The 144,179-nt window shown below is 28.5% G+C and overlaps 7 protein-coding genes and 1 pseudogene across 14 annotated transcripts; 3 read left to right on the forward strand and 5 right to left on the reverse strand.

Moving 5' to 3' along the window:
• Positions 1-1,372: 1,372 nt before the first annotated feature.
• On the reverse strand, positions 1,373-2,665 carry LOC113557792 (zinc finger MYM-type protein 6-like). Its single transcript, XM_026963343.1, has 3 exons — positions 2,623-2,665; positions 1,755-2,165; positions 1,373-1,446 (listed from the first exon to the last, which is right to left on the reverse strand). Exons 1-3 carry the CDS (start codon positions 2,663-2,665, stop codon positions 1,373-1,375), a joined length of 528 nt encoding a protein of 175 aa, XP_026819144.1.
• Positions 2,666-36,766: 34,101 nt separating this feature from the next.
• On the forward strand, positions 36,767-37,244 carry LOC113557793 (annotated as a pseudogene).
• Positions 37,245-53,061: 15,817 nt separating this feature from the next.
• On the reverse strand, positions 53,062-57,332 carry LOC113557794 (erythroid differentiation-related factor 1-like). The gene is given in 13 exon segments (XM_026963344.1): positions 53,062-53,339; positions 53,399-53,556; positions 53,721-53,863; positions 53,941-54,084; positions 54,148-54,380; positions 54,446-54,622; positions 54,691-54,929; positions 55,003-55,164; positions 56,039-56,267; positions 56,323-56,536; positions 56,599-56,834; positions 56,895-57,154; positions 57,223-57,332. Coding segments are annotated over 13 exon segments (2,583 nt in total).
• Positions 57,333-73,787: 16,455 nt separating this feature from the next.
• Positions 73,788-87,978, reverse strand: LOC113556226 (ribonuclease P protein subunit p30-like). The gene is made up of 8 exons (XM_026961047.1): positions 87,817-87,978; positions 85,784-85,932; positions 84,381-84,455; positions 79,572-79,640; positions 78,051-78,245; positions 77,925-77,992; positions 76,655-76,734; positions 73,788-76,583 (listed from the first exon to the last, which is right to left on the reverse strand). The coding sequence occupies exons 1-8, from the start codon at positions 87,899-87,901 to the stop codon at positions 76,525-76,527; spliced, it is 780 nt and encodes a 259-aa protein (XP_026816848.1). The 5' UTR covers positions 87,902-87,978; the 3' UTR covers positions 73,788-76,524.
• Positions 87,979-90,647: 2,669 nt separating this feature from the next.
• Positions 90,648-101,184, reverse strand: LOC113556724. Of its 8 annotated transcripts, XR_003405550.1 has the most exons (14): positions 100,916-101,184; positions 99,927-100,111; positions 99,543-99,783; positions 97,896-97,975; positions 95,399-95,537; positions 95,267-95,335; positions 95,132-95,200; positions 94,989-95,069; positions 94,637-94,757; positions 94,326-94,556; positions 94,044-94,207; positions 93,116-93,334; positions 92,839-92,931; positions 90,648-91,416 (listed from the first exon to the last, which is right to left on the reverse strand). XR_003405550.1 is itself a non-coding variant. In XM_026961845.1 (10 exons), exons 2-10 carry the CDS (start codon positions 99,574-99,576, stop codon positions 94,108-94,110), a joined length of 924 nt encoding a protein of 307 aa, XP_026817646.1. In that variant the 5' UTR covers positions 99,577-99,783; positions 100,916-101,184; the 3' UTR covers positions 93,341-94,107. The 8 variants fall into 8 exon arrangements, 1 of the variants encoding a protein (XP_026817646.1); XR_003405551.1 differs by lacking the exon at positions 99,927-100,111 and having other exon boundaries at positions 95,267-95,329; XR_003405549.1 differs by lacking the exon at positions 99,927-100,111 and having other exon boundaries at positions 93,116-93,239.
• A 194-nt stretch (positions 101,185-101,378) lies between these two features.
• Positions 101,379-110,242, forward strand: LOC113558813 (protein lines). The gene is made up of 6 exons (XM_026964366.1): positions 101,379-101,518; positions 101,932-102,013; positions 102,231-102,303; positions 103,861-103,954; positions 104,028-104,177; positions 108,454-110,242. Exons 2-6 carry the CDS (start codon positions 101,972-101,974, stop codon positions 110,057-110,059), a joined length of 1,965 nt encoding a protein of 654 aa, XP_026820167.1. The 5' UTR covers positions 101,379-101,518; positions 101,932-101,971; the 3' UTR covers positions 110,060-110,242.
• Positions 110,243-110,755: 513 nt separating this feature from the next.
• Positions 110,756-114,318, forward strand: LOC113557795. Its single transcript, XM_026963345.1, has 5 exons — positions 110,756-110,786; positions 111,444-111,581; positions 111,669-111,734; positions 112,268-112,468; positions 112,556-114,318. The coding sequence occupies exons 1-5, from the start codon at positions 110,756-110,758 to the stop codon at positions 112,570-112,572; spliced, it is 453 nt and encodes a 150-aa protein (XP_026819146.1). The 3' UTR covers positions 112,573-114,318.
• An 11,798-nt stretch (positions 114,319-126,116) lies between these two features.
• On the reverse strand, positions 126,117-127,172 carry LOC113557796 (zinc finger BED domain-containing protein 5-like). The gene has a single exon (XM_026963346.1). The coding sequence runs from the start codon at positions 127,170-127,172 to the stop codon at positions 126,117-126,119; it is 1,056 nt and encodes a 351-aa protein (XP_026819147.1).
• Positions 127,173-144,179: the final 17,007 nt, after the last annotated feature.

A 144,179-nucleotide genomic window follows, 5' to 3' on the forward strand; every position in this document is an offset into this window, starting at 1 on the left:
ATAACAAATTAGATTGGTTTTCAATTACCTTCAAGCGTTGAGAAATAACTTCTTTCCTTTCAGTAATATTTAACTCTGAAATTCCTTTGTGGTTTGTTTCAAAATGTCGTTTGATAGAAGATGTCCGAGATACAATAACTTCAGAGCACAGACCGCATCGACTTTTATCTCCATATTTAATAAAGCCATTCAATTGTCCATGATGGTAAAAAATTTCGAACATCCTGTAATTTTTGTTTTTTTGCATGTGACATTTTAAATAAAATTAATATAATAACGTAAAATTTGCACACGGTGTATTCTCTCGATACACGAACGAGAACTGATTACCTATATACGAGTAATATTAACTTGTCCACACACTTCTAGTAATCTAGTGTCCCACTATATTACAACATATAAATTATATTTTATAATAATAAAGATAAGATATCTGAGCCGTCATAGTTCTGTACTAAATACTATTAAATAAAAAAAAAGATAAGATAACAATACGTCGTTGTGAAATATATATTATTAATATAAATATATATGGACAAATGAAAGTTTTTCGAGTGCCATTGAAAATCTCACGCGTGCCACCTATTTGCCATCCTTGTGCTAATCGAAGACACTGCTCCAAATGGTCATCAGAGAGCGTAGATCGAAATTCTGTTTTTATCATTTTCATGTGAAAAAATGCTGTTTCGCACAAATATGTAGATCCAAAATAACTATACAACTGCAAAGCTACATTCCTGAAACCCGGATATTTTTCTTCACTCAGTAAATTCCAAAAATTTGTTTCAGAACCTCGAGCTTTGAGGAATATATCTGATTTAATTTTTATAATTTCAGATTCAAATTTTATAGAATCCATATCAAACAAATTGCTTATTTGTGTAGAAATATTTTCAATACTGTTTGTTTCGGAGAAAGGAAAAGATATAAATGTAATAATCGGCTCTAATTTTTGAATATCTTTAAATCGTCTTTCAAATTCATTGTACACTTTTTCAACCTCAGAGCAATATATTTCCACTGCCACTGTACATTTTTGCTTTTCAAAAAAATCTTTTAAGTTTGGAAAATTATTCAAATTAGATTCATTTAATTGTGATTTGAGTAATATCAATTTTGATTTAAACCCATTTATAGAACTCAATAACTCAATTATTGTCCCATATTTTCCTTGAAGTTCAACATTTAAAGTGTTTAAATGAGCCGTTAATCTGTTAAAAAAGCTAAGTTCTGAAGCCATGTATTGTTTGTTAAACAATCATAATTATCGCCTCTGGATTTTAAAAACTCTATTATTTCAGGAAGTAAACATTGAAACCTTTCTAGAAATTTACCACGGCTCAACCATCTAACATCCGTATGCAGTAATAAATCACAATGCTGAGAATCGTTTTCTTCTAATTGTAAAAAGTCGCCTTTGCAAGCTTCGTGAACGTATAGAATTGGCTATTTTAAAAGCAATGTCCATTATATTACTTGTATTCAATATTTTTCCACACAATGGAACGTTATAAAATTTGGAAAATTATTATCATTCTTATACAAAGCAATAAAACCATTATTTTTACCTATCATAGCTGGAGCCCCATCAGTCGTAGTTCAAACTAATTTATACAAAGGTAAATTTGATTTATTGACAAAATTAATAAAAGCTTGATAAATATCCACACCTCGTGTCGTACTTTTCATAGGGATTATAGTTAATAATTCTTCTTTTGAATTAAAATTTGAAAAAACTAGTCGTATAAATATACATAGTTGAGCGGTATCTGTTATCTCTGTTGATTCATCGAATTGAAGTGAAAAATAAACACATTCTTTGATGTCTTGTTTTAATAATTCAACTAAATTTTGTCCTATAGATTCTACTCTTCTTGTCACAGTTTTATGAGATAACTGTAAATCGTTTATAGCTAAAAAAATTTCTGATTTATTTTTAAAGTTTTCAAATAAAGCATCTGTGCCTTCTAAAAAAGCTTGTTTTACTATTTCACCGGTTTGAAATGATTTTTTATTCTTAGCTAAAACATGACTAATTCGAAATGAAGCAATTGTTGCTGCTTTGGATTTTAAAACTGGTTTAGTAAAAATCAATTGTTGTTTATCAATTTCAAGTTTTAATTTTTCTAATTGCTTTTTACGTACTTCAGTTTTAGGAGGAAAATCTATATCAAATTTTGAATGCGTAGTTCTAAAATGTGTTTCTAGATTACCTTTTTTTGCTGTGGATATTGTTACATACACACTACGTCACGAATGTCCTCAACTGTGACGTAAGTATATTGTATATTAGATATTTATCAGCTCAGGTTTATGTTTTAAATAAAATGTATGTAAAAATTAATATTAATACTTAAACATTATATTTTACAGACACCAGTTGTTTAGTAAATGCGCTGTGAAATGCACTCATACCACTTTCAAAGCTATAACTCCAAAGCCTTAAGCCTCAACGTGGCAAAAAAAAAAAAATTCAGAAACAGTTAAAAAATATACAAAATTATGGAATGGCAAAGCAGTTAAATCTTCGTTTTCTCCACAATAAAAAAATATATGCAACAGACAAAGGAATACTTGGTGATACACAATATTTACAAGAAAATTTTCATGATTTCTTTGCACCCCAACCACCACCAATCCATATATGCCCACAAAATTTCACCATTTCATATATTGAAGGATTGGATTATGTTATATTACAAATTATTAATTTTAACTTGAAATATTCAAATGAAAAGTGAGTAAAAAGATTCATAGATTATTTACAAATTGTAATTTATAATTATTTTTTTATTTTCCAGTATAATATTCAGTGAGATGTTTAAGAACAAAGTTTGGCTGTTAAAATCTTCATTGGTCTTAGAGTGTATTAAAAGATTTAACATTCAAACAGAAGGCATTGTACAAGACCACAAACAGATTTTAAATGCCGCTCAATTTATGTCTAAGAATGTTTTGAAGTTAGTTATATAAGATAAAATAAAAATTAATAACGTTATATAGATGCCCAGTTAAAATCGTCTGTACCATAATGTTGTAATGGATGAAGAAAGGGTTGTTGTATTCCAATCGCCAACAACTTAATATTTCAACGAGAATTGTTTGTTGGCATGCATTCACTTGTATGTCATGCACACTACAATGTCACAGAAACACCACACTGTAATTAAAATACATACAATTTATTTAATACATATTTAAAATTTTTTTTTATTTTTTCAGCTTAACAACATATACAAACATATTAAAATAGTACAGATAATTATCAATAATACATTTATTAACGAAAAATACACAAAGGGTACAACTACAAAAACTGTGAATAGACAATTGCTTAAAGCAAATAATAATTAATAACATAACAACGTATACAGTAGCCAATAAACATAAAATTATGGAAAAATAGAGAAAATTAAAAATGATCACACAACGCTTAACATAATAAACATAACCAAAGAAATGTACATAACTACAATACGGCATTGTATTAAATTATGGAGTACGTGACAATTATAGTTCATAAATTCAAATAATTTATTTAATTGCGTTTTGTGTTATGTTTCAGTTATCAATAACAGTGTTGGCAAAGATAGATTTTTTTTCATAGGCAATTAACCTGCATAGGCGTGCGCAGACCTTGATAACGGGGGTACCTACATTTTTTCGGGCTTTTCCTGAATTTGGGCCCTTTCTTATCAAGACATGTACATATTTCAATAAATTATAATGCCTGAATAAACACTAGTTAAAATACGGACCCATATATATGCTATAGGATTTAAATTTAAAGGCCTCAATTACATGTCGGGGGGTGCCCAGGCACATCCGGAACCCCCCGTGCGCACGCCTATGCAATTAACATATTTTGTGATTAAGATCACTTGCACGTCGAATCCAATTAAAATTAAATTAAAACTTTAATAAATAAGTTTAAATTATTAAACAATATTTATATGAATTTTATTTATTCTCATTCTTTGGTTTCTATAATCATTGAATGCATTAGTAATTAATTAATTAATTTTATTTAATTATTTACGGGAATTTCGCCCAATTACAGCATGTATATTGTATTTGTAAGGTTAAACATTCAGAAAAGTAAAAAAATATCTATGGTAATATAAAAGAAGTAAAATAGAAATATATGTTGTATTCTGTGTACATATGCTTAGTAATTATATAAGTTTTAAATTCTAATTTATCATGAAAAATTGAGAATTGTTCATTCGTACCGATGCAATATAAATTAATATCATAAAACAGAGCCTTAAAGTTTAAACCGTTAGGTGAAAATTTAGCTACTTTTTGTCTCATCAGCCATCAGTCATCGCTCTTTGAAGTACCTATAATGGCTACATTAACAGAATCTAATTAAAATATAAATTAGGTATAATTATATTCCGTACCATGTATTAGCGAAATTTTAAATTTACCTATAGGTGCGAATTCCCTGGTTTTTTGCGGTCGATTGTGAATTATCATAAATCATAATAATATAATGTACGATATTATATTATTATGCACGCTACACAGACTCGTCGAATAATAAACACACGCGTGCAAGGTTAATCATTATTTTTGTCCTCACGTTTACAACCCGTTGAGAACTTCGGAACACCCGTATACAGTTCTTAAACACTCCCCTGTACCTATACGGTTGCCGCCGTTTCGGCTAATCGTTTAAGTGACGACCTTTATTAATGATCGGCACTTAATCGTATCAAGAAAACGATAATGTGTTACTTGGGTTACTTCGCATACAGGCGCACACGAGGTTTATATAATATAATGCCTACTACACCTTGTCAAGAAAATGTTGATTTACCACTCTGTCTGCAGTATATAGTGTGCTGCGATTACGCGTACATTATGGATTACATCGTATACCTATTACGACAATAATCATTTGCCATCGACGATAATAATGTGATGTTATTGATACAGTAACACATAAATCAACACTCTCCTGCTCGGCCCACCACCGAATCCCTTTCGGTCACTAATGAAAATCCTATCGGTTGTACAATATAATTGTGGCGCTCCGTGGGTGGGATCCCTTTTAATGTGATGTGTATACGCTTTTGACGTTCTTCGTGTGCGCATATACGGTATACGATATCATCACCTGCATGTTTTATATAGGCAGGTAAATGCAGCGCGTACAGCACTATTACGTTTAGGCACCGAATAATTTACAGCAACATTATAATATAATTTATTATTATATAGGTACATTACAAACGCCATTTAATATAATTTCGTTGTGATCGTTGAAAGCGGGAACGGGATATTACTTAGTAATATATAGGTATATAGTAAATACTATATGTTTATAATAATAACATAATATATACGTTTATAGGAGCTAATTCTTAGAAAACGAGTAACAACTCATACTTAAACAAATACACACAGACGTACACTTATTATGCACACATACGTCAGAGGTCATCCTATCAGCAAAGAGTTTATTCAGTTTATTGTCCCGTACAACCCATTCTTGCTGATCAAGTATGATGCTTACATAAATGTTGAAGTATGTTCTACTGTAATGTATTTGTATAAATAGGTACGTTTACAAGAACCATGACGTGGCTACCTTAAAAAAGTTTGGAACGGAAATGAAATAGAAAAGTAAGTACATCAAAAACGTATTATGCTGATTGCTGTTTGCTTATTTTTACACATACCTTCTATGCAATGATATCTTTATTACCTAAAACTTTAAAGTAAAAAGTAAGTAAGAAGTATTGCTTTAAAATCAAATCATTACATTATAGGTGTATTTTATACATTTTTAAACATCAAAAAATCAATTAAAAAGTAAGTTGTGTATAAGGTTATATGGACTATATGGTATACCAATATCACGGTAAACTGCAGTCTATGGAATGACTTAAGCTAATATTATTAAGACGTTAACTTCAAGAATTTGGGTACAATAACTGATCACTATTAGGAATACACGTTTCAGAAAGATATTTTTAAAGTTAATGATAAAATATGTTCATTAAATAGTTCAATAGAGGGTTATTACTGAACATTTTTTGATAGAATAGGTAATCTATTCCGTGTGTGTTGCGAGAACTTTTAAATTTATTGTCTACGATTGTGGATTTGTGGCGATAAATAGCAGATTGATGATATAATGAAGGTATATAAAAAAAATATACAATCTGGTTCAATTCTATAAAAAAAATAATTATAATATTTGCGCCTTTTGTTCGTTTGAGCATTTTGCGAGGAGGGGGTGGGAAATAGCGCGAGTTCTCGTTAACGCATCGCATCATGATAATATATGGCAATTTTTTATTTTATAATTTTTAAATGGCACGCACCGAGAAAATCTCCGATTTAAATTCGTGTGAGAAAATGAGACAGTAATCATATTATGATACAATATATCATGAATTATCATAATATCGTATGGTCGTCACAATTGTGTGTTTGACTTTTTTTTATTTTATAATATTTTTTCATCGAAATAGATAAGCCCGTCCAGTATACGATCTGTGCAACCCTTCGACTAAGACCGTGTCCAATGTATTAAAAACGAAAAACGGCGCGTGGGGGCCGGCCGAATGCATTATCCATTATAACGGACGCACGCGCGCTCGAGTTATCCTTTTTCGTGTCACACACGGTGTGTGTCCAGACTCGTCGACCACAATAAAACACCACCTCCCTACGACCATATATTATTATTATTACAATAATATTTCGACGGTATTAAAATAATATTATTATCGTCTTCGTGTTATTATTATAATAATATTATCATCCACCGTGAAATATGCATCCGTCGTCCGCTCGATGTCACACCACACGCACACAAAGCAGAATACTTTTATTATATTATTATATAATATTACATAATAACAATAACAATAATAATAATAATGTGTGCTCGTTCGAATAAAAATCGTCGCGGGGCGCAAACGGCGTGTGTGTTGTTTTTTCAAAAAAAAATTCGTCCCGCTCGTGAGGTACAAAAAATACGTGTAGGAAAACGACGGGTGGATCGGAGTTTTGGCCGCGACGAGACCGCCTATTATAACACATACCTGTCCGTACGCGTATGTGTAAAAATATGACGTAGTATAAGATATGAAAATGAAACGATCGTCGTATCTCTTCTAACCCCCTACGGTGTCGCCGTGGACCTACGTACTATACGTGTAATGTAAAGGCACTCGGTACGCGTTAAAACGTGTGTTTGGTCTCCGTACACTATTATTACACGAACCGCAGAGAGGAGTAGCGACAAACAGCCGTCGTCCTCCCTCTCGGATAGGTATAGTAATAATAATAATAACAACAACCACTATAATATTATTTGCGACTCGTGTTTGTATTTCCGAGACCGTGTACCCCCTCCCCTCACCATAATAGTTGAATACAACAAAAGTGATTTGATCACACGATATGACGTGTATATTGCACAGAATAAATTTCTATATTAATGTATTCTGTGTATATTGTGTTATACGAGCGGAGGTGACGTAAACCGCGGGTGTCGTGTAATATGCGGACGGCGATCGATCGATACGTCAGAGGAAAACTCGCCAAATTTACATTATACGCCGATATCGCATTTTGTGTTTTGTACTTCGAGTGTCTGGTTTCGTCTCGTAGTGTTATCATACCGACGGGGGTATAGGTCACGTCCGTTCGTTCAATTCCTGATATGCCGTGATGTGTTATACGTGTACGTTTTTTTTTATTTTTTTTTTTTTTTGTACAGCGCGTTGACTGACATATTATATGACCGCCGCAGCGGTTATTCGATAATAGGAAACCAGTAGGTTCACGAGACAACATTTTTAGCTGATAGTCGCCAGCGGTTACATTATTAAAATAAATGCTGTTTTTCGCTAGTGCAACTATCGACTACCATTACCATAGCCCGTTGAACGGGTTGATAAATAATAATAAATAATGATGTTATTATTTTGGCACGATTGAGGGAGAAACCATTTTTTTTTTTTATTGGCTACAAGAAACAGCTTAATTATTTCAATCAAGGAAATGTTTTACAATATTATAACTTATAGTTACAAAGTAAAATAAAGGATAATAAGCATAATATATATATAATTCTAGATTTTTGCAGTGTGTAGTTCAGTATCATTTAGTAATTTGAGTACGTCGGGGTACTTGAATTTAAATTTTAGGTTATCTAATTGTCTATTACATGATATATTATTAAATTTAAAAATTCGTAAAAAAAAACTATCAATCTTACAGCTTCGCAATCGGTATCCCTAAAAAAAATATTAGATTGCTGAATTATGACATTGTGTATTCTATATGTATTATTAATTTGCTTTATTAGTTTTTTTTTATTTACAAATAATTGTAATATTTTAATATTATTTGAATTTACTTATTATTTACGCACTGCGTTCTACTACCACTGTGTATTATAGGTAGATATGTGTACTTTACTAGAGGGTCTACATAATATGTAGACGTAGACCGCATATCCATGCAACTTTAGGGATGTTTGTAATAATAATTATTATTATATTGTTTCTTCCTTACAATGTGATGTGTAGAAATAATAACAGTTGTTAAATCAAAAATAATTTTGTTAATTTTATATATTTGTTTGTAAGATGCTCCTTATTTTCTATTGTAAAAATAATACAAGTTTGTTGAATTAAATAAATCAATGTTTTGATTTGTGATAACTATAGTTGGTAATATTAACAAATACTTGACAATTTCACCTACATTAAAATCAACACGGAGGTTTGTTAATATGCCCTAAATTTCCTTGTACTATTAATAAATAGTTTATCGGCCGTATTTCAAAAAGCAGTTTGTAGTCAACCTCTGTGGTATAAGTTGAACCCCGATGACATACTAGATATTTTGGAGAAAAACACAAAAAGGAAAATTGACTTGATATAATAATATAATAGAACTACTAGAACGACAGCATAAACTTACATCTCAATCCCATCCCAGAACCAATTCGAAATTACGTCACTGCAAATTTTCAAAAATTATTTAATAAGGGTTGTAAACTTATCGAATCAATTTTAAATTGTTTCTCGAAAAAAGAGATCTAAAGGTAAAAAATTTTAATAATCTTCATGGAATTATTTATTTCGGCTAAAATACAAATTTTTTGGACTGTTTACATTTTCAATTAGTAAAGTAAATTATTACCTTTAAAAATATGTATGTATTGAACCTTTAATATATTATATTATTAGCAGGGCTCGGAAGTTATAACACTAAAAAAATTAATTTTTAGCGCTTAAATATGCACATAAAAATATTAATATTAGCGCTATAAATAGCACTAAAAATTGGAAATTATGTAAAATAAAATTTTCAACAAATTTTTTTAAGTATGACATTTATTACTTATATTTCAATAATAATATATCGTTATTTTACACGATTTCGTACATAAATAAATTTCATACGCTCATAAATTTTTTTCCATATTGATGCTGGAGGTTTTATTTACAATTAATTGAAGGGAAAGTTATGGAGAACCTTGTATTGTGTTTTTTAACCGAAGGTATAAATCACAAAAATGTCATAAATTTTCAACTTCAAAATTCCTTGCAAATTTTTGCGATTTTGACATAGTTTGTAAACATTTGAATTTTAAATGTAAATTTTTAAATAAAAATTGTGACTAACGATTTTTGACTTTTTTTTTTACTACGATAAATACAACTTAAAATATTCATTACAAATGTAATGCAACTAATAAAATCTAAAAAAGTTAAAATAATAATTAAAATAATTTTATTGTGTGAGCAATAGCTGTCAAATATTCATCTAGTGTCCTTTGTGTTAAGCCACCACTATATATTTTATATAGTTTGTCTTGCATGTTTCCGTAGGTTTTTATTTATGTATAAGATTAGTCCAATTATTAGTGAAAAATTAGTTTATTTAGTATAATAATACATAGTTGTTAGAACAAAGAAATTTATTTTTCTAGATAATGGGAAATTTGCTACAGGGGATGAAAATTTTTTTTCTTAATGTACTCAAAATCATACAAAAAGAAGACAATGATGAAGAAACTAATATTTTACAAAAACAGAATTATAAAAATAGTATGCATAAAATTTTTTTCTTCCTATTATTATTTTAATGACTTTTTAATGAACAAAATATTCTATTTTGTCACATTTTCCAACAGATTACACATATGATATTTGCAATAAAACCCTAAACTGCTTGGTAATATTTAATTTTAATTTTTTTTCAATAATGAGTTAAAAATCTACCTCTAACACTATAATTATTTTACTATTTAATGAAATATGAATTATATTTCATATTTCCAATACAAATACCTCCAAATGGCTCCAATACAGTGTTTAAAATATTTTATTTATTTTATTAATTATAAGCTATTTTGTGAACCAATGTATAACCAAATATATTTCATAAAAAGTCGTTTACTTTTTTAATAGTATATTACGTCATTACAGTAAGTTATTATATTTTTTTCCGGAAATATTAGTATTTTATTATAATATTTATAATGTTTTATTTCTAAGCAACTATGACGTTGATGTATAAATAACGTATTTGTTCGCGCCAAAAGCTAATCGCTTATCGTCACGCCGATATGCTCGACGACACCGTCTTAATTACTTCTCTCCCGTTTCCACCCCACTCTATTTCGTCCTTTATGTTTTAATTGTTTAATTATTATAATAATATTATACTATCTAAATATTTATTCTCTTTGTTTCCTATTATATTATTTAATTATTGGTCGGCTTTGCCGTTGTATATTATCATATGTTATGTTATTATTATATTTATTGTTGTTATATTCTGCGGCCAACGCCCTTACTACTATTATTTTTTATTGTTGTTATTCTTTTTTTTCGTTATTTCGTACTTTTTGCGAATTTTGTTATTCTGCTATTGCAGCAAATATAAATCATTTATTTTTTAAATCTTATGATCATTGTGGTCCAAACAATTATATCGTGTTGACATTGCGAAAAACCCGCACGCCGCCCATGTAACAACATCAACAATTTTGCTTACCAAATAAACTTTCTCATAACCAACAATACACAGTGAGTTTTTATATTATATTCGTCGGTGTGTCTTGTTCCTGTTTTGTCTGTGTGTACTGTGCACACTGTCGTCGTCAGTTACGATATAGAACCTTGCGTAAGACCGCCAGCACCCGCCGTGGTGTGTGAGAGGCCTCCCAGGTCTTCCGAAAATTCCAGTTACCTGGTCATCGTCATCTTTAGTCATCGGTAGTTTTTAAGTTAGTTTTAAGGTCCCTATTTGTGTGAGCTTTGTGGTCATTGCACCAGACCGATTCGACCACAGAGACATTTCCCCAATTAACTAAACTGCATTTCCTGTATCCCATGTATTCCACCTCTCGTCCTCAATCGTTGTCATCGTCGTAGCAGAAAATCGCCTACTCGCAACTTATAAGGCATATAATACATTTGGTTGCCTACCTGCCACTTAGTCGGCGTTTTTTAACAATCGAATTGGCCTTTTGGCATTTATCATTGTTCTCAGGCATTACCAAGTGGTCTTTCGGGAGCCCATAGTGTTGGGCGCGTACAGTATTAATTAATAAATTGTTTGTAGGATTCTGGTTTATATTCTATTTAGAATAAGAATGCATTTGTGCTGTAACCAGTTTAATGAGCATTACTCGTCTGTCATCTCGCCTGAATAAAATATCTATATATATTTGTAGTGTAGTAAAGCCACATCCCTCAGCACAATTTAGAATTATTTCATTTAATTAGTAATACCATATCTTGTTTGATTTACACCTTTATAGACTAAATAGAGTTAATAATACTAAGAAGATCTAATAAATTGAGGACAATTTGAATTATTAGATAAAAATCTTTTAATGTTTTATTGAAATAAAATACACTCAGCAAAACATTCTGCATTAGTCAATTTCTTGGCATTCCAACGTTCGGGTTCCTTAGCATCCTTCTTCGGTTCCCTATTACGTATCTTAAGGTTAAATTTAAAATGGGATATTCTAAACCATAATATTATGAGAGATTTAGTAGTATATCAAAAGAACCAATTATTAATGTTTCAACAAGTTGCATATTCATGACTTCAGTATTCCAGTGATATCTCAAGCTTGTTAAAAATAAACATAACTTAACACAGGTTTAACTTATAAAAATAGTCATTTTAAATTTTAATAATTATATTCAATAAAAAAAACAAAATTAATCCAGCAGTCCAAGGATTCAAATTATTATAGGTAAGTGTACAAAGTATTTATATTAAAGTCTGCATGTTTATGTGAATACATTATTGTATTAATGTCATCACCTAAATTTGAATATAATAATTACAATACTTAATAGCTAACCAGAAGTCGCAATATTTCTAAAACACCATTACTGAAGTGTGAACTTAGCAAAATAGCAAATGTAGGTAGTTAGGACTCAAAGTTTTAAGAATTTAAAGGTTGATATAAAAGTAAATGTTAGATAATACTATCATTTGTAATATGATAGAAACCTGGTATTTAGTTTTAAATATAAATTCAAGACCATACCACAAACTCTGTGTCATGAAAATAATCTTCTGATTCTATAACCACCAATACAACAATATATTGTTTATTTTTATGTACATGTCTTATTTTATTTTTGATGAATTTGAATTAATATTAAAAAATAAAATAACTTACATCATCGGCGACAATCCCTAATTTAATGTACTGTGCAGTTGGCATCTTCATCCTCTTCTTTAATTTTTTCATATTATCAGCGACATACTCATAACACTTTGATTTAATCGTAAATGGATAACGCTAATAAGTATATTATACGTTGGATATTTTGTTATGTTGCATGGGAACATGGCCATATAGTAGGTCTATAATACCCGGCAAAACTGTTTTGTGCGAAAAACACTTTTTGTCAACAGACATTATACGACAAAAAGAAATTAAAGACTCTAATACAAATCATATTATTTGTACAGTGAGTACTGAGTATATTTTTAATGGAATAATAGTAAAGTATGTTATATGCAATTATATAGGAAATAAACACCAAAAGCAGCGGAGATAACAAAAATTATTTTACTTATTTCCACTATGCTTTAAAATTGTAGTTTCAAGTTTAATGTGGGAGTCATTCCCCGTAAATAAATAACATATTTCAATGTATCAAGTTGTGGTATTTTAATAATAGCATAACACAATATACTTTATTTTAAGATAAATACATAATTATTGTTATTATTACAATTTATTATTAGTATTATGGATAGTTAATTTAAATGTATGTAACTATATTATTTAATTTTTTCTTAACTTTTAATTACCGATATAAATTTTGAAATGGACAACTCTAAGTAAGACCACACTGAATCCTAACACTGTTCCTATTCTTGGAGTTAACAATTATAGTGGAACACATGAAACTGATGGTAAAAATTTCAATTAAAACTTAATCTAGAATACCCAAACTAAATACAGTTAAGGTAAACCGATTTTTTTTTTATAAAACCCTGTAAATAAGATTAACTAAATTATATCATATTTTTATTATAGCTTCTGGATAAATATATTATTTTTTAACTATAAACTAACCATCCTTATTATTTAGCATTTGATGAATCATCGATTACAATGATTACATATGTTTATTATTGTGATTAGTGACAACAAATTTGAAGGATTTTGTAGAAATTTAATATTTAAATAGATCATGAACTCTAATAAAAACTAACATTAAATTAACAAAATCTCATATCAATATTTTCATCAGAGCATATTAAAGACATCTTCAAATTATACATTTTTTTTTAATTTTTTTTATTAGTCTTTAAATTTAAAAAAATAAATATCTATTATTTATAATAACAAAATTTAAATATTAATAATTTAGGAATCTAGTAATGTTGTAATACCAATTAAAATTGGCCCTAGAACTGATGATCTCAATAGCCAAGAATTATGTGAAGAGTTTAATGACGTAAAGGTATAATAATTTAAATAAAATAGAACATAACCAATTATTACTTGTAGAAGAAATATTGTCAGCATCCAAGAGGAAAAGCGATAAAGGAAGAAGATACAATGAAGAATGGGTTATGTTGTGTATGCTGTTTCATATTCGTTCACCATCAGGATATGCATATCTTAGAAATAATAACATTTTGCCATTACCATGTACAAGAACTATAAGAAAGTACTTGTCAATAATAAATACTTTTTGACTTTAAAGATTATGTTACTTTTGCATAGGAACTACGAATAAATAGGAAACATTATGCACGCCTAAAATGAGCCTCTTATCAATTTAACGTATTTAACGTTATATCAAGGATGCTAAGTAAAGGTACGGTTTCCCTGCAGCGTCAAAGAATGTAACAGCACGGCGTCATGACGCCGCGTCTGGACGTAGCAAGGAAACCGTACCTTATCACAAAACTCATCCAAAGTTCATAATACCATAACATTAGATAATGAAAAATTATACAATGTCTGTGGCAGATTTCATCGTAATAAATGTTATTTACCTTTGAATCTTTTTACTCTTTGCATATATACTTCCTTGTCTCATCTTTATCTTTACGACGGTTGATAACTATTGATTTAATGTATAAAAAATCTAATCTCGATTTTCACCTGAGGTTACTTTTGCCCGGCCAATGCCGGGTGGAACAGCTAGTGCTGTTATATAACTCTTTTTGTTTGTTAAGGCAGCAGGCATTATGAGGAGTATGAGTTTATATATACCACATATAAGCTTATGCTATTCTAACCTTGCTTCTCCACTTAATTTGTATTTAAAATTTTGTTTATTTTCAACAAGTCTTAACTTTTAGCGGTTTGCAACCATGATGTCAGTAAAATATTCTCAAGAGAATACGATGACAAAATTATCGCAGTCACACATCGGTATCACGTTTATCTAAATGCAACCAAAAAATAGCACTGTAAAAGGACAGCTGATGAAGACGTGAGTTATTCTATATTAACTGAAATATTGGTATTTTACGTTAAATTCGAAATTCGAATACGTTTATTAGTAAAATAAAAAAATCAAGAAATTGATTGACCATCACTGGGTGAGTCATATCGCGAAAATTATTTTATATTGAACAAGATAGATATCAAAAATACCCTCAAGAATCTTATATAATATTCAACTGGGTAATTTACTTATTGAAGGAAATTACACAAAAACCTGTCAACAAGCGCAGAGTCAAGAGGGGCCAGGGGGCGATAGCCAATACAATACGCCCATGGTATTCTCCCTCCCTCCGTAAATATATTCTGAATCCGCATTTGCCTGCCAATGGTATTAGGCAGTCACAATCTATAAAGCACTCAAAATTATGCGAGGGTGAGATAAAAAGTTGTGCCCTAATAAACAGTTATTCTTAATAGTATCGTTGGGCACCACATGAAAATCTATATTAATAGGAATGTCGAGATCAGTGTGAAAAATGTCAGCGGAGAATTGGTCAACTATACCGAGACACCGAGTCTAGATTGAATAATACCAACTAAATCAGATATAAGAGATACAACTCCAGATATATCGACGAGTGTAGTTACGTTGGACGAAACACCATTTGGGTACTTAATAGTAATACTTATCATATCTAAAAGTGATACATTCTCACCAATTCTGTCGTTCTGCTGGCTATTCCGTTCCGAGTGACCCAAGCTGTGACAATTTTGACAGATACCTACGGGTTGGGCACTCATTCGCGAAGTGTCCAATTGTTTTACAACTAAAACATGTGACTTGAGACAGGTCTCTCTGCTTACGGGTATTCAATGATTTTTACCGGTTTTTAAACTTCGGTCGTTTCTCTTGCTGCCGGCTGATGATTCGTTGTCAGATGCTGAGCTGCTTTGTTGTTACTTTGGTTGCCATCGTAGTTCGAAGTCTTAGGATACTCTCCCGCTCGAAAATTAATATTTTGAGCAACATTCACGGAATCAAATACACATAAATCAGATAAAAGTTCGTTTTCGCTCAAGTGGTCTCGTGTTAATAAATAATTACAGAGATCATAGAAGTATAGACCCTCGACGATCAACATTTTTACAGTGCTTGGGACTTAATCCCAACAGGAAGTAAAACGGTAAATAATTTAACTAGTCGTTTGTTGATTGAACAATCAAGGTTACAGCAGATTCAAGGTGAAGTGGTCGATAAAGAAAAATCGAGTGCATTTTCAGCCAAATTTTAACAGATTATGGCCCCATATATGGTATTATTAATACTAATAATAAATTATGTTGTTTTTATTACGGTAAGAAGCGACATTTCAAAAGAGATTGTAAGAGTTACCTTCGGAGCATAGAGTTAAAAAAGACAAGAGGTGGAGGAGTGGTTGTGCGACAGAAACTCCCTAGGAGGTCCTCTTGGTGAAGACGACTACATGGACGAACTCTACTTAGCTACCCAAGAATTCATGAAGGAGCAATGTACCCGCCCGGATAGAGTAATCCCAGTCAAGGAATGGGTTAGGAACGGGAAGTTTGATGGTAAGCCAGTCAAGAGTAGGAGAATAAAAACGGTCGAGGGTATCACTACATCGGACGAGCAGGTGGCAATAGAACTGGTCACGCCGTACAGAGAGTTAATGCAGGTTATGCAGAAAGCGGAAAGATTAGACCAGTAGTAAAAACGGGCAACAAAGTCAACAGGAAGATGAACTACTTATCACATGTATTGGAGTCCGGATTCAAAGGTAGCCTCGCATCCACACTATTTGCAGGATCAAAAGGTAATGAACAGATTGACAATAACATTATCACTGCGTTAAGGGATGAAAGTACTTGGTAGGTACCGCTGGACCAAGGGAACTTCGACAAACGACAAACCAGTTGCTGTGGTCATGAAGGCAGTCTGGTACTATATACCACCCCACGTCACAGAGGTAGAGGACGTAGAAAGTGTGGGGTGCACTGTGGGATTTTTTATTTGTCAAAGGAACGGATGTCGTTACCGGAAAGTTAAGAGGTGAGTGGGGACAATGGACTTCTTTCTGGATGGAGATGGACTGCAGTACTAGACACGATCATAAATATAGCAAGTTTCAAGGTTATACGGAACATATCGGAGGCAAGACTTGGTAGAAGATTATTGGTGAGCGATTTGTACGGTCAGGGAGATGATGTGATATTGGCCACGAAAACAATAGATCGTGCTGCCTACATAATGGATACGTATGGAAAACTAGGCTACGAGGTCCACCCACTAAAAACATTTATATCAAGGAACAGGGCGGAATTTCTTCGGCGTAGTTACGGGGGTCAAGGGGTATATAGTAAGATCCACCGTTGGGATACGATTTCGGAACCCAGCACAGGAGGAGCCTATAGCGAGAGCGGAACGAACATATGTGGAAATGTGCCAATGGAATTTAATATCACTGAGAGTTGCAACACCAGCACAGGCGGCGAAGTGTTTTCTCGAGAGTATGGGCAACCAAGGCATAAACAGCGATGACGTTATCAATTATATACTAACACCCCGTGCAGTAGGAGGCAGTGACCTAGACACCGGTAGTACATTCAGGGCGGCTCTGGCATCAAGGAGAAAGGGCGCTGAAAGATGGATGTCAATAGAGGTAGAGAAGAAATACAGGATACTAGTCGTAAAAAGAGGATGCTGGAACAAACGTAATAGAGACGCAGAATGGTAGCCGGATATTATATCCCAGTTAAAAATGGACGCAACACTCACGCAATTTCACAATAAAGTCTAGACTTGTGGTGAAAATATTCAAATACGCATTCATTTTTCACTTAAACATAATACGAACTTGATCAACGGTGTCAAGTGTATGTCCGATAAACGTGTTTTTAAACTGGTCGACAAAGTAACTCCAGGACGTGAACGTACAGCCAATATACCGATTGCGTGAGGGGCCAACTAATTTAGTCCGAACAATTTCCATTTTAAAACTTTCTGGCCATCCATGTAGCCTGGCAACACTTTTGATCGAATCAATCCACAGCCGAGCTTCTTGGCTTGCTTCACGTCCCGAAAACTCGGTCAGCGAGTTGTTAAAATCTGGCATAACGAAATATCCATTACGATTTTCCGAGTTAACAGACATAGCTGAGTTGATACAATTATTTGTTGATAATTTTGAATTCTTGTTTTGTTCCTGTAATAAGCGTTCTACCAGCATTTTATTTTGCAACATTAGTTATGATAACACACAGTACGTAATTAGATATATTAATTTCCATTAGTAAAATATAAATTTTACTGGGTGAAATTATTTTTAATATATTAATTTTTACTTATCTAGTCTCAACACTGAGTGTAGCGTAGGTACTATTAATGATATTTCAAATATTTTAATCATAACGTCTCATATTTAGTGTCCAGTCATAGATTGATCTAGATTTTTGAAATTAACATTGTAATAACTTATGTTATCAATGCATTTAAGTGACAAATAAAAGGATTCATAACTACATACAACAAAAAAATATTAAATTCAATGTAATATATTAACAGCAACATCATGAATGCTGTAAGCTAACTATTTCACATGTTCATAAATGATTTAAATGAATAATGGAATTAACCATATTTTATAGATTTAGATTTTGAAAATACAGCGTAAATATTAAAAACCGTATTCCACTAAAGGTATGTATTACCTGGGCTCCTCAAGTAGGTACTATACTCTTCACATTGCCATTTACAACAAATATTATTAGTTATTACAAAAGAAATAAATATTAATGAACTAATAATATTAGCCTGTCTATAAACATATTTTGTAATTAATACAATTACATCATTTACACTATGTAATTAATGTTCTGGAATACACTCCAATAATAATTTAAATTTATTAATGATAATGATATAAAAACATTTTTTTTTTTATTCTAGTTAAAAGATTTTTGTCTGTTAAATAGTGTGGTTTCACAGATCTGAATCAAATTAGATTTGTTATGTTCGTCATATTCATAAATCAAATTGTCATACGTACACTGTACGATGGAACAATAATTTTATGTGCATGTTTGATAGTAATTAATTTATAAGCCTCGCTTAAATTTCGTAGATATTGAACATCGTTATTTAGTGTTTACATTAGTACATTTTACAACATGTTTATCGACATAATATAATAATTATTACGATTTTACATTATAAGTATAACGTTATGCGTAGATATAGAAATAGTTCGCTGCGAGAGTGAACAAACACACAAATGAAAGAAATACTCATAAAAAAATATTCTTATTGAAAATAAACATTTTTCACATTCGACACTATTAACTAAATACTGAAGATATTAAATTTAATATTTTTATGACTATTAATCACCTTAGTATGTCGTTGCACAGAGTAATTACAAACTGAATATGTTTTCATTAAGAAAACATAAATTAAATGATTAGTATCCAAATTTCAGCATTTTCTTAGTTCATTTTCAATTAGTCTTGACAGCAAAACTGGCATGACGGACTTAAGCTTGACAATATTATATACCCGGTTTCCTAAAGCTCATTTTGTCTAGACTCGAGCACCTATTTATCATTGACGGTTGCGTGGAACATTGCGGCAAGCAGATGTGGACGAGTATATTATATAATATATGAACTTATGACCTACTAATAAAATATCATAGTGACCGAAAGTGGAAACAGAGTAAAATGATTATGTTGAAATTATGTTCAACTATTAGCATTGATACTGATGGACGACCAGTACACAGGTACACGTTGAATGCGAGTCGTAATTTGTCAAACTTGTTAAATCACGACTAGCTATTATATTAAAGTACATTATTTTTATAGTACAAGCACTCGTATGTGAACGCAATATTTGGAGCGTGCAAAATGGTCACCGTAGATAATTCTACATGAAACATTCCTTCCCAAATACTCCATTCATAGATTTTTACATATTAATTACACATTTTACAACCAGCAGCGCTTATTTTTTATTAATGTAATACGATAAAAGTATACGTTATATTTTTAACACGCATTCATAGATATGATAACTAAAACATTCCAATCAGAATTGTATAGCACAACCACACACTCGCTCACACCAACTGTGCTGTGGGACTTGAGTCTGCTGAAAGCGAAATGCGTATTATATTATTGTAATCTGTATAGTCGGCGACTGTACCCTGACCGCCACGAACCTAGTGGCCGTTTCGCCGCAGCGATCCGCAATGTAATTAAATTAATTGCCGCGTTTTTTTTAATTACAACTTTATCTACTGAAAATATTTTACAAGTAAATTATAATCTATAAGTAAATTTGTTTATTCAAACTAAATATAAAACATTCAAAACTTATACAAAACACATATTTGGTACTTGTACAACCACGTAGTGTGCGATAAACGATACTTATATCAGGGGCGTATTCAGCTCTTTTTCCAGGGGGGGGGGCGAAATTTGAACTCAAATCATAGGTTCTTGTAAAAAAATTTGTCTATAAACGACAGTGTACAGATTATGAATAAATTGGTGGTTCAAAATTTTTCGATCGTTTCGCTTGCTCAAACTTTAATAATTGATTTCTACCCACTTTCATAACCCATAACATTAATTATTGTAAACATCAACAATATACCTACCAAATAAAATAACTTGACATAAGACATAGGTACATATAAGTATAAAAGCATATAATAATCACATAATATAATAATAGTTTTATTAAATATATAATAATAAAATAATATTTATATAACAAAATCCAATTTTCTTTTGGTCTTCGAAAATCTTTCTATAACTTATACAGTGTCAATAGTTATGTTTCTATGTATATTCAGCAAAGACAAACCTGACAGTCTTTTTTGAGACATTTGACTTATCAGCCATGTTTTTAACCTGATGTAACATTAAGCATATTTCAGAAAGCAATAAGCTAACAGCCAAGAGCCAAAAGAGTTAAGATTAGTGCAAAGTAAAAAAAGGTGGACAAATTTATAAAAATAATCAAATAATTAAATAAATTGATCAATTAAATATCTAAATCAGACTATCTGAGTAAAGAAATACTGAATAGCGGAAATTAAATTAATATGATAGTATTTTTAACTAGTTAAGTTATGTCATAAATAATAACTAGTTATAAAAAAAATCTAAACTAATTTTGCTCAACAAGGGTAAGTAAAGACTAAAGAGTACATTAATGCAAATTACTGCATAAGACAGTTTTTTTTAGTTAATTAGATTTATTGCCTAGTAAGCTAAAAATTAATTTTATAAAAAAGCATGTAGACTTAAGTTTAACTTTTTTTCTTTCTTAGTTTGTGTCTTAATCACAAAATAGTATGTGATAATTAAATTATAATATGACAATAGTGAGAGATAATGCAGAAAGCGGAAAGATTAGACCAGTAGTAAAAACGGGCAACAAAGTCAACAGGAAGATGAACTACTTATCACATGTATTGGAGTCCGGATTCAAAGGTAGCCTCGCATCCACACTATTTGCAGGATCAAAAGGTAATGAACAGATTGACAATAACATTATCACTGCGGTAAGGGATGAAAGTACTTGGTAGGTACCGCTGGACCAAGGGAACTTCGACAAACGACAAACCAGTTACTGTGGTCATGAAGGCAGTCTGGGACTATATACCACCCCACGTCACAGAGGTGGAGGACGTAGAAAAAGTGTGGGGTGCACTGTGGGAATCTTGACCTCAAGTCTTCTAAAATATTGTTAATTAGGGGAATGTACAAACCTCTCCGGTAATATTCCTCTGGTGTATTTGCAGGAGTATTGGCCTTTATATTTTGAATTTTTGTTAATATTAGAAACTAGACTTCAATGTCTAAGTCAATCATTTTAGTTTTAGCTTCAAGAAATGTTTCACTAAAATATTCTTCAGCATTTAATTTTTTGTCTTCTAAATTTTGTACTATACTGGTAATACAACTGGAAGTAGTACTTGCATCTAAATAAACTCCTTGTAACATTTTACTGGCTGGTAGTGTAATACTGAGAATATTTGATAATATATACAAAGTTATAATAAATTCACAATTGCATAAGCTCAGGAGTAATGAGTTAGCTTTAGACGATGAGACTTGATCTGTCCATTGAGATATAGATGTTAGACTTTCTATAGTTTGTGACATATTAGTTTGAAAGACTATTATACTAGTGTGACATTCTACCCAACGTGTAATACACAAACTGGTTAATGATGTTTTAGAACTTTTGGAACTTTTAAGGTTATTTTTTAAAATTAAATTCCTTTTTGGAAAATAAATTAAAAATGAAATGGTTTCTTGGAGAATTCCCATACTATTTCTAATGATTTGGACTTTCGAAGATTTAAAAATTGATAAGTTTAGAGCATGATTAGTGCGAGGGCTGTAAATAGTATTTGGACAGCTTTTCTGAACTTCTTGTACAGCTCCTCTTAACACTGACGTCATTACAGAACAACCATCCGTGGCAATTCCTAAACAGTTTTTAAGGTTAAGTGACATTTCTTTTAACTCTGATACTACTATACTTCCAAGTACATTTCCTGAAAAATTAAGGTAAATTAGATTTTAATTAAAATAATACAATTAAATAAATAATTTATTCACCTGTTAGCTTCGGTTCTTTAGATAAATGGTCATTAGTCAATGTATCTGACAGATCATTATTTGAAATGGCAATCTGGCTTTTATTTAGTGTGTCATGACAATTGATAAAATCAACAAAACGTTCATAAATGTTATTATTTTTATTAATATACCTTAAAGTTACTCATTTGTGATATAAGATTTATATATTTACTTCATCTAATATGAACGACAGTATTACGTCCTTATAACATTTAATCAGATATTCTTGGATCATTGGAGATATATAACTAGTTTTTGAATTAAATTTAAGCAAGTCATTTTTCAATTTTGTATCACCAGACATAACACGGTATTTAAAAAATTTATGAAAATTATCTTCATTCTTCACAATAGAATAAGTTGGATCAGATAAATTTTTAGAGTCTTCAGTATCTTGAAATATTTTTTGTCCTGAGTCTCAATGACCACTGAAAGCTATATTTTGGCGTCCCAAAAAAATTATAGTTTCTATTATAGGTTTTAACCGATTTCTGTTTTCTTGAACTTGTCTTAAAGATCAATGTTTAGAATATTATTAACCTGATTATTAGGTGCATTGTAAATTTTTAAAAAGTCACTTGATTTTATAATTGCATCTTGGTAGTAATGATTTTGATTGTGTTTTTCTAAATATCCATCTTTACCAAGTAATTTTGAATATAGACTAAGTGGTAATGTTACAAGTTTTTTCAACTCTTCAGTATTTTGTTTTCCACCTTGATTGTGAGTTAAAAAAAGAGTACAATATTTGCAGAAACAGCCAGATTTTGATATAGAATATATTAGCCACGGATATTGTCAAAAATGACTATATTTTAAAAAACGTTTTTCCTTTTCCTTTTTTTTTGTGAATGGAGAATGGATACTCGAAGTTTTTTTGTGGTTTTCAAGGGTTTTTTAACAGTCTAAATTTTGTATAATCATCAAGTTTCTTACAATAACGGAAAAAGAACAATTGAAAAAGGCTATTATTTCATTTAATACACGATTTAGCCTCGACTAACTTTATTAACTTTATTATATGTATAGGTACTTAAATAATAATTAAATTTTGAATTACCATTTTAATTATTTTATGAACTTCAGAATAACCGAACCTTATCCTTTGCTATTAACTATCAAAAATTAACCAATGCGTAACAAATTATGTATCATGATTATTATCTATCATTTATATTATTAATCATTACATATAAATTATTATTATTATATTACAGCATCTATAATTAACAAGATATTAAATAAAGAAAAAATATGACACTCGCATAGATTTTTATTTTCGTGGGTTTTTTCCGTTTGTTTTCTTATCAGGGTTATTTTCCGTGATCACTTTTTCCGCTTACTATATAATTCATAATAATATATTATATTAATACAGTATATAAAATAGTTTATTTCGTTTAAATTTGAATCTCTTCAAATGTCTTTCATAATTAACTGTATTTGTAGGTATATTTTTTATACATCTCAATTTTACTATAAAATACTCATAAGAAATATTATAACTTAATATCATACTTGAAATTCAAGTGGCGTGGCGAACTACTTTTTGACCAAAGCCCAAATACAGAATACCAACTCATCTACCCACATAAATTAATATTAACACTTAAATTTAAATGCCAAGGGTAGTATTTAATTTATTTTATGCTTATACTTTACCTAGGTACCTATAACTATGGGCTATATACCTATTCAACCACCCACCCACACACAATACCCATTAGGGGCCGAGGCCCTTGGAAAACCCTGTCACCACGCCACTGACTTGAATACAGTAAGATTATTATCGATGTTCGCTGATCGGGATTTTACGATACCTACTTTAATTTTGAACATTTTTGATTATTAATATTTTTTAAACATAGTACATTAAAAACATAGTTTTTAACATAAAAAATGTTACGCAACCGCGTAATACCGTATGATATGAAACAACACGAAATAGCTGCAGCAGACTAAAGTTTACATTATATTACATTATTATTATAAAGTCCACAGTGTAAGCATAGTAAAAAGCGACTAACTAATAACAGTTGCGGTTAGGCTATGAACGGGATGGAACAATTTAAAAAAAAATCGTTGTTATCGTATCGTTAAGACAACGCCTGCGATTTTCATTTTTGTACGCGTGTCATTGTACCACCCCACGTCAGGGCGCATATACGACCAATCAGGAACGCAGTGCCTGTGGTCAGCAGTTCGGCGACCGCCCGGATGACCGGGTCGCCGTGCCGTAGGAAACGGTGCGCGACGTGCGCCAGAGTCACGAGGCTGTCGAGCAGGTTCCGTTGCAACCGCCGGACGCGGTCCACAGAGCCGGCCGCTATGCCCGCGATCTTGGCCAGGGATTCCAGCTCGTTCACCCACTCGGCGTGCTCATACATCTGATTGACGGTGAACGTCATCATCTCTAGTGGGCTGCCGCCACCACCCAACGCCGGTACATCATTTTCGACTGTTAGGGTTGGGTTGTAGTCGCATTGTTTCGGACTCATAATATTACCGATGTCGTTGTCGTGTACCGGTTAATGTGATGCGATCCGTCCAGCCTGCACAGACGCTATTATTATGATAATATGATTATTTGTTGTATTATTATTATCATAATACACAAATTGGTTTCCAACACCGTTGCCGAAAATGGCGATTGTACGTGTTTGTTGTCGGACTGTGTATACAGCTACAAGAGGATGATTCAAGCGTAACTAGTCTAAAAATCGAGACAAAGTGATTGTGCCTTTACCATTAACAAAAAAGTACAGTACTTAAATCACTATCTACTTACACTACCGGCCATAAGTTTGAATACACACATAGCAAATAATATAAATTGTCCGCATTTTAAGAATTTTGCCCAGTTGTAATCTAGGTATAATAATACAACAATTTTATTATAATTAATAGTCGTTAACGACAGTAGTCTTAGAAATAACATAATGATATGGGTAAAATAATTCGTAGCTGTGTACTTAATAATTGTATGATTTTTTTAGTAATAAGATATTTAAATATTATAAATCTTATATTGATTAAAGACCTACATATTTTAGTTTTGATTATTTTTCACATTTTATGTGAATGATATACCTACTTTAAATTTGTTTCATCAGTGATGTAAGTTATTCCTATAGTGTAATATCTCAGTAAGTTAAATATTTTTTATATAATACTCTCTTGCTAACACAAATTCATTTAACCCGAATTATAACATAACGTTAAACCGGTTTTCCGGTCTCGAGAAAGTCCCTATATTTTAAGGTAGGTTTTTTTATTTCCTACGTTTACACGAATTTTTCGGATAACTCGGAACTAGGAGCCTCATCGTTTATTTGGTTAACATAAACAGAAAAATATAATTTTTTCATTTTCATTTTTTTACTTGTATGTACAATATCAGTGTTGTAACTAGTAAAAATAAAGTTTTGAGGATGATATATCACTCACACCATAACCAAAACTTTTTTTAGATTAAATATTTTTATAACAATACTTATATATTATGCCGTATGACGTATAATATTATTTATTTTTTCAACAATTATTCAAATTGCTCCGTTTATTAAAAAAATTATATTTTTAGCAACAAGAATATTGGCTTCAAAAAAAAAAAAATACGAACAACTGTAATTGAGTGAGTGTCTAGCTATCAGTCATCAGCTAGTGCAAATCGATATCTGGCTGGGCAATCCGTCTACCCTGGGTCCATATGAGATTGTAAATTTGGAGGAGGGTTCTCATTCTTATTGGTGAAAGATTTCTTAAAAACATGTATCGAATATTATCTGGTCCGGACTTTTACAAACTGTTACAACTCTGTAGTGCTATGGTAGTTATGAGATATCAAAGTATTTATTAAAATCTTCATTATTTTGGTTGAAAGATGATGTAGGGATATCAGGGGTAGAGTTTCTAAGCAAAAAGTGTGTGAATGATTCAGTAGCACTTTGTGTTGCACACGTGTTTCCGTGAGTTGGACAAATCCAGTAACTTCGGTAACCGCAGAAGTGGACTTAACAATCGCAGGTTTACCGGAAGGCGAGTACGGTATGCGTGTTAAAGAGGTCCTATGCCGATATCCGAAGATTTTCTTTGGAGAGGTAGGTAAGACTCGGATGATAGAACACTAAATCGGACTGAAGAATCCAAATCCGGTGGCTCTAAATGCTTACGGGTACTCCCGAGAGAAAAATGAGGTGATTACTGAGATGGTGCGAGACATGGAAGAACAAGATTTTGTAGAACCTAGTATATCCCCATGGGTTGCACCGGTTTTACTCGTGAAGAAAAAGGATGGCTCACGCAGATTCTGCGTAGACAATCGCCGTCTAAATTTGTAGACTGAATCGGATGCTTACCCTATTTCGGACCTACATGACATGGTTTGAGGAATGGGTGGAGCAAAGATTTACAGCACCATGAATTTGAAATCAGGATATGGCAGGTGGGTCTCTTCCCAGAGATACGTACATTTACGGCGTTTAGGATCCAAAGAGAATTATTTCAGTTTAGAGCAATACCTTTTGAACTTAAGAACGCCCCAGCTACGTTCTGTGGTTTCGTAAGTGATGTAATCCGTGAGTTAGTAGGTAAATTAGTTTTGGTTTATTTGGATGATATTGTGGTATACTCGGAGAGCCACAATCAACATCAGAATCTTGGAGCAACTCCAATCTTATGGTCTGACATGTCAACCAAAACAATGTATATTTGGTGTGGCACAGATTAAATTCCTAGGACACTTCGTGGATGGTGAGGGAATAGACCGGGAACCGAAAAAACTGACGGCGATTCAGGCACTATCGGTTCTGAAGAAGACTAAGGACGTGTTGCGGATGCTAGGTGTTTGTGGTTGATACAGTCAGTTCATGCCACACTACACCGAGATCACAGCACCGCTCATGAGTCTGTTGGCCAAAAGAACCAAGTGGTGTTGGTCAGAGATTGAACAAGAAACATTCCGGAGGTTGAAGGAGTCATTGGTTTCCGCACCACGACTCTGTCCTCCTCTTCCAGGTAAGCTATTCAATCTGTAGACCGACGTCAGTGAACTCGGTGTCGGTGCCGTGCTCTTCCAGCGTGGGGAAAGTGGCGAAAGAAGAGTCATCTCCTACGCCAGCCGTAAATTTAACCCAGCACAGGTCTTCTCTTCGACAGTTGAACGTGAGTGTCTAGCCATAGCATGGGCGGTTAACTGGTTCAGGCCGTATCTCGAGTCTGGTAAGTTTATGCTATTTACAGATAACATGGCACTCTGATGGTTACAGCAAGCTCGCTGTATGTATTGTATTGTATGTATTGTATGTATAGGGCTGGTTCGGAATAAATAGCAACACACGATGTTAAGTAAGAAAAGCACTTTATTATATTTAATATAACTATGTATATATACTTTATCACAGTTAATATAATTCCGCGCGTCTCACGACCGTGGATCTTTTACGACTGAATGTGTGACACGGTCGCGCTCTCGCGAACTTAGATAAACAGTTGCGGTCGTTGCAATAACGACCGCGACACGATGAGTCTGATATGTTTGAATGATTTACATTATGAGAGGATTGGTTGTTATTTTTATTGAATGACTTTAATATTAGAGGTTATCGCTGAGGTTTGAAGTGTTGTGATATTTATGGTTGAATTTTAATTTGAGGTGTCCATGTTTTCCGGAAAAATTAGTTAGTGTATGTGTTTTTGCTTAGGTAAGTTGTTTCGATGACATTAGGGGCTTTCCCTGCGGTTTGATGTGATGAAGTAGAATAAAATAAAATATGTATGTCGTCTTACAAGAGGATGATATGTGACCAGTTTTTTTGAATAGGAAGCAAATAACGGTGTCATCAGCAATTGTTTAATCATGAGACTCCTGCAATTGTGGTGGTCGATCTCATTGACTACACCACCGTAGACAATATTATAATAAAGAACCAATATATATAATACCTATAGTATGGGAGTAGTACTCAGTTTGTCAGCTATTGACCACATCAACTACATTTTTATTTATTGTTTGCCGATTAAACTGTATAAAATAATAAATAATGACTGTCAAAGACGTCTCTTTGAACAGTTCACGAGATACGTACAAAATATAATATTACAAATAATAAATAATAATATCAACACGAGTAATAAATAATTATAGTGATAAGAAAATGATAATATACAATATTTACGCGCCTCCGACGACCGTGCTGGATGATGACGACTTGACGTTTGGACGCTTATGTAACGGGAGACAAGTGACGGCGGCAGTATGACCCTTTCGTAAGTGTTATCACGGCGATCAAGTACCGTGCAGCTTATCTAACACCACGCCAACAACCGTTATTCAATGACTTGAATGATTGAATACTAAAAGGAGCACGGCCCGCGGCGACTTAGCACAGAATATACGGCACAACGGTGGACACGGCGACAAGTGGTAACATCGTGACGGCGATCCGTAAATCGGTCAGACACATGAGCAACGACAGGCCGTAAAGGTGGCAAAGGTCGCTGGACAACTGAAATGGTCAAGTGTCTTATCTGCCTTGGACGTACGTTATCGTTGACAATACACTAGCAGGCGGAGCGGACGACACGGCCAGTTCGCAAACATATCGGCTGGACTTTGGTCTAGGTGTGCGAACAGTAATAAATATACTGTATGTAGTATTTTCTGAAACAATTTTGATCGATCTAGGTAGTTTTGTGAAGTTGTCCGGGTTAGGTTAGGTTAAGTTGCTTTCGCAAGCTTGTGATGTGTGCGAATTTATCTAGTTGGAAGCTGGTCTTAGGTGCAGTGATTGGAGATGTAATTTTTACGCTGGGGTTAGAAAGTGCTTCGAAAATGATGTTATTCGAGATAGCGGGGTAGACATTCGAAAGTATAATACGTTTGGATAGATTGATTAATTTGCATATCGGTATTTCAGTATTGTCAAAAATAATGTATATGGCTGAATGGTTATTAATTATGTCGTTAGTTTTTTGATGGCTTTTCAGGAATATACAAAACATGTTGTCAGATATGCGTGATGCGGAGTTTATATTGTTAGCGTTGGCAATTTTTTTGATTGCAATGATATATTGGATTTGCTTAATTCTGTCTATTGAATTCATTACTATGGATTGATTCATTTTTGGCTTGATGAAATTTGCTGTTGTTTCTGCGAAGCTTTTAATTTAGAGGTTATTTGTAGGAGGAGAAGACATGTTTTGAACATTGTTATAGGTAACGGGGGTATCCTGAGATGCGAAGGTTTTTAGATTATTGGTTTGTGTTGGTAGTTTGTTGGAAGTTAATAATTTTTCATTGAGTGAGAGTTTGATGGAGTTTTGCGAATTTAATCGCGAAGTATTATGTGAGGTGTTATTCCTTACGAATATGTGCCGTTATTTATAGTGTTTTATTTTAATTAGACCGCCAAATAATCGTTCGTATTATTAAATGAAAACATATTATCTATAGCGCGTTAAGCTGGATCACTTTTATCGGAAGATACAAAATACAGTTGTGATAAGGCAACTACTTATTTTTATGAATAAATGTTTTCCAGAAATTTAAACAGAATCATTGGTGGAATCGTTACGTTGATTACTCATGGGAGAAATGGTAGGTTGTCTTTGACTTGATGAAAAATCTGATATTAATTGATCAGTTAGTTTTTATTTAAATTCTAAATGATTCATGTACTTACTTTATTTCAGAGCAAAAAAGAATTGACTATTTATCCAACATATAATAGAATAGTTTTACCCACCAACGCCTTGGTTTTTGGCTAACATTATAAGCAGATATATACTGATCAAAACGATCAAATACCCCCATAAAACGATTGTCATAAACTATACTTGATAGACATAGAATAGGTGTCATTTAGGTTAGGTATTTCTTCTCTAGCATTGGTTCTTGGAACAATTTCTGTTGTAAATGCATTATGCATATTGCTAACAATGGTAACTGGTTTTTTACCTCGATCTTTCTATCTTGCAATACTCTTATCACCACTTTGAGCAAAATCTGTATCCATTTTAAAGTCTTTATCCTTCTTCATAATATCTTTTGGATACATTTAATTATTTACCCGAAAGGTACCACATTCGAATAAATAATTTACAAGGAGTTTAATTATAAAAGGAATACTATTAAAAAAATTGTCAAAATAGTAACAATATGTTACTGTTTTAGATTTTTGGTTAGATCTAAATAATCTAAAACTATATTTTCTTCAAGTCCAAATTCTATTTGATTTAAAATTTTTTTCCCAGTATGAACATCAAAGTTAATTAAGTACCCATTAGAAGAATCTGCTATTGTCCAAACTTTAAATCCTCTTTTTATAGGTTTCAATGACACAAATTTGCTTTATGGATGATATTTCTGTAAAGGCCACTATGTTTTCATTTATAGCTAGTTGTAATTTTTCATTTGAAATTATACATATTCTTAATCTGTAGATAATAACGTATTATTTTTTTCGTACTTTAAACTTTTTAAGTCAATGTATAATTTGCTTATTGCGACTTTAAAACTGTGCTTAATTAATCACGACAAAATGTATTATCTTTTAATCTTCCGTAACAAAATAAATTATAATAAAAAAATATAGATGATTACATAATAAAAACCAGAGTAATCTAAATTTGATTTGTCAAAAAATATTCAAGTCACTACAACATTATTAATTAACTAGTAGTATTATTTAAAACTATACTAATACATTTGTACATTTTGTTTTCATAGTGAAACCTCATTGAATTATGATATACCTTGCACTTTTGCTTCTATCGTTTCTGTTACTCCAAATAATGATATATCAAAGTTTCTTGGTTTATCAACAATTATTAAAGTCACTCCAACATTTGTAAACTGGTTGTATAATTTAATATATCTTCTTTCAAATTTTATATTTTAAATTAACATATATTATTATTGTTCATGTTCATAGTAATGCCATGATGGATACTGATTCAAATAAAATCAACATTTTAAGACATGGAAGGTATATATAAGAAAAATTCTCCGATGTCTTTCCAAGAACACTTAAGCGATGGTATATGGTCGTAGATGAATTCCAGGTTGGTCAAAGGAAACATTTAATGCATAAAAGAAAAACACCGACAAGATTTAGTTTATGTAAATTTAGTTCTGAATGAAATGTACATCAAAAGACATGTTGAAATGGATAATAAAATACAAAATTTTTTGATTTTATGACATGGAATAGATGGTGTATATGGTGGCCCCACAGAAGCTAAAAATGCACTTGTGTCATAATAGTAGCATTTAATGGGCATTGGAAATTACCCATAAGATATTTTTTAATTGAATCACTCAATGGAAAAGAAAGAGCGAATTTATTAGAAACAGAAATGTCATTATTAACTGAAATTATTATCAGATATATTAAGAGCAGATTCCACTGAAATGAAAAGAGTGCTTATTGAATAATTTTTATACTTATAAAAATGTTCTTGTTTTTTTGACAATGTCAATACAAGTTGCCAGACGAAAAAGCATAGAAAGACCATTTCTACACACAGAAGTTCTTTGAAGAAGTTTAAAAAAATAGTATAATTATAATTCTTATATCTATTTCATAATGTAGTTTTTTATACTTATATAATATTATGTATACTGTATGTCATTTAAATATCGCCTAGTGATAATTCCTTAAAATATCTACTGAAAATTTTCAATTATTATAGATTTAAAAAAACAATAATATTCTCTCCTCTAAAAACAGAATACGATAACGGATTTCAATAAACCAGTTTATAGGCTTATTCATTAGACTGGCACTAGGGCCTCCACAAAGGGGAGGTGTTGAGGTCGGAAAGTACCATTGTCTGAGGGCCCCTGAGAAAAAACATAATATATTCATATTATTAATTTAAATTAGGAAAAAAATGAGTCATACCACTCCAGTCATCATATTATCTTTATACAATATTATATATAAATAATTTGATTTCTTACTACATAATTTTGTAGACTATTAAATATTATATAAAGTTTTCCCGTAAAAAACTTGCAGTTAACTTTAAAAAAATTGATTGAAAAATTATACTCCAACGATTTATTGCCTACCACGTTGGATGGATTATTATATTTTAGAAAAAATTCTTAGGTCATTCCAAATTGAAATAACTCATTTATAACTATAAAATGAAATTTATGCAAAGATATTAAAAGCTATTTTTATAAACACTTCTGTTGATTTAAAAATATTTTGTACACTACCAATGATCATCTCTGAAGCGGAAAATACTTTAAGATAATTAGAATATCAGTTTAAGACTTGGTTTCAACCGGCCAAGAACGGCTTAATTCCTTTGCGCTATTATCAATTTAAAACAAACTTGCTTAAACAATTAACTTCAACGATATTATACATGATTTTGCCCCCAAAAAACAACAAAAAAAATGTAACTAACGTGAAATTAAGCGATGATATAATTAATATATATATTAAACAAAAAGCATATACTCGTACTATTTGTATCTAGTTATTTACAATGAAAAAAGACATTTTTAAGTTTGAATAATTTACATTGTATTTCATTATTCATAAATGCTTTTTGATGAAATGTTGATTTTTATATTGAACAGCAGTAAAACGTATATAGGTCTTAAACCTTTTTTAAAGTAAATAAGTAACTAAAATAACAGAGTAACAGACATTTAACAGAGGTGTATAATAGAAAAATATCGTGAAACTAATATTTTAGATATCCTTTGTAAAAATTAAAAATTGAATGTTAAAATTTATATTAAAATTATTATAAACACCTACTAATATATTGTGTACAATGAGGGCTTAAATGAAAAATTCATTAAGGGGGACTGCTACGCGTCTACGCAATATTTTAATATGATTGCTTGTATTATGATGAAGGTTTTAAAGACCCTACACGGCGAAAAACCAAATTCTACGCGCTAGGTCTGAAAACCTTACATGGCCCTCACGTGTTATAAGTTATATACTTGACATTGGTACTTAAAAACCACGAACGTTATTTAAAGTATTTCAATACTCGTCTTGAAACAGTAACGGTTTGCAATTGTGAATTACCTATCACAAGCGATAAAGCAGTAGTTATCATAATCATCACTTATCACACCTATAACATCATAGTGACGCATTAGAAAAACCATGCATTACTGCACAAGAGGACACAAAACTCACATTGCGTTGTTCGTGGTGCAAATAATTTTTCATTGGATTTTATAAATGAATTAATTTAATCTTATGGATAAGCTAATATTTCACTTAACAGTTTTACTAGATATTTTCTTTGTAGATTATTTATAATTTTAGATACTATATGGCTATTTTAATTATTTTTTTATATTTTGAAATGTATTTATTTTCATATACATAGAATCTTAGCTAATTCAGATAGTGAACTGGGTACAAACGCTTTATGCATTTAAATTTAAGCTCAACATATTTAAACTTTAGTATACTTATTTTTTTCTAAATTATGTATAGATTATAATTTTTAAAAGAAAAAATGTTTTTTTTTTATAGATTTAAATACGATTTATGTTAGGTACCTCATCACTACCAAAATCGCTGACTACAAGGTTATAATATAAGCATCATGAAATTATAAGTACAGATTAAAATAAATCTTATATTTATACAAAATCATTGAGTTTTCTTTAAAAAAGTAAAGTAACATGTGTGCATATTTATATTATAATATATCTTTGAATTCCATTGAATTTTACTACTATATTTAAAATATAACTATATTTTTCACAATATTTAAAGCATCTTCTTTTAATAATTACTCTACAACATTCTTCTCATAATATGTAAATATGTATTCATTAATTTTCCATTAACATACCTTCCAGCGGGCGCGTTGTAAATAATTTTATATTTATTTACAACACGCCCGCTGGAGGGTATGTTAATGGTAAACTAATAATTTATATTCATAGGGGAAGCACAGTTATTGTGTTACGGGTTTAGCGAATCCGGGGCCCCGAGCTCCTCCTCTTCAAGGTATGGAGAGTTTATCGTAGGGTTAACAACCCTACTTCATAAAAAGTCTCTGTTAAGAAACCACCAACAAAGCCTCGGACCAGAGATACGGATAACCTAAATGGAGAACGGAAACGGAAGAACAAGGAGATTAAGATTGCGACTTAGAACACCTTAAGCTTATATCGTGCGAGAGCATGTCAGACTCTTACAGATATGTTGTGTTAGTATGCAGTGTCAATTTCGGCACTGCAAGAAATTAGATGGACGGACGAGGGACAGATAAAAATTAACGACTACATTATTTACTATAATGGAACGGAGAATAGACATAATTTTGGAACGGGTTTTGTGGTCCATAAGAACTATGAATCTTGTGTACGTGAGTTTAACCCAATATCTAAACGAATTTGTACGATACGATTGAGAACTAAGCCTAAAGAGATATGCCTAATTAATAAACACGCACCAACGAAAAAAAGTGATGAAGTAGATAAAGATGAATTCTACGAAGAAGTAATTAGGATTTACGACAGATTACCTGGAAGCGTAATAAAAATTGTTCTAGGTGACACAAACGCGAAAATAGGAGAAGAACCAATATTTGTGCCCACTATTGGACTTGAAAGTGCCCATGAAGAGACCAATAACAACGGTCAGAGAGTAATTTATAGCATCTAGAAGTTTGATAGTCAGTAGCACTACTTTTCCTCACAAGAACATACACAAATATACCTGTAAATCTCCAGACGGACCCGAAAATGTACCCGAATTTTGTGAGTTATTGACGGACGAAAAATAGTTGGAAAAATTATCATAGTTATCAGACATATTTTCACACTTAAATCAAATTAATTCAAGTATGCAAGGACTAAATGAAAATATATTAACATCATGCAGTAAGTTATATACTCTTAAAGATAAATTAAAAATCTGGAAAAAACATATACAAAAAAATCAATTTCAGATGTTTCCTTCCTTATCTATTTCTATGACACAAGAAAGTTCCGAAGTTATGACATTTGTGATGGAGCATTTAACTGCCTTAGAAGAAAGTATAGAGAAGTATTTTCCTGATTTAGATATTTACTAGTTTGATTGGATAAATGACCAATTTGATAAAGATATAAATTTAATTGAATTTAGCCTTGAAGAAGAAGAGGAGATCGCTAAAATACGAAACAATCGAACTCTTTTATAAAAGTACAAAAATGTTCCATTAAATAAATTTTGGGTTTACGTTGAAAAAATTCATGATAAAATTGGCAAAAAAGTTCTAAAAATATTACTGCTGTTTTCGACTCAAAAACGAAACATTATAAATACTTGAAATTTTTATCAAATGTTTATATGATGGTTATCTATTTACGATTAAAATATTGAAAACGTTATTCAATATACAAAAATAAATCCATGTCTTTTTACAATTTTTGTTTAAAGTTTTTAATTATTACGCTTTTGATCAAGGTTTTCAAAAACGTTTTAAGCTACTTATAGACAATTGAAATTTTCGACTTTTCTAAGTTTATTTTCTTAAAATGCCAATAAAAAAAAAATTGACAATCCAAAAAATCTTTAAAATTTAATATAAGGTTTATTATAAGTTGTACCTATTGTAGTAAAAAAAAAAAAATCAAAAATCGTTAGTCACAATTTTTGTTTATAAGTATTTAAAGTTCAAATGTTTACGAAATGTATTAAAATCGCGAAAATTTGCAAAGAATTTTGAAGTTGAAAATTCATAAAACTTTTGTTATTTATACTTAAGGTCAAAAAATCCAATACAAGATTATCCATAAGTTTTCCTTCAAGTAACTGTAAAAAAATTCCAGCGTCAACATAGAAAACATTTTATGAGCGTATGAAATTTAATTTTTTACGAAATCGCGTAAAATAACGATATATTATAATTTAAATATAGGTAATAATAATATATCTAACTAATTATGATTGACTGACAAATCATCTCCGTTCAGAATCGTTTTTCGTATACAATGATACCCGTCATTGCTTCAATTGTAACACATCCATTATAGTGACCAGTGACCTGCTCACCATCTCCACTGTACAGCAGAGCGATACCCACTTTTCTTTTATTTTTATTTATAACTGATTGTTTTTTTATTATTTTTATACGTTTTTGGTATATACTTACAATCGACAATGGTATAGATCGAATCACATGACAGTCGATCAAATTCAAAGTTTATTGCAAGATACTGAAATCGACTATGTGGATGACCAAGAGAGTGATGTCATCTAAGCATCGAAGAAGTGGAGGTAAGTGTCTACGAAAGCCATTCTGAACAGGATTTTTCAGAGCATGAACTAGATGTAAAAACTAGAAAATGAAACAGTATCTATATCCTACATAGGAAAATATAAACTAACTAAATGGCAACAAAAAGAGTTAACAACTACAAAAATTAAGTTACATAACATAATAAACGTGGTTCCCATTCTAAAAGAGTATGCGACAAATATCATTAGTGAAATGAACGCATTTCTAAAAATAATCGATATTGATATAATTGACGAAATCATAAAGTGAATCGATATGTATATTATTACTGTAAAACTGTGAGATAAAGAGTTCAATACTCTTAGACTGCTTAGATACTTCAAGGTGTGAAATATTGGCTTATTTTGGACTTGGCTGATATAAAAGAATTATGGACGGTAGATGGTTCTTTTTCTTGAAAAATATCAATTATAATTATAATTTGAGTAAATATAATACTATTAGGTCGGTGTCAACGGATACAGTGGATCTCAAGTAAAGCAGCCAAGTATGGCATCAAGTACTGTTTTCATACTCTAAACATAACGATGCCTCAACAGGCCCAGCGGCCAACATTGAGAAGATTAAAAATATTGTCATTTGATTGGTTTTGTGAAGGAGTATCATCTTGCTTCTCGTGCACAAATCTCAACTTTACCATCGAAAATATCATCTTTTTTGAAAATGAAATATGGTATTCCAAGTACATCAATGTATTTATAACTCCTCCTAACCAATGAGGAACTTGCTTCGATTGTGGGAGAAAAAAATTCGGCTACAACTATGAAATGCACCAAGTGTATGAGATTTGTATGTAAGAATGTAAGATACATTCAAAAAAATTATTATTTATGAAAAGTGTTCTATAGTAACAATGACAATGACGATTCAAATACAAAATTATAATAATTTAAATGAAAACAACTTTTGAACGTTTTGTTTATTTTATTATTAGATATATTTATGATTAGGTATCACAACATATTAGGACTGTTGGAAAATTTACAACGCGCGACTACTCTTGTTCCAAATAACAGCGCGCCCGCTCGAATAACAAAACTAATGGGAAAGTGTTTTTGTAATTTAATTTATTTTTATAATTCATCTTCAGTTTTATACTGATAATTACTAATTCTTCTATCGTTTTGTTTAAAAGGATGCGACATCCGCGTGTGTTGTCTCCATCTTACACACGTACAATATAATAAATTGTTGTTAACTAATTTCAATAGTGTGCTGTCGTGTGTTTTTTACGATTTTTTATTTTTAAGTGAGTTATATCGTTATATGTATAAAAAATATAAATATTACAAAATACTCATAATTCGTTTAAAAATTAAAATATCATAAAAACCCAACGAGATAACACAGATAATGTTCTTACCTAAAAGTTTAAAATTGACTATGCCGTACGTATGTAAGATGGAGAAACACATGCGGGTTCAACAAACAAGCTTCTCTATAAGATATTAAGAATCATGTATGTAACCGATGTATATAATTTTTTTTTTATTCTTAATTTAATCTTTTTTGAGATTACAGGGCCTTACATAAACAAACTCACGCAGAGGACAGAAATGCATTTAATAACATGTTATTGTCACTTATTGAATGGCTGTAGATTTTAAAATAAACAACATTATAGTTCTTTTTTTAAAAATTATTTAACCATTTTACTACTAGAATTTATCCTCAAACTTGGAAATGGGAAAATTTTTCCAAAATATGAAAAATAAAACGTAAAACTAATAAAAAAGATATCATTAAAATCATAAGTTCACTTAAGTATTTCCATACTATCACTACATTATGAAGTGATTTTATATAAATATTAAACTTCAATGGTTATTGATAATTGAATTTTATTATCCAAAAATTTATCATTTATAATAGGTAATAGTACTATCTAATAAAACGTTCTAAAACTATACTTAATTTATTGAATTCAATTATGTTAATATAAACTTTGTGTAACAATTAAAAGAAAAACAAATTCCTTTTATTAATTTATTAAAAACGCATAATTCAAATTATTCAAGCAACAGCTGTTAAATATATTACTTAATTTTTAAAAGTCTATAATCCAAAGTCTACTAATTTTAATACCTACTTAATTATTTGTTACAGACAATATACAATAGTAAATGTAATATAATTGAACATATTACTAGGTACAAAGTATTAAGTAGTACAATAAACACAAATATTTTAATGGTATTTAACATAAACAAAATTTTTTTTTTATCTTGATTCAATAATTCCAGACTTGAAACTTAACCTAATTTCACATTCAATTTAAACAAATGTATGAAACTATTGTAGTCTAGATTTTAGCTTTTTTTATAGGTAAATTTTTATGGTATATTTGCTGGTTTTCAGTTGTTGAAAACTGAAATATATTACTTTAAAAGGTATTTTTAAGTTTTTAAATTTCAAAATACTTTACATAAACCTCTTTTAAGATTAGGTTGTCATCATTTTTATTATTTATTTCAAATAAACTTATTCAGGTCAATAATTCTGTCAATGATTGGTATAACTTTAATTTTAATAGTTTGAGATCAATTATTTTGTACTAGATTTTGAAATTTAATTTAAAAATTACAAAAAACAAATTGATTATAATTAAAGTTAAAAAAGTATTTTTATGTTTATCTTAAATAATAATTATATTAAGTAAAGTAATAAGTAAATTAGGTAATTTAAAAAAAAAAAACAATTATAATTAAAAACATTTTTTTTTATATATAAATATGATACTTATTTAATTTATAAAATGATTGAATTATAAAAGAAAAGTGTAAATTGACTAACTTTGTAATTGTATGTAGGTACATAAAAAAACATTCATATTAATTATGAAGTTATAATTTTATATTTATATTTAAAAATGAATTAATTTTAATCGATATAAAAGTTCTTTACTTATGTCTGAAATTCATATTCCCTCTAATAGCAGATAATAAATTTTATGATATTTTTCTAAAATTTAAATATATTACTGAGCAAGTTGAAAAATTATATCTTCATAATATGAACTGTACTTATGTTGCACTAAATATTTACACAGAGATAAACTCGTTTAATTGAAGTTAAAATAAAACCTGTTGTGTAAACCGTGTGTTAAATTTTATCTGTTAAAAATTTACTTCATGACCAGTTAAATTAGAGGGTAATTTATTGCCGAGTAAAATGTTATGTACTTATGGTTAAATTTTGTTATCAATGTTTTGTGATTATTACCTAATATTGATAAATATATTATTCTATATTTTTATTTCATTATAATATTATATTGTGTTGTGTGTTATAATAGATTTTTAATTAATTTTTTGTGTTTCTAACTTAAATATTTTATAAATTGATTTTTGTTTTTTTTTACGAGTACTTCATTAGAATGATTGGACAACACTATGAAATTGAACACATATTAATTTAACAAATATAAATTTATCATTAGATTAAAATTGAACACAGAGAAAAATAATTTACTGATAAATAACGACTAATTTGATGCAACCAGGCATAAGCTTAAATCTTTTAATTGTATTAGAACTTTAAGTAAATGTGAACAGTTGTCATTAATTCCACTTGTCTTCAGCAATTCTTCATAAATATTTTTCAGTAGTTCAGTTTTGTCCTCCAATCTATAAAAATTGTAAATATTATTATTATAGATTTTTAATTAATTTTTTGTGTGTTTCTAACTTAAATATTTTATAAATTGATTTTTGTTTTTTTTTTTTATGAGTACTTCATTAGAATGATTGAGCAACACTATGAAATTGAACACATATTAATTTAACAAATATTAATTTATTATTAGATTAAAATTGAACACAGGGAGAAATAATTTACCGATAAATAACGACTAATTCGATGTAACTGGGCATAAGTTTAAATCTTTTATTTGTATTAGAACTTTAAGCAAATGTGAATAGTTGTCATTAGTTCCACTTGCCCTCAGCAATGTTCCATAAATATTTTTCAGTTGATCAGTTTTGTCCTCCAATCTATAAAAATTGTAAATATAATTATTTATATTTAGAATATGAATTTGTATACACTAAAAAGTATCAAAATATGCCATACAATACACAGACACAGTACGTGTTTGATAACCGACGGATCAACACGTGTGTAAACCGTCCGCGAGTGCGCTTTTATAGCTTACGATAGCAAACATATTACGACGCTTACTTCGATAACAGGTAATAATATGATTATTTAATAATTATAATACGCCTAAACGTCTTCCTAATGAGCTCCAATAATCGGGGCTCACAGCCCAGAAAAACTCTTTCAAATAGAACACCACCTTCAATTTCCCTAAATAAAGGAAATGTCATCCAAAATAAACCAAATGTTCAAACAAAAGTAAAAACTAATACCAAAACAGTTACAAATACTTCGCCTCGCACACCTATCAATAACAAAACCGGTTTGAGTCTACAAACCACACTACTACTACACATACACCCAATATCCCTTCTGTCACCACACCCTTTTCCCTACCAACATCTGATGACAGCCACGCAACACCTAAAGATAACATATTATCTACCGATAAAAATATAAACAATAAACTGAACTATGCCCTAGCCATGGCCAACTCAAACACGCCGAAAAGGGAACAGGCTATTGTTCTTCATCCGGTCGACGGATTATTACTGAAAGATTACATCATTGCTATAGGACAAATTATTTCTCCTAGCAACATTATATTCGTATCTAAAATTTCTATGAGTCGTGTATGCGTATTCTTATCTAGTGAACAAATACTATGCTCCCTATTAGAAAAAACTCAAAACATAATAAAAATAAACCAGCATGAAATTCCTATACGTAGACTACTCAATCCAGCCAAAAGAATAATAATATCAAATGTATGCCCCTCCATCCCTAACCAGACAATACTGTACGCACTTGAGCAGATTAACATAACACCAATATCTGAAATAAATTATCTCAAGGCTGGCATAAAAGAAGCAGGATCTGAACACATATTAAGTTTTAGACGTCAAATCTACATTAAACACGAAAATATCCCAAAGCTTCCCGGATCGTTATTAATTAATACAAATGAAACAAATTTTAGAATTTTTTTTACTGACGATACAATTACATGTTATACTTGTAAGTCAATAGGGCACACATCTATGTCTTGCAATATAAATATTACAGACAACAAAAATCCCACTCAGTTACTCAACCAACAGAATAACCTAACACAACATTCATATGTTTTCATAGACGATAACCTTGAATTATTAGAAAACACCCTACCTCCAGTAATTCCACCTTTTAATGAACAACTCATAAAAATCCAAATGGAATGGTCAGATGACGCTCTCTACCCTCCACTCACCAGCACAGTCTTGAAAAATCCAGAATCGACACAACACATTTCAACTTTAGTAGATAGCCCCCAACAGCTAGTAAGCACTGAAAACTTCGAAGAAACCACATTTAACGCTACTCTTCAAGACCAAATCAAAAGACCTCTATCTGAAACAAAATCTCACAAACTCCCTCCTCTCCTATATCAATCCAACAACCAGAAAAAAAAAAGTAAAAGTACTACCTCGGTCCAACTCATCTATTAAGCTAGATGATAAAAACTTCGATAGCACCTTACAATTAACAGAGCCCTTCTTCTCTAGTACGGATAACAATAGTTCGATTACATACCTACAATTTAAATATATTATACAAAATTTTGGAAATAAATTAATATACATACATTATGCGAAGATATAGGTTCAAACATACCATCAATTCTAGAAACAATAGAAAAACTCCGCCCTCTCATCAATGATCGTTCTATGAAAACAAAGTTAACCAAACTATCAAACCTATTATTCCAAACCCAACCTCCTCAGGACAACAGTGAATCCCTTTAAAATTAATTACTACCAATTTAAACTATTCTCAACAAATATATACAGGACATTATATACATAATGGACTCCCACATTTCCGAAGTGAATTAAAAAAAATGATATAAGATAAAGAAAAAAAATTTTTATTTATAAAAACTATATTATATAAGGTTTTTTTAAAATTATTTTTTAAAAATTATATCGTCTAAATGATTGCCTTGACGAGCAACGCACACATGGAGCAGTTCTCGAAAGTTTTCCATCACTTTCGCCAGCATATTGAGTGGAATCGCGGAGATTTCTTGACGGATAATCTCCCGCTTACAATTGAAGAGCTACACTCTGAATTAGGCAACTGTTCCAGCAAAAGCCCCGGGCCTGATGATATCCCATATATTTTTATTAAAAACCTTTCAAAATTCGCACTCAATAAAATACTTACAATCTACAACCTCATTTGGGTTCACGGAATACTTCCTATTAAATGGCACCAAGCAATAGTTATACCCATCCTAAAGGCAAATAAAAACAAATTTGAAATCAACAGCTACCGTCCAATTTCTCTCACTTGCACTCTTTGTAAACTACTGGAAAAATTGTAAATAGGCGCCTTGTCTGGTATCTTGAAACGTCACATAAATTCATCAAACAACAATACGGTTTTCGTCGTCACCACTCAACACAAGATGTTCTCGCTACCCTTCATACCAATATAAGCGTATCCATTAAGAAAAAACAACACACCATCCTTGTCGCCCTCGACCTGGAAAAAGCTTATGATATGGTCTGGAAAAATAGAGTAATTGTTTTTCTGTCCAGCTGGTCCATAGACGGTAACATGTTAAAATTCTTACATAACTTCCTCACTGACCGAACAATTCAAGTCAAAGTCAATAACGTCCTCTCCGAACATACAGCAATAGAAAATGGATTTCTACAAGGATCGGTAATTAGTGTAACACTATTCCTAGTTGCCATCAATGATATCTTTAGCGACATACAAAAACCCGTGAAATATACTTTATTCGCAGATGATTGCAATATTTACTGTAGCGGAACCGATTCTCGGACCACCGTAGCTCATTTACAAAACTCCATAAACTCACTAACACGATGGTCCTCGAAATCCGGCTTTAAATTCTCACCATCTAAAACCCAATGCATAATATTTAATAAAAATAAAAATAACCTTTTACATCACATCTACATCAATAATATCCCAACAATATATACAGACAACATCTGGTATACTTGGAATGATATTTGATAGCAAATTCTCGTGGACACCTCACCAAAAAACTTAAAATAAACTGCAATACTAGGATGAAAATCATAAAAACTCTCTCCCACCTTACATGGGGAGCTGAAAAAGATAGCTTACTTCTAATTTATAAAGCATTAATACTTTCACGAATAGATTACGGCTCTATAATATATAACTCAGTCAAACCAAACACCATACAAATCCTCAACCCAATTCATAATCAAGCAATTCGACTAGCTATAGGTGCTTTTCGTACAAGCCCCATAGATAGTATATTATGTATTTCAGGAGAACCTCCACTACAAATAAGAAGGAATAAAGAAATTTTTAAATATGTTACAAAAAAACTTAGGTATCCTCACCAAGCAACATACCAACTATTCAAACCACCAACCCAAACAAGACAACCAAAAGATCCAGCAACAATTATGGAAACATATTCACGCACATGTACGGACTCAAATTTCCATTTTAAAATCGAGACAACATCCCCATTTCTATCAACTCCATTCTGGCTGTATTATCCAAGATTCACACCCAACTATCTCAACTGAATAAAAACTCAAATCCCCATTCCATTATCGCCTCATATTTCAGAGAAATTATAAGTTCAGATTTTTACGACTTTAATCTTTTTTACACAGATGCATCCAAAAATATTAATGGCACAGGTTGTGCATTCATTTCTGGTGCTTTTAAAAAACTCTATAAACTTCCTACTGAGACTAGCATCTTCACCGCAGAAATTATAGCCATCAAAGAAGCAGTTATTTATGCCGAATCTATTCCCATGATTAAATCACTTATCATAAGCGACTCTCTCAGTGCCCTAACTTCTCTCCTATCAACTAACCAGTCTAATGAAATCTCCCAACAAATACTCAACATAACGTCTAAATCAAATAATATTATCGAGTTCATGTGGGTCCCTTCTCATACTGGCATCACTGGGAATGAAGAAGTTGACCTATTAGCAAACCAAGCTATACTATCCACTGATTCAATTGAAATTAAATCACTACCATATAAAGACCTATTGAGAATAGGCAATAAAATAGCTCTCCAACAATGGCAATCCCAGTGGGACTGCATAACAAATAATAAATTAAAAAATATAAAAAAGACCATAAAAAAATGGCGTCCTCCCACTAACACAACACGTCTAGTAGACATTGTCACCACTAGAGTTAGAATCGGCCACACACGGTTCACCCATTCTTATTTATTCAACCCACAAGAAGAACAGCCAATCTGCCATCAATGCAATGAAATTTTGTCAATCGAGCATATCACACTTCACTGCCCTATGTTTAATGAAGAACGAAAAATTTTAAGTCACCCCACTAATATGGAGGAAGCATTAGGGGAAGCCAACGTTGACGCCATTTTTAATTTTTACAGATCCATTAATCTTATAAACCTATTATAATATCCCAAATGTAAATACTTATGTATATATACTTTTAAAATGTAAAACATTATTTATTTTATGATATTGTAATATTGTATATTGTATCTTTTATATTGTAATCTTATCTACCATATCTATAATTCTAAGTTAATTTAACACTGTATAGGCTAATGACCATAGATGTCGAAGCCTTTATTATTAATAAAAAAAAAAAAAAAAAAAATACACAGACAAAATCAGAAAAATATGCAAAAAAATATTTTTTGTTAAAACGAATAATGATAAAACATGTTCAATTTTTAGTTGATTTACAAATTTATCAACTTACAGTAATTAATAAGGTTTTTTTAATAAAAAAAAAATATATTTTTTAAGAATTTTTGAATAAATTAATATAGTATAGGTATATTTAAAATTGTATTTACTATTAAAATTAATAACTATAATATGCATTTCCAATTTTCTACAGTAAAGCTGTGACGTTTATTTGTTAACATATTTTTAAAGACTAAGAACAATCGTTCAACGTCAACTGACGTTGTTTGAATGAATAATATTAAGCAAATAAGTATTGTTGGATCTTGATATATATATATATATTTATTATATTTATATTTAGTGCCTATACAATTTATTTTTGATTTTTCTACTTTACGATATACTCAAGCATAATACTTTATGGTTTATATATTTTGATTTAAATATGTAATACATTTTGAATTTTTTGAAAATAATAAATATGCAAAAAAAAATTCACCAATAGTTCAAATTTTAATAATTCTTAAAAATTACTAATAAAAATCCCAAATATTAAAGGGAAAATAAAAACAATTGCTTAGAAATCCTTGCTCTATATTAAAGTTAACATTTTTTCAGTCATGTAGGAAAATTTGGTATTTAATATTATTTTTCTGAGATTGATTTCACTAATTCGCCGTCTCAGTAAATACGTTATTTCTAATATTAAAAATATATGGTAATATAAATTGTCAATGATGTTATCAGTTATAATTTATTTTTGTAATTAATTGTTGGCGTAAACTACACATACACATGTATATCTTATAACTAGTCTAATGGAAATTATAACGCTATATTATCTTATCTGGGCTCAATAAATTGGTCAGAACTTTTTAAAATTAGTAACAATATCTCTGTTAGCTATATTTTTGTCATCTATGCGGCGATACTGTCGCATGGTCCACCGGACCGATCGCAGCCGTAACGACTAGTGATGGGCTGTGGGTAAATACCCAACGGGTAAGAAATATATTTTGGGTAAATACCCTGGTATTTACCCTGTGTCATATTTACCTTTGAAAAATTGGGTATTTTTCTTTTTTAAATATGGCTATACTTTTGTATCTTAAATCGTGGTTATAAAATAAATATTAAAGAATATTTATGGTTATAACCGTCTAATGTCTTAACTACAAATTACAATACACATATAGTAGAAATGTTCTATGTAAAACATAGATATACCGTTACGGCATTAAGAATGCGTTGGTAACGCGGCATTAGTCTTGCGCTTTTTTTCGTTTTTTCTTTATTAACAAAATACAAATTATTTAATTTTATTGTTGCTTAAATTTGTGAACTATAAAATAAAATTATGGGAAGAAAAAAGGATATAGTGCGTAAATACTTTATAAAGGTTGTGTCAAATGATAAACGTCAATCATGCAAGTTTTGTTTAAAAGAGTACAATATGAATGTGAATAAAATAAAAGCACATTTACTTAAATGTTCAAATTGCCCACAACAAATATAAAACAAATTTTATTCAAATACAACTTCTAATGTTGTTGAATGTAAACAACACACCCTATAGTATGTAGATTATAAGTAAAATTATTCACACTGTAGTTCGGCAGACGCTGAATAGGCATTTTTGTATAACTAGCATATTCTCTCTATGTAGTAGTCTGTAGGACAATCAGTCGTTGTTTTATATTACGCCTCGGAGCACTATAGTTATTCGTTTCAATTATACATATTATTATATTATTACATATATCCGATCTTATTATTATTTACCTTTAGCTTCTGTATATCTGGTGTACTTTAACAAATGTAACTGAAGATCAAGTATAAACAGTTGATGAATATGATGCTAATTTAGTTGTTAAATTGTACAAGCCTTCAACAATCAACAAATTTTTTGATCACATGAATAAATCAGAGAATGTAAGTAAAATAATTAATTTAAAAAATTATATTAAATAGTAAGCTTATTTTGTTTATCATTTATTACCAATGTATTATTATTTTAAATACAATATTTGCTTATTTAACACTAAAAACTTGGTACCTACATGTGTAGGTATAATGTTTAATTATAGAAATTGACAAAAAAAATTTTTAAAAATGTTTACATTATTACATAGGTATTTAAAAAGTACAAAAAAGTCAAAATGTTAAGGATTACCTATAAGCTATATAACACTTGCATCTTATAATAAATTAAGTGCCTACCATAAATAATATTATATTCATGACTACCTATTATAATTTATTATTTTAATACTGATGTTGTATCTTTCATTATATTTTATATTTGTAAATTTATAAACAATCTATGCTTACTAATTTATGTTTTTTTTTTTAACCTACTACTTATCATAGTATTTTTTCATTAAGTAGGTATTTAGGCTTAGTTTAAATCTATTTGAATTAGGTAACATAGTTCTCTAAATTGTTATATAATAACATTTGTTAAACTTATCTGTTTACACAGAAATTATAAAACTATACCTACTTTAGGTACCTTTTTTTTTATAATTTATTTTATGAGGTTATTATATTTCATAGGTACGTTTGAATGAAAAACTTGCTTTGGCCATCGTTTTCAGTGGATCTCCATTATCCATGACTGAGCATCCACTTTGGATTAATTTTTTTAAGCGAATTCGACCAACCTTTAAACTACCTTGTCGAAAATTTATATCTACAGTTTATGTGGATAAAGTGTATGCTGAAATGCAGAGTAGTATAACTTATGATCTTCTTGAGACAAATGATTTATGTATTCAACTAGATGGATGGACCAATATAAATAATGATGACATAATAAACTTTGTAATTTCTAAACCAAAGCCATTGTTTGTTAAATTTCTAAACACCAAAGATAACCGGCATACTGCTGAATATTTAAAAAATCAAATTGTTGAAATAATTGAAACATATGGAAAGGAAAAATTGTTTGTTATTATAAGGGATAATGCTGCTAATGTTAAGAAATCATTTGAACTGGTAAAAAATGTGTATAAAGAGATTCAACCTCTTGAATGTGTCTACGTCTCTTATGTTCGGTTATTTTTAAAGTAAATTCAGTTAATGAATTCTTGAAACAAACTCTAGTATTGTTAGTTCTATAAAAATATCACAATTATTATCTTCTGTCAAAAAAAAACACCAACAAATTAAAAGCATTAATGTTCAATTGAAATTGCCAGTCAAACCCCGTTGGGGGAGCTTTCTACTTTGTTTAGAAAGTTGGATGAAAAATAAGTGTTTTACAGGCCTTGGCAGTCGATTACACTATTCCAATTTATTTATTAAAACCTATCAAATTGACAATACTTTATGATTCTAAATTTTGGGAAAATGTTTTAAAAATGATACATTTATTAACCCCAATAGTAAATGCAATTACAATCTTAGAATCAAATCATAATCTTATTCATAGAGTTAGAAGTCTGTTAAATGATGTGGAGAAAAAAGTTGAAGCATGCTTTTCGTCTTTAATCACAAATTCTCTTTTTTCTATTTCTGAGGAACTGAAAATAATAAATGATGTTGCAAAAAGAAAAATCTTTATTCTTGGAAAAATTCATTTAGCTGCTGAATTGCTGGACCCTAAATCACAAGGACTATAATTAAATGCAGATGAACGTGTTGATGCTTTAGAATTTATTAATAATTTAGGAGTTGAAATGAAAATAGATATAATGAATGACCTCTCAAATTATCAATCAAAGCAAGGATATTTTGCTAAAAAATTTATTTGGGAAAATTCTTTGATTACTGAACCAGTAAAGTGGTGGAAATTTTTAGATCACATATCCTCATTATCTAAAGTTGCAGTAAGAATATTAAATGCTCCTTGTACTTCTGCTGCTACTGAACGAACATTCAGCACTTTTTCTTGGATACATAGGAATAAAAAAAATAGATTAACTACAGAGAGAGCTGGGAAATTGACATACTTATCTTACAATTGGAAACTAAAAAATAAAAAAAAGTGAAATTTCCAAAAATACAGAAGCAAATAACTGTGAAGAATCTTCTGTAGTTATACAAGAAATACAAAATTCATTGAGTTCTTTTAACTCTAAAAACAACGATGAAAATATGATTATCTCAAAAAGTGATTCAGACAGTGATTGTGATTCAGATTCAGAAACATCTATTTTATACAATGATACCAGTAGTGATGAAAACTCAGTTTCATGATCAGAAAAAGAAGATACGGATAATTATTATTTTGTTATGCATTTTATATTTTGTTTATATTATATTATAACAGCAAGGAGGCAATGAACAATTTATTTTGTTATGTTTTATTTGTATTTTGGTTAAAAAAATACATTTTTTTTATTATTTAATTAATATTTTTGTTTTTTTAATAAAATTTATTTTATATTTTCTTTTAGTTAATATAACAACAGTAAGCTTATGAACGTTTTATTTTTTCCTAGTTTTAAAAATATTTTTTTTTTTTATTTATATGATATTTTGAAAAAAATATGTAGCCAACATTCCACTTAAAATGTATTCAATTAAATATGGGTATTTTGGCTTGGATCATCATACTCTTAACATTTGTTTGTTGATGAACACAATTATATTGAATATTTTTTGTTTGAAGTAATTACCCAAATTATCGGGTATTTATTTTAAATACCGGGTAAATAACTAGGGAATTTACCAAAAATATATCTACCCATCGGTACGTCCCATTTGGTCGTTCACGGGACACAAATCTAGCGGTCGAGCAGAGGACTGGTTTAGAAACCTACAGGTTGGCACAAGTTAACCAGTGGCCACTGCGATACCGCCTGCTGTATGTTCGTTCACATGTCTCGGAAGCTGCCCGGAGCTGGTACCTATTCGAAGAGTTTCGAGACTGGGACACCTTCGTGAAAAAGTTTAGGGCGACGTTCATTTGCACGTTGCGCAAGGCGGACCTGTGGCGAGAACTCGAGATGCGAGTACAGAAGCAGAACGAACCGACGATCTACTACTTCTACGCCAAAATTGTTGTGCCGTTTGCTCAATTTGACATTTGCCGAGACACGCGAATACGTCCTCGAGGGATTAAGGACCCAACCATTGACCGATTGGGTGTTCAGTCATACGCACTCCAATCGCGACGACCTGTTGTCTGATATCCCGGATTAGGAGCGCAAAGCGCAAGGAGAAGTTCGATATCGCTACTCCGACGTACGCTGAGCCTCATGACATTGAACAGAAACTCACCACTGAACCGCTGTGCACGAAATCGACATACGTTGCACCAGCTATTCCGCCGAAAACGACGATTAACGCGCCCGCTAGGTCGTCGACGTACAAGTTTGAGTCCAAAACAGACGTATCAAAAGAACGTCGTTCTACTGTTTTAACTGCCGTGGCGCGGGGCACATCGCCAAAACACCAGGCAGCGTGCCTGTTAGTTCGAAATCGTATCGAATGTCAGTCTCCGACCGACGTATTATCGCCAACTATTCTAGGCGTTTAATAGTTGAATACGTGCAGATAGCCGCTCCGCTAACGCGTCTGACGGTAAAAGATATGCCGATGCGCTGATCACAAGAGAACGCCTTCACCACGTCACGCGAAATTTTATGCAATCAGCCTGGCCCTAGTGCTACAAAGTGAAACACCGACCGCCCTAGATATTATGGTATTCGCCGAGGTCAAGAAGACGACGACTGCGGAAACGAAACACCGTTCGTCGCGATTGTAAATGGTCGACGACAAGTACAACAAAGAAGCCGACGACGAGCACAACGACGAGGTCCAGACCGACGCAACTGACGGGAAACGACAAGGTTCAACCGCCACGACGCAGACGCGCGCCACCTCGGAAACCGTTCAACACAGTCAATTAACCAGGAAGCGACAGGTACCCGCGCAGATCAACGATTACGAGATCGATTGGACCTAACCGACATCTCTATTGAATTTTATATTCATTTGTTTTTTTTTTTTAATATTTCGTGAAATATTTCAAGAAAATAAATTTCATGAAATTTTAAAACCCTAGTTATAACTATTATATAAAATTAAATCTTTTTTTCTTTCACTAGAAACTATAGTAAAGTTCATAATAATTTATAATTAATAGGTAATACTCTTTAATAAATATAATAATACGAGTGTGCGACACTATACTGATTAGTAACTAGGCGAGAAGTAACATAGAAGGATTGGGAAGTCCACAGTTTAACAATATAAAATATATACATCATAATATAAACAGTAGCCGGTGGAATCAATATAAAATCGGGGGAATCGATATACGCCCAAATTATTAACTCATTAACTACAACAAATTGGTTTTGTCGGTCATCTTTTGTAATGGATTGACTCATTTATATGCCAACGAACACAACGAGTTATGTATAAAAGCTTTATATCAATTCCTATAAAGGTAACTACTAGAGTTCACCAAGATGACCATCTCCTCTTTTTAGTTTGTTTGTCAATAATGTGACGTTTTCCATCACTCATTCTAATATACTTTTGTTCGCTGATAATGCAAACATTTTAAACATTTATAGATCAATCTCAACCCTAAATAATAATTTACTGCTACAAAAATATTTAACTAAATTTAATGAGTGGTGCATTTCTAATGGCCTCTCACTTACCTACATTTACATACTACAATTAATGTAAAATTTTACACTATTCTAAAAAGCGTTATACATTCAACTTTAATTATTCTATTTCAGACACTAATTTAGAACGTTTATATGTGATAAAAGACTATAAAAAGGCATAACTTTCGGTACAAAGTTAATATTTAACATACATGTCATATTAGCAATTAAAAATAAAGCCTTTTCAGTTTTTGGTATGATAAAACAAAATTGCTCAAAATTACAACGATACTGATTATTCATTTTTATTTAACCAAATAAATTTTAAAATTAATACTCATGTTATAACTTACGCAATAATGATTTATTTTATATTCCACATTTCTCTCAGTCTCAGAGGTACATGCTAAATGGCCTCTTAAATATTTTGATGTCTTGCGGAAACAATCAAGTTTTTAATACATTATTCAAATAATCATGTAATTAACAAATACTATAAATGTTATTTAATTTTCTTTAATACTATTTCGCGTCACATAACTCCACTCTTTTTCCCACTTTTCGGTTTATAAATCTGTGTAATCATTAATTTTTACTATTGTTTTATTCTTTAGGTATATTATTTGTATTACTTAAATTTAATAGTTTAAAAATATGTTAATTGTCAAATATAATAATACTATTATTGTTTTCGTTATTACTTTATTGTAAGTTGGCCATTGTCTGTATGAATATTAAATAAATAAATAAGTGCAACGTTTGTAAGGCACTTGTACACACAAATTTTAAAAGATTAGAAATAGGATTACTCACGTGGGTAGTTGTGTTATAGATAGCTTGATCATACACTTTAAAATTTGTAGCAATCTATCTTCTAAGAGTTTTAATAATTGTAGTTTCTTCTGTTCTGTATCCTGATTATCTTTACTATTCTGACAAGGTTTATAAAGATTATCTGTTGAATGATTCTCTTTGCAATCGTCTAATTTACTTTCCAATAGCATTTGCAATACACACATACAATTTTCGGCTAATTTCTGTGCAATAGACGCGATAAACTTCACTTTAAACCAAGGATGTTTTGCTCCTAAATGGTAATTATAATTAAAATTATTTAAATTCATCATATAACCAAGTACTTTATACTCTCAATTTGAAGCTCGTCTACAGCGATTTCTTTCATGATTAGTTCTAGACACTCTAATGGACGTTTAATTTTAAAAAATATTTCAAATGACTGATTATAATTGGATGTACACTGATTAAGAGTAGTATTAAACATTGGCATATCCACTTCCATATTTCTAGAAAATAATATTGAAATAATATTAATGGAGAACGAAACATCAAAAAAATATATATTAGCAGTTTACAAATTAACTTAATTTACGGTTCGCTTGAATCATTTAATGTATGCACTTTATTCATGATTTAAGTTATTTAGTTTGATAAATGTGCAGTGGATCACCTTAATCGACAGTAATACAAAGACCCCAGGCGATCATGAATATCTGCTGCTCGATACTCGTAGTATGATTTTTTAGACACTTCATTTTCCAAATCACAATATTTCAAAGCTTCCAAGAGTACATTTATAGCTTCAGTTAGATCCTAAAATAAATAATATACGTTTTATAACACAAGACAAAATATTAACTTTATAGTTAATCCAATTATTTTGTATTTACTGAGTATTCGGGTGGATTTTCTTGATATTTTATAGCCATATTGTAAGTCATTGTAGATACCTCAAAGAAAATGAAGTCCCAAAGTTTTGGATCGAAACTTCGGTTGCCCAACACTGTCAAGCCTTTCGTGTAGCCTTCAACGGACTAAAAGATAACAAGTCTATACAATATTTCGTGTAAATTTTAAATTTAAATTGAAGAACTAACCATTTTATTAAAATCCTTATCTTTTATAAAATCAGTAGAAGAAAGATTATTTTGTAATAAATAATCTGATGTATATCGATACAATTGGCCCATGTTTGAATATAACAACGCGAGGTTAATTAAGTCAGATGATCTTTCAGATTTATTAATTCCAATTGACAAATAATTTCTAGATGTTTTTAGTAGCCATTTTAATCTTGGAGAAGTTATTTTAGATTGCTTTTTCAAAGCATCTGTGAAGATGGAATTTAATTTAATACTCGCCAAATAACCCCCTTTAAATAACAAAATTAATTACTTGTTATTTCATCTACGAATCCTGATGTTAGTTCATAGTATACATTTCCAATTCTTCTATTCAGTTGTTTTTTACTGTTTTCGTCTATTTCATATTCTAAAGACCGTTTGTAACAATTAACTGCTGCATTCAATATACCTTCTTTTGACTCAATATTTCTTGGTATTAAATTGAAATCTAACATCATTATTAAATAAATACACTTAATATTATATAGTTTAATAGCTATTATATATAGACAGGACCTTGTAGTTTAGAATTATCGAATTTGTCTTGTAATGAACTCCTTATTTTTAAATCACATTTATCATCAGTTTCTAGTTCGATTCTGTACTGCTGAACTTTATCCCAATTTTGCGAAATATACAAACAACAATCAGCAGAACTTTTTAATAGAAACCCTATTTTTCTATTGAAGTTGGTATTGATAATCCACAGCCAGCATTTAAATAAATAGCAATAATGTTTTAATGCTCTTCCATACCTAGAGTATTAAAAAAAAAATACCTTGAAATATTCAACAAGTTTTTTAAATCTATTTTTTATTTATATCTTACATTGCTTGTGCTAGATAATATTCAGCTAATATATCGTATGCCAAACATGCTTTTTCATAAAATAGTATATTCAGGCGTTGTTTCCAAGATTCATTGTCCTGAGGATTTGGTGGATTATGCCAAGTGGGCATAACTTCAGCAACAGACTTACAGAGTAATGTGCTAAAATGAAATACAGAAAAAATATACATTGTTAATAAACTTACGATTCTTGAAAGTCGTAAAAAATATATTCTAAAAGCGCTAGTATTTGTACGCCCAAATTTTTCCCAAAAATTGTATCACGAATAATATAAAATATAACAAATTGTTAAACCGGCTTCGACCTATCTATATATTTATAATAGTAAGCCCCAGCGCCCCCAATTATAATGGGACGTCCGTAGACTATGACTATGTTCGATAGATCAGTTATTACTTTATGACCCCTTTATTTATTAACTGTTTACTACACGTGTACTTACTTTTTTCTTATGAATGTTATGACTTTATGATTGAATAATTATATTAGGTAATAACGGGACGTACTTAAAATCTATAGAAAGGTAGAAATAGGTGAACAAATAGATTTAGAACTAGTCCAATATCTCAACATTTAGAACTTTTTGAGTCGTTTCTCAGTCATCGGTCATCACAATAACGCTTATGTCGTCAATTACCTTTCAAAGTCCACTACCAGCTTTTTATTGTTGATTCTCAAGTAGAGTAGATAAATACATACATAAACATTTTGTGTTCAAGATTACAATTGTGTTTTAAAAGTAAATATTTTTTCATTATTTATCTATTTAACATAAATACTCACTTTGTGAGTATGCTAATTATTACAACAATCTTACTTCAGAACGTGAAAAGATGAGTACATCGTTAATTAATAAACGCAACAAGCACAGTAACTATACTTAAAGATCAATACAATAATTTATTTATTTAAGAATTTTCTCAAACTATTTAACAACTTTTAATAAAATAATATTCAAATAGGATTAACAATTCCATCATCGTGCATTAGTGTTCAATATTTGATAATACTTACTTATTTTTATACTCGTCATTGTTTTCAACATTTACACATTCTTTATTATGTTTTTGATTTTTGCCTCTATTATTGACGTTTTTCATCTTTCGGCCTTTTTTCATTGTTGACTGTTGATTTATATCCTCCAAATAGTATAAACAACTTAAACCACAACCAACATTGTATAAAGCTTTTTGACAATGTTCTTCTAATGTCATTACTATCATTTCTGATGGAGGATTCTCGAGTTCTGAAATATAAATATTATTCAATTACATTTTATCTGAACATAATAATAAAATTAGTTGCGATTTTTTTTGATTTTTTGTGTGATAAACATCAATCATTAGTACCGATAGAAAACATAGATTTCTCAACATTAGATCTAGTTGATAAATTCTCATCTGAATCAACATCCGGCGACAAAAGCATGTTATCATTAAGTTTAATTAATGCGGGATTAATATCAATTGGAATATAGAAATCGGATAACATAAAATGAACAGATGTTACTATCTGTAAATCATACAAAAGATTAATATTAATTCAAATTATGATGAACACCATATACAAATTACATGAGGGTATTTAGTTTTGTTTAATAATTTCAAACAATTATTGAGCAAAATTTGTATAGTAGCTGAATTAGATGCCATCTGATCTATTGGATTGTATTTTAAATTCAGAGCAACATGATATAACAGCATAGCCACTGGAATAGTAAACAGATTTTGACCTTCACAGTACTCTTCGACCAATGATTCAGAACATAATGAAGACAAATCGTATAATTTCACTATATCATCATTGTCCCCTGTGAATAATGAATAAAACACAGTAAATGATTTTTTATTAGGGATAAATTCAATTTTACCTTTGAATAACCAGTATGTATGTCCAGGTTCAGTAGTATTTGACTTTAAAAATGACAATACATTTTGAGCGACACGTGTAATAACTTTAGATGAACATTTAGAGTCATTCAAACTTGGCAAGTCCTCATTCATCACTAACTCGTGTTTTTGCACAAAACAGTTTGAATGATAACACATAGTAACTTCGGGAACGTGAGCCATCAAATTATCTAGCCAGTAGTCAATACCAGATAGTACTCTTATAGGTTCTGTCATACTCCTAAATAATCATGTTTTCAACTTCAATTAATTTAAACTATAAATTACATTTAAAAATTAAAAATATACCTCAATTGTAAACTTATACAAGGATACTTATCACCTCCGAAAATTGGCAAATCTGTACCTTTTAGCAATTTAAGGTCTTCAAAATTCCATAAAACATCCTGACTGACCATTTTGCAAGTTATATAATCACCTGTGGTGTATTTTCATATGTGTACACCACTTACCTTTCCTATAATAATCATTTATTATAATATAGGCTATTTAATACTAATAATTTACAATTCTCATGATTTAATTTTGTGGATAAATAATTGACTATATGTAACTGCGACAAAATTATACCTTTTCTAAAAGTCGATATATAAATTAATGCGAACAAAAAATTAATATTATACAATCTGTGACAAAACCGATAAGAAACATTGTACAAGCTGCAGAAATACATAATAATATATAATATAATAATAATAATATATAAATAGTATGTACATGACAATAGATAACACATACTATATAGATATATACATGCATCATATTATATACCTGTGTTATTATGTACAAATATCGTTTAATTAATAATATATGTTATGTTGGATACAAATTTCGCAGAAATTTTACATGACGCAGATTGTTTAATGTTAATTTATTTTGTCGCAGTTAACTATCTCTCACATAATTAAAATGCATAATAAATCTTGAAAAATCTGTGTTTGATACCGTATTTTAGTCCCAATGACAACAATATACCTACAAAGTCATTAACCAGAATTCATAAAATGATGTAAATAATTGTAAGTTTTATTTTGATCATCATATTATTGTATTAGTAGGTACCTACCTAAGAAAATCTTACGCACTACGAGCAGCAACCTCGGTACTCTGAAAAAATTATATTTATGCATTGATGTGAAACGATAAAAAACAAGTATCTCCGTTTTTAATATTAGTTAATAACATAATATACTAGAATATACAACCGAGTAATAAGACACAGCTACTTAAATTTTTTTTCTTAATTATACTTATTATATTTTACTATCTTCCTATCTAATTATTACATTTTTAAATACTGATAGATTTCTACAAACATTTTACCTATTAATAAATTGGTTCATATAAAAAAATGTAGGTGAACATCGAAAGGTGGTGTAACAAGTATTTTCCAAATTCTTTGCTCAGTTTTATAGTGGGAGCAAAGGGTTGATACTTGATTGTAATTATAGCTTAACTTAATGTGGGATTAAAAACATATTAATGTATGTAAACTTGTCGATATCACTGATATCAGTCTGATAATTAATCTGAACAAAAAATTACATTTTTTTATGTGTTGTACCTACTTTGAAGATTTGTAATAACTAAATCCCACTCTCTCCATGTTTTTATTGTGATAGTATTCGATTACATTATGTGATTTATCTTAACTACGCGCGTAGGTACCTACGCAGACACTGAGCGCCTGACACGGTAGATACCTACGACGCAACTACGTAAACTAAGTTTGGTTAAAAATATTTGATTGGTGATTTGAAATTATGAAATTTAACAATGTGAATTTAAAAAAAAAGCCGGCCAAATAGATATCGCTCTGCTGTATAGTAGAGATGGAGAGTAGGTCACTATAATGGATGTATTAAATTTGAATGCAATAACAGGTATCATTCTATACGAAAAACGATTCTGAACGGAGATGATTTGTCAGTCTATGATAATTAGTAGGATGTATTATATTATTACTTATATTTAAATTGTAATATATCGTAATTTTACTCAATTTCGTAAAAAAATAAATTTTATAAGTTCATAACATTTTTTCTATATTAACGCTAGAATTTTTTTTTACAGTTACTTGAAGGACAACTTATGGATAACCTTGTATTGTGTTTTTTAACCTTAGGTATAAATCACAGAAATTTTATGAATTTTCAACTTCAAAATTTCTTACAAATTTTCGCGATTTTGACATATTTCGATTTTCACAAATTGTTTACTTTTGACCCCTCCCCCAAGTACCAATTAGATGAATTTTTATTTTAAAAGAGGGACTGAAGTTAAAAATTAAAGCATTATTTTTACTTCCAAACGTGATGACAGACATAAAAAAAAAATAACATACATCATTGTAAAATCAATTCACTTCGTTCAGAATCTAAAAGTTAAGTCTGATAATACTGATATGTAGCATATTTTTTATTTTATTGTCACGTAACATAATTATTTTATATTATTGAATTTTATACTAGGTCCGTTAGCTATAAATAATAATAAAATAAAAAATAATATAAATAATAATAATAATAATTAAAAGTTTTCTCACGTATTTCTCATAGAACATTTGACTTATCAACTAGTACCGCTGTTAAATGGACCACACTAAGTTAAACTTAAGTCGACTAAAGCAACAATCAAGATTTATAAATTCAAATTATTCCTTCGCATAATTGTAAATCAGCTACCGACACACTCGAGCAGAGCTATTGAATAGTAAGATACTTCTAAAATTATAACAAATAGAAATGATAGAATGAAAAATAAAATAAAAATCTATGATGATCAGAGAAAAGATCCCACGATAATTTATAAAGTAAAATAAATACCCGGTCACTCAGCTTCTCGCTTGTTACTCTGGACCCCGGAATCTGTGGTATTAACAACGACAACGCAAGGGTCGGACGTCATTTGTTCGAGAAAAATCAATAATTTACTGTTGCTAACGGGGACGGCGCAGAATACCTATCCCGTCGGAAAGCGCGTCAGTCGATCACCCATAGCAACAGTGGCTTGACTTTAATATGATCTATCGTCATTATAATTTAAGACGTATCTTTTGTTTTTACTTTTTAATATTCTTCCCTTCCTCTAAAACCAAAATACAAATTCGTTTTTAAATTTTTTGTTATTATTAAAATATATATATATATACAACTGATAATGTTGACTCGTTGCGTAAATAATACAAAATAAATAATAATATCGTAAAATCAATATTTATGCGTTATAATACAACCATGTTGTATAATCAATACATTGTTGTGTAATCAAGGACAAATTAAGGAAAAGAGGCAAACATAATAAATATATTTTATACTTTATAATCACTATACCTTCTCCCTAATCCAATTATTGTTTTTTTTTTAAATCAGTAAGTACTGTAAATTGAAACAAAGAAAAATGTAAGACATTTTTTCTTCTAAAATTTGTTAACAATATAATCCTGACAATCAGCTATCCTAATCATTGCGTATTCCTACCAGTGGCGGCTATCCTTAAAAATATAGATGTAGTGAAACATAAGAAGTAACCACCCACCCTCAATAATATTCATCCATATAACATCCCACCTATTGAATAGCTTATTCAACATGTTAAAAAAAAACTAGTTACTATTATACTATTATACTATTAAAATATTCCAAAGTTTTATTCTGTATTATTTGCATATGAAAAATTACATAGAAAACCCACCCCACCCAACTTTAATTAAAGGTGTAGCAGTCGCTACACCGCCTTGCTACCAAGAAGTGCAGTAACTCCAAAAAGTGAAATGTTGGAAAATCGAGTTTAAAGGTTTTTTTTTTAATTTTTGACCCAGAAGTTTTATTTTTTAATGATTTTTTTTATAAATCATTATTAAATTATGTTCAAATTATTTGTTAATATTTTTTTTACTTTATTCATGTTTTATGTTTTTTAACATATTTTAGGAGTTACTGCCTTTTTTCTTTGGAAATAACCCACATTAAATTTACAAAATGCAATAAATTCATTACTATGGTTCTTAATTTTATATTATGTGCACTCTGCAAACTGCAGCCTTCTACTGAAAAATTAAGTCAAACTAAAATATAAAGTTGATTAAGTTAATAATCTTTTTCCAATAAAAATAGCCTATTAATTATATTTATAAAATTAATTAATTACCCAAAACAAGAAATTTAAACTAAAATATCATAATATCTAATAAAATAATATTATAAATTGATTAGTGATAAATCATTTTAAATATAATTTCTTTATTTTCTGTTTTCTTTTCAGTAACAAGTTGACAATTAAAGTAACTATTTCTGTTCGTTCATACAATATATAAGTAGGTATAATTTAATAATAGTAACAATAAAAATATTAACCAGATACTGACTTATATCAAGATAGAAAGGTAAATTAATAAATATTGTTATAATATAGGTTAGTGGCACGAATTAAGATATATTGGATACCACGAACCAAGATATACAGGACTGGAAACGAATTTTGATATGAGTACACCTTAATATTATGATTGTGCGAGGGACGAAGGAATTTCGGTTTTAATCAATAGTAGCGCTCAACTCTTGGCCGGTGGTCGCTATCCGAATTCCGAGTTATTATTATAGAATATAGATATCTACTATAATTTGTAATAATTTATTGTATAATTGTATTTAGTATATAATATAATGGAAATAAGACAGGTACCTATTATATAGCTAGCATCTATGAAATAAAAGATAAGTAGAATCTATAATTTATAAAGTAACTATTATGTAGTAATCAGTTTTGATAATTTTTTTTTTCTAGTAACTTTTCTTTTTTAATTGCTTGTTTTGTGACAAAGTAAATTGTTTCATTCTCATAGCGATATAGTATTGGAAAATATTAGTCATTATTTCAGTTTTATGATCACTACAAGGAAATGTCAGTAAATCACCATGTTCTTTAAGAACACAACACCTTACCATAATTGTGTGTATTTTAAGATAAACAGAATAAAATTAAAATTATAAAAAATATTCAGCATGAACTTATCTTAAAAAAGTTGAACATCATGTCATCAAAGTCAAGATAAAACATAGACACAATTAAATTATGAATTATAATTATAATATGTTAGGTAGGTATAAAATATATTATAATATTGTATAATTATTTATATTACAAAGCATGAAAAAGGCGGGAGATTTATAAGTTAAGATGAATTAGCATACCGATTTATTAATTTCTTATTTTCTAGATAGCGCAAGTGTTGACAAGAACTCAAAGCCCCCGTACCCCGCTCATTATATACATTAAGGAGGATTTACCTTTCACACCTTCCAACCATACAGTTTCCAGTCCTGTATATCTTAGTTCGTGCTGGATACGGAACGCAGTGCCTTATCAACTCATATTTCAACGCAATAACTTCTTATGTTACGGCAAGACTGCTAGCGCGGTATCGTGTAAATTATTATAAACAAGCCATGATAATTAATCAGCATTTCTCGCGCCTTTTTCAAAAACTTGATGTAATTAATTAATAATAATATATAACAAATTAACAATACTTCTAAATATTGATTACAATTTACACACCAACTGTATTTTTGATTTTGTAAATCACCATGTCCCGGATAGACAAATTTTGTGTAAGAAACTGTTCTGATATTAGTAAATCACGGTTTTCATTACCAAAATATCAGTTGCGAAGCTACCTATGAGACAAAGAGACATTGTCTACCCATTAAAAATGATTCGTCAATTTGTTTTTATAATCGTATTAAAATATACCTAAAGTTTTTAAAAAATTAAAATGTATTGTAATTTCAAATTTGTATTTTTATTATAGACGATATTTTAGTTTATAATTATTCTAAAAATTATAAAATATAAAATATACATGCATAAACAGATTTAAATAGACGCTGTCGGGTCAAAACAAGACAATAGTCAATAATAATGTTATTTGCTAGATATATAGACAATGTGAATAGTGTCTCATACTTTAGAACATGCGGTGTGGTGGGTTCTTGAAGGAGGGGTATCGTGCGCATTGAGTTAATGGAGACATGTCTCACGAATGTATCGTTATGGTATATTTATAAATATACCCACATGACGATAAGATAATGATATAATATAGTAATAATTATTTTCTTATTCGTATTTATACAGTAAGCAGTAATAATAATAGCATAATACGTATTTAATTTTAATAGCAGTGTATTTTTAATAATTTATATTTTATATTTAAATTGATGAATCTTTTAAACATATTTTAAACTATTTAGGTACCTAGTTGTTGTTTCTCGTTGGAACGCGAAGTGTTTTAAATTTAATAATATGGAGTGTTCAGATATAATAAGTGAAATTTTAAAAGTAGGAATTCATAACTACTCTTTCGAACATAAACTTCAATTAAAAACGAAAAAACCAACACCACGTTTAAGTTTGGAAACGGTTGATGGGAAAACAATACGAAAATTTCAAATATCATGGTACACAAAATATGCGTGATTAGCTGGAAGTAAAAATCTAGGTAAATTATTTTGTTATTATTGTTTACTGTTTCGGGGAGAAAAAACATGGGGAAGTGATGGTATTTCAGTTATGAAAAATTTTGATCGTAAAGCATCAAAACATGCAATAAGTAAAACACATTTAACTTCCCAAGAACAATTTATGTTACTTGGGGCAAATCGGATTGAACATGCACTGTCGGAAGGACGTCGTTTGGCTGCAATTAAACATAATGAAAATGTCGGTGTTAATCGTCGAATATTAACACGTTTAATACATGTTATTTGTTTTCTGGGAAAGCAAGAAATAGCTTTTCGTGGTCATAACGAAGATAGTTCTTCTATAAATAAAGGAAATTATTTAGAACTTTTAGATTTACTTTCTCGAGAAGAGCAACTTCTCAGAGAACATTTTATGTCGAATTCAGTTTTTAAAGGAACATCAAGCGATATTCAAAACGATTTAATTTCCTGTATTACTAGTGTGTTAAAAACTAAAATTTCAAACGAATTACAAAAAGCAAATTTTATTTCTATTCAAGCTGATGAAACAACAGATGTATCGTGTAAATCTCAAATGAGCATTATATTTAGATATGTAGTCGATAACAAAATTGAAGAGAGGTTTATAGGATTTTTCGATGTATCAAAAGATAAATCTGCCTTTGGCCTATCTGAAATTTTATTAACAGAAATAAACAATTGGAATATAGGTGATAAACTAGTGTGTCAAACATATGACGGAGCAGCTGTTATGGCAGGGCAAAAGAATGGAGTTCAAGATATTATTAAACAGTCGTATCCAAAAGCAATGTTCATACATTGTTATGCTCACCAACTTAACCTAGTGTTTCTACACGGATCAAAATCGATAAAATCTGTGAAAATATTTATAAGTGATTTGACTATGTTTCATACATTTTTTAGTAGATCGCCAAAAAAAAGTCAGCTTTTAAGGGAAAAAGGGTTTAAACTTCCTCAAAGTTGTGAAACGAGGTGGAATTATCACTCCAGAGCTGCTGCAACTATTACTACCCATTTTATAGAATTGAAAAAAGCGATAACTTGTGTTACAGACGAAGACGACTGGGATCCAATAACTATAAATATGGCATATGGTTTATTGCATAAGCTAACAAATTTTAAATTTGTTTATTTACTTTGTTTGTTTAAAAAACTATTTTTATATTCAGATCATGTATTTTTAATACTACAGACTAAATGCACTGCTGATGTTCAATATTGTGTCAATCAAATAAAAATATTTTCTGATCAATTAATTGCAATGAGAAAAGAGGAGACTATATCAATATGTTGTAAATCGGCGATGGAGTTAAATAGCGAACTACAATATTCAGAAAAAAATATAATTGATCTCAAAACTCTAACTTATGAAATATTAGATTCTATAATAGTACAAATTGAAGTTCGATTTAAAGATTTCATAAATTTAAAATTTGTCGAGCTTACAAATAATACGTCGTTTAAGGATTACAAAAATAATTTCCCAATGGATAAACTAATGGAACTAAAAAATCATTTTCCAGACATATTTAACTTAGAACGATTACAAAATGAATTGGAAATAATTTATGACAGCCCTGATAAATATTTAACACCAAAAGATTTATTCAATTATTTATACAAAAGTAAGAATATAAAAAATTATAATGTACATTTTAATTTAAAATATTTATAATTAATTATTTTTATTTAATTTTAGACAATTTACTAGATGTATATCAAGAACTTTCAAAATTATTACAATTAGTATTATGCATCCCTGTAACAACTTCTTCTAGTGAGAGGAATATGAGTGCTTTGAAACGTATTAAAACGTTTTTAAGAAATTCTATGAACAATGACCGATTGTCAAATTTGTCATCACTGGCCATTGAAAAACAAATGTTGAACGAGTTATCCACAGATCCTACATTTATTGATGAAGTTATTGATTTATTTGCAAAAACAAAAAATAGAAAAATAGATTTAATCTATAAAATAATATAAAAAAATTGTTACTAGTTAGTGCTATGAATAAAATAAGTTTATTTGTGTATTTTTATTTAAATAATTTCTTTCTAAAAAATATTATTTTAAATTTGTCTACCCTAATCCCGAACCCAAGCTTCGCCACTGCAAAATATGCACATGAAGAATGGGAAAAAGCAGTGAGAATAACTTTGAGTAAAAGATTGAGAATGTGTGGAGACCATTTTTTGGAAGAAAGCATAATAGATCTTGGGTGTCTGAACAAGTGCTTATTCAGTAAGCATATTTTATATTATTGATTGTTTTTTCTTCATCAACCTTCTTTCTTATTTACTCAACACCAAAATTTATTTTACTTTAGATATGTTTAAAATAACCTTGATTAAGAGAAGAAGCTATACCAACTTTATTTTTAGGCAATGGTAATTCAGATAAAAATACATTATGTGTAAGTATAGTTATATATTATACAGTATAAATAGTAAAATACAACATATCATGCACCAATATTAATCTTATTTTATATTAATACAAAGGAGGATGTGAATATATGTCAAAATGAAGCTGAACAATTATTATCAAAAACATCTTTACCAAATGTTGTAAATACAGACCAAGATATTTCAATTGTGAGCATTACTAAAGTATGGTTGTAAATTGAATTAACATGTTTACTTATTATCTCTAACAAATACAAATATTTTTTAGGAACCAACCAATGTTTATAATGAAAACACAGAATTTACTGAAATGTCTTCAATGAATTATATCTGCGATTCATAACATGTATGTATATTCATAGAAAATTCTATTCAATCTCATTAAACTTATAATTAAATACTTTTGTAGCATAATATGATGCAGGAATCTTTATTTAATTTAATAAATATGTGTGTGGCTATTAAATTACCTCAGAAATGATATACTGATGTTTCATTAAATAGTTTTGAAAAGAAATTAACAAAGTCATTTTTAAAATTAACTGAACTCAATCAGGATTACCGACGTATCATTTAAAAACAACTGATAGTAACTCAAGGTAGTATGACCTACCCATTATTTTAAGTAAATTTTTATTATTATAAATTTTATAAATGAATGTGTTATCACATTTTTACATTAAGTCTTCTTAAAAGAATTTCAATCTCAAGATAAAATTTAATATATTTTAATTAATTAGTTCATATTATACTTTGTCAACTATAATCTGTTATCTGGCTATATTTTATAATAATTTTTAACAGATTCTAAGATTACAATTAATGTAATGAATAAAGAAATTATTGTGGAACGACAATAATAGTATTTCCCTATGTTATGTCATTCAGTAATATCTGTACAAGATATAGAATGTTCAATTAAAAATCTTGATAAGTAAAAAATATGTTATGATGCTGATTTAATAAGTAAATTTCCTAATGTAAAAGCATCAATCGATTCTCAATGTGAAAAGGTTAATGGGTATTGGAAACACTTGAACTGTTCCAGTTTTATAAGGGACAATAGGTATTAAATCTTCTTACTAGTTTTAATAAATAATATATTTTTAGATAACATTAGATGTTAAATAAATTGTATTCTTTAGATTGAATAATATTTACCTATACATTTTGTGTAAGTAACTAATTAATTAATTAATGTTTTTACTTTTTAACTATGATGAAGAACTAGCTGTTTATGGTGTATGAGATTACTATACTCAATCAGAAAAAAGTCTTATTCAATTTCAAAGGGTAAACAAGTTAGATTATATTTCTCCCCTAGTAAAAGACATAATTTAAATAGATTCAGATGTATAACAAATAAAGCAAGACTTCAGGTATCTAGGACAATAAATAAAAATTCTCAATTAAAATCACATTTGATATCAATAAAAAATAAAATGAAAGAAGTCTTAAATAGCATCTTAACAAAATTAATCGAAGATTCAGGAATTTTCAAAATGTCAATCAATTTTACTACATGAAGTATTCGCTACTGCAAAGTTTAAAAATCCTAAAAGTAGACATTATTTTGACAATTGGACGATTCTATTTTAATTAAGGTTTATATATATATATAGATATACATTATAGATCTTCATCGGGATATAAGTTCTTGCGCGACCAAGGTTTATTACCTCTGCCATGTGATACAACTATTCGAAAACATTTATTAGCTATTAAAAGTGAATGTGGATTCGATAATACATTTTTCAGCTTATTAAAAAAGAATTCTTAAATAAAACATAAAACCAAAAAAAAAGTTTTTTATTATTGGATGAATTTTTTTTTTAAATGTAAATAGCAGAACATTAACATATAGTGGTTTGGAAAATTTTTGTCAAGTAGTAGAACATAAAATATCAAGTTCTGAGCAAGCTGACCATGGCAAAGTTTGGCTGATAATATAACCCAACCTATAGCTGTGTTTGCATTAAAAGGATCAGTTAAAGGTCAGTCATTCTTGTATTATTAAAAAATCTATTTTTATAATATATTTAGCTTATATCAGTACCTATCTATTCATTTCAAAAATTACAGATGTTAATCTTGCTAAATTGGTTCTCAAAGCTATTATACTATTAGAAGATTCTGGATTGCAAATTGTAGCACTTACCAGTGATGGAGCTTCAACAAATAAAACTATGTATAAAATGTTGGGTGTAAGTGGTAAAAAAGCAGATTTAAAAAATTTCTTTGAAAACCCATACGATGAAACTTGTAAAGATTTTGTTCTGTGTGACGCTCCACATACTATAAAAAATACAAAGAACCAATTATATCAAAATCAATATTTTAAAGTAAACAATATTAGAATTTTTAATTTAAATATTTATTTTTTTTGTAAATGTTCATCTTTGAATTGAAATAATGAAATTTAAATGTTTACTATTTTTTCCAAGACTCATCCTTCCCAGGACTGTATTAAGTGGGATCATTACTGTCAAGTTTTTAACAATGACTCAAAAAATATGTTAAAAATATGTCCAAAAATCTCATGACGTGGAACTTAATAATCTCACCAAAATGAAAGTTAAATATGCCACACAGGTAATTTACATTTTATAATTTTATGATTTTATAAATTTAATTAAATTATTTTAGTTTGTAAAAAATGTAAATATAGGTACTTAGCAAATCTATGGTAGTAGGAATACAGTTTTACCGGGCACAAGAATGTACCGGTCTTAACAATTCGTTAGAAACACAAGCATTTACATTAAAAATTAACGATATGTTTGATGCTATGAACAGAAAGTTACCTGCTGAAGGAATTAGGAAAAAAAGCAAAGACTTAGAGGTTTTGTTTGTGTTGAATGTATGGCATAGCAAGATTTTAAAGGACTACTTGGATGAGGGTCAATTGAATAATTCCTTGCTAAGCCACTATTCGTTTTATTGTGTTAATTATTTATAACTGTATATTTTTGGTTAATATTTGAAGTAAACTGTAAATGTTAATGGTAGTATGGTGAATAATGTATGTTGCATGTTTCTGATGATGCTGTACTGGTATACTGAGTAACTTATTTATTATTTTATATACTACTAAAAATATATACTTTTACTTAAAATGTATTACTTCAGGTCTTGAATCAAAGTCTACTTGGCTGAACGAATCGGAAGCAAATTTAGAAAAAGATGTTATTCAAGAAAAAGAATATCTAACTAAAAGCACTTCTGAATCTTTGCGGATGACGTTCAAGTCAACTATCGATTTAGTAGATTATTTATTAGAAGAATATGGTTTTTGTTATGTTTTGATATCATAGTTAAACCAAGATTCTTTAGAAGTAAACAAAGTATAAGTTTGAAAATCCTCAATTTTTGATTGTATAATGTCATTAAACATACCTATAATTGATATATTATTTAGAAATTTTTTGAATCATCAGACAGAGTTCCGATGGGATATGAATGATGTTTTTTAAAAATAATGATTTCTCCGAGTATGTAACATTTGACTGTGTTGTATACTATTTAGCTGGGTAAATAAGTAACCATTATTTTAATAAAATTAATAAATAGCCATTAAATGTATTTGTTTTTGATTTACAAGATATCTAACTCGGAGGTTAAGCAAGAAAACTAAAAGTGAGTTATATTTGTTAGGCATAACAACTAGCGGTAAAGAAATTGATTTACCTGCTGCTCAACTCGTCAACCTGAAGACTCTTGGTATTTTCAACACACCCGGATACAATTTTTACATTTAATAAAACAAATTGAGGTTTCATTTTCGATCCATGCCGCAAGTGCAAATGTTTTTGAAGATACAGTTGAACATTTCTTTAAAAATAATTATATTATTCCATTTCCTTCTAGCGAATATAAAGAAGACGTTGTGCAATATATTTTTTCATCGTATTTAGTAATGATGATGAGACAGTTCAGTTACCAAACAAATAAACAAAAACAACCTAGTAATAGAGTTAAAAATAAATTGTCAAAATTGGTGTCACATTAAAAGGTGCACTATTTAATTTTAATTTATGTTATAAAATAATTAAACAACTTGTTCAAATTTAAAAATGTTCATTATGTATTTATGTTTCTGAGATTCAATTGTAATCACTCTATCATACTATATTAGTTCACATATATATCACGATTAGCGCTGTATATCCTGTCATAGTCAAAGAAGATTTAAGTATCAACTGATAAGCGCCCGTTCCGTATCCAGAATATCTTAATTCGTGATCGAGATCTATAAGTAAGGTAATAATAATATTATAATCACATATTTGTACAGAGATTAGACACTGATCAATTGATATATTTTGTTGATGGTAAGTTTTTCCAGTATGGTTTTCGATTTTCTGGCAAAACTTGTTTTAATTGATCTAGGAAATCATTTTTCTTGGTGATCGGAATACCACATCGTTAATTTATGTGTGCTGGCATGGCAGTCTTTTTTAAACGTGTTTTATCTAATACTTGGTAATCATTTTTTTTTAGGTATGTTTTATACAGTAAATTAAAATTATTTCTTTCAGCTCTAACCGTTATGTTGTCTCTTAATAAAACTCTATTGGCGCTTTTTGATGTTTTTAATTGAGATTTGTTATCCTTCCATTAATAAAAATCCTCAATTTGCATTTGTTTCACAATGATTTTGTCTTTTTTGGCATATTGAATTGCATCTGCAGTCATTAAAATCATATATTTTTTTGTTTCTTTAACGACGATTCTACTTGATGGTGAAAGTTATTAGCACTCATAAAAGTATGATCGGGTTCAAAAAAGAAAAAGTCAATAATATTTGTTGCCGTTTGAAAATCTTAAAAACCTTAACAATGTTCAATTTTTGTTTTGGCTTGAACAATTGTCAAGCCAAATCACTACATGTGGAATATCTCTTAAGCTTATCAAAAATGTATAGTAATTATTAATAATGTCTTCCTTGTTTTTGCCACTTATTGCCTTATGCCAAATGCAAGAAAATATGTAATTTATAGATTTATTGCCGAGTAGAACAAAACTTTTGTGGTATGCAGTTAATCTTCGAACAAAAATTACTTTTTCAAATGAATCTACTCTTGGTAACATTATTACCTTTTGCAAATTTGCGGAATATGCGGTTGTTACAGTTATAGAGTAATCAGTTTTTAGTTTTGTTGATTTATCGCTGTGTTCTTTATACAATTTTCTTGCATTTTTGTAACGATAACTATGCTCAATTTTAGTTATACAAAATGTCACATTCAGTATTCATATTTTCTTCATTGTGGTCATGTCACTTGAACGTCACACAAATTTCACATCGTTACCGTCATAGCATTATCTTGTCTTGTATCTCAAGTTTTTAAAACTGTTCAGGAGACACAATAAACTAAATAAATCGCTTTTCAATCAAAAAATTGTCATTGTTAGACTTTTATTTTATTGAATAACTATAATGCACTAGGCCAATTGTGTTATTTCTAACATTTTAATAGCTTGTTTTAATTTTAATGAGATCAGTGTTATTACGTAAATGTATGTGAGATACGTGTTATTCCATTGGAAGATACGTGTTATTATCATTAAATTATATTAGATAAGTGTTATTCTGCACCATTAATAATAACTAAAATATTATTAATCATACTTATTTTATAGAGCTTATAAGTCATAAATAAAAAATTGTAAAATGTATTATATAAATTAAAATTTTTATATAATAACCCAACATGTTATAAGTAAATAATTTATACATAATATTAAATTTAAAAATGCACAAGCTTTATTACTAATAGTTGAAGGAACACATTTTCATACCTTATTACAGTCTTATCTAATTTAGTAATAATTACAAGATTAATTTAAACTTGAGATCACAACCTTTTAATCTCTTGTTATTTTTTTTTTTTAGAATTTATTTATTCAAAATAAATATTTGTATAAACAAAATATGAATTAACTTAATAACTTTAATATAAAAAAAACAATTTACAAAATATTATATAAAACATATAAATTTTATTAGAAACTTAAAGAAATATTTTATAGCTACCTTCTTCCTCGTAGTAAAAAATAAAAATACAATATTTAAATAAACTTAATATTTTAATGAATAAAAAATAAATCAACTCATATTTGAGTATAAAAAAAATTCATAAATTATATGAATACAATTAGTCGATTAATTAAAAATAATAGTCATAACATTAAGAACTTAAAACTATTCACAAAACACTTTATTGGTAACTACCTAATATTATGTTTTAAGAAACTTAGGTATTTATTATTAATGAATAAATAATTAATATTTTTTTTTAAATAATACTATAACACTACACATTAAAACATATATTATTTTATTGAAATAATACCTAAGGTGACATCATAAACCAAAGTTTCATTAGACTTATTTATCACATTATTTAATTCTTCATTATATTCATAATCAAAATTCAACTCATTAACATCATTGGGATCTAATATATATATATTAGATAATACAGTAAGAAATAGGTTCACATAAAAACATAATCATATTGTTTTATTTAAATTAATACCTAAGGAAACAAAGTTATCATAATCCATAATTTCATTGTCCTCATTTGCACAGCTTGATTCTTCAGCAAAACTCAACACATTATTTTGATCTAAAAAATAAATAAAACATATGTTACTTACTCATCATACAAAATAATTATTAAATTTGAGTTAACAATTATTACCTAGTGATAATATTACATCAACATTTTCCATGATTTCATTGTCATTATTTGTGTTAAATAATTTATCCTTATGAGACTTAATTACTAGGTCCAATAATAACTTCCATCTATTTGATTGTCTACTCGATATGATGTACGGCAACTTTATAGTAGAAATAGTATAGAATTACTTAAACAAGTAAAATATTGTATTATGTTTTTATTAACAAAATAGTTTTACATACCAGTTTGATAAAAGTTCGTTAATAAAGGCATAGGCGTGCGCAGGGGGGATGCCGGGTATGCCATGGCATCCCCTGCGGGTTTGCGGAGTTAGCTTTTATTTTTTATTTTTTAGTTAGGAGTTCATAAACGTTTTTATAAACAGAAATCAGTTTAGTAATTTTTGACAGTTCAGGCTACGTATTTTACTTTTTTTTTTTATCAAGTACATTTCCATTGATAATAGAAGTTGGGATAATCTAACGATATCACCGCGACGCCAGTCACGTAACCGTCGTAACCATGAAGTAAGCTAACCAATAACCATAAAGCAGTCTTACTGTTTGTAATGGATTTAATATTGAGATACCACCTGTGAAAAATAGGAAGATTGCTACAAAAATTGATGATATGAAAACACAACATACCATCTTGGATAAAAAAAGTAATAGATTGATTATTATATGTGTCATCGGAGTGAAAAAACGATTTTAGTGCAGGCCACATAGATAAGGTTCTTTCCACTGCTGGCAGCAATGATACCCTCTGAGTTTTGGAATGATTTAAAATAGCTTTGTAATTGATATTCACAAATTCATGGAAATCTTTTAGTTTTTCTGTTCTCACAGTGTAAATAAAAAAGTATCCAAATATGAAATATGATCATTTCGGCATCAAAACGAAACGTATTTGCTGTAGAAATAGTATTGTGCAATATATGAACAGAGCAACCAACAACATTCAAGTTCATTTTGAACGGCTTCTTTTAATTTAAAAAAGAATATTATTTTGTCCTTTACTATCAATACCGCCGAAGTTCGTGTTTGCATTATCTACACAAAATGCAATGTATTTTTGTATAGGTATTTTTAAATTATTTAATATATCAATACAATATTATGAAATTGTTTTTGATGTTTCGTTTTTAAGGGAACTCTTTTTTATTAATTGACTTTTTGTACCATCTAACTTTTTAAAATATTGAATAATTATTATAAATATTTTTTCTGATTTATGATTATTAGCGCCAAACTAAAGAAAATTGTATTTTCTAAATAGGATTTAAATAAATTAACTGTATGTTAAGCTAAAATGTATTTAACTATTGCAGTGCCTTTTAGTTCGTGCAATTGAAATTTTACAAGCAATTTTTGAGTCGGGAAATAATTTTGAATGAAGTGTTGAGGTACAGGCTAGTGAATTAAATTTATTATGATGAAAAATTACGATATAAACATTAATCAATTTTCTACTCTGTATCAGGAGTTACAAAAAATTTGGTCACTTTTTCACTAGTATATTTAAACTGAGCATTTTTTTTTATGTTTGTTACATTTAATATGATCGAATTTGTTAAAATTTTCACCGTGATCAACTTGAAAATAACTTTTACAAAAAGAGTAATATGCTTCAAATTTATTTCTTCCTTTTTTAATAAAACTCCAAGTAGCAGAAAACTCGTCACGAAAGTGGCATTTTCTTTTGGGTGCCATAACGAGTATTAACACTATTAAAAAAAAACAACTAAAAACAAACAACCTAGGCTACAACCTACGACCTATAGTCAACTATTATAAGTCATTAATCTGTCTCTGTACCACGCTTTATCCAATCATCCTGGTTGGATTAAGTCGTACTAGGCGGTTTAATAACGGTATTATTGGAAAGGTCAAAAGAACGAAATGAGGTTATATGTTGATGCGTGCCACATATGCATCTACACGAAATCACTTACCGCACGTCTTAATGACCCAAGTCCCAATGCAACCTAGAACGCCCCGACAACCATGGGAAGTTATCAGTGTCGACCTCGTGGGCCCATACCCACGTTCCAATAAGGAAAAATCGTGCATACTGGTAGCGACCAACTTTTTTAGTAGGTGGACTGACGCTTACTCCCTAGGAACAGCTACCTCCAAGAAAATAACTGAAACGTTAGAACGTGAATTCTTTTTACGTTTCGATTATCCCAGCGTGTGTCTGTCATAACAGCTTTTTATCGAACGAAATGCTAAACGAATTAAAACGCTGGAGAGCTGATGGTTCGACAACTCCGATTTACCTACTATTTGAGAGCCAACCTAGTCGAACGTCGTAATCAGGATTTTAAAAAAATTTTGCGCGCACATCTCGTCGACGGCAACCATAAATCTTGGGACACAAAATTACCCACCATCCGATTTTTGATTTAAAACAGGTCTATCGAATAGACCTGTTAAACCTGTTAGTAGACATACTACCCACCCGCGGTCTTTATCCTAGGCAAAAAATGCAAGAGACCCAGGGATAGTCGTTGTCAAATTTGGCAAAGATTTATATCAAAAAATCGTGGGAAGAAGGTAGAGCAGGAGAAACCCGTTTTGGGAAAAAATAGTGGTAAAACCGAGGAAGAATACCAGAACACCGGTGAAGTTCGGCAAAGACGACGTAGTCTACTATAAAGCACACCACCTGTCTAAGGCCCACAAAGATTTTCATGCCGGGTTCGCGTCGAAATGGTAAGGCCGGTAAGACTAGCGAAGCATGTCGGAAAAGGAGTCTTCCTCACCGACCAGCAACCACTACGAAAAATATATGTGTCCTGCCTAAAACACGCATTTGCACACATAAAAAAAAATTCAATTACTATACTAACCAGTAACCACCCCTTAAAGACAAAATGAGCGGCAGGGAAATAGCCGAAAAGTGGAGAACGGTAGCCGACCAGGACCAACCACGGACGGTAGCTCAGGTGGCCTGTATTCAAGCTACCACATACTGCAAGACCCAGTGTGGGCGGTCATTTACAGTAAGGGTTGGAAGTCATTCAAAGATGATATTCAATAAGTATAAGATTCTTGAGATAATCTGTTTGGTAAAGCCAAAATAAACTCTAAAAATTAGGATATAACAACTGGGTTTAAATCCTCAAAAGAATACAATTTATTTATCATATTACATTCGAAATGGATTTATTAAGTAATGTTTTTGGGTATATTACTTATATTACTTCAAATATCATTTTGGAATGAATTATAAAAGCTGAATTTCAACTTTGCTGATGAAACAATGGATATAATATATATGGTACAGAGCAAATGTCAATATGTATAAGATATACTTTTATTTGAAAAACTAATATTTCAATTGTATTTATCAAACACTGTACAATTATCCTTTATTCGAATTATAAATATTAAATGTCAATACTCATAATACGTTGTATAACAATATTAATTTGAAGGTAATATTCAATATTATGATCATAATACAAACATTTCTATAATTAATGACCATAATACAGAAATGTAATAAAACTAAAATATTTATTTATTAGTATTTATTTCTCCATATTATTTTTTTTATTATAATATACTTGGTGGTAGCTGGTAGGAGGAAAGTGATCGTTGGATCAGCCACAAGTTGAGTAATTGAATAAAAATTTAATTATCCAAACGGTATGCAATATAACTAATTTAATCCATATATGATTAAAGTACAAGATCATTAATTAGCAATTGTATGCCGAATTGCAAATAATAGGGTTAAGTTAATTTTACAATACAATTTATATATACTTAAAAAATCACTTATACTTATTTGCTTTTAGTTTATTCATCTTAAAAAATTCATAAATAGTTACAATTTTGTACTATATTAAAACCCTTTTTGATTTTGAGAGCTTATTCTGCATTGTTAAAAAAATTATCTATCTAACAATATTCTTTTTCCATTAAAAATAAAAACAAATCATTAAATATATATAATTTTTAAAAATTATTTACAATATTATGAATTGATTGTTCTTGGTACTATATTAATTGCTGACTTTCCTATTTTTTTCTCATCTGAAATATTTAAGTTCATAGTTATTTATTTAATACTTTAAATTTTTAAAAACATATTTATAATAGCATACAGCTCTGTAATATAATTGAATAACATCCTCGTGTGATTGATTCTTTTGACTGTTTCTTTGAAAGACCTAGTAAAATACCTCTAAACTTAAAGTCAAGTTAATTTATATTAAAATCCATAAGACGAATGTGAAGTTCTTAATTTAGTTTAAAATATTTAATTAATTGTGAAACTTGAATAGTAGTCACAAAATGTCAAATACAGTAACGACGTAGTAAGCCGAATAGCTTTGTGTGTACATCACCACCATTCTATTATTGTACTTATATATAATTAAATACTGTACATAATTTAAAACTGAAAATAATTTTAACAAATTTAACAAAAAAATGTAATTAATTATTATATATATTTTACTCAAATAGTTTATACAAAAATTAGTAAAAAAAATATTGCAAGACAATTTTGTAACTAAGTTATAGGTAATCTGAACAATCCTTTTCCCCAATTCTCTTCGGATTACTACAACGCTACTGTATAATAAAATATACAAAAAAACAAAGTTCACGACATAATTATTTAAAAAAGTAAGTTTTTTTAAATTATAATTATAACTTTAAAAAGAAAAAGAAATTAAACAATGTTAATAAATTATTAGAGATTAAATGTATTTTCATAATATTATCAAATACTAAAAAAATTAAGAGGACGCCATACCCGCATGTGTTGTCTCTGTCTTACTAACGTACATCATAACAAATTTTCGTTCAGAAGAATACATTTTATCATACTAACTTTAATATTAGAGTAAATTTACCTATTATCAAATTTAAAGGTAAGAAAATTATCTAGAAAACGTAATATGCTTTTATTGATATTATTATTTTAAAGTGAGTTATGAAAAATTGTTATGTTTTACATAGCTATAAATCACTTTAAAATGATAATAGGTAAATTTACTCTAATATTCAAGCTAACATCACAAAACGTATTCTGCTGAACGAAAATTTATAATGATGTACGTTAGTAAGACAGAGATAACACATGCGGGTATGGCGTCCTCTTAATAATAAAGTTTTTATTGGCATACTTGATTTTTTATCTTAAAAAAAATATTATATCTACATACATCATTTTGTCAGTATCAATTATATGGTATTTTATATTTTTACCAACAATTTTAGCAAAGAAATATAGAATATTAACATTTATAGAATTTATACTTATTAGTTGTTACTACTTAAATCTTTTCTGCAATATCGGACACATTGATATTGCCTTATTAAAATATTAGTAAATCATAAAACTTAATTATGTAACTCAAAGGATACAAATTCATCACATCATGAGGATTACGTATGTCTAATTTATTAACTGCTCCGCTCGAAACAATTACATTCTGAAATAAAAAATAATTTTAAAAAAAGTTACTTTAACTTAAAAGGTTTATTGTTTACTTTTGATTTTCCTTTTATATGCAAAAGATGAGCTAAATTTAAAGTATCTTGACGAGCAACATAATTTACTAACATAGGCGCGTAAGATACTTCAAAATAAATGTTTTTTTCTATTGCAATTGTATACTGCTTTGGATTTACAGATGTTTTTTTATTACAAGTTATTATATCAATAGACGATGAAGTCAATATGTCCTAAAAATTAATACACATAATCACAAAATGTATAGAAAAATACCTGTGATGAGAAGAGCATAAATTTAATATATCTAGTCTAAAGTATAAATATATATTTCTATATTTTACAGGTTGTCCATACTTATTGCATCAAAAATACATAATACTTATAAAATTATAAATGATAACTCATGTTAAAATCTTCTAAGCTCTAAGAAAAAACTTAATATAATAAGAATAATTATACTGTAAAATAAAATACCAACATTTTATTGAATATATTCTTTTTATATTATATTATTATACACGAAAGAATAGCAAATAACCATTACTAAAGTAGGTAATGGATAGTTTTTCAAAAAATTATTTCATTGTACTGTAAGTTCCGCTTAATTTGATCACATTGGTTCAGATCATTTTGATTCAATTAATCAGTTGATTCCATAAAACATTTTTTTTTATTATTATTGATGAGTTTATATTTACATGTATGTTGAAAATTACATTAAAATAAAATACATTTAAAATAAAGTAAAAAAATTATTTATTTTTGATGGTACTTGAGAATCTACTAATGTAATTTCATTTTCATTGAGCCTAAAATTAAAATCCATATTTAATTAATATAATATATACATGATTTTTAAATATTTAAAAATAAATAAATAATAATGTATTTACATTGCACCTATAACTTTTGGAACAACTGAAAAGTATCGTTATCACCATACTTTTGAATAGCTCCTTTTAACTTTTTCAAAACAATTCTTGTTTCTTTTTAGTGCAAGTTTGAAATACCATTAAAATGATAAGAATGTTCTTAAAAATTATTCAATTATCCGATACTTGCTGATTCTAATAAAAAGGTAATTTAACATTAGTAACATAAGATCTGGTTTGTATTTTCAATTTTGATTCCAATAAAGGGTTGATTCTATAAACCAATGATCACATTAAGTGGAACTCACCATTTTACCATTTTTCTCAAAAGCTGGGCTTACAAGTAATTTTTTTTTTTAAATTTAATATTTAAAATAATGGACATTTTCTGTATGAACACTGAACATATAATAGACCAGAAGTGACCAACCTTTTTCTTTATTGTGCCAAAAAAAAAAAAAAATACAAAATTGAGAATGTCCCATTAATAATTAATACTTATTATTTACTTTACACAATGTTTTAGTATAATATATTTATCTGATGCTAGCGTGCCATTTAATAACGTCAAATGTACCACAGGTTGGACACCCCTGATATTAAGTTAGGTTCTCGCAAAATATATTATGGGTAGAGTACAATGTAGAGTACAAAAAATATTAAAATTAAAATAATAGTACATACTTGAAAAACTTGATCATTCAATGGTTCTACTGCAAGAATATTAAACAATTTAAAATTTTGGGAATTAAACTAAAAAAAAAAAAAAAAAATTAAATTAAATAATTTTTATAAACAGTTCAATTATTGTAAATGTCACTAGCAAAGAAGAATGTATGTATATTAGTGATGTCAAAAACACGGATTTTCAGTTATCTGAATAAATTAAATTTTTACATTTAAAAAAAAATAAACTTACAAGTACATTGAAAAAACATATTAAAGTTAAACATGTTTGAGATAATATAATATTCTCAACAATAAATAATATAATTGCATATTATGATAAAAAATTTACTAATATTTTTAATCTAAACATTTATTTTTAAACTTTAAGTCTTACCGATTTAAATAAAACAGTCTAAAACTTATGAACTAAATAACAAATATTTAAATTTTAAATAACTAAGCAAAAAGTTTAAAATATCCAGATTACCGAATAGTAGTGAAATCCAGATATAAATGACTCCACTAATGGACATTATGAATGATTTGGGTGGATAATGTAATATTTATTTATTTATTTTTATGTATTTTTACATATGTAAAAATGTGTTTGTATTTTAAATTTTGTATTATGTATTTACATACATGTTTGTATGTAAAAATACATATGTATTTTTTTTGATTCTGAACGGAGTGATGAATGTATTGATTTTACAATGATGTGATTTTTTTTTTTGTATCTGTCATCACGTTTTGATGTAGTAATAGTGCTTTTATTTTTTACTTCAGCTCCTCTTTGGATCTTTGAAAAGGAAAATAAATCTAGTTGGTACTTGGGGGAGGGGGGGGGGGGTCAAAAGTAAAAAAATTTCAGTAGTTTAGAAAAGCGTCAAGAAAACCCCTAAAAAAGTAACAGAAAAATGGAAATTTTTACGCATAACCAATTTACAACAAAATTTATATTTTTATTTTGCTGTAACTCAAAAACGAACCATTGTAAATACTTGAAATTTTCACTAAATGTTTGTATTAGCATTATCCATTTACAATTAATTTTTCAAAATATTTTGACTTTTTTTAAGCAATGAAATTGCGTAAAATAACGATATATTACTAATGAAATATAGCCTATAGGTAATAATATAATATATCCTACTAATTATCATAGACTGACAAATCATCTCCGTTCAGAATCGTTTTTCATATACAATGATACCTGTCATTGCATTCAAATTTAACACATCCATTATAATGACTTACTCTCCATCTCTACTATACAGCAGAACGATACCCATTTGCCCGCCCTTTTTATTTTCATTTGGCTTAGTGTTTAATGAAAAATGAAAACAACATACAATTATTATAATTTGTTTTAATATATTTATTATTAAAAATTATGTTATGACCAGGGCTCGAGACTTAAAGCATTTGCTTATATTTATGGATTGGCTTAAAATGTAACAGAGTGCTATGGAAGTGTATGTGATGTTAAGACACGTTCAATTATGAAATTTGAAATTACTTTTTTTGCTTTATTCAACAATCTTTTAAAAATATGCTTATTTCCAGTTCATCTACTTTTTATGGTTTTTTCATAAAATTCATCAAAAAATCTATTAACAATTGGGCAAAATGTCTCGAAAGTGAAGTTTGATTTTTGTATAATATAAAGATTTATTTTTTTTTATTTTTTATTTTTTAGTTTTTCCTAATCATTATGTTTTGATATTTTTTGTAGTCTTTAATTATATAATTTTTAGCACAGTTTCAAATTATGTCTATAGTACCTACTTTATCATGTAAAAAGAAAGGTTTAATAAAAAGTGATTAAAAATTTTTGCTCAAATTTAAGTTTTTAAATGCTTATTTGAGTGCTTATAATGATGTTTTTAAGTGTTTTTTTTAATGTGTTTTTTATTTTAAGTGTTAGATTTTAAGTGCTCTAAGCCTCGAGCCCTGGTTATGACTTTATTAGGAACTGAAACAAGAATATCTAAATAATATCGAACTATCCAAATTAGTTTAAGAGGAGTGAGGAGCAATGTAGATATTTTTCAATTAGATAGCAAGGATATAACTATTATTCACAATACACATAACTTTGTATAAAGTATATATATAAAAATTCAAGGAAACTTAAACTGGCATAATAAAAATGTGTAAAAACAAAAATAATAATTCATTATTTTGTGTATGTTTAGTCAAATTAAATAGTTTAAATTCCTTGCCCATTTTAATATATGTACAGTGAAACCTCCCTTAACGGACACCTCCAAATAGCGGACGTTTTTTCGGGGACGGGGACATTTTCACTATTTATGTATAGGAAAACCTCTAAATACAGGACACTCTAAATAACGGACACTTTTATGACATTGCTGTTAATAATTTTTATCTTAAATTAAGAATTATTTTGGAATACCTGAATAAAAACCTCAATTATTAAGTTATTTTGTTTGTACATTATTATACTGTATATGAAAATCTTATCTTATCCGTTCAGTCATTGAAATATTATCGCGTCAACGAAATATTGTAACTAATGCATTGTCCTATGTGCGTTTAGTTGTGTTTGTGATGCCAATATAAAAACTTTATTGTAGTGCGCTATGGCCAGCAAAAGAAAACGATTAACTCTAAAAGAAAAAATAGAAATTCTGGAATTTCGAACATCAAATACAAATATGGGCGTTCGTGCATTAGCAGACAAATTTAGTGTTAGTAAAACACAAATTGCGGATATTATAGTAAATAAAGACGCTCTTTACAAAACTTGGGCTGAAAATGGAGAAGAGAAACGGAAATGGACAAAGCTACAAAAAACAGAAACCTCTGTAATCGACAATGAAGTATTAAACTGGTTTTCAAAATTACGAGAAAAAAATCTTCCTGTTTCAGGACCGATGCTTCAAGAAAAAAGTAAGCATATCGCTGAGATACACGGATTTGATTTTAAAGGCTCTAATGGCTGGCTTGAAAAATTTCGGAAAAGAAATAATATTTCTTTTAAATCAGTTTGCGGTGAAGCAGCAAGTGTTGATGAAGAGGCCGTTGATAACTAGAAAGCAAAAATACCCGAAATTATAGCAAATTACGCAGAATGCGATATTTTCAATGCAGATGAAACGGGATTGTTTTATAGAGTTCTACCTGATAAAACCATGGCGTTCAAAAATGAGATATGTACAGGAGGAAAAATTTCAAAAGAACGTTTAACTGTACTCTTGTGTTCTAATATGTTAGGTGAGTTTGAACGGCCACTCGTCATAGGCAAATCTAAACGTCCACGAGCCTTCAAAAAATTGGATATTAACAACTTTCCCGTCGATTGGTATTGGAACAAAAAAGCCTGGATGACGACTGAAATAATGACTAAGTGGCTTATGATATTTGATAATAGAATGGGTCAAAATAAAAGAAAAGTTTTACTCTTTTTAGACAACGCGGCTCCTCATCCACATTTAAAAATGAAAAATATTGAACTTGTGTTTTTTCCACCTAACATGACATCTCATTGCCAACCACTTGACCAAGAAGTAATCCATCAGTTTAAGAAGTTATATCGTACGCAAATGTTACGTAAAGCTGTTGCCGATTTGAATGCCAATTCAAGTCAACGTATCAACGTGTTGGATGCAATTTACTGGGTATCTTTATCTACAAAAAACATTCAACCCGAAACAGAGAAGAAATGCTTTTTGCGGTCTGGCTTTAGGCACCGTGATAACAACGTTACAGACGTTGATGATCTACTTACACCAATAGAAGAACTTGGCAATCTTATTAAGGTAATTGACAATAAAATTACGGAAAATGACTACATAACACTAGACGATTGCGTAGAGACTTACGACACCGATATCGAAAATCCATCTGATAGTATGACCACGTCCATGACTACACAAAACGAAGAAGAAAGTGATGAAGAAAATGATGGGACCGAAGATCAAGAAATTCCACAAATAAATAGTCTACGAGAGGCATTACTAGCAGTAAAAGGCATACGTAAATATATTTCTTCTATCGAGGTACAAAATAGTTCATTGTACTCAAACACAGTCCAATTAGAAAATGCCTTAACATGCGAAATAACTACGCCTGCAATTAGTAAACAAACTAAAGTAACAGATTTTTTTCAGAAATGTTAGTTTTATCATGTATTTAATTAATGTAAAAATAATATAAAATAAAATTATTGAATTTATTTATATACATATTAAAAAAAAAATGTTTCCCTCTAAATAACGGACACCTCTAAATAGCGGACAAAATTTCGGCAACCGAGAGTGTCAGCTATTCAGAGGTTTCACTGTATTATAAAGTGCAAATCCAGGATTTTTCAAGAGAGGGACCACAATTAAAGGAATATTTAAGGCTCCTTTCTTTTAAACAATTACACCGTTAAAGTTAATATAACTTCAAATTAATTTAATAACTAATTATAAATATGTTATTAATTTATATAATTTAATGGAGGTGATAGTGGAGGGGTTAATGACAAAAGCAACCCTTAAGCTGACACATATTTAGCATAACGTTTTAAACATAGGTGCTCACAAATAATTTTAGGACTACTTCTCAAATAGTGATTTATATAATAATAGTATTAGGCAAGTTTATAGGAATATTATTAATTTGTTTTGTATATTGACTTTAAATACTACTCTATTCAATACAATTTTTAATTTTAATACTTAGTCTACTTTGTTAATTTATTTATTTGGTCATACTGAAAAGTATAGATTTTTTGCTAGTGAGACTATTAAATCAAGACTGTGTGCATTTCCCAATTTTCTATTTTGCCTGAAACATATATATATTACTTACAATTCTATGCAGTTGTCCAATATTTGATATTTGTACTGTCAATCGATTAACTATAGTCAATTTCAAATCATCACACTAAAAAAAAAATATAATTAGATTTCATCTTTCAATGATTTATTATATATAATATTAAAATATAAAAAAACTAACACATATTCATTTATATTTGTTTCATTTTTTTTTTATATAAAAAATATACTGATTTATACTTATTATTTTTGTATTATGTCTAGAGGTTGGAATTTTATTGTTTTGAATTTTTATTTATTTTTTTTTGAGTCTAAGCAATCATACAGAGATTTAACATTTTTGATAAATCATGAAACACGTAAATCAATGTAAAACAATTTTGCATACTTGAGAATATTTCAATGTAAAAGAATATTTTGTATAATAAAGAATATAGGAGAAAATATTGATTAATTTTATAGATTTTCGATACTTTGTGTTGTAGTGGCATAAATATAATAATAAATTATATTATACCTAATAATAGTATGTAATATATATATATATGAGTTATGTATTATATACAATAATAACGCCTAATTTAATAACAGTTTTTGACTTAAAAACCATAGAAAATGATGTAATATTTATTAAAATTCATTTTCTTGAGCTTGTAACAATCATCAAAAGTTTATAAAAGTCAAATTTGTCTCTTGTTGATTTTATATACCTAATTGAAAATATTTAAATTTTTTAACTTAAATAAATACCCGGAGAAAATGGAGATAAAATTAAATTAAAAATTGATCAACTTCAACAAAAAAAAAAACTTAAGTTCATAATTTTGAATAACGTAGCAAAAGTTTTGAATAGAAATAATGAGGTACAACTTATAGATAATTGTTCAACCACTATGATAATTGATTTTCAACATGCTCCTAAGAGTTCATTTGACGTCAAATATTCTTTCAATACTTACATACAAACATTTTAACAGATCGTCGTACCAATATAACATCAGAGAGCACATGGAACAAAATATAGTTGTCAATTGTTTGAGAAAAATTTTCTTAATTTAAAATACATCATTTACCTAATTTAATTAAATAAATAAAAAGTTAAAGTTTTTTAAACTTTATTTTTTTTATTATTATTATATACCTAGCTATTTATATCAGTTTTGTGTTGTATACTTTATTTTTTGCATATAAAAGCATCTTTTTTGCATACGTTATTATCATTTGTAAAGAATATTAGAAGAATGTTTTAAACTTTTTAAGGGAATATTATTTCGGCTTCTTATAGTAATGTCTATATTATTATGAGAAGAACAGTATAATTGATAAAAGTATTATTTTCAAACTATGATTAAGGCACATACATATATTGAGCCTATCATACTATTCATAATGGTACATTAATATTGCATATTGTACTAAATGTAAAACACTTACATTTATTAACTTAGGAGTTGGTATCCAGTCGTTTTCTTCATTGTTTTCACCATTACATTCTGCAATTTTTCTTTTTTTTCTATTAGAATTTCCAACACCTAGTATTGAACAATTTACTGTAGTATTTACTGCAATAAAAGTGTACCCATCTATAAACAATTACATATATCAAAACATTTCTCATAATAGAAAAAAAAATGCAGACAAAATATTTAAATAAGACATTTTTAATATTAAAATGAATAATGCCAAATTATTTATTATTTAGGATTAGAATCTGATACATACATGGAAAATATTATATAATATATTATCATTAAAAATTATTAAAATATTATAAAATATAAAAACTAATAGGATGTATAGTTAGATGAAATTTAAAAAAATAAAATACACAAACTCTAAATGGCAATTAATAATAGATTGTGTTGCCACAAAATACTTATACACCAATATTACAAATCTTTTGTATTAAAAGATACAATGATATATTAACTATTTCTAATACTAAAAGAAATAAGAAAACTGAAGATATAGAAGCATATGTATATCTCTAGTCAATGATTATAAATACTAGTATTTATTGGCTATTAATTGAAGTATTTTTAATCAATGATTCAGTGTGTGAACATAACATATTATCAAATAGTTCAATTCAATGGGCAATAATCATATCAATATTAAAAAAAAAAAAAAAATTTTCAAATCAATGTTTATATAATTTAAAATATTTAAATACTTAAATCATTTAATCTTAAGCTACATCTTTTGATACATATTTTAAAAATAATTAAACAGTTCATTGTCGTTATATTTAACACTGAATGGTGCTGAGGCCTGAGACTATCCAAATGCACTATTAGAAATTAAAAAAATATATTTAAACATCATTCTAGAATCATAATATCCATAACAATTTATTTTAGGGGATTTGGTATAAATTTTAACTTTACAACTAGTTATTTAATTCATTGTTAGTATATCCAAAATTCAACATGATGCTGAGAATATTCAAACGTACTAACAAAAATTGTTCTGAAAATTTAAGAGACTTTTTAATTTAAAACAGTTATTTTGAATATTGTGCTCGTATGCAGTAGACATGTTGATCATAAACCACCTGCCGTCAATGAAAAATAAGAATACTTATTAAATTGTTAGCAGAAAAAATAATTTAAAAAAAAATTTTTATAACAATGAATTATTTATGATTAAAAGTATATAAAAATCTAATTTGATAAACCAAAGCAAGGAAATTTAATAGATACAAAATTTACTATAAAACAGTGATGTCGCCGTTGATTGCAGTATAAATGCAAAATTATTTAGAGTACTTCTTTCCACAATAACAATGTTTTAGTAGGTACCAACATATATCATAAGCAGAAATTGAGTATAACTAATGATTGAGAGGGGGAACCCGCTAACATGAAATACTTAATATGATAAAAATATTCATAAAGAAAAACATTAGAATTATTTTTATATTTGTTTTTAGAGAACTAAGCTTATTTTTTCTGGATTCTAAAATATTACACTTTATATTTTTTAAGTGTAAATTAAAAATAAATAAATATTTATAAAATTATTGAGTCCAAATTATTCTGTAAGTATTGCCCTGCATTTAATATATAAATCTTAAGTGTCAACCGTATAGGTGTCTTATGGATTTTCTGTTTAAGGTTCACTTACACTGATGCAGTGGTGTTAATAGTAAGAAGCAGCAAAACACAAATACTGTCACTATAGTTGTGTGCATGCCTCAAGCGATAGAAAAATATTATTAAATATGATTGAGAAGATGTAACAGAAATCGGCATTTAAAAGTTAAACAGGTCGATTTTGGAAAAAAATATAAGACCACAAAATTTAAGTAGTTAAAGGTGTTTAAAACTCTATTATGTTAATTTCAGATGTACAATCGGTTCAGCAAATTTAGTCAACAATTTGACTGAAAATCTCTATCCACCAATACTTATATATGCACCATTGATTACACTACTGTTGGGCCTACAATTTTAAATGTTACTTACATTCAATAAAAGTGTTGATAATATCATCGTTAACTCGCTCGACGCGTAAGTCACAATATCCATATGGCACTTTCATAGTGTTCATTGAATTAATATGAATAAATAAAATAATAATATATTATACATTTATTAAAGAACCTAAATATTTAAAATAACAGAATGATAACACGTTTCGCGTGTTTACCTTAAATTATTGTTTAGGCGGCCAAAGATAAATGACAGTTTTTCATACGACTTGTGATAAGAAACATAGTATGTTTGGTTGTATTTCAATAATTTTCGGGCTCTTAATAATAAAACTCACAGGTTGCAAATTGCAATGCATTCGCATTAAAATATAAAAGGACATATATTATGATGGAATATAATTCCTTAAATTTGTCAATATTTCCTTAATTAAAAAAATAATGGATACTAATACTAATTGATGTTATATCTGTATCGTTCCGTAGAATAATAAAAAATAATAATACAAATATTATTCCATTGGATAGCATGTATTAAGTAGAAATGATTTATGATAATAAATACAAGTGTCTAATCAACCCCCACCAAACATACAATGATAAAAATTTTAAATTTCCATTTTGGCACCTATGGTTACGCATCCACTACTCAAAGTTAATTATTATTATTTAAAAATATTAATTTAATAGACAAAAAAGCTAAATTCAAAAGTGCACAACACAAAATTGCTATCATTTACCAATATAAAAAGAAATAATTTGTTAATCAAACTAAAAATTAAATTAACGCGGCAGGTAAAGATAATATGTAGCGATTGCCATTAAAACAATTTTATTTTTCTGTTTTTGTGTAGATGTTAAATGATGTAGGTATTTGTCAACGTCTCTGTGAATGATGCACAATTAAACCTAAATAGGTACTTAGAAATCCAAAAATGTTTTATTTAATTAATCAATAATCCTTCATGAAAAGTTCTAATGGCTCTTAAATATTATACATCTATAACTAAAATTATTAAGTCATTTATCAGTATTCTCAGTTTCTATATAAACAACCCCTGACCAATGGCCATTGATTTTATTTACCTACTAAACTTTTTTCCTTTATTAAAATAATGTTTTTATAATATTTCTAAATCAATATAAATATAATATTGAAAGATTTTTGACTGATTAGTCTCACTTAAAAATTAGCAACAACATTCTCTACTAAAACAACTTAACAACTGAAGCTTTTAAATTTGTATTTTTTACTTTCATCATAGAATAAAAATGAATTGTTAACAAAGGTAATAAATGTCATCAAACAAAACATTTAATGTAATAAATAAGTTATTGAAATAGTAATATATGTATATATAAATATAAATCAAAGTGTATGCATTAAGAATATACAATATTACTTCACTTTTATAACATAGTAAGAACTTGTACAAAAATATTAATTTACATGTTATTTCAACAAAAAAAAGCATTTTTCTAATCATCAGAAATATTCTAAATGGATAGGTAAATTCTCAACAGGTTAGGTTAGGTTAGGTATTATTAGTTGCTTTCTCTATTAGATTAGTTCTTAACAATTATAAAATATTTTTAGGTATGGTGTATTTTTGATGTTTTGATTGCCCATTTCAACCGATCCTTGAATTTGTGATTGTCTGGGCTTTACATAGAATATCTTAAGTTCTTCTTATAATTTTCTGTATTATTTTATATATAAATGCCATTTGATATTAAATATGCAGCGCGCTGTATTTAGTTCACTTTGCACACTTGAATCTGGGCAGTGAACACTTTGTCCATGCAATCTCCGATCTCGTACAAAGTTCGGCCAATGTATGAACAATTTGAGTTTTGCTTAAATTGTTGATACAATTGTACACAGTGCTCGGAGTACCTACTTTGCCGTGTATTAGTATATTAGTCCATTAAACTAATAATCAAGAAAAAAATATAATTTTGTTAATTCAATATTAGTTCATAATTTTTAAGTTTTTAATTTCAGAAAAAATGACATTAATACTTACCCATATAATATAATTACGAATAATTAATAGTTGATTGACTCGGAACTTGTCTTTTAAATATTTCTTATTGTAATAACTCAATAATTTATTTTAAATATTTTCAAATGTTATCATTAGGAAACGGATTTTATTGTAAATACGTATTTTTATTGAAATGAAATATTTTAAATTTGATAAAAAATGTGTACGATTTAAATAATTCTAATTGAAATAAACCCAAATTTATTTTACATATTTAAGTATAAATACATATTTTAGTATTTTTTTTTATTGATTTTCAACAACGTTTAACATCATCTGCTTCGTCTAATAATTTTTAATAGGAAAAATTCAACAAGGATCTCTAGAAATTGAATTCACTCCTTTTGATATAGAGAATAAGAATTATGCGCCTATCACATCTGTTGATGTGGAACGGTCTTTTAACCAATACAAAAGTATTTTCCGACCAAACTGTTTTTCATTTTTTATTTTCAAACCTACAACAATATGTTGTTTCTCATTGCTTTGTTCCGAAATAATATACATAATTTTATATACTTACATCATTTGTTATACTTTTATTTAATATTTATAATTATAAAATATTTATTTCTTTGTAATTTTCAATACTCTTACATTTTTTTAATATTTAGATATTTTGAATTTTTAATTCCATATTTCAAGAAAAATTAGTACATTTATTGATTTTTTTATTACATTAAAATTTCTTGTCATAATTATTCTTAATATTTGATTTTTGTGCAATATAATTTTATTTTATTTTTGACTTATTTTTTTCAAGCACAATTAAGTTTTTATTTACTCATAATATAAGAAATGTTTGTAAATTGTAGATTTTTTGTGATTAAACACTCCATTGTACTAGACGAGTGATTACTAAGTAATATGCTAGTTTAAATGTTTAATTTTTATAATATAAGTACAAATTATTTTATTGGTTTGGTTTACTTTATTAACTTATGATGCATCAGAAAAAAAACATGTTTCAGCACTTAACATAATTGTAATAAACATTTAGAATTTAAGTCGAATAACTCCATGTCAGATTTTTATTGTATTAATGAATCTTGAAAAGTATTTATATTTGACTTTCATCTGTAGTATTAGATGCATAGTAAATAGTAAACCATATGACATAAATTTAATTTATAATTTATATAATAGCAATTATATTCTATACACTTGTATAACTATAATTTTCTTAAAATAAAAGAATGGTTTAAAACATTAAGAGAAAGTAATATTATTATCCATTAATAACAATAGTTGTCGATAGTAGCTAACAGTGGAGTTTTCTAAGGAGCAAAAGCATAGGCGTGCACACAGATACAGCTAGTCTTATTTATTTTTGCTGCACCTGAAAATTTATTTAGGATTAAGTGGGCTGGTGGATATTTATTTGAAGTCATAGATAGAATGAATAATTTTAAACATTTTGAATTTAAAGTTAAATTAAAATATAAACATTCAATAACTTAAGACCAATGCGAAAGTATCATTTTTAAGGAGTTGTGTCTTGCTCTTTGTGAAGTGTTTGACAAATGAATAATGATCATTAGTATGTATATACTCCCCAACCATAATCCGCATCAATGCATATTCTGCTGCAGAAGTATTCAAATGATAAAATAATTTATATTATTGTATTATCATGATAATAAGTTTTTAAACACAAATTGTAATTATTTTTAATATTATAGTTACTATTATTACTTATTCCCAGATATATAAATATAAACACTCTGTTATTATCAAATTGACTATTATTAATATAATGTGGGGTAACTGAAAAGCAAAACAAAAACTTAACAAACTTCATTTTTAAATATTAATATTAGAACTAACAACTTTAGTTTCTAAAAAATGTAAATAAATTTGTTTTTATCCTGTTAATACTTTTCCCACTACAGATAATAGATAAATCCTCATAGGTTTATCTATTTAAAAAATATCTAAGTTAGCTATTAATTATTTAGTAAAAATATTGAAATTGAAAAGAAACGTATATGAAATCTATTAATCTATTTTCATAGTATATTACTGTTGAAATTAAGAGGACGTCTCAACCGCATGTGTTGTCTCCGTCTTACACACGTACGACATAGTAAGTTTTTGTTCACCAGTTTCAATAGTGTGCTTTTAGTTTTAATATAAAAGAGAATTGACCTATCATCAAATTTTTAGGTAAGAACATTATATGTGTACTATTGTTGGATTTTTACGATATTTTAATTTTTAAGTGAATTATGAGCATTTTTTAAATATTTTATAATTTTATACTTATAACTCACCTAAAAATTAAAATATCGTAAAAAGCCAAAATGAGAACACATATAATGTTCTTACCTAAAAGTTTGATAATAGGTCAATTCTCTTTAATATTAAAACTATAAGCACACTATTAAAATTGGTGAACAAAAATGTTCTATGTTGTACGTGGGTAAGACGGAAACAACACATGCGGGTGAGACACACTCTTAAGGATTTTCACTTAGTGAGTTAACATTCTTAAAGCTTAAGAACCTTAAAATATATATGGTTACTTTGTTTTTAAAAAAAGTCATTTTTTCACTATTTAAAATAATTTGGTAATTTTTTCCGCTTATTAATAAAAAATAATCAGCGTAAATACTATAATATATTTATCATATATGTATAGTTAAGAAGTTAATTAATAAATTATAATGACTTGGTAGTAGTTACAGCATTTGGGATCAAACCAATTCATACAATTAATATATTAATGCTGGAAAACAAACGTTCTATAGCTGATAACTCCCAGGAAACAAATATTTTATTTTATTAATTGTTGAGCATGAGATGTTTGTGAATTAAATTTATTGATGGGTACATTATTTATACATAATAATAATGATTAATAGTAAAATCAATATTTTAACTATCCCTTTTAAGTTTCTTACACAGTTATACAACAGTTGAAATAAAAGCTGAAAAAATAACAGTAAGAATAATAAAAAAATATAATTTATGTTTTATGACAGATAATTTGATTTGTAATAGTATACCTTTAAATAATATAAGGCATGATCTGCAAAACAATGTTAGATAATATTCATTTTTCTTGCATAAAACTTCATTTTCTTAAACCACGTGAATAACTAAAAAATAATAAAGTAGTATGATATCAACAATAATCAAATTTAATTAATAATAATATAAGCAATGTACCAAATACATTTCATAAAATAAATATTGTTACAATTTTTGATAGCTGCCAAACAAATACATATATTGTGTGATGAAATTATAGTTAATATATAATAATTGTATGTTATAACTTACATGATGATTATTTCTTGTTTTGTAACTATCAAAAGTAATCAGGATACTGTAATGTCATTGCTTTCTTTATATTCTGTCCGTTGGTTTTTATTTCATCATTCATAATTACAGTCAAAGGTCATAACTATGCAAATATTATTTTAGTGCTTTTAATTTACACAAAAATATACTAAGCGATTTAAGTTACACACGAAATTACAAAATAAAGATTGTGATACTCTGAAATAAATTTGAATTTAAATAAAAAATAATATTAACACAAGAGATACTACAAAAATTGAAATTTTAATCAATTAAATAATTACTTTATACTCTATTAAAATTAAATACTGTACTAAGTAGTGATCAGTTTTAGTCGATGACAATCAGGAAATGGTTATTTTTGCTGTACAATGAAGTTTCACCTTTATACACAAGTTTGCAATAGAATATGGTTCATAATATGAATATAGTTTAGATACTATTACAATATAATAATATCATAAATTACTCAGAATAATTTTTAGTTAATTAATTATATTTCAATAAGTAGTATTCTTATGAAAATATTATTACCACAGATTAGATTAGTTTAAATATGAATGCTTGTTATATAACTGTAGTAAAAACTATCTATGTATAACTCAAGTTTTGACGAACATAGTACAAAACACTAAAACAGCATATTAAAAATGTAAGAGAAGAGTATCAATAGTGACATCAACCTTCTGACTTGATGATGTACATTTAAAAATTGGTTAATTAAACATTGGGTTATACAACAAAAATATATTTATACTAAATAATAATACATTGAGTGATTTTTACAGTACAAAAAAAGTAAAAGAACATTTGTTTTGGCTAATAACATTAATAAAGGATAGGTTTTAAGCATATATTTAGCTCAAACATTTAATTGACTATGTTTAATGCACAAATGATATTTTACCTGAAGGTAAATTGTGATAGTATATGAGTCTTATTAACCCTGACTCGTGAAAATCTGAGGCATATTAAATAATTGAAGCCGCTTGACGACGACGTCGACGACGCATTCTTCTTACACTCAATTGTGATTGTGATAAAGAATAATTTTTTGCACCTTCTGGATTTCTAAAATAATTTAAAAAATGTTATTAACAATATATTTATCATTTTATTTTTTAAACTATAAATGTTCTAGATTATTTATTTTTAAAGGTTTATGTTCCCAGCCCAGCTCATTATTTACGTGATTATTGCTTGATTGTATAACTGCTTAATTGGTATGGACAGTGATCCAGATCTTGTTGCTTGTAAGCAAATCGTTCTTCTTAAATTTACCATAGAAATGTCTACTTGTCGAGGAAGGTGATTATGTTGCCCAGTTGTTTTTATTCTATTGTTGTTCATATCTACACTTATAGATGCCATTACTGGACAAAATTCTGTTTTATTCTTTTGATTTTCACATACTAAATATCTAAATAATTAAATAAATGATCTAATATTGAATAAAATATTGAAATTTTATATGAATAATTTTAAATTAGTAATACTTACATTACATTGTTCCTACTTGAATGTTTATAATATCTGTGGTGTAAGTTATCCATGTAAACTTGTGAGTTCAGCCGAACACCTGGCAATATGGAATATGAAACAGGAACTTTGTATTTATCAGCTGTTAAAAAATAAATAATATAAGTTTAAATTATAATTTACAAATGTCAATGTTTTTTAAGTAATGTTTCATAATATCATTTCTCCTGATGCATTATGTAGATCAATTTTAAATTTTAAATTAATTATAACATTTTTAAATCGACATACTATTTAATAGTTTTAATTCTTATTAATTTATTAGTAATATACTAATATGTTACAATAATAGTTCTTAAGAAACAATACTTACAAACCACATTTTCTTCTTCGTCAATATCATCTGTACTATTCTCTGAATGTAAGATTTCTTTTTTTGTTTTTAAGTTAAAAACTAAAAAAAAAGAAATTATGATATAGTTAACTTTAATTTAAAAAGTTATATGTTTAATTTACCCGCTAAAAAATAGTTATGTTCTAATAAATGCTGATTATTCTTTTTTTTATCATAGTGAATATTTGTATCTAAGAATAATACACAAAATAAATAATAATTAATATGTAATAAAACCTTCAAATTAAAATACTTACCATGTGAAAAGTAATTATGCTCTGACAGATGTTTATTAAACCTACTTTTAATATTATTGCTATCTGTAACTGAAAATAAATAGTTTTTTATTCAAAATTTTAATATATTTTTACTCACAAATATACCCTTACCAGGCGGAGTATAGTAGTTATGATCAATTAAATGTATAGTGTTCTTCACTTTAACATCAGTATTAGTTATGTTTTCCATTTTAGTTTTTATAAAAAACTGTTTATTTGATAACTGTTGATTGTCATAAAAAGTATTAGGCTGTAACAGAAAAACAAACTGTTTATTATTTTTATTTTTTGAACATCTGTGGACCATATACAATTGTATATTAAGATAAACTTACAATATATTAACTTAAACATAGAAACATTGGGTATCTATATCTAAAACTACATGCTTATATAGTTGCAAAACAAATAAAGATATTAATACTCTTTGCCAAGTTATTGTAAAAGGCTAATGAAAACTGTTCTATTATAGGGAAAAATATTCATCAAGTAGCTAGTATAGAGAAATAAACTGTTTTTTAGTATCTATAAAATTCAGAGAAACACTACACTAAAACTAATATACCAACTGTGATGAAATTAATAAAACTAATAGTGGTGTACTAAATCAGGTCTAAGAACACCATTGAATGTAAAATATAGGTTATCTAATCCAGAACTAAATTAATTACAGTGAGTTCTGCTTAATGTGATCATATTGGTTCAGATCATTTTGATTTTATTAACTAGTTGATTCCATAACACATTTTTTTTTTATTATTATTGATGAGTTAATATTTACATGTATGTTTAAAATTAGATTAAAATATAATGAATTTAAAATTAAGTAAAGAAACTATCTATTTATTATTGTACTTGAGAATCTACTAATTTCATTTTAATATTAGCCTGAAATTAAAATCCATAATCAGTTAATATAATATATATATGATTTTTAATTTAAAAATAAATAAATAATTATGTATGTACATATTGTACCTATAACTTTTGGAACAACTGAAAAGTATCGTTTTCGGCATATTTTTGAATAACTTTTTTTAACTTTTTCAAAAAAATTCTTGTTTCATTTTAGTGAATGTTTGAAATACCATTAAAATGATAAGAATGTTCTTAAAAATGATTCAATTATCTGGTACTTGGTGATTCAAATAAAAGGATAATTCTATAAACCAGTGATCACATTAAGCGGAACTCACTGTACTACTTTAATTTCCATAAATAGAATCCAGTTAAGTAATTTAGAATCAATAAATTATTAAGTGTGTTATACACTTATTTGGTTTAATTTACTTGAAATGTCTGATACATATTTTAAGACTCATATTTTAGTATAGACTATTCAAAATAATAATATAATTTTTTTAGTGGATAGTATCTAATATCTAACATGTAGGGAATGGATTTTATTGTAATAAAAAAATTAATAAATGTACTAATTTTTCTTGAAATATGGAATAAAAAATCCAAAATATGTAAATATTAAAAAAATGTATTGATATTAAAAATTCCAAAAAATAAATATTTTATAATTATAAATATTAAACAAAAGTAATACAAATAATGTAAGTATATAAAACTATGAATATTATTTTGAAACAACATATTGTTGTAAGTTTGCAAATAAAAAATTAAAACAGTTTAGTCGGAAAATACTTTTGTATCGGTTATAAGACCGCTCCACATTAATAGATATGATAGGGGCATAATTTTTATTCACTATATCAGAAGGAGTGAATTTAATTTATAGAGATCTTTTTTGAATTTTTTCTATTAAAATATCTCAGTCAAAAATTACATATTTTGTTGTTTAAGACGGAGCAAATGATGTTAAACGTTGTTGAAAATCAAAAAATACTAAAATATGTACTTATACCTAAATATGTAAAATAAATTTGGGTTTATTTCAATTAGAATGATCTAAATCGTACACATTATTTATTAAATTTAAAGAATCTCATTCCAATAAAAATATAAATATTTGCAATAAAATCTATTCCCTACTAATAAGTAATAAGTGATATATCTAATAATTTAATAATTAAAACATAATTTTGATATTTCTTATATGAAAACAAGTAGCTAATCAAACCTTAATTAAAACATAGTTATATTCTGTAAATAGGAGATTTATAACATTAACTTAACCTATGTAAAAAAATATCACTAAAATAATAATATTTGTATGTAAAGGTATAAAAAATTAATAATCTTGATGAATATTAATTATATTTGTTATTAAATAAATTGTCTATATCATTTATGGTAGCTGCTGTGTTCTTTTAGAAGTTTTAAACTACCTTCTAAAACTAAATTTAAATAGATAAAATGAATAATAAATATAGATGTCCAATTTGTTGTATTTCAAAAAGCACAATACTCTTTTAAAATGAATCAATTTTTCATATGTTTTGATTAAAACAAATAAATAATACTAATAAAATGGCAATGTATATTATTACCAAAATCAAATACTTTTAATAAATAATTAAATATTCCATTAAACGATTAAATGTTAATCATAAAAATAAAAGCAAGTTGAAATAATTCATTAGAATAAATTGGCAAATAAAATGAAAAGCTAGAAAATATAGTTGTTCTTATTATTTACCTCAGTGATGAAGCTTCTATGTTTATTATTTTTGTAAAATTTCTTACATCTCCTTGGATTATTCATAATGTTTGTGTACTCTAAAAATGAACAAGAAAATTATCACCTATATTGTTGTATTACAATTAGTAGAACAATATATATTTATTAGACAGAAAGTAAAAGATTTTATTTTTAATTTGCTAGGCAAAATTTTGCTATAAATTACAATATTAATGGGAATTTTAAGTATGTGAAATTGTTCCCCTTAAGTTAATTGTAAAAATGTGGACTCGTTTATAGAATTGGCAAATTCTTATTTTAGAAGTAAGAATCTTTTGAAGTTACTAGAGATCAATACTATGTAGCTCAAATATACTATCTATTTTCTCAAACTTTCAACAGTATTATTTTTTGAGTTTCCACAAATAATCTTATGCTTGAATAAAAACCAATTAAAATCTGGTGCAAAGTAAAATTTTAGTATTGCATACCGATGATTGCCGGTAATTACAATCAATAGAAAATATGTGCATAAACTATTTTAAAAAATATGTTTAAATTAGTATTACTGTAAACATTTTGATTATACTTGTTGTACTTTCGTAGTTTTTCAATTATTTTCTTTTTATTATAATAAGTTACCCAACCAATATTTATTTGTAGAATATTATTGATACTGGTTTGGTGAAACATGGAGGCCTAATTTAACACACTAGGTACTTCATCCTGTTATCATGACAAACATGGTTGGATGGGTGTATAATACTGTTTATAATATATGTCTATCAAATATCAATACCAGAAGATACTTCACTGAGTCTTAAATAAATAATTTAAATGCAAACTGAAGTATTTAATAAAATAATTAAAATAAATGATTCAAGAAGTTGAAAATTGAACTTTAAAAATAATTAAATTCACTAATTTAAAATATGTAGCCAAACATTACAAAAAGTAACTATACATTTTTAATTTTTTTTAATTTATTAAATTCTTTATTAATATTTAACCAATTTAGTTTAAATTGTTATTTTGAATTATATTATATTATATTTGTTTGAATAAATGTACTTATTGTACTATACCATACATTAAAAAGTTCAACATTATGACTTACCCAATTATTGAGACTAAAAATAAATAAACAAAAACATTATAAATTAAAATTATATAGTTAAAAATATTAACACAGTTTACAACTTATGGTTGCTTTCTAACAATTTTATAAATTTAAAGCTCAGTAGAATCGATAGATCGATATTATGAGCAGAAATTAGCATAATTGATATACATACAGTCTAGACTACTGAAAGTGCATTGATCCTACCATATTTTATACCATATGTATAAAATAATAGGTCATTTTTACATATTTCATTTCTAATTACACTATTAAACTTGAAGTAGTTCCAAATATCTCATTCCTCTTACCAAATTTTCAAATATTTTGCCAGAGAATAAAAAAGTAGCACATATATATTTTAACGAAACTAAGTTTTGGTGAATTTCATGGTTTTTTAATTTTTTCCCAGTTATTTAACTAATATTTTATAACATTTTTATACAATTATTCAAACATTTATATTTTATATATATATATTTACTTAAATTTTTTTTTAAACTATTTATACTTTGATTATATTTTTAATAGATAAAAATATTCACCTTTAATCTGACTAGAGCATTTTTTAAGTTTCATGGGTTCAACTATTAAATTACTTTTAATCTCAATTTTACTCGAATTAGACCAATTAAATATTGACGGCTTAGCTTTCTTGATAAAGCGTTTGTCTGTGTATTTATTAGGTCAAAGTGAGCAGAGCACAATCTATAAGTATGATAACATACTCCTGGATCCATATATGCTAAGTTTGGGCGGTGACATAGCTGAGTCCATTTTTTGCACCTAAAATTAAATTAGTAATTTAAATTATAAACATTGAATAAAAAATAAACTATGAAAATTAAGATAACTTATAAATTATAACTAAATATCTTTCTACATCTTTAAAAAATCAATGAAACATATATCATTCTAAGGTACCATACTTGTTTTATATACTATACAATAAACACCACTCATCTTGAAAAATCACTTAAATTGTTTGATAAGATTGAAATACATGTACAATTTTATTTCAGTTGAATATACAAAGACTAAGTATAATGTTCTCCATACAAGAAAGCTAGCATCAATTAAATGTTGAATAAAATCTTTTTACATTTTTAGTTTTCTGGAAATTGATAAATAACTACTTTTAGTAATCTGTAACTCTGTAATTATATATTTGTTTTTTATCTTGTATATTATAATAAATTCGACATAGTAATATCTTGTTATTATCTGAAACTTTTGTAATTAAAAAAATGTAAATAAATTTGGTTATTGCGTTCAACACTGGATAGAAAAACGTATCGTCCTACCATATTTTAGAAACTTAACTAGTCCCAAAAGAGTTAATAAGATTTTTCAAAATGATAAAATACATTTTCATATTACCCATATTGTATTGAAGTTACATTATGTACATGCAATGTACACACATTCAATTCATTATATGAATAGAGAGATATAATAATGTAATGTAAATTCAACAAAGAACAAGGAAGAATGTGAATATCAATTGGAAACACTGTTTTGTGAAGACAATAACAAGGGTGAAAAAGACACCAGGCTTTAAACCATATTTTTATAAATGAAATGAAAGTTAATGGCATGGTGGTGTATTTTCAAATGACATTTATAAGTATAACACATTAACATACAGTATTATTGTAGCAATCAGTTGTAGAGACACCATTTATATATGCACGCTATTATTTGCATAATAAACCATGTTAGTGTTAAAGAACTAAAGGAGTAATGAAAAGCTGTTATTGCAGTGACTGGTTAGGTTAATATAAGGCATATATATCAATTGAACAACATACATCAAATAGTTGTACAAAAATCTAGATTTCAAACCGATGAAAGCCATGATTTCCAACATTTCCTTGTACATACAACCAACAATAAATCAGTAGTTAAAAATACTTACACGATAACTGTGGAATATTGACTGTTGTAACTAGTTTATCACCAATATGTCATAGGAAAATCATGGTGAAGGTTAGGTAACGAAATTACAAAATTGAAATTGGGTATTCAAATCGACGAACTTGTACAATTAGAGTGCACGTTAACCACTTGGTTAATTCAACACTTTGTAAAATAAATTCCAATGAATAAATTTAAAAACACGATCTTATATCGTAGATAATAGTTTAACCGCGGTTTTCAACAATAACAGTAAAAACTACTTATGAAGGTAGCTTATTATGTTATGTTTATGATAGTAATATCGTTATCAACATAATCATTATCATCCGAATTCGTTATAACTGAACAGATAATTCAAGTTTCCGTGATAATAATATTATGAAATTCGTTCGTTTTTATTTTATTTGTTTCGTGAACACGCCGCTATCACAAATTATGATAACTCGGTATGATTACACTGACACATTTTTTGCTCTACAAAATTCGTCCCAACAATTTGTTTCTCCCACTTAATTGGTGATATTACATCTCTAACCATTTTCACAATTGTATGGTTTCCATTACAGATTTCCAGAATACCAAACAGTATCGTCTACATCAAGTAGGTACAGCATCTTTGAATATTCAATCAGTAGGTACAGACTTTTTTTAAGACTAATAGCAGATGACAAATAAGTAAAAACAAATATTTATCATTTAGGGAAAACGAATCACCTGATAATATCGTTTGTTTCGTTATCAGTATTGTTATGGTCGAACATAACTTCGGGAGACTATTCAATATTTTAGTTTAATAGATTAAATAAATAAATATTTGACGGTTCTATCTTATATTTCTGTATAATATTTTTAAAAAAATGTAATAGATCATTTTAAAATTAGTTATTATAAATAATTTTTAAGGTGTCTTAGATTATTTCCATTATAAAAATGTTTACTTACCAATCGTATTATTTATTTTTTTATGTATAAATAAATATAGCTTTCTAATAACACATGCTTAATTTTAACCAGAAAAATCAAGAAAATCAAACATATTTTTCAATACAACAAAATGCCCAGCAAAAAGAGGAAATATAATGCTAGATTTCCAGCTGTAAGTATAAATTATAAATTTTCTCTTTTAGATCAATTATCTTATGTTGATTAGTTTATTGAAATATCTAAAAATTGTGGTTAATGTCCAGTAATAAAATAAATAAAAATATAAAATATTTTTTTTTTCTTAGACAAATTAAACTGTTCTAAAATATTTAGATGATCTAATTCCATATTGTTTAAATTTTTGTATTTCTTAAGATTTTTTTTTTTAGGGAAGGATCAAAAAAATTATGAGAATTGATGATGAAATTGGTAAAGTTGCATTACCAGTTCCAGTTATGATTTATATCCTTTTTAATACTTATTTTAATAATTACATAGGTACTAGGTATATGTAGTTATATTTAAATATTAACATTTAAAAATATAATGTTGATATATTTCATAATATTATTGTTAATTATAGTAAATAAAATCTAGCATTATTTATTAATAACGGTTTATACATTTATACATTTTATGATTGTTATTTACTGTCTCATTGCTAAACTATTATCGATTATAAATTTAATGGTAGTGTGACTGTCTATTATATAGAGGTTTAACTTATTTAAAATCAAAGACAACTTACCATTGAAATTTTTCTTTACAAGCTGTAGAGAAAAATGTATGCCCCATCATTAAATAAATAATAGTATAATAACTATAATAAGTGATAAATTTACACGACTAAAGTCTTAACAACATCAAACCATTTCTTAAAATAGAATATATTAATTAAAATAATTTTATAAAGTATATTATAAACATATATGTATTTAAAAAAATTATAATAAATATAGAATATAGTTTTTTACTATTGATTTTAATTTTTTACATATATTTGAATTACTAAAAAATGTAAAATATTACTTGGTTCAGAAATGAGTGCTACAACAATTGTGGGATATTCATTCCAAAACTCAATACTAAAATAAAAATGGTCTTTTTGACCATTTTCATGCTATTTTTTTTTTTAATGATACAGGAATATAGTAATTGGTTCATTAAATTTAGCAAAGTTACTAATTAAAAAGTTAATTATGTATGACTATTTAACATAACTAGTTGATTAAGTTTCTTACCAACTTAACTGAATTAGTTAAACTAGTTAATGTATTCATTGTAACAAAATAACTATTTACTGTTAATTTGAAAAATAATACCTTAAATTAAAATTGTATTTAAATTTAATGAAATAATTCTTTTTTTTTTTAATCATTCTGTATAAATAATAATTTTAAATACAAATGAACAAATAAATATTCGATTCGATAATTTATTTGACATAAATATAACAAATACACACTACTGTGTAATAAAAAGAATAATGTTAGATGGATTTTTAACAAAATATTTAAAAAAAATAACCAACTTTTTTTAATTGAGTTAATTCATATTTTTTTTCTTATACATTTTGAATTTTTAGCTAATATTTGCTTATACGAGTAGTTATATAGTTTGTGAACTATTAATTTAACTTAAATAAATCAAGTTAATTTTTTCATTGCCTTCCTTAGGAATTTAGAATTCTTGTATTATAATTTTTACAAAAATGTATTTGATTCTTTTTCTTTTATTTCTACATTGAATCCCTTTAACTATAAAAAAATAATGGTCAAGTAAAAATACTTATTTTAATTGGTGGTCTTAAAATAAATCCCAGCATCTATCCTTAAAATTTATATTTGTAACATTGTTTAGCATAAAAAACAAAAATATATTCAAACTCTTATAATAATAAATTATATTTAAAATTTTTGTTGCATTTGATGTTCATTGGTAAAATTTAAAAACATATGTTTTTCTATAATGTTTATTAATTATATTTTAAATTATAAAAATCCTTAATGATAAGTATACCTCGAGCATTGGAACTTTTTGTTTCATCTCTTTTAGTCAAAGCTGGTGATGTCACAATGCAAAAAAGTGCAAGGACTCTTACTCTTGCCCACTTGTAAGATCTTAAATATTATTGTAATAATTATTAATAGCATTTGATAATTTTCTATTTTTTTTTTTTTTTTTAGAAAGCAATGTATTTATTCTGATAGCCGCCTTGATTTTCTTAAAGAATTGGTTAAAAGTACACCTGACAATTCTGAAGAATGTAATGATATTGTAGATCCGCCTGTCACTCAAAATAATCAAGTCAGCAATAACGACAGTGATGATGAAACGTAAGTTTAAATAAAGTCTTTTAATTATTATAATAGAGGTAAATAAAATTAGGTTAAATAGCTGAGAACACTAAAAAAATTTTATTTTTATATTATTTATTAAATTCACGTTTTTGTATCAAGCTATATAAATTTTAAAGTTTTCCTATAATATTATTTGATTTTGATTTTACATTAGACATATACTCTTCTTACTCATCTTTTTCTTTTTAGATTTATTGGGCCTTTAAGATCATTCTGCCTCACTAACAAGCTTCTTCCTCTCTTCCCTGTTCAACCCTAGATTTTTCCAATTCCACTTCTTCCTATCTATTCCACATCCTTTTTTATAGAATCTTCCTAGCGCTTTTTTAGTCTTCCTAATGATTTCCTCTACAGAATTCTGTTCTATCACTGCATGTAATAATAGATTTTGGTTCCTCCAAGAATGGTTAGCCCATCGTAGTCTTCCTCTTTTGATAACCTGTAATATGTCTGAATTACTATATAGTCACTATATTATAGTGCTTCCAGCTCTATATTCTTTTTTCATATCTACTCACCAGTTATATCATCCTTGGTCAGATTCATACAATATAACAGTATATAACAATATATCAGGGATATATATAATAATTGTACTTTCCTTCTTCGCGACCATGCTTGTGATTTTAGTAATTATGTAAGTCCATAATAATATTTACTTCCACCTTGAATTCTTGCTTGTTTGCTATATCATTTTTTCAGTCAAAATAGTACCAAAGCATTTGAAATTTCTCTTTTAAACTCATAGTGATAAAATAGAACTGACATAACGGTAACTCTCGTCTATTCAAAATCACTTATTCCATTTTATCTTTGTTTACGTGTAACCCTATTATTGATGCCGCTTTATACAGTTTGCTGAATAATATTTTTAACCTATCTTGAGATTCTTCCATCACTAATTTATCGTTTGCATAAGTTTAAATTGAATAAGACATATACTCATAATATTTTATCATTTTTTTTAGTTACTTTTCTTCTATCATGGACAGATTTTCAACTGTGATACTAATTATATAATAATAAAGTTAATTTAATTCAAAGGCTTAAAATTTTAAAGTAGATTTTAATAGCCAAAATAAAATTCATTAATATTATATTATGTTAAATTTAATTAACTATGCATGCTTGTAATATGTATATTTTGTCTTACAATGTTGTTTTGAAGATAACATCTATGAATTGAGACATCCTATTATACAATCTTATTTAGTTATTGTTTATTAAAAGTTAGAAAAAAAAATGAGCAATGAGCAATGTCTTAGAAGGTAGACTGCAGGTAAAGTAATATATCACAATACAATTGTATTTCATTAATCAACTTTTATCTTGAAAAATTATGTTCACTGGTATTTGTAAATACATTTAAAAAATGTTACGCGTTTATAAATATAATAAAATATGCATAGTTATATTTAACGTTTATGTATTCAAAAAATAATTCAGAATTTAATATTACAATATATGTGAAATTAAACTTACAATACAAGTATATAAGTACTATAAAAAGGATAGACACTTTAAATTAAAATTAAAATGTTTTGGAGTACCTATACTGGTGTTGTATAAAATAAATGTTTTTATAGAGCTGTTTGATGATAGTGTTTAAGAGTACAGTTTAACAAAATTCTAAAGTAATAAAATAATAGATATAATTTAAGCTTATTCATAAATAAATTATTATAATAATATCATGATTAATAGACGTTTAAATTTAAATTTGTATGTACTATGTTTTATTTTAATCTATATATTTTTTAAACTTAGCATACATATTACATACTCTGTATTTAGCATAGTTTAGGAGAGGTAAATCTACGCTAATTTAATTTGTAACGGTCCACACCATGCAAGATTAGCGTATTTAGTTTTAATTTACTTGCTATGATTGTTACGAAAAATCTTTATAGGATATATAGGCATTAGATACATATTATATCAAGTCACTCACATAAACACTATATAATGGTATAATTTTCTTATAAATTAAAAAAGACATTTTAAAATGTTTCTTACAACTTACTATATTAGATATTATAAATAGTTATTTAATGTTTATAATATATAATTAAATTTTTAAATAAGTATGTACATTGATATTAATCAACAATCAGCTGACTTTTACCAATTTTAACAAATTTTAAAATTTTGTTTTAATTAGCTTTATATTTGCATTTAAACTTTGAATACTTATTGATTATAGATATTGTGTTATTAATTTTTAGTATGTGTTATAATAAACCTAAAACTACAGTAAACAATATAATATACATTGATATAGATTAAAATTGTTAATTTAAAGTTAAAACATTTGTAATTTTACATAAGGTTTCATCTTATTCAGAAATAAAAAAAAATTTTACATATATAAAGTGATAATTTTGTTAATGATGTAAGTGAAAAAAAAAACTAATAATTTATTATAAATTAATTTTATTGTAGTTGCTTGAAAATTCAGTTTTTTTAACCAGATCATAAATTACAAAATACAATTAAGTAGTTTTTTTTTAAATAATATATTTTTCCTTACTTGTTAATAAATACTATTAAAATTTAGAATTCTAAAAACAACTTTTCTAACTTAATTTTAGTTTGATAATTTGTATTTTTTATTGCAGATTTTCTAGTTAACTCAAGATACATATTATAATTTTCAAGTTACCGGTGATAAAATGTATCATCAAGAAGAAGTACATTAAGAACTAAAGAGGGAAGTGATTTTATTTTTTTTATTAAAAACAACTATCTTTTGTATGAAATAATTTTTCTTGATACGATTTTTCTTTCTTTAGTTTATAATATGGTTATGAAATTAAAATTGCAATCTCATCTGTACAAATATTAATTAATTTTTATAAATAATAATAAAAAATTGTTTACAAAAGAACTAGAAATTATTATTACAACCATGTTATACGCTCATAATAATCTTCATATATTAAATTAAATTTAAGAATTTCTTTATGCAGGTGAACTAAATAGTTTTGAGACATTAATTTTAAATGTATATGTTATGAAATATGTTAAAATGTGTTTTTTTCTTTAGTTCTATGTTATACAATTTTAAATAATCTCAACAGGGTTAAGTACAAGCAATACTTTTTTATTTTGTAAAATGAATTAATAAAACTTATGGATAAAAATAATGTATTTTGATTTAGTTTTTTTTTTAAATACATGATTTCCAATATTATTATCACCAAATACTTTTTTCCTAAAACACCAACAAACTTTTTCATTTTGATCTATGTTTTATTGTTTTCTACTCATTTAAAATATTATATTAGTATTATTATATGGCAAAAATAAACGTTTAGATAAACATTAAACATAACAATAACATATGTCATCAATTAACAATAGATAAAATAATTATTAACAATAGTTATACAATTATAAGAGATAAAAAGCTACACATTTTGTGTCAATAATATATTTTAACTTGACATTACAAAATATTAAATAATAGACACAGAAAATTATGTTGTTAAATGGATACTATTACTTTTATATGATAAATATATACATTTTATATTATTAAATATTATAAAATGTTGATATAATAAAAAAATAACAGAATAATTTAGTACTAAACTGTAATGTATTTAAAACAGCAAAATTGAAATGTGCTTTTTGTTTCAACTTTAATTTTTTAATTTTTATGAGTGTTTTAAGAATTATATTATTCTAGAAATAAAGTCACTGATTTACTACATTAAAAATGTAAGCATTTTTTGGTTTCTACTTTTTTGTTTTTTGAAATTTGAAAAATAAATTTTTAGATATTTATATATTTTGTCTTGAGGTACCTAATGATAGGACTAGTCCTATATTATGATACATGTTGTCAATTTGCATCAAACAGTTTTATATAAATCGAGTAAACAAATGTAAATAAACAATTTTCAAACCATGTACCTATAAATTTTAATAGTATAATCTATATCATACATTGAGTATAAACTGTATTCAATATATTATATGCAAAATGTATTGTTATACATTTCCTTCGTACTAATCATAATATTTATTATTTTTTAACATTTTTAATACTATTTTAACGCATCAGAGGTAGCGGTTAAGATTCAAATTTAGATCATAGACAATTGTGTATGGTTAAGATTAAAACAAATATACGTATACAAATTATAAAATGTTATAACTACTATATAATATGATAATAGTTTGAGATTCATTTAGTTATAATAATATTATATAATCGTTTAATCGTGTTGGTTTTTTTTTTTTTTAGAACATCGAAGACCATCGAATGGTACTTGTTAAACGGCTGTGCGTGTCAATTGTCCGCCGATGAGTACCGGTGGTTAGTCGCTTTTCCTGGGGAAGTGAGCGCATCGCCGTCAGACATGATATCTCATCTGAGCGCAATGCGTCTGCTGTTGTCTACGCGTCGCCGCCGCAGACAGCAACAACCAGTCGCAGACTCGAACTGTTGTCCAACCGTTGAGCGTGCGTGTTCAGCAACGCTGTCCAGCACAACGTGGTTCGACCAATTACTAGCTGTGTTGGCGTCCGAGGATGACCACGTTAGGTATGTGGCCGCATGTGTGATCACCGAAGCAGTATTGAGCTGTGCAGACGACGACGGTGATTCGCCGGCACACCTGATTGACAAGGTTTTGCTGACCATTACGACGGCGACGGGACGGTCGCCCGCCGCAGCTATAAACGTCTTGACGCGCGTGCTTGACGCTAAGTGTGATAGTCGACGGATCTCAACGGTGCGAACGTGTTGTCGCCACGGTGGCGAAGAAGTAAGCTGTATCACACCTGTTGCAAATGACCTTGACGCCAAGGTGCTATTGATGGACCGGTTGAACGACCAGTGGTCGGACGTCGTGAACACCGTAGTGTGCGAAAACGGAACGACGGTTGCCGCCGATCGTGATAATTACGATCTGGCTGAAATTGTTAGACTGTGGACCGCGGTGTTTCGCTCGTTCCGGTCCACGAGCTCAGCATACCGGAATCGCGATCAGTTCTTTTCGGAACTGTCTAGCCTGGAGTGGCTGTTGTACCGGACGGACACAGAATCGCTGGTGTGGCTGAACACGGTCCGGTTGTTCGGTGCCAGTTTACAGATGTCCACGAGTCGGACGACGAACGACTGGTGGACGGCCCGAAGTGTGGCCTTGGCGGAGTGTGTATTGACCGGTTTCACCCGGCGGCGGTTGTTGTACTTCATGGGCAAAATAGCGAGCGGTTTTGGTCCAAATAATGGCCGGATGAAGGTCTTACTGCAGGAGACTGTGCTGTTAGCGATGCGTTCGTTGCGTGCGTTCGTCGCCAGCAACAGTCGGATGTTGGGTTCTGAAGATAACAGAGACGCCGCTGTGACAAAGATGATCAGAAACGTAGTCGATTGTTTGGACTCGTACGTCAAGGCCAGTATGCTGTACGCGACCGAAGTCGAGTTCTGTCGGTGGTCAGTCCGTCTGATGAGCGACCGAGATGACGCCACCATCGAGTGTCTGACGTGTGCGCTGGACGTCGCGGACGCTGTGCCTGACGCTCAGCCGCTGCTTGACCCGTTCGCTGGCTTCGCCGAATTGTTGGAGTGCGTGTCGTATGAACCGGACGTGCTGCTAGATTATCTCATTTCCGACGAGAGTGACTTTCTGCCGTACGCCCTGCGTGTGCTGAAGGCTGCTTGCCGGGACGCCCTACGTTTTTTCTATAGTTTTGGTACTGGTTTGGATGACGCTATGGGACTATTGATCAGACTTCGGCTGAAGATGCTGCGGCTTTACGAGAACCGCGTGTTTCCGTACAACGTCATGCCCATCGCCAAATTGTTACAGCGCTGTGATGAGCTATACTCTGAAATCGTCTCGTGACGATTATTTTTCTTATAATATGTTTTATGTATGGTGTGTACGGTTTATGTACCTACTTTCGACATGAACTGATTTCACAACCAATGTATATTGTTGTAATGTGTGCCATTTAAATCAGAAGTCTGATTAATTATTTAGTTTAATTATATTTGTTTGATGGATAAATATACTGTATATAAGATATCTATTGTATTGTTCTAAATTCTTAATTTAAGTTTTTTTAAAAATATTATGATCGAATCAAATAAGCCATTTTAATTTTCATCATGGCCTGTCATAACTCACAAGGCCTTATAATTTATAATATTTTACAAGTGTAAAACACATTTTCAACAAAATATTTAGTAATGATTAGTCTAGAAAATTATAATATTTGTATGATAATTTTAGCTTCTATGGAAACAATATTCTAAACTTGGTTATTTATTAAACCAATTTCTTACAAAATTCTTTTAGTTTTTAATGAGTTTTAAAGTTCATAATTTGTATGTATACTGCCCTCCTAAGCCAAAAGGCAGTAAGCGACAAAATTTGAAAAATGAGTTTATTATATCAAATTAATCGTTTTTAAGGCCTATTTTTTGATTCCTTAGCAAAAATACCGTAAATGCAATAGTTTTTGTAATAAACGTGGTTAAACATGTACGTATTTACAAATATATGAATGATACTAAGCAAAAAAACAGTATCACACACATGCTAAGCAAAAAGGCAGTAACTGACCACAGTATACGGTAATTTTGCTTAGTATTGCTCAAATACGGTATTTTCGTTTAGTATTGATGATAATTTGCTAGCCGTATCACACAATATCATATTATCATACATTATAATAATTTATTAACATACTGTTAACCACGGTCTTAGAAGACAGTGCTGTAATCTGGTTGTTATTAATTCTGTGCTTGTGGTTTGGTAGGGTAAACGTTTCTATGTTTTTCGTAAGTTCAGACTTCAGATCATAGATAAACAAGATCCCAATCAGCTTCTATATTGTTCTATGGTTTGGCACAACGACCATTATATATTATTATCATGGTTGTGCTATTAATAAATGTTGTTTATTTTAATATTATATTATTTTTATATCATTATCATTATCTTCAATCGTCCAATGTTGTACAGCACGTAATACGTTTTAATATGTTATTATTGTATTAATATTATATTAAATTAATTTAGTTACCTATCATGAGCGTATTTTTATACTTAACATAATAAACGTGAATATTATAGTCTGATACTCTATTACAATATGATGTTGCGTGGAAAAAAGATATTCAAATTGGCAGAATTGGAAAATAATAAAAATGTATTGGTGAAAAAAACAAGTATAAAAGGTTAGTTTAAATTGTATTTAATACAGTTTTTACTTTATTTACAGATAACTTGGATGGTATTAGAAGAGATGTTTTTTCTAGTAATGATTTACCTCTACGATCACATTATGATCAACATGAAGATTTGAATAATGTCATTAAAACTGATATAGTTGAATTATCTAATAATCCTGAACATACAGGTTAAATTTTAATTACCTTAATTATCAATTATAAAACAATCATGTAGATTTTTAGGAGTAATAATAATTTTTATTTCTAATTTATAGAAGAAAATTATGACACCTTGGGCTATAAAACAAAACACACTGATAATGAAATTTTTATTTTAAGTAGTAAGTACTTATATTTTATACTAATAATACCACTATTACAAATTTAACTATGTCATAGTATCAAAATTGTGTATGTATTGATTATTGAGTAAATCCTACTAAATAGTATTTTAAATATTTTTTAGACATCTGTTTTAATATTTACATTCAATTTTAAATTTAAATTTAAGTTGAAGTGCTTTAAATACTTCCTTAAATTTTTGACTATTTTGAAATAAGGAGTACATTTATTTAATTTTAAATGAGGGCTTATATTATCTGTAAGTCTTTTATATTAATAATAATTTATACTTGATAAATTATAACAATTTTTTTTTTTTTAGATTACTTGCTAACTTGATAACTTAATATTCATTAAACATTATAATTTACATTTTAAAGTTATAATATGTATTAAATAATCTTTTATCTTGGTTATCTATCATAACATATTACCTAATTAGTAATCATTTAATTAAAAACATATTTGTCCAGTCAATATTAATTATTAACTCAAATCAAATATAAAAAATAATGTATTTTAAAAAATATAGACATTTCGTCGAACTCTATATTGGATGATTCGGATAAAGATAAAGACTACATACCACCTGGTGAAAATAAGAGACATTTGGGAGAATTTGATGATGACTTAGAAGTTGAAGTAATCAATAATGATTCAACTGAAGTAGATATGGATTATTCGGATAATGAACAAAATATTCTATCTTTGATGAACTACTTGTGTGAAAATGGTAACGATTTTACTATTCTAGACATTAATATTTATCATTGAGAAAATTATATTTAATTATTAATTGTTTTTCCTTATTATTATTTAGTTTGTCAAGAACCATGACCATCAATCATAGTGGGTAGTGCGACAGAGTATTCAGTTGAACTTTATACGAAGTCTGGGAAGCAAAGAAAACGTAAAAAGTTCAAAACCAGTGTTCAAAAAAGAAAGGATATTAAAAAAAAAAAACTGTATTAAAACACAAGGTACTTGAATTTTGTGATGTAAATAATTGTAAAAAGAATTGTATTACTAATATATCTGGAGAGCGACGCTATGTAATTTTAATGATTAATATTGGAAGATGGATACTAATCAAAGAAAACAATTTATTTTGAACGTATGTATACCAACAGAAGTCAAACGGAGATCAGTTAATGCAAACATTAACCGAAAAAATAAACATATATTTATCGCTTAACTAATAACAATTTTAAATGTTTCGATGTATGTAAATGGTTTTTCTTCACAACGTTAGGATTTAAAAAAAATAATGACAAGGTAGTATACAATGTACTCAATAAAACTCCTCCAGAAAATATTATACCTGAACTTGTTAAAAGAGGTCATAAGCCTCACAATAAATATAAATTTAATGAACATATAGAGTCATTTCACCCAACAATTTCTCACTATAGGCGCGAACATGCTCATAATGTTCGTTATTTTCCCGGTGATGTCAACATTGTAATGATGCATCAAGACTTTTTAATCAAACATCCAAATCAGAATATATCATATGAATTATACAGATGCAAATTGAAAGAAAAAAAAATGTCTTTTACTAACCTAGGACATGAAGAGTGTGAACTATGTGAATAATTCAACTTACATGAACACAATAAAAATTCAATTCAAGAAGACTGTGAAACATGTATTACATGGAAAAAATACGAGACAAAGTAAACAGATGCTAGAGATCTGTATAAAATACATTCAAGACAAAAAGATAATATTAATTATTGTGTTACAGTTTCTGCAGATTTACAAAAAGTGATTATGCTTCCAAGAGCTGAAATGTTTGAAAAAGTAATTTTTACAAGGCGTATAATTGCATACCACGAAAGTTTTGTTCCTGTTGGTTTTAATTCCAATATTAAATCACTAGCTTGTATTTGGCATGAAGGAACTACTGGGCGAAACAAAGAAGATATCATAAGTAAGTTTTATGCGTTTATAAAAAAACATAAAGATATTTCAACTCTTCAAATTTGGCTGGATAATGGCGCCAGTCAGAATAAAAATTGGTGTCTTCTAATACTTCTTGTTTATATTGTGAACTCGTGTGAAGTATCGACTAATACAATTAAAATATACTACTTTGAACCAAGACATACATATATGAGTGCTGATAGTTTTCATCATCAGGTAAGCTTTAAAAAAAACAAAAAAAGACATATGACTTTAATGATTTTGAACATGTTGTTATAAGTTCAAACAGTGGAAAAATTGATGTGAACATAATGGATCATACATCATTTTACAGTTGGAAAAGATTTTATGTCAGTTCAAAAGTTACAAAAAAAAAATCGTATTTTATTGAAGGATATCGTATGCATTAAAGTTGAAAGAGGAAAATTTATTTTGAATTTTAAAACTAAATTAACTAATACAGAATATCAGGAATTGGATTTTCTATGCAAGAAAAATATGAAAAAAGATGGAATTCCTATTGCTTTACCAAAAATAAAACCATGTGGTGTTCCCGAGGAAAAAGTTGAGAGTACCTAATCTAATGGTACGGGGATACACCGCAAAATGTTTGTCCACTATTCCGCTTGTCAAAACTTTAAATAAATATAACTCATAAACTACTCGCCTTAAATTCGAATTTTATGTATCAAAATACTCAGAAAATTATTCTGCTTTTGAATATGAAATTAAAACTATATGTTGTCATTCAAAAAAGTAAAAACTAAAAAAAATAAAGATAAAAATTATTTAAAAATATAATTTTTTAATAAAATTGTTGTTTTTTTTTTTTTTAACAACTTGAAACTATGTAAAAATATTTTCAAAAACATGAATACTTTTTGAAATAATAAGTGATGTTTTAAAAAATTCACCCCGTATTTGTAATTGCTCTTGCAATATTAAACGTTAAGAAAATTACGATAATAAGAATGCATTCGTTTATGCATGATGTATCATTTAGATATTTAGAATATTATCATCTGGATACTGACCAGCTGGTTGTTTGTGGTATATCATGTTGTATGAATGTGTGTGTATAATAAATAATGATTTAAATAAAAGGCTGGTTGTTAGGTTAGGTTGATACTCCCTAATTTTTTTAACAAAATACGCTGCTTGTTGAACCAGTTACTTCTAACGCAATCTATATATAGTTGACGGTGGATTCCTTATGCATCGTGTTGTATGGCATCACGTTGAAACTTTTAATTATATATTAAATAAATATATTGAATACTTAAAAAAAACATTTTGGATAGAGTGACCAGACGTCCCGTATTATATTTTCGTATGCTCTGTATATATATGTATATCTTAATATATAGTATTTTGTGTCTACCACTCTACCATACGTCCATACCTACTGAAAAACATAATGGTTGAATTAATAATAAAAATAATAATTATGCCTAAAAGAAAGAAGTGTGTGAAGTTGGCCAACTTGAGGGGGGCTCCCCACTTTAACCCAGGAACTTCACACCTCTTTGGAAAAATTGATACTTATTTGCTAGAATTTGCTAGTGAGTTTTTAGAATTTGTATGGCTTTAGTTTCCCCCAAAAAAAGTTTTTACTTGGGGGGTAACTTAACTGTAGCCTCCCATTTTAACCCTATAACTTCAAACTTTTTATTCAAATTACATTTTTATAATTACAATATAGGATTTTGTTCTCAATTTGACTTTTTTTAAACCAAATAAGATTTTCATTTCATGATCGTTTTTATTCCAGTTATTAGATTGTTTTATTTAATATAGAATTATTATATTTTTTTATTTATTTAATGAAGAATACTTTATATTAAACATAGATTTTTATCTAATTAGAATAAAATAACTGAATAAATCTATAAAAAGTTAAATAAAAAATTCCAAATTTAATAAAAGTCCTAAATTAATAAGTCTATAATTTATAAAAAATATTATTAATTGAAAAAAACAAAAATTAATAAAATAAAAAAAATCTATAAACATAAAAAAAGTATAAAAATGGAATAAAATCCAAGGTTGGGTAAGTTAATGATTTTTTTTTACTCAGTTAAGTTAAATATTTTTTGGTTCAATTAATTTCAAAGTTAAGTTAACAAATCTTGTTAAACTAAGTTAATAAGTAAATTAACTTAACTTTTAACTTATCAACTCGTTAATGCCCAGCCTTGTAAAAAACTTAAATTAATAAAAATGAAATATTAATAAAAAAAACCCTACATTATAAAAATAATAATATTTGTAAAAAAATTGAATAAGTAGATCAAAATAAAACGTTTAATAAAAAATCCTAAATTTATAAAAAATCTAATTTATAAATATTATTTTTATGAAATAAAAAGCCTAAATAATTAAAATATTCATTATTTCATAAAAAATGTAATATTAATAAAGTGTATATTCATAAATAATATTCTTTATTGATTAAAATTTCCAAATGAATAGAATATACTAATTTCCATAAAAAATATTCATAATATTAAAAATCTCCTATTTTAACAAAAATATTTCGATACCAATTACCAGCTACTTATTTGCTTAAATTCGCTATGGAATTTTTAGAATTTGAATGACGTCGGTTTTCCACAAAAAATTTTTTACTTGGGGATGCATACTTCACTCTAGCCCACACTTGAACTTTGGAACTTGGAACCTATAAGAAATTCTTTTTTTTTTTGTACTATTATTCTTCTCTCTTCCACCAATAACTTGGATTTCTGCATATATGTTTCATAAATAACCGTGTGCAATGATTCTGGAAGGTAAAATTTATAATTTAAAAATAAAATTTAAATGATATCAATTCCCTATTGCTTAAAAAATTAAAATTAAAGGAACCTATAAGGGTCATTTAATATTTATCAATTTAGGAAATGATTTCTAAAAGTACTAACGTTTTTAGACTATAATTTTCTATGATATTCACTGTAAAAATGTTGTAATATCTACTTTTGTTTCTTAATATCAACAAATTTAAAATATGTATCTAGCTAAGTATATTTTTTTTCTGTATTGTTTGGTTACAACATAAATTCTTACGAATTGAATCCAAAATTTGAATTCCAGAGTTTTATCATAAACAAAAAATTAGAACATTCAATATTTTAAACTTAAATCAGGTATCTGTTATTTATAACATTTTTACGTTCTCAAGTATCAACCTTAATGAGTATGGTTGATCAAATTCAAAAGTGTGCCAATGTTTGACAAATTTTGTTCAACAATTTGAAACATAAGTTGTAGAATTTGTAACATTGCTTTACGTCCACAACAATCAAACATAGTCCGGAGTGCGTCATTTACGTCAAGAATATTTTTATCAAAATTAGAATTTTCTATTTATTTGGAATTTTTTAATTAATAGAGAATATTATTTATGAATATACACTTTATTAATACTACATTTTTTATTAATTTGAACTTTTTATGAAACAATGAATGTATTAATTATATAGGCTTTTTATTTCATAAAAATAATATTTATTTATAAATTATAATTTTATTTATTTTTGTTTATTTTTATTAGTTTTAAATATGTAAATTAGCTCAACGATAAATTATAATATTATATACTAAGTTCTAAATAAACAAACAAAACACGTGCCTATTAATTATTGTTAATTTAATACATTCATCGTTTAAAAATATTATTAATATAAATACAGATTTTTTAAATTTTATATATATTTTTTAAATACCTTCTATATTTTTTTTTATTTAAAAGAATGAACATCGAAATGATTTTTTGTCATCAGTTTCGAACTTCATATTACTGAATTTGAAACTTAAACTCCGATTAAATTGATTAATGATCAAGAAGTAAATCGTGAAATAAGCAATAATTGGACATTATTATCTTTCGTCTTTTCTCTATGGATGAAGTCATCCATGAAGAAATTTAATAGGATGAAGAATTGTAAACATGTGACTTATGTTTTATTCAATACAATTAATAAACCACAAAAGGATTTGAATGTTCATTTCATGATTTACAATTTTTATAAGGAATAAAAGGATTTATCAGCATATTTTACTTCGTATGTAAAATATGTGGCGTAATAAAGTTTACAATTGACAGTGAAAAAAATGACAATGATATAAATATTAACATGGCTATAGTTTTGAAAATAGTTAATATTGGGTAAGGTTATTATCAACTGGAAGAGTTGAACTGCTAAATTGAATATGCCGAATATGTCAAACCGAATGTATCAAGAAAGTTTCTTCTTGAAGAAACACTTACTAATATTTTTAATTACTTCTATGACTTAGATAGTATCATCATCGGGTGGCTTCTTCCGTCATACTACTCATGTTTTTTTATATTACTCTTATCTAATTTGCTTATTGTTCTCCAAATAGATTGCAAATATCTTGTAAAAATAATAATAATAAAAAAAAACTTCTATGACATTACTTGGAAAGATATGTTATTGGTTAATGGCTGGAATGAGGAGGCTAAATTAGCGATTGACAATGGAGAAGTCAATTATCTAGGTAGACCAAAGATAACTGTTATTGCTAATGGAGAATGGAGTAAATGATCATACCGTACTTAATATAATGCTCAATCTGGAGTTGTAAGTACCTATATGGCTATATCTATACCTTTTTCTGAATAATAAATTACGAGTAATTATAACTCGCATAGTTGCATGCTATTATATATAGTTATTACCATAGATACGCATACCAAATAATTATTAATATAATTTTAAATTAATTTGAATCAGGCTTGTATAATTGGAGCTAGGACAAAGAATATGTTGTTTTGTGAAGTTCAAATGATAATAATAAAATATTATTGTACATGTCAAGTGGTGGGAAAAAAAGAATCATTACAGACTACTGATAATTTATGTTTTAAAAATTGGAGTGCTCCTTCTACTGCGATGGAATTATGGTGGAGGGATTTAAACAAAGTGTATCAATGCATAATCTAATATACCTATTCACAGTTAATTGGTAATAATACTAAGTTGAATTAGTTTGATTTAATAGTTAATACTGATTTTTTCTAAATTGTATTATAATTTAAAAATATATATATAGATACTATAGATAGGTACTATTTTAGATTCAGAATGAAGTGATAAATGCATTGAATTTACTATGATTTGTGTTAATTTTTATTTTTAGAGTACTTAGTAAAAATATGTTCTAATATTCTATTTCATTACTTTTAAAATAATTGGGGGAAAAAAATAAGTAGATTTTTACGCAAAATTAGTTTTGACAAAATCTTTATTATTAGTATTATATTGAATATATAAATTTCCATCGTATGTTTGTATCAGAATTATTTTTAGGTAGATAGTATAATTTACAAAATATTTTGAGTTTTTTTTAAAAATTTTAATAGACATTTGAAATTTTTTTTCGTGAATGTTGATAAAAATATTGTGCTCGATCAAAATGCTTTAAAATCGAATACATGTTTTTCATAATTTGTTATGATTAGTAATTAAAAATAAAATTGATCGTAATTCCACAATATCTCTGTAGGAGTTTAAAAAAGTTAGAATTTTGACAAAAGTTGTAAAAATCACAAAATTGTACCTCATAAAACAAGTGATTCAATTTGGAATGATTTTAATAATGAAGTACATAAAAAATTATCTTCCTAAATTAATATGTAAACATTTTTATTTGTATTTAAACTGAATTGTATCAAAAAAATGTTTGTTATACCTTACCTTTAAAGAGCGGACATCAAATCATAACCACACTTTAGTATAACCAGTTATAATGAAAAATTAATAATGAATGAACACATAGTAAACATGGCTACATTTAGGTTAGAAATCTGTTATCAACAACGCAGAGAGTTTACTATAATAATATAGTTTATTATTAATCGGAGAGTCGTGGTTACTGGTGGTGAATTGAATGAGTCGATGTTTATAAAAACCACGGCTATAGATACTACATCTATATATATATATATATATCTCGATAATTCATCAGTTATCACTTTATCAGAGATTCTTCGTTTGTGAATTGTGTTTGAAATGTTGGTTGAACTGAGTCACTGAGTTGATGAATCTTGAAACACTAATTCGACTCGTTCAATTCATTTCAAAGAGTCGACTCTTCGAGTCGAGTAGCTCACAAGCTACACATCCGTACTACCGGTTGCTATACCATTAACCCACTGGAAGAACTGAGAATACCCGACGGTTAAGGCTCATAAGTGCCCCACCGACACCATTCGCTGTCGCCATCAAAAGTAATACTAGCCGCGATCAAATCGTCTGCGGATCAACAGTACCGGTTCATTGCTACCATCAAATATCAAATCCTACCATATCAACATACTACACAGACGTGAGTAAATAGTAATTGGTATTCGCATATATTCGTTACTCCCATATCAATCACACGATATTAATAATTCTGTGTATTATTGAATATTGTTTCCCTGTCTAAAATTGTAAATTCTACTCTATAAAATAATTTTGATGTAAGTACATCCGTTATGGATATAATTTTACCATAAAAAGAAAAATTGTTTTTTATATATTTATGAATTATTGCATAAAAAAACATTAAATACAAATTAACATTAATTTACCGAAAAAGTCAACCAGTTGAGTTTATTACAAACTTTGTTACCTAAGTCACAAGACAACACTAACTTTAATTTTGGATCATAATAATACTAATAATAATTCTGATGCCATGGCCTATTTTGTTTTATTAAACGCTTCTTTACATTGATTTTTTCCATAAATTTGACATCTTCTTTTAATAAATTGTAAATGGGACCTAGTAAAGTTGATAAATTCGGTATAAACTTAGCATAGTAGTTCATACATGTGAATGCTTTGACCTTTGTCACACTCTTAGGTTCTACTGCATTTAGCATACATTTTACTTTTTTTTAAACCGTTTTAAATTCGAATCGTCATACGTTCTTGGTTTAAAAATAGTAGTATTAACCTGTATATTAGGTAACTTATCTTTCACAATTTTTTCAAGTAATAGGTAATGAAATGCCTGTACCTAAATCTACCTCCATTTTAATAAATGAATTTTCTATTTTTACTACTATCATTATAGGATTTACCCTGCAATTGTTCTCACTTTTTACTTCAACTTTTGCCAAATTTCCTACGGTATTACAATTTATATAACAATATTGTTTATACTCACATTCTACAAATTTTTGATTTTCTAAGACCACACACATAATAAGCCTTATAGTTGTTGTTCTTCGAATTCTTCTCGCAACTCGCTGTTGCCGATTGTTGCTTCAATGAACTATAATTAGTTTTCTTCTTTGCCACTTCTTTACTTTTCTCAATAAAATGCACCTCGACATTGGTTGTTTTGACCGTGGCTTCCTTCATTGTTATTTCAACAAGTTTAATTGTAAAATTGTTCAAGTTGTTCGGTTCTTTTTCATACAGACAATCTTTAATTGTACTGTCTTGTATTCTTGTATTCTCATTTCATTTTTCTTTAAATACTGCAATTATTTGTAGTCCAAATTTACATTGCGATGCAAAATTCTTCATTTTTGCATTCTGTTATTGGTTCATGAGAATTTTGCCTTAGATCAGGGATCTCCAAATTTTTTTTATTCAAGGGCCACAAAAAATATCAAATGCTCTTAGCAGGCCAAAAGTTTATTAACAAATATAATTTTTAATTTTATGAAAATATAGGTATACAAATATAAGTTTACTTTAAATCTTTTTATAAAATATTGTCTATAATATACTTAAATATAATTGGTATATAATAATATGATATACATTGTAATTTTAATAATTTTTTTAATAATTTTTTTTTTTTTTAATGTGAAGTATGAAATTGATTTTTTTTTGCTAATATTCGATCGAATCGAGGTTGTATGTTGCTAGTTCCAATTTTCAAAATTGGCGCCAAGTATTTGTCAGTCATTGCAGATCTATATTTTGATTTGATGTATTTCATTTTGGAAAAAGTCTGTTTGCACAAATAAGTCGTAGCAAATACAGATATTTATTCAATTGCAAATTTTTTTAAATCTGGATACTGTGTAATGAATATCTGGGAGATATTTATAAAAATCAACTTAAGTCTCTTCACAATGTTTGATTTTCAGTGCATCATTACTTTGTAAATCACTCATTTCCATTCGAAGGGTAGGAGATAACTTATCAATATCACAACTAAACGGGTTTTGAAAAATATTTATTTCTTCCGATTTTACGTCAAGGTCAGAAAAACGTTGTTTAAATTGGATTTTAAGTTCAGAAATTATTTTTTGAGCAAAGTCGACTGGAAATTATGTTTTTGATTTTTTGTTATATTTATCACAAGTAGAAAAATGAATAAAACAATTTTTCGAAATTTGCGTTTCAAATAAAATAAGTTTTTGCCTAAATGCTTTTACTAATGTGTAAATATCGCAAATAAGAACATCTTTACCTTGTAATTTTAGATTGAAGTCGTTCATATATTTTGTGATATCCATTAAAAAAGCTAATTTCCAAACCCATTCACTATCTGTAAGTAAAGGCAATGGTCGATTCTTATCAATTAGAAATATTTCAATTTAATTTCTTAGTTCAAAAAATCGCGATAGGACTTTTCCGCGACTAAGCCATTGAACTGCTGTAAAATACGGTAGATCTGAGTACTCTGTTTCTATTTCTTTCAAAAAATCTTGAAACTGACGATGCTTAAGTGCGCTCGAGCGAATAAAATTTACTGTTGATATTATTGGATCCATAACACAAGACAAGTCTATAAAGTTTTTCCGCATAATGCCTGCTGATGTATAATACAATGCAAAGTCATTGGTTTAAAACCTTCTTTTTCACAACTCGTAAATATCTATCCAATTAAACCTTTTTTTGTGCCACATATATTTCTTCCGCCATCAGTAGTGATACGTTTTACATTTTCCCACTTCAAATTATATTCTAAAAATGATCTTTCGTTAACTTTGAATATGTCGATACCTGTCGTAGTTCCATGCATGCTATGTACAGAAAGTAGTTCATTTTAAATTTCTAAATCTTTATTAACACCTCGAATAAATAAAAGTAACTGTGACGTATCAGATACATTTGTTGATTCGTCAAGTGCTATACTAAACGAAATGAATTCTTAAATCTTATTACTAACCTGAGAATTTAAATTATTACTAATATCGTCAATTCTACGGGTAACTGTGTAAGCAGAAAGGCTAATATTTTTAAAAGTATCTATTCTTTCTGGACAAATTTCTTCAACTGCTTGAATTATACATTATTTTTTTAAACTACCATCAGAAAGCGCTTTTCCTCTTTTTACCAATAGATGTGAAATACGAAAACTAGCCTTTGTAGCAGCTTCATTAATATTTTTTTGTTTTTTAAATAATAATTGTTGTGATGAAAAAATATTTTGAAGTGACTGCAATTTATCTAACCGTAATTTTTCAGTAAATTTTGAAAAAGTTGCCTTATGTTTTGTTTCATAATGCCTTCGAATATTGTACTCTTTAAGTACAGAAATACTTTCTTTGCATATTAAACATATTATTTTGTCACCTGTATAAATTACGAAATAATCTTACGACCACTTTTCATTGAAAACACGACATTCTGAATCTATTTTCCTTTTCAATCCTATTTCTGACATATCGAATTGGTGAATTTTAAATTAATAGGTAAAGAATAATATTTATAACAAAGGTACTGCAAACTTAGACATGTAACTGTACAAACGTTATGAAATGATTTTGTCTGATGATTGCTCGTCTATGTGGCTAATCTCTGACAAGCGCAAACTCCGTTATCGACGTTAAAATAAAAATATAAAAGGAAAGGGTAATGTCTGTCGTCGCATTCAGTTCATAAATTATGATACGTGCCCGCGATAACGACTTTTTAAATTACACATATCTTTAGATATCTATATTTTATTTACCGTCCTATGGGTGCTACGGGCCAGTTAAAACTTGTTCGCGGACCGTAGTTTAGAGACCCCTGCCTTAGATTATAAAATACTTAGTATGAATTATTAAATTAATCATTTTGTTAACGCAAATTGAATAATTTGATTGAATAAATTATTAAATCTTTTTTTATATAATTACTAAAAAGGTAGTTGAATGTTTAAGTTTATTTTTATTCATTGAACAAAAATTTATTAGTATTATTTAAGCAAAAAGTTTTATTGTTTGGTTCATATAATTATAACGTGTAACAGTTACACTCATTTACACATTTTTGTTTTCTCAACTGCACCAGGATTCCCACATGAAACCGTTTGGACTCCATAATGCAGTGTTTCTCAACAGCGTTCCAGGGTACATAATTAGTGTGTCACGAGTCGCGACCGTGGTATACGCGTATAGTATTATTAGGTGTTAAAAATAGAAATTTGTATTACTTTATTACTACGTGTTCTATTAAAATGTATGGTTATAAGAAATGTGCCATGAGCATAAAAAGGTTGAGAACCATTACCATAATGGCTATTTTTTGAGGTGTCCGTGGTTAGTCTCAATACTCACTTTTGATAATACTATCAGCTTCCCACTTGGGAAATAAGACTCATGGTTAAACTGTTTAATCGATTCTGGAAATTAATAATAATATTATTTTAATTTTCAAATAGAATAAAACTAGATACTTTAATAATAATTTATTACAATAATGAACTTACTTCACACATCGTGTTATGGAGATACGTTTTTTAACTCGTTTGAGTGCTGAGAACATACGTTCGGGAGTAGTAGTGGAAACCGGTAATGTACATTATATTTTGAATAAAAGGTTAATATTCGGATAAATTTCTGAATTGCATTCGGTATAAGAGCATCAATTCCTGTTTTAGGTATAGTCCCACATCTTTGAAGCTTAGCCCTTCAAAGCCTCAATTTAGCTATTGCATTATTTTTATCTAATTGTGGTGAATAGAATTCCACTAACCCTTTAAAATATGCTTCATCGTTTTTCGTGCATTTAGACCAATAAGCGGAAGAAAAATTTACCCAATAACAAAAGTCCAATATTAATTTTGAAAACATATTTGAATTCTTTATTCTCTTTTCTAGGTTATGTAGAAAATGGATTTAAAATTTTTTTTTTTTAGTTACACTAAAGGTAAATTTTGAAAAAAAAATTATATAGAAATATAATTAATTTGTTACTATACTAATTAAACAATACAAAAAATTGAAAATTTATTTCCTACACAACCTAGAAAAGAGAATAAGGAATTCAAATATGTTTTCAAAATTAATATCGGACTTTTGGTACTGGGTGAATTTTTTTTTCCTCTTTTTGGGATCTTCATGTAAAAACTTTTTTTTATCACAAAAATTTAGTAACATGTGACGTATGTACGTTACTGTTTTCCAAGAATCTTAGCCGTAGTTTATCAATAATTACATAAAGCGTTCGGGGAACTCACACAGACTCATAATCAGTTACACATAACTCACGATAGATATCGAATATTGCCTAAATACAACCCCTTAAAAATGGTTCACTTTCAACAGTCTTAAAGATATCTTTAATCGTGGTTTTTTCTTATTATCAGTATTGTCCATGTGCGTACCTATTTATAAATTTATTTAATGGATAGAATTTCTATATTTTGTTGTGATGTCAACACAACAAAACACATAATCCCACAAATTAATAAATAAATATATATATTATATAAGCTCTGGGCCCTGTGGGATCTATCCCCTAAGTCCCCCCTTAATTACGCCTCTGCAGCAGAATGCAGATATACTGTTTGTCTGGAGTAGTCCAAAAAGGACAACAAACCAAAATTGGAAGACATGAGCAAGAGAGCCGTAATGATCAATTACAGTGGATTATTGTTGGACAAGGAGGACTAAGCTGAAAATGGTTTCGTGTGTGTGAAAATAATAAATATTCGTCTTACGTATATATTTATGCTGCTGGTCTTCAAACTCTACAAACAAAGAGTAAACCGACTTTCTAGACCGAATATACAAAGCCATCAGAATGGAACGAGGTGAAGTAAATATAGCAGGGGACTTTAATGCAAAACATATGGCGTGGGATCTCCAATTAACAACACCATAGGAAAAATATGATTTGGGGAGCCCATTCTATCTTAGTTCAAATCTTATTTATCTGGTAGGGTCCAATGTGTTAAACCAGCGGTTCTTAACCTTTTGTAGAACACGGACCCCGATGAAAGATTTTTAGAGATCGCGGACCCCCTACCAATTTTTTTTCAAATACCTTTTTTTTACAAAACATATCAAGTTATCATAACCAAAATTATAATAACTATTTTATACTACAAATTATAGAAGTAGACATAACAAAATGTACACATTTACAATTATTACACTTGGACATCATTAAACACTTAAATTAAGAAAAAAAAAATTGTAATATAAAATTATTTTATTATTATTATTATCTTATTCTTAATATTCTTAAAACTTAATTTTTATTAACTTAATTAATAAGTGTTAATGGTTGATGTTGCATTTCAGTTACGAGTTTTTGAACATCGGGCTCAATACTCGAAAGCTTTAATCGTAGTTCAGATTCTACGTTTTCTATTCGGTTTCGAAACTTATTCTTAGTATAAACGAGGGCGGAGAATGCTTTTTCACATAAATAAGTTGTGGGAAATGGAATCAAAACTTTCAGAGCTTTACTCGATAATTGTGGATAATCCTTTCGAACATGCAACCAAAAATGTTCTAATGACTTTTGATTGAACTGCATTTTTAAATTAGTATCTGTAGACATTTCTACAAGGCTATCTTCTTCCAATGATGTCAGTCCATTTATTTGATGAATATCAATTTCAAAAGGTTGTCGAATCCAATTTCTACTTATATCTGGAACAGGAAAGTAATCACGGAAGCTACGTTGCATATCACCCATGTGTTGTATGAAATATTTAGAATCTTTATCTGACAATTCTTCTTCAGTTGATTCAATAAAATTTTTGAGATTTGGAAATGGATCGTAATTCTTCTTTGACAGCCGAAGACTCCACAGTTCCAACTTTTTAATCATCGCTTCAATCTTATCTTCAACTTTGAAAATTGTAATATGTGTTCCTTGAAGACTTAAATTAAGTGCGTTTAAATGAGTAAATATATCTGATAGATATGCTAAAGTAACCAACCAAGAATAATCATTCACGCGTTCACTCAACGAAAATGATTTATGTTCGATAAAAAATAATCTTACCTCATCTTTCAATTCAAATAGACGAGAGAGCACTTTACCTCGAGATAACCAACGAATTTCAGAATGCAACAGAAGTTGATAATGTTCACTATCCATGTCTTTGCAAAGTTGTTCAAAAATTCTTGAATTCAATGATTTTGCTTTTATAAAGTTCACAATTTTTACAGCATCGTCCAAAACTGTTTTCAAATGTATTGGTATTTTTTTAGAAACTATGGCTTCGCGATGAATGCAACAATGATGCCATGTGACTGATGGTATGATATTTCTAATCCGTGCAATTAATCCAGTAAATTTTCCTGACATTGCTCGAGCACCATCTGTACTAACTTCTACACATTTAGTCCATTCAATTTCATTCGCTGTAATAAATTTATTAATTTTACAAAATATTTCCTCTGCCGTGGTGTGTACCACAGTGGTTACGAATAAAATGTCTTCAGAAATGACATTATCGTATTCGTATCTTACATAACACAGTAATACTGATTTATTAGTTATATCGGTACTTTCATCAAGTTGGAGACTATAGTAGTCACTTTTATTAATTCTTTTCAACAACTATTCTTTAATATTTCCTGATAAACGATCAATTCGTTTTTTTGTTGTATCATTTGACAATGCAATTTTATTTAAGCTATTTGCAGCTTCTTCGCCGAACATTGCAGAAACCATAGCTTTCGCAGCAGGTAATATCAAGTCCTCTGCGATCGTGTGAGGTTTCCCTGATTTCCCAATTAGTAAAGAAACTATGAACGATGCTTTTACGGCGCTTTCATTTGTACAATCAGTTGCAGTTTTAATAAATTTCATATTTTTTCTCAATTCTTGCTCTTTATTTTTAAAAAAATCAATGGATTTCATGGCATGTTCTTTATGCTTAGTTTCGAGGTGTCTTTTTAGTTTTGATGGTTTTAAAGTCTCGTTTGATAATACCTAAAAACATACCACACATTGAGGTTTTGGTTCTTCTTCAGATCCGTTGGACGTGAAACCCATTGATAAATAATAACTAACATACTTACGAAGTTTTGTTGACTTTTCTTTACTCGTACACGGAGTTTTTTCATCATCAACGTCAGAATTCTTCCTTTTTAAATTTAACCAACGTTCCATTTAAACTAAAAAGGCTAATGTCTTTAAGATGATTTGAAAAAAAATCACGGATTAATTGAAATTATGTAGGTATAAAACTGATCAACTGCACTTATTGGTAGTAAATATACGACTGCCGAGTGCCGACTTCAATGCTATATGCCTATAAAATTATTAGGTTTAGATACTTAATTGTATCGAATTCCACATTGTAATTGGTGTAATAAAGATAAGATAGGTTTACCTATCTCTTACAATATAAGATATATTTTATAATTTTATATGAAACAAAAATAATAATCGAAAAATATTGTAATAATACACTCATGTCACAAATTGACTCATGTTAGGTGGTAAAGTTGTCGCGGACCCCCAGGGGGCCGCGGACCACAGGTTAAGAACCGCTGTGTTAAAGTCTCGGGATGTAAATATGAAACAGTGTACCTTCATGTGTTCCTCATTAGGGCATTGATCCCTTTTGTTGTTTTCTTTAATGTTTAATGGACTAAAATTAGTTATCTCAAATTGGATGTTCCTTATGTTTGCTGACAATTTGAAAATCTTCCGAATAATTTAGTCAGTAACTGATTGTGTAACCTTTCAAAAAGAGCTTGATGCACTTGTTTTGTGGTTTAATTCTATGGAACTAAGCTTTAATGTAGAAAAATTCCTATCCATGTCTTTTGCCAGGAATATAAATATTATTAACTATGCGTACTTGATAAATGGGTCCAGCATTAATATTGTTAGCAGGAAGAAAGACTTGGGTATTCTATTTTGTCCAAATCTTGATTTTAATTCCCATATAAAGGCAGTTTGCTGTCGTGCGTTAAAGATGCTTGGCTTTGTCATACACACATCAAAAGAATTTAAGCTCTCTAGTTCTCTCAAAGATTTATATTACTCTCTAGTACGGCATCTTTTAGAGTATTCTTCCATTCTTTGGGACCCTTTTACGGCAGCTGACTTTTGTTGCGTTGAGAGGGTCCAGAGGTGTTTTTGTTTTTCAACGTAATTTATTTTGCAAATTCAACATCCATTGCATGATTATAAGCCAGTGATAAATAAATTTAGACTCATGTCTTGTAACGAGACAGAATCTCGCAACCGGTTAAGTGGCGTGCTCAATACATAATAATATATCCCCTTAATCAGTGATATCTAAATTAACCATAAAAAAATATTACAAGACAAGAAAATAAAAATAAAAAAGGTTTTACTAAAAAAAAAATTTATCCGAAAACGCAACAGTGAAAGGCCCGAACATCATAAATTAAATTATCGACGAGTAAATTTAATATAGTTTTTTTCCACTATCTTTTACCCGTTGCATTAGAGAGGTGTGAACCAGCCATTCGTTAAAAGCTGGTATACATAGACACACTAATCCAATACAAGCAACCCTAATCCGCCCCAATCTAATACCTACTGAGACGGTACTTCACAACACCGTTATTCATCCTAGGTAATAGATTAATAATCCTGAGCTCACCATGATAGGAAGAAGTGATTAAAAAACACATCTTGGACTGTGCACAGAGCCAGTGTTTCCCCACCCTATTATCACCTACAGTAAGTCATCTAAGTTCATATTTGCCTCCGTGATTTAACACGTCGCCGTCAAAGTGTATACCGACCGAGTCGCCGTTCGTCATCAACTCGTGAGCCTACAAGCTGCCGTACGTCGTTGAGAGAGCCGCAGTTCGTCAACTCGCTGCTCTCAACTCTTGGACCTACCTACCATCATCAACAGCTGTTATACGTGAGTTATATGTACTTCATCGAGAACCCACCCATATGTATTCCCATAAGAAAATATTTTTACTGTACACTCTTAGTGTTACATTGTTATACATTGTATACATTGTTAAAATAAATAAGGTTATATAAAGCATGAATGAGCAAGCCGAAGAAAAATTCCAAACTAGAATTTAACCGATCAAACGGTCAAAAGAACTCTAATGGAACACATTTTGAAACCAGGTGGAAAACGTCCCATAGTGTCTGCCGTATCAGCTAGTCACGGGAAAACTGTTCAAAAATCCATAACTACCGGAAATTTAATTGCCAGGAAGAATGGACAACATAACAACATGGTCGAAGACTTATTTCCAGAGCACCCAACAAGACACTAATTGACATAGATAAACAGTAATCAAACCATAGAGATCACTAAAGAACTCTTCAGAGCGATGGCTGCCCTCTTTAACAATAAAGACCCCAGTTCCCAACTGAAATCCTGAAGAGCTCTTTCAGCTCGATCAAACATAAACCAAAAATACTCCTTTGCTTATTCAATATATGATTCAACCCGTCAACATACTGTGACGACAGAAGGTGAGCGATCTGATCAATACACAAAAAGATAATTATCACATATGATCGCGTGTGCGTGCCGTCGCGACTTTTGTCCCGTGGGTCTAAGTTTGCCGATCAACGACAGCATTTACCGGTGTGTCCGATGAAGCTCATACGTCCTCTAGCCTCCGTAAGATACGGCCTCACCCGACTTATCTCGTATACAGAATACTGGCCGATTAATTACCATATTTGTTGTTTTCTTTCACTTTTCCTCCAACCCGCCTTATATGCAGTAGCATGGAGGAGTAATAACTTTGTCGTTACGCCTGCGTGCGACATAGGGATACACCAAGTTGATAATGTACTTTAAATTACTATATCTATTTTTCCAATCACCGTGGCCGGTATTCTGTTAGGTTTTTTATTATATTTATTATTGTATACTCCCGGTAACCGTCCAGAGGAGCCGGTAGGATGTGTACCGAGTTGTGGATATATATATATATATATATATATTGTGTATTTATTATTCTTTTTTCTATATACCTATTTCTCTGCCCGAGTTTTATGCCTATCGGCTTTCTCGGCAACACTTTAAATATACAACCGTTTCCTCTTAACTTGTGTAGCGATTTATTATTACTATTATTATTACATTCTGCCCGAACGTGGGGAATAGTTATTTATATTAGATTATAAGAAATTCACGTCGCTCCGGCCTTATTGGGTCTCGGCTCGTGGTTGGTGACCTTATTAATATAAAAGCGACCACATGACGTTCGATCCAGGAGAGAATCGGGATAGAATTGTCACAATACAATTAATAATGTTTTTATATTAAGTAAGTATTTGTAAAAAAAATTAATATATTATACAATATACGAATAAAACTATACAAATAACTACACATATATACAATCCAAAAACAAAAATATCTAATAATAACATCTGGTTATAAGATAATACCACAATATGGGTAATATTTCATTGCAATCAGTTGCGTATCATGGGTAAGGCTGAGGGAGCTGCATCCACACCCCTTACCATCAAGAAAAATCCTGGCAATGCCACTGATTTCAATACAAATTTCATTTTTATACTGAATCAAAATTATTAAAATTATTGGCGTTAATGCCAATTTGATTACTTTAATTATATATTTTTATGTTTAATTAAAATTGTATAATATTATTTGGTTATTAAGGTTAATCAACAATTAGGTACGAAATTAGACATAGAATTAATGTTACATTATTGGGGTTGTATTTTTTACACTAATCTTTTGTTCGAATTTGAATTGTTGAAGAACATACTCTCATTTCTTCTTCAATAAACTTGTTTATTTGTTTTTATATTTACAAGTAGTTTGAAAAATCCTTGTTCACATAAATATGACATCTGAAACTGCAGAAATATATGGCACAGACCAGGAAATGTGACGTTTGAATATATTCAAACGTCGGTTTGTCGGGTTCGCGCCAGTTTTTACCAACCACCGGTTCATGGTAAGACGACACCAGCGCACCATCGGCTAAGGCAAAGGAGCGCTGTAACGGTGCAACGGGTAACCAATACCGCGCAGTCGGCAATCGCCAATCAGTCATTATTTTGTTTCCGTAGGTACATAACTACAACCGCCACTATTCTTTTTTTTGTAAAAACTTAGTTTTTGTGTAACCACGCATTCATGTGCTAGATTTCTTTTTGTTCGTACCACAAGTGTCACCATTGCTACGTGCTCTGATGTCCTATACCAATAATATAGTGCATAATAAAGGATACTACGACGTAGAAATAAACATTCTCATATATTAGGAAAGTATCTACACACATGGGCGGTAATGTAAGGCCTAGACAATAGGGAGAATAACAATATGAGGGTAAAAAACACACCTATGACTATAATCTTCGAAGATGAACGAACTTCACGACACATTATAAAACAATAATCAAAATATGAATTTAAATTAATCTCAAGCTCTGAGAATCTTGAGCGAGGCTGATCACAGGCGTGTGGGCAAGCGTCATCGGATGTCATATACATCATCGCACGTGCATCCTGAAATGCGTATTAGCGTGAGAACAAATGACGCACTTAGTAATAGGCCAGAGGATACATGGGTAGTAGGTCGGGGAACACTGACTATAAAAGGAGGCCCTGGGGAGGACTCCTGTAGACGTGATTTTCCAGAGTTAGCGCAAGCACGTTCACTTCAATCTACACCAGAAATCTATCATTTGGACTTAGAATATTTTCTAAACAACACTTAAAAATATTTCGACAACCAGTTGCTGGCCCACTACACAATTAGGCGCAGTCAGTAACTGAATTCTTTCGCTGAATATTATTTATTTGTTTTAAATAAAAAATATTATTTTTTCCACTTCGAAATTTTTTTGAAATATTTGAAAAAAAAATTTTCAAAAAAGAATTCAACGAAGCAATTCACAAACGAATCACTGTTGAAGAGGACATCTGATCACTGTCAACTTCAGCGACTCCAAGAAAGAACCGTACACGTAGCAAGCCATCAGCATTCAACATCGTCAAAAAATTCAACAACTAGCAATGGAGGCATCGACAACCGCTCAAGCGGTCGCACAGTGTAAGTTATTTTTTTTTAATGTAAAATAATTATTAAGTGCTAGCCCTGATCCGTCTCCTTTGGAATTATTATTCCATCGTAAAATTTTTATTGTCAAGATGTTTATATATTCTCCCCGTAAAATGTAATAATAATAAATTTTTAATAATCAATAATAATTTTTCTAAATAATAAAAAATAATTAAATAAATATTATAGTAAAAATTAATTAAATTTTTTTTTTTAAGTTTTAATTTTTGTGTTTAAATAAAATAAATTATATTAAATAAATAATAATTAGTAAATAAAATATTTTTTGTGTTAAAATAAAAATAATTGCCAATAGTTAAATAAAAATAATTAATAAATAATAAGTAACATAGAAAATTCTTCTAACAGTCAAATTAATTAATTTTTTTATCATAGAAATATATTTATATTCAAATAACAACAAATAATTATAAAAATAATATAGAATTATATAAATAATAGTTGAGAATTAATTAGGAAAATAATTTATTTTTCAGACTTATAAAAATTTACGTAAAAAAAAATAAATTAAATTTTTTTACTATAGGATTAAATATTTTTGTAGAGGATTAAAATAAATATAGAAAATAAATAAATAAAAAAAAAAAAAGGGAACATAAGAGAGAAATATTTTGTTGAGAATTGAGGTAATTTTTTTAAGAGTTATATGTTGAAAATAATACGTAATTATTATTGTTTTGAGAGAAAAATTTTATAAGGGTAATCTGGTTAAAATAATACGGAATAAATAAGAAATTTAAGTGAAAAATACTGGAAAATATTTTATTGAGAATTAAAAGGAATTGAATTATTAGAGAATTATATATATCGCAATTGAGAATTTTATTGAGGTAAATTAAATTCTATAATTGAGTTTAAAAAGACCTTATATTTTGTAAATTTATAAAAGACAGTGAAGTCTTGAGTTATTATTGAGTTATATTGAAGAAAATAATTGTAAATTTTTATTAAGCATAAAATAGTAAATTTCGATTTTTATCGGTTATTTTTTTTTTAAATTACTGTCGATAAAAAATGTTTGATTCGGTCAAAATACTTGAAAATTGAATATGAGATTTCTTATTGTTTGTTGTTAGTAAAAATTAAATCCACAATATATTTAATGATTAGTATAAATAAATAACTTAAACCTACTTAATTTAAAAAAAGAATATTTAATTTAGATTATATAAGTTCTAGTACTGTAAATTTGTACCTATATGAATTTCATACATGGTAATATTGTCTTTTTGTAAATAAATGAATGTGCTTATGTGTGGTTATAATGGTAAATTTAACTGATTTATCCAAATTTAAATTATTTACTTTTGAATACTATAATTTAAAAATAGGTATAATTTATTATAGTAAAATTGTACAAAATTACGTCACATAATACTTGGAACACTAATTTTCAGGTATTACAACAACTTTAAAGTTTAAAATGATTAATTTAAAAATGATGTATTACCAAAATAATAATTTATATTAATAATATTGAATTCAAATATAACACATCTATTACAATGACATGCTCGACAACTATTGTACAGACCTACTTGTCCATATTTTTTTATGTATTAAGTAGATACTAAACAAATAGGATTAAACAATATTTTACTTTAAATTATCAAACATCAACAGAATATTTAATATATTGTTTATGTTAAATTTTCTATACCTAAGAATCTACAAATAAGTAAATAATGTTGTATAATATAAAAGAAAAAATATTTTATTGGTTATAATATCATATTTTATCATTATTTAGTTCCATAAATAAATATAACTACTATTTAATAAAATATTAAATAATCACTTTTTTACTAGTAAAAATAAACATTTTATTTATAATACAACTATATATTATATTTTTAAACCAAATAAATAGCAGTCTTGTAAAGAATACTTTTATTTTGTATTCAAAATATATATTCTTATGGTACTCAAATACTTTTTTCTGCTAGTTTTGGAAAGGTTAGAATTAATGATTATAGATAATAATTAATAATACATCAACATAATATATTTACAAATGGTTATTGAGTTTATACAATACATTTTATTTGACTATGGAAAAAAATCATTCTCACCAGCTTCACAGTTTTCCTCATTTTCACTAGATATGGTATTTTTAGCATCAAATAATTTAGCATGCATTTCTATTGCAGTATCTATAAAAACTTTTATGGCGAAATCTATTTATGTGTCACACCCAGGGCCGGCTCTAGCTTTTACAGCAAGCATTATTTCAGCGCCTTTCACCTTCTTTTTAATCATTAAACAGGAAAAAATTTGGGGATTAGTCAAATTCAAAAAAATATTTTTTCTTAGTTTTATTATTATTGTATAGTAATTATCAACATAAAATATACTTTATTATTCGTGAAATACTTTGTTACAGCGGTACTAAATATAAAAAAAAAAATCTAATGAAAGTTTTCTTTTCTTGCTTTTTAATCTGCAAATACTTTATTAATTCTGAGAAGTCCAAATTTTGAGCAATAGCATTTTCAATACTTAGTGTAGCTAGGGATGTCAATGTGGCTTGTGCAATAGTTGACCTTAGGTAGGTTTTTATTAACTTAAGTTTAGAGAAACTTCTTTCTCCTCTGGCGACTGACCGGTTTGGTAAACAAAATTCTTAATGAAATCCATATATTGGGGTATAAATCTTCTAATTGATTTTTTTTAAATTAAGTTAAGTTCATCGAGAGGTGAATTGCAATCATTGATTTTGGTGAAGTGTTGTATGCTAATTAATTCGTCACAAAGGAAAACTGCTTCAATATCACTTTCTGACCCATCAGTCAAAGATATTTGGAGATCAGCGCAATATTTTAGTAATTCATCCTTTTCAAAGCTAGATATTTTATTGAAATTATAAAGAAATCCCCAAATTTCTGTATGTTTTAATAACATATCAAATCTCTTTTTAATGGATGAAGTAGCAGTGTCTAGTAAAGGATTAAAAAATTCAACTTCAAATTTTTTTTTTTGGAGAAGTTATAGGCTCGTTTTTACACTCATACTGGATCTGTCGTTTTTTGTATCTTTCTCTTTCAGAATCTTTAAATTTTTGCTCAGAACCAACTTCGGAAGCTAATTCAGAAGCTATGGAAATAGCTTTCTTAAAACCAGTAACTTAGTAATCCTTTAAAAAATTATAACACCCTTCGATCAACTTAACTGAATTATAGATATCAAAATTTGATTTTTGCATAGATTTACTGACCACATTAATTTGAAATAGTATATCATACCAGACGACTAAAGAAACTAGAAAACTAAAATCTTTTATCTGATTAGATAATGTGAAGGCTTCGTGAGAAATAATAGGATCATGTTTTTCTTCTTTTTCAGAAAGACTAACTAGAGCATCGTATACATCACCAATTTGATATCTTACAGCTTTAATGCTACTAATTTATGTTTCCCAACGAGTATCACTTAATCGTTTTAAAGTAAAATTTGTCAGATGGTCCACTAAGAGCTGCCAACGTTTTACTGATGCGGAGAAAAGATTGTAAAGTCTTCTTAGTACTCCAAGTAGAGTGACGGATTTTTTTGATGATTTTGCTGCGTCACATAATACTAAATTGAGGCTGTGACAACCACAAAGGCATAAAAAATGCCAATGGGTTTTTTTAATAATCAGCTTTTGGACACCAGCATATGTTTGTCCTTCATATTAGCACCGTTGTCATAGCCTTGCCCCCTGCAATTTTTCAATTTTAGATTAAGTTTATTTAATAATCTTAAAATACTTTCAGACAGTCCTTCTCCAGTTGAAACGTTTATAGGAGTGAATTGAACAAAATGTTCACTTATATCTACATTTTCTTTAGATAAATCGACAAATCTGATAGTCAAAAACAATTACTCTATGTGGTTTACATCATGAGTGCAATCAGCTTTGATGGAATAATATTTAGCTTTGTGGGCTTTGGATATGATTGTAGCAGTGACTTTATCTGCCATTATTTGAATTAGTTCATTTAAAATATTTTTTTCACAATAATGGTCCTTAATTTCATTTTTAAAAATTTGAGTTACATGATCTTGCATTATAGGATCAAACTTGGCAAACAATTGATCAAGACCAAGATATTTCCCATTACTTGGACTGTAAAGTTTGTCAGAAGCTCCGCGGAAAGCTATGTTATTTTCTGCCAAGTATAAGGCAATGTTCATTAAACGCGTTAAAACTTGATTCCAACGCTCAAATTCTTTTTGAATTAGTAACTGTTCCAAATGATCAATTGTGATTTCCCACTTTTAAGTCTTAATTCAGTTTCTATCCACTTAGTATAAGATAAAATATGATTGCTACAGGTTTCATGAGATTTTAAGGTGGATGATAAATGATTCCAATCATTGAATCCCGTATTTGGGAGAGAAGATCTTGATCCTTGGCAAAAACATAAACAGCAAAAACAATATACTCTATCTGAACTTTCGGAATATATGAGCCAATGCCGAGGAATAAGTTCGTTATTTGAAAGTGTACGAGAATAATGAATAGTTGAAAAATGACGATCTTTATCATTCTTTAGATACTGTTTTAACAAAACTTATGTAGGGCCGTACGAAATTATTAAATCTTTTATTTTAGAACTTATAACTTTAGGCCATAAAGCTGGCAGTGGGGCAGTGGGTTCTGACGAATTTTAATTGTAGTTTATTGGTAAAGTATTAAAAACAAAGTAATGAAACAAATTGTATTTTATTCAAAATAAAGATTATTTTTAATTGTTATAAACAAAAATCTTAATTTTTAAAAATTACATTACTTAAGTGACCGCCTCCATTTTGTATACAGTCGGTTATCCGTTTTTTCATACTGTCCATAACTCTCTGTAGGATATGCACATCGATGGCTGTAATTTCCCGTCTAATGTTTTCTTTTAACTCTAGTAGTGTATGTGGTTTATTAGTGAATACTTTAGATTTCAAATAACCCCACAAAAAGAAATCAGGTGGAGTCAAATCTGGAGAACGTGGTGGCCAGGCAATATCACCATTCCGCGAAATCACACGATTCGGAAACATTTGTCTAAGAACAGCCAATGAAATACGCGCTGTTTGGCTGGTAGCACCATCTTGTTGGTACCATAGATCTTTATCTTGTACTCCTAATCGTTGTAATTCAGTTGGCAAGAAGTTGTTCAACATTTCCACATAAGGTTCAGGTGTTACGGTCACAGTCACATTGTTTTCCTCGAAAAAGTACGGACCCAAAATGCCAAACGATGTAACGCCACACCATACAGTTACTTTTGCAGAATGCAAAGGAGTTTTATGCAAACTAGGTTGTTCTGAAGCCCAAAAACGATAGTTTTGCTTGTTTACCACACCACATAAATGAAAATGTGCTTCATCTGACATTATCAAATTAGACATCAATTCATGATTTTCATGTAACAATTGTTGAAACCTGTTACAAAATTCAATTCTCGCACCAAAATCATTCGGAAGGAGTTGTTGCACTATCTGTACTTTATATGGAAAAATTTGTAAATCATTATGTAAAATTCTTCGAATAGTTCTGGTGGACAAGTTCAACGACTGAGAATGGCGTCTTGCCGAGCGTTGTGGACTTTGATCGATTGCTTGACGTACTCGTTCAATGTTTTCTGGTGTTCTTACACTTTTTTGGCTGCCTTTATAAGTTGTTAAAACAGAACCAGTATTTTGAAATTTGTGATACCAGTCTAAGATTGAATTCCGTGAAGTAACATTACCTCCAACAGGAATATTGAATTGTCGTCGAAAATTTCGTTGTACAGTTATAATAGATTTACACTCAATAAACGTTGTAACGGCAAAAACGCGCTGATTCACAGGCCACGTGTCCATGATTACTAATAAAGTAAAACTAAACATCGTTAACTTTAATCTGGCGACAAATTAGTTTATCTTATCTACTTTGGTACCTAACCGCAGTACTTAATAAATCATCAGAACCCACTGCCCCACCCTAACAGGAGAATTTCGAACTAACTGTGATTCTTTATAATGTCATTGTTTGCAGTGTTAGGAGAAATTGTTTTATTAATGTAATTAGGAAGAAAATTACTCGTAATCGGAATAGAATCACATTGATTGTTGGATATTTTATCCGATTCAATATGGGTATTTTCACTATTAGATCCTATTGAAGCTGTGGTGAATGGTGAATTATGAAATTCATCACTTTTAGACAATGAGGTATTAAAATACTTCTGAAGATTAATTGACTTTTTATTTCGTTCAAATTCAGTTTCTTTGGCAGCTTTTCTCTTTTTATATTCTGTTCCAGAAGGTTTTTTTTTAATCCAGACATTTTTATTTATTAGAAAATTATCATGAACAATGAACGTAACACAATTTATAAGATATATATATATATATATATATATTGTATATACATTGAACGAACATGATAGGTAATTGATCAGTGATTAGTATTTTATATAATATATTTAATCCGTATATCCATATCGTTGATGACGACGAAAATGTTTGGATATTTATTTTCAATTATGTATACCTACCGAATAAATTAAAAATATTCCAAATTGGCAAAATTATAAAATAAACTTGAGTATATTTAATCACAACTTTATTATTCAACTAATTACGATTATATTTGCAAGTATACATATACTGCGATAACAATTCATTGAATTGAAAAATAGAAAACAAAAAGAATTATTATAATACATCTAATACAAGGGTGCCCAATTTATTTTGGAAGCGGGCTATAATTACAATTACATTTAGCTGGCGGGCCATGTTATGAACAAGACTTGCTTACACTTATAATTCATCTAAAATTCTATTTTCAATAGATACTTAATTAGATAGGACAGATAATTATTTAAATTAAACAACATTTTAAATTTCACATGTTTTAATTTTAATTTTTAATAATATTTAAAAAAAAAACTTCAATTTCACTCAAATTTTCTGAAGACTGCAGCTGTGGTTATGATGATACAATTTCGGTAAATATCTGCTTCAAGGAAACGTGGTTTTGAATTTCTGTGATTTCCAACTGGATATTGCATGAATATTTTTGTATTTCATTAAAAGTGATTGAAAATGAGTTCATGAAAAACAAAATGTTTTTTTTGTCCTTCTCAAAATCCTGAAATCTGTTCTTAAAAGACTGCAAAAATAATTGAATTTGTATTTGGTATTTCGAGATGTCAGGCGAAGTATTTTCTAGTTTTCCTCTTATATCTACAAGCGTAGGAAAATGGTCGATATTATTTCTAGTCAAATTTGTCAAAAAAAGGGAGAGTTTCGCTTTAAATCCGTAAACCAAATTGAACATTATTGGTAACGAACAGTCCTTCGCTTACAGCTTCCGGTTAAGTATGTTGAGGTGCTGTGTAATATCTATTAAAAACGCGAGATCGCATAACCATGGTTCACTTTCAAGTAAATCTCGCTCATCAGGCATTGCCTGCTTTTCTACTAAAAATTGCAAGACCTCTCTCCTCAAAAGAAAGTATTAGATAACGACAATATAATTATTCTCAACAACGGGGACCCTACAAGATTCAACTCAGGTAACGGTACTTTCTTCGCCATTGAACTAACCTTTTCAAACCCTTCGTTCTCGCATCAGCTTGGATGGCAAGTCATCCCACAAATATACAGCAGCGACCACATACCTATACTAATAACCATCTATAACAAAAATAATAAAAACAAAAATTACGAAAACAGCTCACTTAAAAGATGGAACCTAAAGAATCCCAACTGGTCCCTTTTTTCATCAATAATTGAGGAGGATATAAAACAATTAGATCCAAACAATACCGACATATTATCAATGGTCTCACTATTAACAGAGATCATAATCTCGGCCGCTAGAAAATCAATTGGGGAATGCACTCCTAGTCTCCAGAAGCATCGCGTCCCATGGTGGAATAAAGAAATTGGCGATATAATAACAATTAAATAAAAAGCACTTAAAAAATTCCAAATTACTAAAGACCCTACTGATTTCATCACCCTATAAAAACTCAGAGCTCAAACCAGACTCTTAGTCAACAAATACAAAAAGCTATCATGGAAATCGTTTGTCTCCGAAATGAATACCCAGACTGATTCAAAAAAAAAAAACCGGAACAAAATACTTACTTTTAAGGAGGGTATAAGCAGAGACAAAAAATGCTATCTAGTTGAGAATGATATGCTGATATCAAACCCCCAAACAGTCGCTGATAAATTAGCTAGGTTATTTTTATGACAACAGCAGTGACCAAAATTATGATACTGAATTTCTCAGTATAGAAAAAAACAAAGGAACCTAGTGCACTCGACACTCCTCACCAATATCAGAACCTTGACAGATATCAAATCCTCATTAACTCGGAAATCACTACCTCAGAATTTGAAATTGCATTATCCAAGTGTAACAGCTAAAGTCCAGGACCAGATGGTATATCCTTTTCCTTCCTACATAACCTTCCTAAGATCGGAAAAACATTCCTTTTACAAATTTTTATCTTAATATGGAGCTCCGGCATTATTCCCCCTGATTGGAAGCATAGCTGCATTATACCCATCCCCAAAGACGGAAAAGACAAATTCAGTACATCCGGATATTGCCCTATTTCACTACTCAACACAATGTGCAAACTTATTGAAAAAATAATCAATTTAAGACTTGTGTGGTTCATTGAAAAAATAAATTACTTAAGTCCCGACCAAAACGGTTTCAGGCACCACCGCGGTATACACCTCTCACTAATGAAAATTCAATCTGAGATTGAAAATACCATGCAGAATAATCAAACTTTGGGAATGGTATGTCTGGATATTGCCAAGGCATGCGACACTGCCTGGAGACCGCACATTATCACGAACCTCCAAAAAATCTTATCTAAGGGAAACATGTTTAATTTTATTAAAAATTTCCCGTCAGATAGAACATTTCATGTGAAAGTAAATCAGCGGCTATTATCAATTTTTTACCAACAAAATGGTGTGCACAGGGATCAACATTATCCGTCACACTTTTTCTCATTTCAATAAATAATATAACTAAATCAATATCTAGCCCCGTTAAATGCACGTTGTATGCTGATGACTTTAACATTATGTGCAGAAGCACAGAAGTTTGTACCGTTCAATCAAATTTACAAAGAGCACTTAATAATCTCCATGAATGGTCTCTTAAAACTGGATTTAAATTCTCGGCAAGCAAGTCTCAATGCATAGTATTTACAAGAAAAGGAAACAAAATAAATTAAAACTTAATATGAACAATAATCTAATTCCCAATAATAACATGGTTAAAGTACTCGGAATTACATTCGACTCAAAAAATAACTGGATTCCCCATATAAAAAATTGAAAAAAGCCTGTTCATTAAGATTAAACATAATGAAGATGTTAGCCCACACAAGCTGGGGAGCATCGTTTTCGACTCTATCTATAATATATAAATCCCTTATTTTATCTAAACTCGAGTACAATGCGTTCCTTATTATCAATGCGAACAAAAATGCCCTTAAAATGTTATACACGATTAATAATGCCGGAGCAAGACTTGCAACTGGAGCTTTTCGGTCCAGTCCTATTGATAGTCTGCTCAACATTGCCAATATAACGCCTCTCCATGTAAAACGTCAAGAAATTGCAATGATTCTCGCTACCAAACTCGCCAGAGATAGAATGCTATCCTCCCTAAACTCTTACCCGTCCTTACTAGCAATCGCTGAAAAAAATAATATCAATTTAAAAAATATTCTTACATCTCAACTCCCTACCTTCGCGCCTTGGACATCACTTTTGAATATTATTGACACCAGTCTTGCTGAACTTCCTAAAAACTCAACTAGCTCACATGTATCATCTAAAACTTTAAGAACACAATATCGCAATACCCTAACTATACGGAAATATACACTGACGCCTCTAAATCAAAATAATGTGGGAATCGCAATAATACACAAAGATCAGGTAATAACATATAAACTGTCAACAGAATGCTCCATATACTCAGCGGAAGCAATCGCCATCTTAAAAGCATTTGAATACGCACTTGAAATACTAAATTAAAATTTTATTATTTTAAGTGATTCCCTAAGTACAATTTCTAGTATAGCAAACACACACAAGCCTAATGACATTGCAAAGAAAATCCACTTCTTCATTTCCTCCCATCTATTAAAAGGGAACTCGGTTAAAATAATGTGGATATCAGGCCATTCTTCAATTGATGGCAACGAAAAAGCAGATATGCATACCAAGCAAACAGCCTCCTCAACTTCTCTAGACATCACTCCGCTCACCACTTTGCAAGATACCATAAAATCAATAAAACATATCAATACAAGCTTGGCAAAATACATGGGCAAAACAAAAAACAAAACTGAACGAAATTAAATCAACCGTTCTTCATTGGCCTAACTCTTTTCCTGATAGGAAAAAGGAAACTATCATCAACAGACTAAGAATAGGACACACTAGAATAACACATGGTTACCTAATGTCCCGAGATGAGCCTCCTGTGTGTAGGACATGCGGGACCAAATTAACCGTAAGACATATTCTCACGGAATGTCTTGCATACCTCGACGCAAGAAATCGGAACCACCTATCCAGCAACTTATACGACATACTGGGGCCAGTTCTCCAATCATCGGACATATTCGTATTTCTCCAAGAAACAGGATTGGACAAACTTATTTAAGCTTTTTTATTATGTAACACCTTTAAAAAAAAAAATAATGTATATTATCCCAATGGCCATGTTGCCGAGGGTTATTCTTTTTAATAAAAAAAAAAAAAAACAACCATTTATTTTTCCCGTCATAGCGGGTGCTCCATCAATACAAACATAATAAATTTTTTCCCTCGCTATACCTTTTCTGTCGACACATTCTTTGATTTTTATAAATATGTCTCTTCCGATACTTGTAGTTTCCAACTAGCTGAGCTCTAATAAATCTTGAAATACATTAAAATTTTCATCAACACACCTCACGAAGATGGCTAGCTGTGACATACTCATCAAATCACAAGTTTTATCGAACGCCAATGAAAAATATTTACATTTCGTTACTGATTGTGTTATTTGGTTATTAATATCGTTTGACATCTCCTCTACTCGTCTTGTTACAGAATTTCACTTTCGGGAAATACTCGGTCTACTTTAGTTTTTACATTTTTATCATTACAGTTTTTAGAAAAAATTGATAAAGCCTATTTTATAATTTCCCCATTAGAAAAAGGCTTTTTATTTTTGGCTAAAAGTAAAGATATCTCATATGATGTTTTTACCATAGATTCGAGTTCA

The sequence above is a fragment of the Rhopalosiphum maidis genome, chromosome 3 (assembly GCF_003676215.2).
Source record: "Rhopalosiphum maidis isolate BTI-1 chromosome 3, ASM367621v3, whole genome shotgun sequence".
NCBI lineage: Eukaryota > Metazoa > Arthropoda > Insecta > Hemiptera > Aphididae > Rhopalosiphum > Rhopalosiphum maidis.

Coding starts and splice junctions, on each gene's coding strand:
- LOC113558813 (XM_026964366.1), top strand. CDS start 101,972: ATGCCCAGCAAAAAGAGGAAATATAATGCTAGATTTCCAGCT. Junction 103,955..104,027: donor ACTCTTACTCTTGCCCACTT/GTAAGATCTTAA, acceptor TTTTTTTTTTAG/AAAGCAATGTATTTATTCTG. Junction 104,178..108,453: donor AACGACAGTGATGATGAAAC/GTAAGTTTAAAT, acceptor TTTTTTTTTTAG/AACATCGAAGACCATCGAAT.
- LOC113557792 (XM_026963343.1), bottom strand. CDS start 2,665: ATGGTGAAATTTTGTGGGCATATATGGATTGGTGGTGGTTGGG. Junction 2,166..2,622: donor ATGGATTGGTGGTGGTTGGG/GTGCAAAGAAAT, acceptor AATTTGATATAG/ATTTTCCTCCTAAAACTGAA. Junction 1,447..1,754: donor AACAGATACCGCTCAACTAT/GTATATTTATAC, acceptor CTTTTAAAATAG/CCAATTCTATACGTTCACGA.
- LOC113557796 (XM_026963346.1), bottom strand. CDS start 127,172: ATGTCAGGAAAATTTACTGGATTAATTGCACGGATTAGAAATATCATA.
- LOC113556226 (XM_026961047.1), bottom strand. CDS start 87,901: ATGAACACTATGAAAGTGCCATATGGATATTGTGACTTACGCGTCGAG. Junction 79,641..84,380: donor TTGGACAACTGCATAGAATT/GTAAGTAATATA, acceptor TTTTTTTTTTAG/TTTAATTCCCAAAATTTTAA. Junction 76,584..76,654: donor TTCAATTATATTACAGAGCT/GTATGCTATTAT, acceptor TAAATATTTCAG/ATGAGAAAAAAATAGGAAAG.
- LOC113557795 (XM_026963345.1), top strand. CDS start 110,756: ATGCTAAGCAAAAAGGCAGTAACTGACCACA. Junction 111,582..111,668: donor TAATAATCCTGAACATACAG/GTTAAATTTTAA, acceptor TCTAATTTATAG/AAGAAAATTATGACACCTTG. Junction 111,735..112,267: donor TGAAATTTTTATTTTAAGTA/GTAAGTACTTAT, acceptor TAAAAAATATAG/ACATTTCGTCGAACTCTATA.
- LOC113556724 (XM_026961845.1), bottom strand. CDS start 99,576: ATGAAACTTAAAAAATGCTCTAGTCAGATTAAAG. Junction 95,070..95,131: donor ACATAACTATTTTTTAGCGG/GTAAATTAAACA, acceptor CTTTTTTTTTAG/TTTTTAACTTAAAAACAAAA. Junction 94,758..94,988: donor CGAAGAAGAAAATGTGGTTT/GTAAGTATTGTT, acceptor ATTTTTTAACAG/CTGATAAATACAAAGTTCCT.